General features: G+C 39.6%; 2 protein-coding genes, 1 long non-coding RNA gene, 1 other non-coding gene and 1 pseudogene across 10 annotated transcripts; 2 read left to right on the top strand and 3 right to left on the bottom strand.

Annotated features, from left to right (window-relative positions):
* Window positions 1-4,638: 4,638 nt before the first annotated feature.
* Window positions 4,639-25,363, bottom strand: STMP1 (short transmembrane mitochondrial protein 1). Its single transcript, XM_017975616.4, has 3 exons — window positions 25,066-25,363; window positions 8,170-8,223; window positions 4,639-6,866 (listed from the first exon to the last, which is right to left on the bottom strand). The coding sequence occupies exons 1-3, from the start codon at window positions 25,288-25,290 to the stop codon at window positions 6,792-6,794; spliced, it is 354 nt and encodes a 117-aa protein (XP_017831105.1). The 5' UTR covers window positions 25,291-25,363; the 3' UTR covers window positions 4,639-6,791.
* Window positions 21,735-21,838, top strand: LOC118143945 (U6 spliceosomal RNA). The gene has a single exon (XR_004728427.3). It is a non-coding gene; the product is annotated as a U6 spliceosomal RNA (small nuclear RNA).
* On the top strand, window positions 25,246-67,174 carry LOC144578443 (uncharacterized). 2 transcript variants are annotated; one of them, XR_013524229.1, is made up of 4 exons: window positions 25,246-26,444; window positions 50,168-50,287; window positions 56,036-56,088; window positions 66,749-67,174. It is a non-coding gene; the product is annotated as an uncharacterized LOC144578443 (long non-coding RNA). The 2 variants fall into 2 exon arrangements; XR_013524230.1 differs by lacking the exon at window positions 56,036-56,088.
* On the bottom strand, window positions 28,096-28,804 carry LOC144578442 (protein max pseudogene; annotated as a pseudogene).
* On the bottom strand, window positions 30,471-119,836 carry NUP205 (nucleoporin 205). 6 transcript variants are annotated; one of them, XM_002807061.7, is made up of 43 exons: window positions 119,792-119,836; window positions 109,097-109,239; window positions 106,106-106,277; window positions 102,979-103,123; window positions 102,267-102,426; window positions 101,350-101,578; window positions 100,147-100,311; window positions 94,478-94,653; window positions 92,019-92,135; window positions 91,719-91,856; window positions 89,073-89,223; window positions 87,475-87,680; window positions 85,935-86,117; window positions 82,953-83,003; window positions 81,323-81,532; window positions 78,102-78,201; window positions 77,563-77,700; window positions 75,730-75,919; window positions 74,233-74,353; window positions 72,316-72,397; window positions 71,640-71,804; window positions 71,188-71,312; window positions 67,681-67,795; window positions 64,866-65,015; window positions 64,205-64,276; window positions 63,772-63,929; window positions 63,347-63,427; window positions 62,435-62,626; window positions 61,346-61,613; window positions 61,148-61,246; window positions 57,850-57,998; window positions 55,704-55,895; window positions 54,693-54,814; window positions 52,949-53,087; window positions 50,455-50,581; window positions 45,041-45,117; window positions 42,305-42,433; window positions 41,990-42,116; window positions 35,852-36,018; window positions 34,159-34,282; window positions 33,586-33,714; window positions 32,961-33,034; window positions 30,471-30,825 (listed from the first exon to the last, which is right to left on the bottom strand). In XM_002807061.7, the coding sequence occupies exons 1-43, from the start codon at window positions 119,817-119,819 to the stop codon at window positions 30,673-30,675; spliced, it is 6,039 nt and encodes a 2,012-aa protein (XP_002807107.3). In that variant the 5' UTR covers window positions 119,820-119,836; the 3' UTR covers window positions 30,471-30,672. The 6 variants fall into 6 exon arrangements, with proteins under 6 accessions (XP_002807107.3, XP_017831104.2, XP_078199821.1 ...); XM_017975615.4 differs by having other exon boundaries at window positions 64,205-64,279; XM_078343695.1 differs by having other exon boundaries at window positions 119,547-119,836.
* Between the last annotated feature and the right edge of the window lie 2,057 nt (window positions 119,837-121,893).

Consider the following 121,893-nt stretch of genomic DNA (forward strand, 5'->3'; position numbering starts at 1 on the left):
TCCTGAGTAGCTGGAATTACAGGCACCTGCCACCATGCCCGGCTAGCTTTTTGTATTTTTAGTAGAGACGGGGTTTCACCATGTTGGCCAGGCTGGTCTTAAACTCCTGACCTCAGGTAATCCACCCACCTCGGCCTCCCAAAGTACCGGGATTACAGGTGTGCGCTACTGCGCCCAGCTGTCAGCTCCTTTGTCTTAAGTGCTTCTATGCTAAGTTCTCTCCATTCTCTCCACAAGAAGGTGTTCTTAGTAGGTCTTCTTCATGGCAGTCAGTACTGTTTCATCACTACTTTCCCTTTTAAGCTTCCGTCTTCAACGGCTCCCCTTTACCTTGGCACCATATTCCCATAAAGATATAGTGTTCCCTTTCAGAAAGAGGCCGGTGTTGTTCTATTTGTCAAAAGAAAGGGAAGTCAAGAAAGAAGATACGTTGAGATTAGCATCTCTCTCCACCTGTCACTAACTACAAATACCATTGCCTTGGTTAAGTTTTGGGATGGAGGGAAAATTCCTGTCTCATAAAAGAGACCAAAACTATAATTAAGACCACAGCACTATTATTATATTAGATTGGCTTACTTATGTTTTTGTTTTTTTGACACGAGGTCTTGCTCTGTCACCCAGGCTGGAGTACAATGGCATGATCTCGGCTCACTGCAACCTCCGCCTCCTGGGTTTGAGTGATTCTCTTGCCTCAGCCACCCGAGTAGCTGGAGTTACAGGCATACGCCACTGCACCCAGCTAATTTTTTGTATGTTTCGTAGAGATGGGATTTCATCATGTTGGCCAGGCTGGTCTCAGACTCCTGATCTCGTGATCTGTCTGCCTGGGCCTCCCAAAGTGTGTGAGGCACCGAGCCTGGCTGCTTCTGGATTTAATAAGTAGTTTGTTCCTGAGAAAACAAAGTACTAGGTAGTAGCCAAAGGTCCAAACACATCTGTCACTTCCTACAAGTCCCTACATGAGCTCCTTGAGGGAGAAGAGATGTCTATGTCTCTTGAAATCCCCCAGCAACTTCTACAATGTAGTAAGCTCTAAGTGCTCAATAAATGTGTCCCGTGAGAAAAATCTGTCTGGAAATCAAGGCTTCTTTCTCTTTCTGAAGACCATGCCATTTCTCCATGATAGATACCTTGCTACATGTCTAGCTATACCTCTCAATCCCTCTAGTTTGTTGCCATTACATATTTTTTATTTCTACCATCAGTTGCTTGTTAAATACGTTTTATGGGAAAGGGAATCCTCTAAAATTACTGCACTGTTTTAGTGATTTTAAGTTACTATTGACAGCACAGGCAGTTTTCCCACAATAATTTATCTATAAAATCACTCCCTTAGTTGATCAAGCATCTGTGAGTTGTAAAGTTTCTTTTGGAGCAAAAGATACAACCACACGCATCTGCTCCAACCACAGAATGTGACTGACCAGGGTGAATGGGAGCCTTCGTGCTTCTGCCTAGTGAGTTAGCTTAGGCCAAAATTATTTGTCCAACAGCTGATTTGATCCAGTCAACATCTCTAAAGTCATTTTGCTTTAAATTTTCAAAAGAGTCAGAGTGTTACTCCTCTCATCAGAGCAGCCAAACATCACATTTATTTCCCATTACAGAACTCAGATCCTTTGGCCCCAAAGCAGACAATAGGACAAAGGCATAGATAATCAATGAGATTCTGGGAGTATGAGAGAGAAAGAAAAGTTGATTTAGAATTAAGTGGACTTGGAATTACTGGCCAGTATTCAACTATGTGAGAACCTGACTCATTCCTGAAGGGAAAGCTGTGCCAACTTCCCAGCAGCAACTGCTGCCAGGTGCTCTGAGTAGTGAATGCCAATTTAGAAAGAGCGTTTATTTCAGTCTGGTCTACTAACTGCTCTCAAGCACAGCACTGTTCTTTCCCAGAACTAGAGATTCAAGCCAGGCAAGGCTGCCCACTCCAGTGACAGGAATTGGCAGGTATGATTAATAACTCCTTGTCATCGAAATCACTCCATTGTTGGATAATGTCTAGCCCTCCTTAATAGTCATGTGTCTCTTGCAAATATGTTGTAATTTGATTTTATCTTCTAATATTTTATGGATATGGAAGTGTGAGCCAAAGTCACTAAGTACAGTTGCATCTTATTCTTTTTTTTTTTTTTTGAGACGGAGTTTCGCTCGTTACCCAGGCTGGAGTGCAATGGCGCGATCTCGGCTCACCGCAACCTCTGCCTCCTGGGTTCAGGCAATTCTCCTGCCTCAGCCTCCTGAGTAGCTGGGATTACAGGCACACGCCACCATGCCCAGCTAATTTTTTGTATTTTTAGTAGAGACGGGGGTTTCACCATGTTGACCAGGATGGTCTCGATCTTTTGACCTCGTGATCCACTCGCCTTGGCCTCCCAAAGCGCTGGGATTACAGGGCATCTTATTTATTCTTAAGTCAATTCTCTATCAAATTTGCTTAGTCAAAGTTGCCTTTGAAATTCTATTAAATTGACATAAAGTACATGGTATGTCATCTTTCACATTAGCATTTATACATCCCAAAGACTCATGTACCAACTTTCAATAAATAAAAAACAGCTAGTTTTCCTTTCAACATCAGAACAAATCTGTCTGTTCAGCTATACAACAAATGAGGTAGCTGGCTTCATATTTGGGGACTGCGGTGTTTGAAAAAAGTCTCTAAACACTAGAATCACTCTCAGTACACCAAGAAATTCAAAAAGAAAGCCAAGACTATCTGAGCACACAGGTAGCTCAGTAGGGCTGTCCTCACTGAATGAACACTGAACACACTGCATGTACTGTTTATGTGGCGGCACCTTTTTTGGTCCCAGTCCTGTACAACTGTGTAAGATGATGCAGCTGCACTGTACCTTTCATGAGATCCTCCCACTGAGGCTGTGATTCAGGCAGGTCCAGGAATCATGGTTTGCAACATTCCACCCTGCGAATTTCCACAAGGTCTCACTGTTCTCAGTTCATTTTTCTTTCCTTGCAAAACATGCCGTATGTTAGGTCTTCAATACTTGACTGAATACACTGCAGTCAGATTTGGGAAAGGTATAAACTGAACACTTGAAAATCTAAGTGTTACAAACTCCCTATTAAGACCAGGCAAGATCTCTAAATATTTTCCCTTCACCACCCTATTCCTTTCGGCAAGGCACGGCCCTCATAGTCAATAGAGAAAAAAAGAACTCATTCATCTGCAAGGAATGGAAATACTACATGCAAAACCCAAGACTGAAAGTTTAAGAAAAGCCTCATTTGCTCCAGTACAGTATATAATGTTCCTTCAGGAGGAATAACTCAGAAAAGGCAGTAAAAATGTGGGAGACCTCGGCAGAAAAACAAACACTAGCATAGTATCTAGGGAGCAAACAGCTTAGTGGAAATGAAAACATTACACGTGTTCATATGCTCCATGAGCCAACATGTACAGACAACCAGAAAAACCACACAGTCTACTTTTCTCTATAGTCACACACACTCATTGAGTAAATGAGTAGAAAAAGAGAATAAAAAAATTACTCCTTTAAATCAGAATCAGGTAACTGCTTACTAACATAAAATATCCAATCAGAAGAAAGGTCTATTCAATTTATAAAATTCAGCCTCTTTCACAGTTTTTAAAAAGGTTTTTTCACTCGCTTTGTTTTTGTTTTGTTTGGGAGGAATACAGTTTAGGGATAAGTTGTTCAAGCTCAATGTATTTATTAAGTTTCCTGAAGTCTTCAGCATCAATCTTGAAGTCTTGTATTTCACACGTCAGAGTAATCCGCACTAGTATCTTGAGTAACTCTCATTTTATGGTCAAATGTCGCAGACGTTTTCCTAACAGTATTAGTAGGAGCTTTCAAACATTTTTCAAAGAAAAAAAAAAAAGGCATGTCTTGTGGTGCTTCTTCCCACCACTCCATTGATCTGTGTGGCAAGGGTTCCTACAAAAATCCCAGGGAAGGGGTAACTTTCAGTACCACAAACCCCATTCACAGTAGGGATTTTCAACTACACCCTCAAATCTATGATGGTTCTGGGTTCGTCCAAGATATATCTCAGGGAAGATCATCTTGCCTGAGGGCTTGAGGTCCTTTTCGCTGCTGCCAAGAACACAGAACTAGGAGAGGGGATGTGAATGGTGAATGCGAAGTCAGCCTGTGTGTACTGTGTAGCTGTTTACATGGTGAAGCTGAACTTAAGAACTGATCTGCTAGATGGCTCCCACTGGTAGAAATGATCCCCTCTGCAATGTTAAGTGTTACCCCTAAGGGAAGCTCTAAGTACAAATGAGCCTTGTTTACAAGAACCTAACCTTCCAACAGCTAAGTGACCTCCAACCCCAAAGCAGTCACTCTGGGAGACCACACATGCCATAGTAACACTATCATGGTTGGTAACAAGGAATCCCTCTTTGGAAACAGCTTTCTAACCTTCTGGCATTTTTAATACCCAAAAGGTAACCTTCATCCTTTGAGGCTCTTGTTCATTCTGCTAACAATTCAAGATCAAATCTTGTGAGCCAGATGGTATGATCCAGGTGGATACTGTTCATCAGTATCAAAAACAGTGATCACAGAATAATGACAAATTTTTTGTGTGGTTCATAAGCTGATTCAAAAGTGACTGCAGAACTAGCCAAAAAGCAACAAGTTTGTATTAGTAGTTACTATTTATTAGCCTGCAAAGCACTGTGCAACATTACATACATTATCTCAATTATTTCTCATGAAAACCCCATGAGGTGGGTATTTACATCCACATCTACAAATAATGCAAATGTTTCTGAAAGAATAGGCTACAAACCCCTGTGACACACAATTTACCTATTAAATGAACCTAAAATAAAAGTTTAAAGAAGCCAGGCACGGTGGCTGATGCCTATAATCCCAGCACTTTGGGAGGTTGAAGTGGGCAGATCACTTCAGGCCAGGAGTTCAAGACCAGCTTGGCCAACATAGTGAAACCTCGGCTCTACTAAAAATACAAAAATTAGCCAGGCGTGGTGGTGAACACCTGTAATCCCAGCTACCTGGGAGGCTGTAGCACAAGAATCACTTGAACCCAGGAGGCAGTGGTTGCAGTGAACTGAGACTGTGCCACTGCACTCCAGCCTGGGCAACAGTGTGAAACTCTGTATCAAAAAAAAAGCTAAAAAAAGAATAGCCACTTGCCTGTGATCACACTGCTAGGGAAAATTCAAACAATAACTTAATCCTAATCTGTCTCACTAATAAGGACAATCTTGACAGAATAAAACTTACTTCCATGTAGGAGAGATTCAAGTTTTCAGAGACAGAATCGGTGTCATCACGGTCTGAAAAAAAGATGCTTTAAATAATTCTTCAGTTTATTGATGCTGAATCTGCCATGTCTTCAAAAATGGCATTATTAGTGAAGCTGCTCAACAAGCCCTCTGAAAAAAACCACTAGTGAAATGGGTATTTATCTACATTTGGTGTAAATTATACTTTCAGGTTATCACTGTAATAGCAAAAGAACCACCTAAGCATTCACCAGTAGCAGATTAAATCAATTATATCTTTTCAAAAGAATCGTATGCAGCCAAAAAAAGAATGAGGTTCCTTGCTACTTACATGCTGATATAGAACGAACTCCATTAAAAAAAAAAAAAGGCAAGGAGCAGACCTCTATGTATAGTTACTATTTGTGTTACACCTGTTTGTTTAGGCACAGACTCTTTCTGAATAAGGCAAAGTGGTAACAGTAACTTGCCAAAGAGGAGCCAGGAGCCAGAGAACAGGGGTGGGAGAGGCCCTTTATATGAAATTACTTTTGTATCTTGTCCCATGGGAAAATTGATCATTTAAATTTTTTTTAATTTAAAAAAATGTAAGAGCTGATTATACATTTGACAAATACATGGAATTTCTGATTGCAGGAAAAAACAAAGCATCAATTATGATGAGAAGCAGAAATTCTTGAGCCACTGATTTTACTATACATTTGGGCTACATTTTTTCTTAAGAGAATCACTACAAAGTAATAATAAAAATACCCTTTTTAATGTGAAAAGGTATAAAATCTCCTTTAATAAGTTTTCACTTATCCATCATATAATATCAAATATACCTGTAATCCCAAGTATGATCCTTTTGAGAAGGAAAAAAGTCATATCAAATACATCATTAAGGAAAAACAAGAACACTAAATAGACTGAACTCTACTGGGACAAAGACCATTATTTTGCATATTTTTTCATTCCCCAATTTCTGACAGCATTCTCAGAATTGTTTCTTAGTTAATGAAATTTATTTATTGGTTAAATTAGCAACTATGCAGCTGCCTAACAGTATAAAATAAATGAATAATTCACCAGAAACTACCTCTAAGATGTTAATTTTAATTACTTTGCAGCAACATAATTTAGTATCAAATGTTTAACAAGTACCCATTATAACTGCTAAACTGTGAAGTCACTATTATTTGTATCTGACCAGCTACACAAACTCATCAGTTTTTCTCTTGACAAAAGGTAGTAAAAAACGCAAACAATAAAGAAGACACTACTCATTAAAAGTCATGTTTACTAATCTAGCACCATAATTCCAGTCTTAGGACCTCCCGTGCAGTTGGAAAGGGAATATGGGAAGAGGTGAGTATGTTGGAAATGTAGGGTAGTTCTCAAATTGGGGCCCCATTTTGCTTGCAAAAAACACAGGGTCTAGCAAAGAAGAGGAGCGCTGAGGCTGAAGATGAAAACAAAGGCTTTTGGTTCAGATGGTAAAAGAGGCCCTCAAGAGCAGTAGCATCAGTGTATCCCGAAGGCAGTGCTGGAGGCAGCCTCATGAACTAGGGGGTTTCTTCTTGGCATCCAAGTCCTTTTTAATTTCTTCAAGTTTTTTAGCCAGGTTTGGTATCTTTAAAGAGAAGAAAGATTATTACAATTTTGCATCTACCTAATCAATATTCTTTTACTTCTCTTCCTCCAAAGATAAATGGTTTTACAAGCTTTTATCTTTCTCTGAAAGAGATCTGCTAAATAGTAGTCATTTCTTTCTAAGTTTTTTTTTTTTTTTTTCTTTTTTTTTCAGACAGAGTCTCATGCTGTCACTCAGGCGCTAGAGTGCAATGGTGCAAACAAAGCTCACTGCAGCCTTGACCTCCAGAGCTCAAGCAATCCTTCCTGCCTCAGTCCCACAAGCAGCTGGGACCACAGACATGCCACAACGCCTGGCTAATTTTTGTATTTTTTGTAAAGATGGGTTTTCACCATGTTGCCCAGGCTGGTCTCAAACTCCTGAGCTCAAGCAATCCACCCCCCTCAGCCTCCCAAAGTGCTAGGATTACAGGCATAAGCCACTGCACCTGGCCAATAGTGGTATTTCTTAGCCTCATAATTGCATATGAGAGATATCAGAAGTTGTAAGATAAGTATGTTTCTTCTCTGAAGGCCACTGCTACTTTTATATACCCACTTAACTGCTCGATCTGGTGCCAAGTAAAGGCTGTACATATAAATAAATGTGACATAATAAAGCCCCTGCCTAGAAAACCAGATGACTCAAAAGAAGGTTGACAAAAGGAATTCCCTTTGTCATGCTAAAAGCTTTACTACAAAATAAATCAAGTTAATACATGTTTCCCTTGCTTGTGTTTTTCAAACACTTGTCCAGGATCCCCATTCATAGGCAGCTGCACCACCTGGTTTTCAACATCACCCTCTATAAAGGAAGGTTAACACAACTTCACAAAACTCTGTCCTCAAATGTGCTACACTTAGAATTTTTGAGATGGAATATAGATCGACATTTTTCAGTCCCCCTACCCCTATGGATCTCCAAAATTCTAAGTCATCTCTACTACTGGGTAGTGGGGCTGAAAAGATTATCCAATTAATCCTTAAATTCTCACTTATCACATGATTTCCCAAAAAAATTTTAAGAGCCCAACTTAATATTACTCTGGGCTACTAAGCCACAGCTGAGGATCATCATGAGGCCAGCTAAACTGAAGGGATTTTGCCCTCTTGTGGTGATATGGAAGGCAGATGGTTCATGAGTTGGATTACTTTTTCAATGGCAACCACTCTATAATATTCAGGAATTTTCCTCAGCCCTATGGACTTCATTTATGCTAGAAGGTACACCTTACCTCAAACAAAGAAGAGTCACTCTAAAACAGTTACATGGAATCAAGGAGGTCATAGACATGGCCACTTACGTCATAGTTCTGAGCCAGATACATTCCAACCACGTTGCCCAATGTAAATCCAAGCTGAAAAATAGAACAGGAAGAGTTACAGCGCATATCGAGTCCTGTGCCAGTCTGATTCCAAACTAAAACACATAGACAGTATCTTCCTAAGAAGCTTAGGACAGTTAGAAGACCTTGGTGTCCAGTCTAGGGCTGTGTACAACATGAGATTCACATTTTTCTTCTATAAACACATGAGATGCCCTCTCATGTGGCTAAAGAGTATACAAAAAAATAAATGGTGACATCAACCAAACATAAGAAGGAAAATAAAACAACAAAAAAGAATAAAAGGTAACACTGTATAAATCTACCCTGAATTATCTTATCCCCGCACAACCCACATAAATACTTGACTACAAGCTCTGGAAACTCAAGCCAAAGTTCAGATTTTTCTTTTTGAATGCTGCAATTCTTTTGTCCTTTTTTGGTTATGGATATTGTTATTTCTTTTTGCATCAAATAAAAATTATGTGGTTTTTAACATATTCAGTCAAGGCCACGCATGGAGGCTCATGCCTATAATCCCAGCGTTTTGGGAGGCCAAAGTGGTGGATCAGATGAAGTCAGGAGTTTGAAACCAGCCTGGCCAACATGGTGCAACAAAAATTAGCTGGGTGTGGTGGCTCACACCTGTAATCCCAGCTACTTGGGAGGCTGAGGCAGGAGAATCGCTTGAAACCAGGAGGCGGAGGTTGCAGTGAGATGAGATCGTTCCACTGAACTCCAGCCCGGGAGACAGAGAGTGACTCTGTCTCTAAATAAATAAATAAATAAATATTCAGTCAAATCACAGGATCTTAAAAAATGAAGGGACTCTCATAATTTACAAGCTCTTCATAGTTCAAAAGAGGAAAGGGATGCCCAGGATGGAAAGGGGCTTGTCCAAGGTCATTCGCAACAAGGAGCACAAGACAATCTACATTAGCTTCACACTCAAAAACTAAAATATGTGATGACAGAGATGAAGAGAAAATGCTGACACACCACTGAGAGCACATATGGCTTAGCACTCTGCCACAGGTACAGTCCAACAGGCAAGACATTTAAGGTCGGCGGGAAACACAGCCCTAACTCAGTGACAAGAGAGAGGCACAATTTTTAGAAAACTTTAAATATTTATCCCAATTGGTGACTGTTTTCCTAAACAAAAATTCGTTCATGAAAGTTTAGATATACCCAAAAGGGCCAAGGCTCCTCAGCTTTGAGTTTTAATGATGATAATTCCCTGTTTTCCCCTGGTAATTAAGAGCCTCCATCTGGAGCTTAATTTCTCATTTTATAAATTCAAACTAGCATCTGTTTTTTTCATCATTTTCTTTAATCAGAGTTGCTTTTATTCAATCAATACGCAACAGGGAGGTTTAAAAAAAATTAAGTGCGGCACTTAACACCATCAATCACACACGGCATGGTTGAACCTTATCTTCAAGTTGGATATATGTACATAGGGGAACAGAATGCAGCTGGGTCCTTAGTATGCTTTAAACTTACTAAGCTTAAATAGCATAATTTAAATTGGTTTGTTGTTAGCAATAAGAAACACGAAACAGCTGGGCATGGTGGCTCACACCTGTAATCCCAGCACTTTGGGAGGCCAAGGCGGGTGGATCACAAGGTCAGGAGTTCAAGACCAGTCTGGCCAAAATGGGGAAACCCTGTCTCTACTAAAAATACAAAAATTAGACAGGTATGGGGGGAGCACCTGTAATTCCAGCTACTTGGGAGGCTGAGGCAGAATTGCTTGAACCTAGGAGGCAGAGGTTGCAGTGAGCCGAGATCACACCACTGAACTCCAGCCTGGGCCACAGAGCAAGACTCCATCTCGGGGGAAAATAAAATAAAATAAAAGATGCTATCTAATCTCTACTCATAGACTATTCTGATCATTTGATTAATCAGATATGGCCTACAAAATCCTACTTTCGCTAATGTGGCACCTTGAAGCAGAATAATTTTTTTTCTCCAATGGGTTGAAACCAGGTAGGAAGGGGTTTTCCAAATCCAGAAGGAGTATTAAATTTACTTAAAAGAAGAGGGAAAAAATCAAATGAAAGTATTAGCTCTAACACCAAAAAGAAAAAACATGGCATTTTAAAACTTTCAAGAAAAATAATCGAGTTCTGGTTCCACCACTATCAAGTGGTGTCTCTAAAGCGAGACACTTTACCTCTCTGGAACTTTGCTGATTTGAGCTTTCTGATTTATAAAACATTATACTAACAATGTAATGTCCAGCTCCAACATTCTAAGATCCCTAGTTCTTACTACACGTCTCTAAGTAAATGGGGCATGTCTAATGTGGCTTCATTTTGGCAACTTTGCCAGGCATCAGGGAATGAAAAACTTGTGATTATTTTAAAACACAACACAAAACAAAAACAATGAGCCTGTAAACAAGTCATATCCAATTCCAGTTTCAGAATACTACCAAATCTACCAATGGGGTATTGTAAGATAAAATACACAAGAAAAATATCACTAAAAGAAATGTTGGGAAAAATGTATGAAGCCAGAAAAGCGCAGAGAGTATGTTGTTCATGGGATGGTCAATAGACAAGTTTAGACAAAAAAATAAAACCTAAATCTAAAGAACAGTGACTCAGTCTGAGGGGTTAGACTGGAGTCAGATTATAGGAGGTCTTGGATGAGTCTGAAACCTCTTTGCAGGCCAAGAATGCCTAATTTCTTCCAGGCCAAGACCTGGAAACCTCATCAGTAACTGTAAGCTGAATGCCATCGCAATGCCCTGCTTCCCCCCACATCACATGGTCACCCCTTCGTATTCCCTGCAGAGAAGACTATGGTTTAAGCAATGCAATGCTTTCTTCCCAAGATCAACACTAAGTACACTGCTATCACACCTTCTCTGCAATAACTTTGGGATTTTAATGGTATGAAAAAAGTAGCTTCTTTTCTCAGGCATATTGGGGACAGTTAATGGTAAAACACTGGAACTTTGGGAACAGAGGACTGACATGAGGAAAGCAGTGTACAGGAAAAACAGATGGGAAGAAGATGCTGGAGCTAAGAGCCCCAAAAGAGAACTCTAGACTGGCACAGAGCAGTACACAACAGAAGAATCACATTTTCAGCTCTATAAACAGAGTAGGCTAAGAATCAGTGAAGCTTCACAATTCTGAAACCCAACTCAATCCAAACTACACTTCATCAAAACTCATTTGGTAGCAAGAGCATACCCGACCTAACTAACAGGAGACTATTTATAGCCTTTATCACACTTTAGTGTGAATAATAATTTTTTGCCATAGAAATAGAAATCTTTAAATCCAAGATCCTGCCTTAGACCCCCACTGGAAAATATGTCTCACAGCAAAAAATTTAATACATTTGATTACAAAGTGCTATTCCAGATGTTGCTGGGGGTGTTAAGTACCAAGGTACATGATGCAGCTTATTGCTTTTCTAAAATCTGAAAGAAATCTGATTTCCCAAATACATCTGACCCCCAAAGATTCTGATTAAGGGACTGCAGACCTTTATATTCTAAAAATCAGCTTCATATTTAGCCCCATGAGAGGATTAAAATGATCTCTGCCCTTAGAGGACTTAAATGATAAATAGAAAGAAATGGTAGGTAAGAGTTATATAACAGAAGGCAGGACCCTGCACAGGATTTTCAATGTTAACAGATGCTCCAAAAATCAGAACTAGGCCATCCATTAAGTGGCAAAATGAATGATACAGAATGGATTCTTTTAAGAAATCATACTTGAAAGATATGTACCTCAGGTTGATATTAAAGGCTCTAAAATGCTAAGTGTTCACATTTAAACTGGTGATATGGTTTGGCTGTGTCCCCACCCAAATCTCATCTTGAATGCCCATGTGTTATGGGAGGGACCCAGTGGGATGTAATTGAATCGGGGGGACAGGTCTTCCCCATGCTGTTCTCGTGACAGTGAATAAGTCTCATGAGATTTGATGGTTTTATAAAGAGGAGTTCCCCAGCACAAGCTCTCTCTCTCTTTGCCTCCCACCATCCATGTAAGATGTGACTTGCTCCTCCTTGCCTTCTGCCATGATTGTGAGGCCTCCACATCCATGTGAAACTATAAGTCTATTAAACCCTTTCTCCTGTATAAATTACCCAGTCTTGAGTATGTCTTTATCAGCAGCGTGAAAATGGACTAACACAACTGGCAAAAAAAAAAATGCAAAATAAACTGAATGTGGAAAATCAAGGCACAAGATGGGAATGAAGATGTGATAACTGGTATAAAATAAACAGGCCTGGCCGGGGAGCAGTGGCTCATGCCTATAATCCCAGCACTTTGGGAGGCCGAGGCGGGTGGATCACGAGGTCAAGAGATCGAGACCATCCTGGTCATATGGTGAAACCCTGTCTCTACTAAAAATACAAAAAATTAGCTGGGCATGGTGGCGTGTGCCTGTAATCCCAGCTACTCAGGAGGCTGAGGCAGGAGAATTGCCTGAACCCAGGAGGCAGAGGTTGCAGTGAGCCGAGATGGCGCCATTGCGCTCCAGTCTGGGTAACAAGAGCGAAACCCCGTCTCAAAAAAAAAAAGAAACAGACCTGACTGGAAAAGAGAATATGAGTTAAAGAATGGAGAGAATTAAGTATGGAGAGCCAGGCAGGGCTAGCTGATGTGCTTCAAAAAGCTGGTAGGGCAGCCAGGCACAATGGCTACATTTGTAATCCCAGCACTTTGTGGTGGCATACACCTACAGTCCCAGCTACCCAGGAGGCTAAGGTGGGAGGATCGCTTGAGCTCAGGAGGTAGACATTACAGTAAGCTGAGACCATGCCACTGCACTCCAGCCTGGGTGACAGAGGCAGGGGAGTTTTCTTCATATGCAATTATGGTAGGGAGCCACTGACTACTCTTTGCCCACAGCAACATGATGAAAGCACTGCCTTACAAGCATTCTCCTGATAGCTATACTCAGAAAAGGCTAAGGAAGCAAGGACCTGTTAGATGATGAAAAGATGTAGGAATAAAAAAATGTATCTTTGGATATACCGTTAGGTTTTGCCTGTATCTTTTGATTGGGGGATTTAGTCGATTTAAATTTAGGGTTACTGCCATTTGACGTTAACTGGCTATTTTATCCATTCGTTGATGTAAATTCTTCTTTATGTTGATGCTCTTTACTTTTTGGTATATTTTTAGAAAGGCTCATACTGGTTGTTCCTTTCTATGTATAATGCCTCTTTCAGAAGTTCTTGTAAAGCAGGCCTGGTGGTAATAAAATCTCTGAGTACTTGCTTGTTCATAAAAGATTTTATTTTTCCTTCAATTGTGTATCCAAAGATACATAAAGACTCAAAACAAAGGGTTAGAGAAAAATTTACCAACCAAATGGAGAGCAAAAACAAATAAATAAACAAAAAGCAGGAGTTGCAATTCTCACATTTGATAAAATAGATTTCAAAGCAACAAAGATACAGTGGTAAAAGGATCAATGCAACAATAAGAGATCTTAATACCTAGATACATAAGACCCATAACGAGATTTAGACTCAACGAGACAGAAAATTAATAAGGATATCCAGGACTTCAACTCAGATCCGGAACAAGTAAACTCAATAAATATTTATAGAGTTCTCCATTTTAAATACACAAAATATTGATCGGCCATTATTAATACCCATTTTTAGAATGAAGCAATATTCCTGTTCTCTCTCCCTCTTTTTCTTCCTCTTTCTTCCTCTCCTTCTCTCCTTTTTTCACTTTTCAACATCCTAGTTCCTCACCTCTACTCAATACATTCCTCTGAACACCTGATTCCTTGTGATTCTCCCGTCCCACTGAAACCTCCAATCCATTAAAAAAAAAAAACAGAAAATGCACTTGGGGCACATGGAGGCACAGTGCAGTGTTGTTTTTAAGAAAACCCAGTACCTATTACAGAAGAGTTGACTACTGTGGTGGCATAGGAGACAGCAAGCAAACATGAGTGAATTGTTTCTACTGATCAATGAAGATCAATGGAATAGAGTGGAGAGTCCAGGAATAAACCGTAAAGGCTTATGGTCAAGTGATTTTCAACAAGAGCAAGAGGGCCAAGATGTTCAATATAGTTAGAATAGTTTTTTCAAGAAATGGTGCTGGGAATAATCTTTTCAAGAAATGGTGCTGGGACAATGAGATATCCACATGCAAAGAATAAAGTTGAACCCCTACCTCATACTATACACAAAAATTAACTCAAAATGGATTAAAGATCTACATGTAAGAGCTAAAGCTATAAAACGCTTCAAAGAAATCACAGGTATAAACCTTCATGAGTGGGGCTGGGCAATTAGTTTTCTTAGATATGACACCAAAAGTACAAGAAACCAAAAAATAATAAGAATAATTGGACTTCATCAAAATTTAAAATGTCTGTGTTTCAGAGAATACCATCAAGAAAGTGAAAAGACAACACACAGCATTGGATAAAACATTTTCAAACATTTATCTGATAAGAGATCTGTATCCAGAATATATAAATAATTCTTACAACTGAATGACAAAAAATAAATAAATAACTCAATTTAAAACTGGGCAAAAATTGGCCAGGCACAGTGGTTCACACCTATGACCCCTGAATTTTGGGAGGCTAAGGTGGGTGGATCACCTGCCGTCAGGAGTTCAAGACCAGCCTGGCCAACTTGGTGAAAATACAAAAAGTATCCAGGCATGGTGGTGGGCACCTGCTCAAACCCAGGAAGTGGGGGTTGCAGTGAGCCGACATTGCACCACTGCACTCCAGCCTGGGCAACAGACCAAGACTCCATCTCAAAAAGAAAGAAATAAAATAAAATAAAAATGGGCAAATGATGTGAAAGGATTTCTCCAAAGATACAAATAGTCAAAAAGCACATGAAAAGATGCTCAACATCATTAGTCACTGAGGAAATGCAAATCAAAACCACAATGAGGAACTATGCCACACCCACTAGAACTGCTTAAACAAAAACAATAACAGCAACAACAAATGTTGGTGAGGATATGAAGAAATTGAAACCGTCATACATTACTGGTGAAAATGTAAAATGGTGCAGCCACTCTGGAAAAGAGTCCAACAGTTCCTCAAAATGTTGAGCAAAAAGTTACCATATGATGCAGCAATCCTACTTTAGGGTATATACCTAAGAGAACTGACATTCATATCCATGGGCTGAGGGCAGTGGCTCAAGCCTGTAATCCTAGCAGTTTGGTAGGCCAAGGTGGGTGGATCACCTGAGGTCAGGAGTTCAAGACCAGCCTGGTCATCATGGTGAAACCCCATCCTTAAAAAAAAAAAAGTAAAAAGAAATACCCACACAAAAACCTGTACACAAATATTCCTAGCCAGATTACTCATCATAGCCAAAAGTAGAAATATCTTGAATGTCCATCAACTGGCGAAATAATTAACAAAATGTTATATCCATACAGTGTAATATTTACTCAGTCATAAAATGAAGTATTGATTCACACTACAACATGGACGAACCTTGAAAATGTTATAAAAGGTAGTTAGAAAAGACCACATATATGATTCCATTTAAAGGAAACATTCAGAATAGACAAATCTATAAAGACACAAAATAAATTGGTGGTTGTCCAGTGTTGGGGAAGAGGAAAATGGGAAGTGAATGCTAGGAGGTAAGGGGTTTCTTTTTGAGATAATGAAACATTAGATATAAAATTAGATAGTAACGATAGTTGCCCGATTCTGCAAACATGTTAAAAATAACTGAATTATACACTTTAAATGGGTGATTTCTGTCGTATATGAATTATGTCTGAAGGCTATAAAAAGATCATTAGGTCTTACTAAAATAATATCAGCTATACGGGATGAAACAGGAAATCAAAGACAACTTCAAGGCTTCCAGATTGAATAAATGTTTAAAAAGAATAGAAATGTCAAATGTGAAAAAGCGAAGACTACCTCAAATAGCGGTTGGCTCTATATGACAGCTGTCAGTCAGCTTTTTAATGTATGGACACTTATGAACAGGTTAGGCATGTTTTATTTATCAACATAAAAAAGCACTAACTCTTAAAAAGAAAGAAAGCCAAACCACAAAGCAAACTGACTCTTCTCGGCCAGGCATGGTGACTCACGCCTGCAATCCCAGCACTTCGGGAAGCTGAGGTGGGCAGATCAACTGAGCCCAGGAGTCCAAGACCAGCCTGAGCAACATGGTGAAACCCTGTCTCTACAAAAAATACAAAAATTAACCAGGGGTGATGGTGTGTGTGCCTGTCGTCTGAGCTACTCAGGAGGCTGAGGTGGAAGGACTCCTTTACCTTGCGCCACTGCACTCCTGCCTGGGTGACAAGACCCTGCCTTAAAAAATGAACAAACAAACAAACAAATAACCCTGACTCTTATCATTTGCTCAACTCTTTCCCCAGTCAAAAAGTTGTGTATGTAGATCAGCAAATAAAGCTATGATTTTTATCTGGGGATGGCTCCTGGCAATAACCCAAAGTATCTGACAAATCTGAACTATGACTCATCAAATTACATTTTCAAACCAACACACCCATGTTTAGTCAATCTAAAACAGGATTTGTCAACTTGTCAAACCCAAATTATGACACAGAACCTGACGAAGGTTTAATCTGACAAAGGTTTATATTTTCTGACAAAGGTTTAAGAAATCTAAAATTAATCTCATTTTATTTAGCAAATATAGCTACAACTAGCATTCAGAAGGATAAAATTACCCCAGCCAATCCAAAAATGATTTGTAGTCTAAACTAAGAAAAATCTACACACTGACAAAAAACAAAAATTGATCATTTTATTTCTTAATTTTAGACTCAGGTAGAGAAGCAGTCAAAAGCCCTCTCCATTCCAAGGAGATGGGGAAAAAATTCACCATTTTTGTGTCTTAGTGTTTAAACTCAGTGTGGAAAACATTATCAAATGTGTTTAACAACTGCTTCAAATAATAATAAAACCCGCATACTATACATTAAAATAAAATCTGCTGAAGATACAGCCTACATCCCTTCTACTACAACCACAGAGAAGCACATTTTTAAGAGGTAAGTTAGGTTTTATATTCAATAATATTCCTTGGACAATAAAGAAAGGGAGAAAAAAGCTGTTACTACTTTGAGCCAGTCCATTAAACAGGGACATTCGTGAAAAGTCAGCCAGTAAACACTTTGGAAAAGGTGCACAGGTGGAGCTGGTTTGCCTGTTCTCAGAGTGACTGATTCAAATATTCAAATATTTTATGACTGAGGTAGTAATGAGGCAAAAAAGGAAGACCTAAAATTAAATAAATGAAATCAATCACCAAGTATTGACTAAGTGACCCCAAAACGAACCCATGTACTTGGTAAATGCAAGTACAGGGTATAATGCTTGTTCCCATGGAATTTATGACCTAGTCTAGAAAGCCAAGACTAAAATACATGAAGGTACAGTGACTACACCATAGCACATGACCATGTTGATGGTCTCAAATGGACCACAGAGTTTAAGTACTTTGTATTAGAAATCTACTAACAAAATTTATACTAACATATTAAAGGATAAAAACCACATCATCACCAGATGGAGAAACACCATGATAAAATTCAATAGCTGGCCAGGCACAGTGGCTCATGCCTGTAATTCCAGCACTTTGGGAGGCCAAAGCAGGAGGATCGCTTGAGCCCAGAGTTTGAGACCAGCCTATGTAACTTAGTGAGACCCCCTACAAAATATTTTAAAAATTCCACTCAGGAGGCTGAGGTGGAAGGATAGCCTGAGTCCAGGAGGTTAATGCTACAGTGAGCCATGATTGCACTACTGAACTCCAGCCTGGGTGAGAGTGAGACCTTGTCTCAAAAAAAAAAAAAAAAAAAAGAAAGAAAAATTCAATAGCCAATCACAATGAAAACTAAGTCTTAAACTAGAAATTAGAAGGAATTTTCCTGATCTGTTAAAAAAAATCACAAACATCATACTAAAACTTGAAATTTTCATTAAAAGCAGAAACAAAACTAGATGTCCACTCTTGTCACTTCTGCTGGAAGTCCTAGCTTACACAACAAAAGGAAGAAAGGACAAATAAGAGTAATAAAAATTGGAAAAGGATACAAAACTGTCGTTACCTTCACTGGTTCACTTCCAAGTTAATCTATAGACAAATGACTAGAGCTAAGAGGTAGACAAGCTTGCTGGATACAAAATCAATATACCAAAATTACTGGCATTTCTGTACCTCAGCAACAACTAATTTGAAAATTAAAAAGAACACCACTCGAAACAACACAAAACGAAAACACACCTAGAAATAAACATAATAAACAAGGTGCAAGATAATTATTCAGAAGCTAATGAAAAAACATGTAAGAACTAAATAAATGAGGAAATAGAACATAATAGTGTAACAGTGTAAGGCTAAGCATGGCGGTTCACACCTGTAATCCCAGAAATTTAGGAGGTCGAGGTGGGCGGATCACATGAGGCCAGGAGTTTGAAACCAGGCTGGCCAACATGGCGAAACCCTGCCTCCACTAAAAATACAAAAATTAGCTGGGCATGGCAGCACACGTCTGTAATCCCAGCTACTTGGGAGGCTAAGGCACGAGAATTGCTTGAACCTGGGAGGCAGAGGTTGCAGTAAGCCAAGATTACACCACAGCATTCCAGCCTGGGTGACAGAGCAAGACTGTCTCAAAAACAAAACAAAACAAAGATGTAATAGTGTAAAGGTTTCAGGAGCATAAGTCATCAGGAGGGCCTCACGGGACAAGACGAGAGTGGGACCATGAAGAGTAATTAGGAAGGCAAAAAGGACAAAGGGAAAACCAGCTGGGTGCGGTGGCTCATGCCTGTAATCCCAGCACTTTGGGAGGCCGAGTTGGGTGGACCACTTGAGGTCAGGAGTTCAAGGCCAGCCTGACCAACATGGTGAAACCCCATCTCTACTTAAAAAAAAAAAAATTAACCAGGTGTGGTGGCACATGCCTGTAATCCTAGCTACTTGGGAAGCCGAGGCAGGAGAATCGCTTGAACCCAGGAGGCGGAGGTTGTAGTGAGCCGAGATTGTGCCATTGCACTCCAGCCTGGGTAACAAGAGTGAAACTCTTTCTCAAAAGAAAAGGGGAAAGAAAAAAAAGAAAACCAGTGGGAAGGTATTAAAACAAGATGGTTCACAGGTTGGTTACAGATCAGTAAGATTAGCCGAGCCAATCTAAAACAGAGGATTATATACAGAAGAGCAATGGGAAAGGACTAGATTACCAAACCTTGAAAGTAAAAGTGGTTATTTATGATTTGATGTGGCAGGAGGCAGAGACCATAGGCAGTTTCTGAGCATGTGAATAAGGCAATTAATATGGGATGATTACCCTGGCAGCTACCAGAGAGGACAGAGCCAAGGTCAGCAAGAGAAACAAGTAGAGGCAACAGCCCTACTTCTCTATGGCTTATCAGACTATATGGTGCCATGTTTTAGAGAGGATTCAAAAGCTAGAATATTTAGAGAAATGTAACCAGCGTGAACTCGAAATCGTGAAGAATGGGTGGAAGAAGTAAAAAAGTTTAGCCTAAAGACAAGACAGGAGGGGGAATAAGAGAAGTGCCAAGGCAGAATGCTCTGCAAATACATAAAAGGTTCTGATTTAGATTAGAATTGCTCTTTAACACTGAGAAGCAGAACCAGGTGAGGAGGCACTGACCAAAACGAAAGAGATTAACAGACGAAATAATGAGCCTGTTGCAATAAGTGACCAAATATAAACAGGATGCCCCTGAGAAGTGGAGACTGAAGCACGGGCACATTAGCTGGACTACAGAACCAAAAATATAACCCTTCCAACTCAAAACCTACAATTCTACACCAGCAAGCTAGTGTAGGCAGTCCAGGAGTGGAATGAAAAGGACCCACTCGACAAAGCTGGCAGTGGGAACATATGGAGAGAACTCTTCATCGGGGGGCAGTAAAGACTGAATGGCTTAAAACGATAGCTAACATTTGCTGAGTGTTTATTATGTGCATTCTCTCTCCTTTTGTTTTTTGAGATACAGGCTGTCATACAGGCTGGAGTGCAGTAGCACAATCTTGACTCACTGCAACCTCCATCTCCCAGGTTCATGCGATTCTCCTGCCTCAGCCTCCCCAGGAGCTGGGATTACAGGCACCCACTACCTGCCAAGCTAATATTTGTATTTTTAGTAGAGACGGGTTTTCACCCTGTTGGCCAGGCTGGTCTCAAACTCCTGGCCTCAAGTGATCTGCCCACCTCGGCCTACCAAAGTGCATTCTCTTTTCATGAGTAAACTCATGTACTTCCCAATGTCGTAAGACAGGTACTATTATTGCCCAATTTATGTTCAGGACACGGAGGCAAAGAACAGTTAAGTAATTTGTTCAAGATTACATAGTAGGTAAAACATGTGCCTGGCACATGACAGGTAAATAATACAGGAAGTAAAGGGGAGAAAAAAATTAAAGATTATGCCAACATTTCAAATTTGAGAGACTTAGGGGAGGGGAACAAAGAAGAGAGGTAAGGTCGGGAATGAGGGAAGAGGGGAAGAGAGGGAAGAGGTTATGAGTCCAGGATAAGACAAAAATATTCAGCTGGCAGCTGATGCCATGAAACTAGAACTCAGAGAAAAGGACTCAGGTAGTGTTGGTAACTGTCTGCAAAGAGGTAAAAAGTGATGCATGACAAGGAACACACTCCTTAAGGGGATTTTGGAGAGAAGAGCAGAGGGTCAAGGACTGAGCCTTGAGCAATATACAGAAACCAAGAGCAGAAAGAAGCAGCCAGTAAAAATAGGAGAGATTAGACAGAGCAGCTTCCCAACTGGTACACCCAGATATGATCCCCTCAGCCCTTGCAGCAGCCAGAGCTCACTTTCCTCTAAGTTCCTTTGTAAAAGTAATTATAAGCTGGGTGCAGTGGCTCACGCCTGTAACTCCATCACTTTGGGAGACCAAGACAGGAGAATCACTTGAGGCCCAGAGTACTGAGAGATGGAGTCATAAAGGCCATGGAGGAGAGATTAAAGACAAAGTGATTTAAGAGCACTGAGTGTTTCAGGCTTCAAGAGGTAAGGAAAACAACAGATGGCTGGGTGTGGTGGCTCCCACCTATAATCACAGCACTTTGGGAGGCCAAGGCAGGCAGATCACCTAAGTCAGGAGTTCAAGACCAGCCTGGCCAACATGGTGAAACCCTGTCTCTACCAAACATATAAAAATTAGCTAGGTGTGGCAACACACTCCTGTAATCCCAGCTACCCAGGAGGCTGAGGCAGGAGAATCGCTTGAACCCGGGAGACAGAGGTTGCAGTGAGCCAAGATGGTGCAACTGCACTCCCAGCCTGGATGACAGAATGAGATTCTGTCTCAAAAAAGAAAAAAAGCAATGAATTACAACAACAGCATCATAGACACAAAGCCCCCAGCAATATCTTCGTGTTAGCTTCCCTCTGAAAGCATCTTTAAAATAACTCTAACTAAACCTTACAATTAAGGAAGTAGTAGTTTTCCTCAGGTAGTGTTGGTACCTGTCTGCCAAGAGCTGTCTTTTACTGCGGTAAAAGAAAGGGGGGTGCTCACTTTGGCAGCACATACGCTAAAACTGGAATGATACAGACATTAGCATGGCCCCTGCGAAAAGACGACACGAAAATCCCTGAAGCATTCCATTAAAAAAAAAAAAAAAAAAAAAAAAATTGGCTGGGTGCGGTAGCTCACACCTGTCATCCCAGGACTTTGGGAGGCTGAGGCAGGTGGATCACCTGAGGTCGAGAGTTCGACACCAGCCTGACCAACATGGAGAAACACTGCCTCTACCAAAAATACCAAATTAGCCAGGTGTGATGGCACATGCCTGTAATCCCAGCTACTTAGGAGGCTGAGGCAGGAGAATCACTTGAACCCGGGAGGTGGAAGTTGTGGTGAGCCGAGATAGTGCCATTGCACTCCAGCCTGGGCAACAAGAGTGAAACTCCATCTCAAAAAAAAAAAAAAATTGCTAGGAGCGGTGGGTGGCTCAAGCCCATATTCCCAATACTTTGGGAGGCTGAGGTGGGAGAATTGCTTCAGCCCAAGAGTTCAAGACCAGCCTGGGCAATACAGTGAGACTCTATCTCTACTATTAAAAAAATTTTTTAAATAAAGAAGGAAAACTGCAGTAAAAGGGGGAAATCACAGAAACGAGGTCTCCTCAAGATAGAGGGCACCTATTTTAATCTGAGGAGGAATATGAACAATGGAAGAAAGATCAGCAACACAAGCAAGTGCAGTGGTTTCCAGACTGCTCCACTGCAGGAGAAACACCTGAGAGGGTTCCAAAATGTGAGCTGAGTGCACATACTTCACTTGTGGCTGTTTCATCACTTCCAAACCTTTCCTATCACCTATCCTTCTGGGAGAAGCTAATCCCCACTTCTGAGAAGAAACTAAATCAGGGTTCGAAGAACACCTTGCAAAAGAAAATCTGAATCCTTGTTGATTGCCCCTGTTTTTAAGCTCTTTAATGTGTTAACTCATTTTTAAGCCTCACAACAAAATCATGAAGTGGGTTTGCATTTTCAGATGTGGAAATGGAAGTGCAGAAAATGTCAACAGCCCACCCGCGCTGTGGTAACAGCTTGAAAATGATAGGTTCAAACTGAGAAGTCTGACTCTGAAGTCTAACCTCTTAAACACTAGAACACGATGGTCATTGTTTTATAGATGAAATGACCTAATGCAAAGAGAAATACCTGCTTAACTTCAGTCAGTGACTCATTTGACAGAGGTGAAATCAATGTGGAAAAGTAATGCTAACCACTTCTCTCCTGGTCAACATGGTGAAACCCCATCTCTACTAAAAATACAAAAAATTAGCTGGGCATGGTGGCAAGTGCCTGTAATCCCAGCTACTCAGGAGGCTGAGGAAGGAGAATTGCCTGAAGCCAGGAGGCGGAGGTTGTGGTGAGCCGAGATTGCACCATTGCACTCCAGCCTGAGTAACAAGAGCAAAACTCTGTCTCAAAAAAAAAAAAAAAAAAAAAAAGCAATGAGGTGGGAGACCAGAGTAAGAGAAATCAGTGTTCCAGTTACTTCTGAGTTAGGAATGTAATGGATGACTTTAGCATCTCTCCATAAATGCTGAGAATTCTGAATTCTCAGATCAGAATCTGACCAGGCACATGGCTCATGCCTGTAATCCCAGCGCTTTGGGAGGCCTAGACGACACCTGTCTCTACAAAAAAAATTTTTTAAATTAGCCGGTGGTGGTGGTGCGGGCCTGTAGTCCTAGCTACTCATGAGGCTAAGGTGGGAAGATTGCTTGAGGCCAGGAGTTAGAGGCTGCACTCCAACCTGGGTGACAAAGACAAATCCTGTCTCAAAAAAAAAAAAAATTAACACACAGTAAAAGTTTGTGGCAAAACCAAATAAACTCATTCTGCAAAACCACTTAGAAAGTTAATTGTAATTGAATCATGTCCTCTCAGTTTATCAATGAGCAACAGATATAGCAGGCAGCTCAATTACATCATCCTACACTCTGGAGCTAAGTGATACCACTTTTAATCTACTGTTTACTACAAGAAAATGACTGTCACTATTCTAAACTCCTAAACACCTAGTTAGGACACTAGAGAAACTTCTAGAGGCAAAGGAGCAGCCCTATCTTAGCTGGGCAGATTAAAGATACTCTTTTGACTAATTGGATAACAATCCATTACCAACTTTCACAAAAGGACAGAAGGGGCATGTTTTGTGTTTTAATCTCTTTGATAAAGATACAGCATTTGGGCATGGTGGCTCACGCCTGAAAGCCCATCACTTTGGGAGGCCAAGGCAGGTGGATCATTTGAGGTTAGGAGTTTGACACCAGCCTAGCCAACACGGTGAAACCCCGTCTCTACTAAAAATCCAAAAATTAGCCAGGTGTGGTGGCTCAAGCCTGTAGTCCCAGCTACTCAAGAAGCTGAGGCAGGAGAATCGCTTTAACCCAGGACGCAGAGGTTGTAGTCAGCGAGATCACCCCATCATTCCAGGCTGGGCAACAAAGCAAGGCTATGTCTCAAAAAAAAAAAAAAAAAAATACAGCATTTGGAAAAGCATCTCATTCCCAGAGCACCAGATCGCTATTGAACATTTGAATATCTGCGTCTTATAAGAATTAGAGGTTGAAAGCATCAAGTTTTGAATGCACAATAGCTTGGCAAAAAAGCTTTCACTTGAAAATTTGATGAGCAAGTTCTCCTGGAACCTTCACCAGGCAATCTTTGAAATATACCGAGTTTCGCCTGAAAACTAGTTTTTAACTCAAATAAAGAGACCAAAAGAAACAATCAGTTTACTCATGCTTACTCATTTGGGGAAAAATTACTTGTATACCAGTGTCCAACTCGCTCCTCCACGTCTGAAAGGTCTGATGAGGACTTAGCCTCTGGGACTTCGTGAGGTGGCTAATTTACGGTTTATTTCTGGCCCTCCTACCTCCTCAGAGATGCCAACTAGCAGGGCTCTACATCAGAGACGGGCCTGCGACTATGTAATGGAACAGGAGTGCAGAAAGAAAGCGGGACGGACTACGGAAAGTCATCAAGGACCACACAAGCTTTAATGCAAGGATTACACAACGAGCGAGGGGCGCGGCACACAATAAGTAGCTCTGGAAACGCACTCTCTGACACCTAGAAGTTTTAGGGATTTGGACGGCTGCTTTAAAATACTGGCAAAGGGACATTCTGGGGAGGCAGGAAGAAAACGGCCGCCCAAAGAAGCGACGACCGCGCGCAGGGGCTGAAAGGACCACGGGAACCACGCCAAACCCGGCCCTCAGCCAGGCCGGGCCAGCGGGGTCGGCAGCCTTCGAGGGGAAAGAAGGGTCCGAGGCGCGCCCCAGGTAGCGTGCCCCGCACTCCGGCAGCTCCACTCACCAGGAACTGGAGCATGATGTCGGTGGGGAGGGCGAAGAGGGTGCGAAGGGCGGCTGAAGCTCCGCGGGCCGGTCCGAGCCTGCCTCCCCATGCGCGGGAGCGGAACCCCCAGTCGACTTCCGGGTCACGCCCCGCCCCGCCCCGGTCCCCCGGTCCCCCGGTCCAGTCGCGCCCGGAAGCGACTCGTAGCGTTGCAGCGCCCTGATGTCCCCTGGCGGAGCGCATCGGCCTCACGGCCTAAACCCGCTGGGCAGCGAGCGTGCGCCGGGACAGCGAGGAGCAAGTCCTGAGCCTGGCTGGGCAGCCTTGAGCATCGCCCTCTGTAAACCTGGGCTGGGGCCCAGGAATCTGTATTACTCCCAGCACGCGGACGATTGTAATACACCGCCCAGCTTAGGACTCGCTGACCTAGATGGACCGCGTGGTCAGCGGGTCTCATCCGCAGCTGAATTGTCCTCCACCTATGCCCAGCGGGACTTTGCGAGGAGGAAACGAGGCTTGTAGCTCTCAACGCTCCGCAGGTGTGCTGTGTAACCAGCATTGAGGACCTAAGGTAGAGACTGGGTGTTTAAAAGCTCGGATGGCGGCTGTCTGATGTCAGAAGGCCAAAAACCTTGCCCAGCAGGCTTTCATGCAGGCCCAGTTGAGGGGTTGGTGGTGCCAGTTGGTTTAAACTGGACAAGAGCTGACCCCAACTTCCTGAAAAACAACTTAGGAAACCTTTATCAAGCAACCTAGATGTCAGAGATGGTATCCATAGGAAGCTAGTGGGAGCTTAGATATACACTGTTCTTAGACATAAACACACAGAAAGGAAGATATGATCATTACTTTATGAATCTGTCATTTTGCAATATTGGTATTATCAAGAAATAGGGACAGTTCACTCAGATTCAGATTTCAGTAGCAGGAAATAAATATCAGAACATCATCATTGTACCTCTACAAAATCTCCACACTACCCAATATTGCCCTTCCTACTCAACTCCAAAGGACCACTCCCTGGTGGCTGCCACTTCGCTGCTGACATCTCCAGGACATACCACGAGGGTCATGTGGCCCTCCGTAATGCTGGCACCGCGAGCTTAAACAAGGCTGAGAAGCAGGAGTGAAACACGCCAAAGGCTCCGTGCTGCAAATAACACCCACTTTCTTTTTACACAACAAACTTCTTTAAGGATCTGGTCATTCAACTGGAACGATAAATAGCTTTTTAGAAAAAGATTTAAAAGTCCTTAAAAAGGAGAAAGTGTAAATCTTGAATACTCCAAACCAGTCATCTTCTTAAAGGAGAGCAGTTCACGATTCTCAAAATCTATTCAACAGAGGCGAGCAAGCGTGGTCCGGGAGGCAGCCTGCGTGGGGAAGATGTCCTCCAGGTATGTGCCTGGCAGGGCTGGAGGAGCTGGTGGGGTGAGCAGGATACTGTGCTCAGAGGTCTGGCTGGCCATCTGTCCTCCACAGAAAAAGCTGCCATCAACTTAGGGTGTTTCGGTCCAAAAAATCCTGGTGGGGACAGGGAATCCCTGAAGGGTATACGTTTAAAAAAAAAAAAGTCATAGTGGAAATGGGGAAGGAGCTTTCTTGGGGGGTGGGGGGAGGGTCACCCAGGCTGGAGTGCAGTGGTGCTATCTTGGCTCACCACAACTTCCACATCCTGAGCTCAAGCAATTATCCTGCCTCAGCCTTCTGAGTAGCCGGGATTACAGAGGTGCGCCACCAGGCCAGCTAATTTTTTTTTTTTCATTCTACTTTAAGTTCTGGGGTACATGTGCAGATCTTGCAGGACTGTTGCATAGATACACAGGTGCCATCGTTGTTTGCTGCCTCCATACCCCCATCACCTACATCAGGCATTTCTTCCAATATAATCCCTCCCCAACCTCCCCACCCCCCACTGTCCCTCCGCTAGCCCACTACCCACCAACAGAAACCAGTGTGTGATTTCACCTCCCTGTGCCCATGTGTTCTCATTGTTCAACACCCACCTAAGAGTGAGAACATGCGATGTTTGGTTTTCTGTTCTTGTGTCAGTTTGCTGAGAATGATGGTTTCCAGATTCATCCATGTCCCTACAAAGGACATGAACTCATCCTTTTTTATGGCTGCACAGTATTCCATGGTGTATACGTGCCACATTTTCTTTGCCCAGTCTATCATCAGTGGGCGTTTGGGTTGGTTCCAGGTATTTGCTATTGTAAACAGTGCCACAGTGAACATACGTGTGCATGTGTGTTTATAATAGAATGATTTATAATCCTTTGGGTATATACCCAGTAATGGGATTGCTGGGTCAAATGGAATTTCTATTTCTAGGTCCTTGAGGAATCGCCACACTGTCTTCCACAATGGTTGAACTAATTTACACTCCCACCAACAGTGTTAAAGTGTTCCTATTTCTCCACATCCTCTCCAGCATCTTTAGTCTCCAGATTTTTTAATGTTCGCCATTCTAACTGGTGTGAGATGGTATCTCAATGTGGTTTTGATTTGCATTTCTCTAATGACCAGTGATGATGAGCATTTTTTCATGTTTGTTGGCCTCATGTATGTCTTCTTTTGAAAAGTGTCTGTTCATATCCTTTGCCCACTTTTGAATGGGTTTATTTCTTGTAAATCTCCTTTGGTTCTTTGTAAATTCTGGATATTAGCCCTTTGTCAAATGGGTAGATTTGCAAAAATTTTTTCCCATTCTGTTGGTTGCTGGTTCACTCTGATTGTTTCTTTTGTTGTGCAGAAGCTCTTAAGTTTAATTAGACCCCATTTATCTATTTTGGCTTTTGTTGCCAATGCTTTTGGTGTTTTAGTCATGAAGTCCTTGCCTATGCCTATATCCTGAATGGTATTGAGGCCAGGCTAATTTTTTTAATTTTAGTAGAGACAGGGTTTTATTATGTTGGCCGGGCTGGGCTCGAACTCCTGACTTTAAGTGATATGCCCACCTCAGCCTCCCAAAGTGCTGGGATTAGGTGTGAGCCACTGCACCAGGCCCCAAGAGCTTTTACATAAATTTTTTTTTTTTAATTTTTAAGGGAGAAAGAGAAAAATCATCTCTGAAATGGTTCTGAGGAAACTGAAAGGAGGATGATGAAGACAGTGTTTATTACTGGCCTGCCCCGAGTAACTCAGCTGGCTTCCATCTGGAGTTTCTTCCTACTTCAGGGCTCTTCAGGCTCCAACTCTGAGCTGGAGTCGGGGCCCCCATCAAAGGCAGAGGCCATGCTGCCCTTGGCATTGCTGTAGAGGATGCTGTCTTAGGAGGGACAGTTAACTTGCAGCTGGGCACTTGACCTCCCCTTTGGTGCATGGACTTGCTTCTTCAGAAGACCATTCTGATGCTGAGGTCATCAGTATCTCACTGGCGTGTGGTTTTCCCTTTGCATATGCTGGATGTACTCTGTGGCTTTGTGTAGGATTTGGGCCCAGGATGCCTTCTTTCCTTAGAGTGATGGGGCTGAGTCGCACAAACTGAAAGCTGTCTTTGATGTGGTCCCTATTATTTCATTCCAGTGCATTATGATAGGCTCGTTTGTCAGCTGCAGATTGAAATCTCGGTTGTTTCTTGTCACTCTCCACCTCGACGTCATCATAATCACTCATTTCCTAGAGCCCAGGGAGCAGCCGCAGCAGCAGCCCGGGGAGGAGGCAGGGCAGAGGGGTCTGAGGAAGTCACTGACAAGAATCAGAATCCCCTGCCTACACACACACACTCACTCGCTCTTAATCACACAAAACACGAGCAAGAACCACCTCCTCACTCCCAAACTCTCAGTTCCAAATTTAGCTATATGTCTTGCTTGTTAAGAAGCCTTCATACTTCAGAGGTTTATAAAATGCTTTGATTTCATGCCCAGGCTCTTTGCTAATTATTTCTAAGTTCATGCCTGTGCTCCAGAAGATGGAGATGATCACATACCTGACCAGCGGAGCACTACGCACTATGACTACATTTTGGATCCAGTTATTTATTCTTTCACATCCAGGACTTCTGTTTACTAACAGAATAATGTTTATAACTGGTGGGCAGGAAATTAATTACAAAATATAACACTGACAAAGCCTTTATATTTCTTTTTATTTTTTTAAACCTGACAGCATAACTTCCTCTAAGACAAAGCTGTTTTAAAATGATGCTTGAAGGCCAGGTGCAATGGCTCACACCTGTAATCCCAGCACTCTGGGAGGCTGAGGCGGCCAGATCACTTGAGATCAGGAATTCGAGATCAGCCTGGCTAACATAGTGAAACCCCATCTCTACTAAAAATACATTAGCTGGGCATGGTAGTAAATAAATGCCTGTAATCCCAGCTATAGGGAGGCTGAGGCAGGAGAGTCACTTGAGCCCGGGAGGCGGAGGTTGCAGTAAGCCAAGATCATGCTACTGCACTCCAGCCTGGGCAACACAGTGAGACCCTGTCTCCAAAAAAAAAAACAAAAAAAAACTATAATACTACAGAATAACTATCAATTCTATTCTATAGTATTATAGTGTTTATTCTGTTACTACATGAAAGTGAATACTTTCTCCTCTCAGCAGTCTTGCCTATGTGTTAGGCAGAAATAATTGCTGGCTGGCAAGGGAAATTTGCAGTTTCAGATGATGTAGTTACTTAAACGTGAAAACAACTGGGTAAGAAATAGAGTGGTGATTATGTAAATGTTTTGTCCTAGGGATAACCATCCTATTAATTACATGAGAAATATTGGCAGATAATTAATTAAAGAAATTTCACATTCATTTCTAAGGAATACATGCAAATGATTATTGAGTCAGCTCTCCATATCCCCAGGTTCAACATCTGCAGATTTAACCAACCACAGATCACAATTTTCGGGGGGAGAAAAACCCAATATAACAGTAAAAAATAATACAAATTTTAAAACATAGTATAACAACTATTTATATAGAATTTACATTGTATTAGGTATTATAAATAATCTAGAAATGACTTAAAGTAGGATGTATCTATATTATATGCAAATACTATGCCATTTTATATGAGGAACATGCATACAAAACACAGGTTTTGGTATCTCTGGGAGCGCTGGAACCAGTCCTCCCCAGATACCAAGGGACAACTGTATTGTCAACTTACATGCAGAAAAGAAAAAAAAAAAAAGTTTAATAATTTTAGGAAAGAACTTGACTTTTTCAGACATTTCTATAATACATTTTCACAATATTGAGTACACTATAAGAGCATGGCTAAAGTTTAGTAACCATGAATATTATAATAGTGTAATGTAGGTACAAAGAGTGAAAAAAATAGAATTTTCAGGCTATGCCTTTAATTTGGCATTCAGAATAATATCTCTAGGTGAAAACCACCACAGTTGGTTTATTTGTTAGAATCCTGATAATGCTGATTATTTTCTAGATAAAAGATCAAAAGATTAACCATACATTTGTTTTGTTTTTTGTTAAAAAGTATTTATTTTTCACTAGTAAGGATGGAACAGGCAAAGAAATTTACAGAAAAGATGTCCATATACAAAGAAAGAAATAGCAAAATATTTTTGGTCATAATTTACAAAGAAACTAACCTATAAAAAGGAGACAGTTCTCCCCAGTTCATCTCTTTCATAGAAGAGCATAAGCACGGGCTCTCAGTTCCTTGATATTCTCAATAGGCCACGGATACGTCTGACAAGAGCCTGTATGAAACTATATCGAGATCGAACTTTTGAATATAATCCTTCAATGTCCAGAAGTTTCTTTTGTAGTGATTCTCCAAAAGCGTTGACTGCATCAGCCTGAAGCTAGAGGTGACATTAAAGACATTTCATTGTTAAAATTGTTGTCTCAAATATTTATTTTATTCTATGTCTTCCAATTTAAAACCTTAGAATTTTTGTAATGTGGTCTTTTTAATATAAAATACTTTTGAATTTTTGTAACATGTTACTAAATTAACTAAATGTTCATATTTTCTACCTTAGAATATTCTGGTATAATTATCATGTTTTTCCTGCTTTCCTTTCTTGTATAAATTTAAAGATGTGCTTTAAATAGCAATGAATGTTGATGCTGATACTGATATACTAACATATGCACAAAAACATTTCCTAAAGGGCCATACAAGAAGTCAGTAAGTGGAAGGGAGGGAAGGAAGGAGGGATTAAGGATGTGGGGAAGGAAGGGGGGTGAGGTGGGAAAGAAGTTTTACTTTTGATTTCATTTTGCAATTTAAAAAACCCACTTGCATGCTTTTGTTTTCAAAAAATATTAATGTGGGGACAAACCTGGTATATGCTTTAGAATTCATATATATTTTAGAATGCATATGTAATTTCAGATGGATCTTTCTGATGTTATACTGAAAGACTGAAATTAAGTACAAAATTAGATGAGTCTGCCTGTTTTCAGTTTTGCATTAAAATCACAGCACAAGGATAAATTATTAATGCTGCATTTTGTTTTCTAGCTTTTTCACAGGCCAGTCTAAATGAAATAGTAACAGTTATTACTTCAACATATATTTATTTTTGCTGTCCTAGCTACTCAGGAGGGAGGCAGAAGAATAAGCCTGCAGTGAACAGCAGTCACACCACTGCATGCCAGCCTCGGCAAGAGTGAGACCTTGTCTCTTAGACAAGACAAACAAACAAACAAAAAAAACTTCTGGATAGTCTTCTTTGGCTAATTTTGCACATGGTCTCAATTAACACTAGTTCCCCTAAACAAGCCTAGCCACAAAACAAATTCCTTTCATAAAGTCACTAAAGGGCAAATGTAGTCTGGACTAGGATGGGACCATGGTATCCATGACATCTAGCTAGGTGTGCTTTGGAGGTTGTTGTAACTGCACCTTTCATTCCCAACCTTTCTTCAAGAAAAATAGCAAAAAAGAGGGATTAGGGAGGAGCAGAGGCTTTACCAAATCATGGCTAAGGACATGCGGATGGCTAGGAGAAGAAGATCTAGCTGTAATTCATTTTCCCTAACATCACACACCCTGATACCTGCTTCGTTAGGAGCGTGACTTTGCTATTAGTTTAATATGAGGTTTTCATTTTAATTGTTTTTGGAATGCTCCTCATTCATTCCAACACTACTGAGCAACAGGTTAGTAAGAGCACAGTGCTGTGCATTATGGTCTACTACAGCGGGATTTGTATTGGCTGCTCTCAATCTCACTAAATTAAATTATTTTCTGAAAAATAAGTGCTGAATGATACTTTGTACCACAAAGCTAATCAAAAGACAGAAGGAGTTTCCAGATGATAATGCCTACCAATTACAAAACACCTGCCATGTTCTAGGTACAATATAAGCAGCTTCACATACATGAAACCTCACTTAATTCTGACAAAACCCTTTGAGATTCAATCATCTCTCGTATTTCTTAGATGAAATAACGGAGGCTCAGAAGTCAAGTTGTTCAAAGTCAAATAGCTGTCAAAATGGTCAAGCTAGAGTTCAAACCAGGTCTCTATAAGCAACCCTGAAAATTATAAAATTATAATCTTATTAACATACCCTTTTACTTAAATTCACTCATTCATTCATTCATTTATTGGAGACAAAGTCTTGCTTCATTCTTTCATTCATTTATTGGAGATAAGGTCTTGCTCTGTTGCACAGGCTGCAGTGCAGTGGTGCAATCATATAGATCACTGCAGTCTCCATCTCCCAGGCTCAGGTGATTCTCCCACCTAAGCCTCTCAGGTAGTGGTAGCTAGGACTACAGGTGCATACCACCACACTATGCAATTTTTTTTTTTTTTTTTTTTAAGAAATGAGGTCTCACTCTGTTGCCCAGGCTGGTCTCAAACCCCTAAGCTCAAAATCCTCCATCTCAGCCTCCCAAAATGCTGGGATTATCAGAAGTCAACACACCCAGCCCTTTTACTTTAATAGAGAGAAATAAAAGAATATGAGAATAGAACCTTACCTGGTCTAAATCATGTTGGCTCACTATAGCCAGCCCACTTCTAAAATCTAGATTGGTTTCTGAGCCAAAGGAATCTAGAAATAAAAAACAGAGTCATACCAGCCGTGCAAGTACACATCTCCCACACAGTAGAGGAACCTGATGACAATGAACAGTAACAAAAGCACCATGAAAAACATGGCTCAAGATTAGGAACTCAATTTTCAACGTTTAGCAAATGAAAGCCCCTAGGAAACATTTCACTGGTCCAGAACAGGGTTCTCAGCTTTTCTCTATTTCTTTCCACCTAAGGGAACCAATACACGCCCCATCAGTCACAGAGGCCCACTCCAGCAATTAGAATCAGCATCATGGCAGACCGACTCCATTTTTCTAGAGCTGGGTCAGCCCCTAACTGCATCAAGAAACCGAGGAACAGCTGATGAGCAGGCTCTAGAATACTCTTAGGCTCAGCTCAGTGTCCTGTGAACAGAAATTAAAATGCAAGAAATAACTTTGTCTAGTGACTAGCTCTTGATTCACCCAATTCACTCTAATCTGGAAACAAACATAAATAAAAATGTTACTAGCTTTTCAAAGCACTAATAGATATTTATGGTTCATTAATTTTTAGCAGAAAGTTTACCTTGAAGTCTTCTGCTTTTAAACAAGGTTCTCGAGGCAAATAAGGAATCTTGAGAATCCGTGGGCATGCAATGTAACAAGTAGTACTCCAGATGGCGCCAAAGAATGAATAGGCAGGTCTCTATGATAACTACACCAGAGCTCAGATTAAAGGAACATAATCTCATCAAATACTTTTTACAAACCAGTTTCTGAGGAGGAGAAAAAAGGAGACTGCACTTATTTAATGAGGTACCCACAGCCTCAGTCTAACAGACAGGATCTCACTGAAGTCTCAAAAGGAAGCGGCAAGGTGTGCTGAGAGGAAGGAGGTGGGGACCATGGGGTGCTATGCCAGCAGTCTCACGTCCTTACCTTCTCCCCTGACAGAAAGTGCCTGTTGTATATTATCAGTATTACCAGCTATTCTAAAATATAAGCAAAAACTGTGATTTGGAAATACATTAGGCATTTACTGGGAAAAATTGATTGTATCTTCTTCCACCAGGTTTTAGTGCCCAAATAATGTGAGAATAAGTGAACAGTTCCTACATTTCAAGGTCACCATTCAAGTGCATGATTTCCTAAAGGATACAAGAACAAAGGGAAAGCAGTTTAGCTCGATTGTTGATCACCTTCACCAGGCGCCGTCTTGCTAGAACATATTTCTGGGCAGTGGAGATTTTATCAACACCAGCAGGCATCACAGACTGACACAACTAGAAGAAACAAATGTGGTATTAGAGTGACATCAACTGGAACACAAATTTTAATGGAAAACTACTATCAGCAGGTCACCGTGGTAAATGCTATGAAAAACACTCAAATTCAAACATCCTTGCAGATAAGTTTATATCTAAGAAGCTGGCAATTTTAAAAAATGAGAGCCGAGAAGCAAATTCACAAATGAACGTTTATCCGCTGCCTTTTGAAAAAGTCTCCCTGAAACACATTTGCAATCTGCTGATGCAACCCTGAATTTCCTATCACATTAAAATAAAGCAAGACAAAATGACAGGGTTTTCAAGCAGTAGCTATAACAATCCCATGGAGCCAGTTGTCAGGTATCTTCTGCAAAAAATGTAAGGTAGACTCCTAGAGCGTAACTAAAATATGATCATCAACCAAAGCTCCCAGCACCACTTCTCAACGTGGCACACACAGAGCACAGTGGTTCCAGCTAACGTTCCAACGCTGGGTTCCACGGAAGGCATACTGAAGTGAGGCTGATGAAATGCCACACACTTCACGATGACGATGCAATTCCTCTTACAAGTACAAGCATCACTGATAAGCTGCACATTAGAGGAAGGACTGCCAGGAGTCCTAAACCCACAAAATTTCAGGAGTTACCTAAACCCAGCCATTGACTCTTGCCTGACCCTGTTCCTGCCAGCTACATGCTGGGGAAGTTATGCAAGTCTTCTGTGCCTCAGTTTCCTTACATGAAAAATAAGAATAGAAACAGTATCCACCCATGTGTTCAGGTAGAACATGTAGTTCAGGGCCTGGCATGTTGTAAACACTCAATAAATGCCCCCTGAGATTACCAAAAAAGTGGCAAGAGGAAGTAGGAATGGACTAAAGTTTTTATAGAAAGCTTGGTGCAAACCAGGAATGACAAAATGGCTCAATATCCAGGCTGCCACAGGACAGCAGGAAGCTTCGGCACTGCCTCAGGAACTGGCCAAGAGATGCCTTACATTCAGTTGTGCCAAATGGAAAAGGCGGCAAGCTACGTAGTAGCAATCCGGGTAATTCAGCATCTTTAGCTATTAATACAGTAAGCACAGGGAACAATTCTGGGTCACTGAGGGAAGGCAGTCAAGTCTCATATGCTATCCCATGTGTTTGAAAAATTCGCTAAACAGACATTGAAGATGCTGAAGGCACAGAAACATTTACCTAAGTGCTATATTTTTTAAAAATCTGCAACAGAAGCCTTTCTCAGCACAGATTTTAGAATATAAATGACCCAAAACTCTTCATTCAAAGCCCAGCTGCCTTTCTATTTTCTTTAACAGGTGCTACACTTCACTCTTTTTCAGTCAAGAATTTCTATGCCTGTTTTTCAGTCAAGAATTTCTATGCCTGTTTTTCAGTCAAGAATTTCTAAGCATATAAGGCTGCTACTATGACAAAAGAGCTTTCTTCAAATCACACAGAAGAATCATTCCATTTCCTTTAGTCACACTGTATACAGTCTTTCCTCAGTCTGAGACCACTACCCTGGCCCTAGTAACAGCAATGATTTCTCAGGTCCCCACAGCTCATAATAAGATTCGTACCTCTTTTATCTCGTCTGGGGGAAGCTGCTCTACATTCTGTAGCTTGCTGACACTCTGTCGATGACTGTCATAATAGCTGAAGAAATCATTAGCACTCTGTTTCAGCAGGTAGACAATAATGCCTAAACCGGGCAGGCGCCAGTATGGAACCACTGGAGCTTGGGTATCTAGTAGAGGTGATGACATAAAACAATGTTCCTTTATAAGCATTTCATATGAATTTCAAATGACCTGTTTTAAAACAAGGGATGCCCCAGAATTTAAGGACATGTAAACTATCATTAAAACCAATCCAAGATTACTTTTAAATACCATTGATAGTTTAAAGAACAAATTGTTAGAAGCCACTGTACTCAGGTACACACATAAAGCTAGAGATCCCATGAGAATAAAGAAATCTGATGCACACTAACAGAGCCTACCTTTTATTAGGCAAAGATTTCTTTGAGAATTCTATCAAAGTATCAACCTTACACACACACACACACACACACACACACACACACACACTCACCGCTCCAAATAAACAAACAATATACACAATTTTGGGGTTTCTTAATACCAAGTGAATAAGTCCTGCCTTGCCTGATGGCTCTAGCTGTATAGATTCATTTCTGGTCTGCACCTTTCTGGTTACTAAATTGCCAGCTCAAAGTCATTCTTTCAAAGAGACAAAAATACTGAAATATTCAAAAAATATAAACGGATTTCAACTTTAACAAGTTACCACAACAACTACATTAGAGTAGTAAAACAAAATGATCTGCCTTTTCCCTGGCTACTGGCTAATGAAGGCACAAAGGAACAGTGGGATGTCATAAAAGCTGTTTGCAGAGGGTAAACTAGAGAGCAATAACAATATTATCCTAGGCCAGGCACGGGAGCTCACACCTGTAATCACAACACTTTGGAAGGCTGAGAATGGCTTGAGGCCAGGAGTTCAAGACCAGCCTGGGCAACAGAGACACCATCTCTACAGAAAAGAAAAAAATCATCCCAGAGATAGTTTGTGTAGGGCAATTGGAGCAATTTCCTCTAGTGACTAAGGGATTTCTTGGAAACACTGTGGCTTATATATATATATACATATATATATATATATATATATACATATATATATATATATATATACACACACATACATACATACATACATACATACATACATACATATTGGAAAAGGAGTCTCATTCTGTCATCCAGGCTGGAGTGCAGTGGCACAATCTTGGCTCACTGCCTCTTGGCTCTGCCTCTTAGATCCAAGAGATTCTTCTGCCTCAGCCTCCCAAGTAGCTGGAATTACAGGCACAAGCCACCATACCGGGCTCATTTTTGTGTTTTTAGTAGAGACGGGGTTTCACCATGTTGGCCAGGCTGGTCTTGAACTCTGACCTCAGGTGATCCACCCGCCTGAGCCTCCCAAAGTGTTGGGATTACAGGCGTAAGCCACTGCACCTGGCCCAACACTATGGCAATTTCAAGTTCAACTTGGAGATAATCTTTGTTTAATGACCCAAACTGCCATGCTTTTCCTTTACTATCAACTCCCTTAACTTTGCTCTAAAGTCAGACTCATAGATCTCTTCCTTTCCTTCCTCCCTTCTCCCTTCCTTCCTTCTTTTCCTTCTTTTCCTGCCTTCCCTTTCTCCCTCCCTTCCTCCCTCCCTCCCTTCCTCCCTCCCTCCCTTCCTTCCTCCCTCCCTCCCTTCCTTCCTCCCTCCCTCCCTTTCTCCCTCCCTCCCTTCCTCCTTCCTTCCTCCCTCCCTCCCTTTCTTTTTCTTTTGAGACAGGATCTCACTTTGTCACCCAGGCTATAGTGACACAAACAGGGATCACTACAGCCCCAACCTCCAGGGCTCAGGTGATCCTCCCAACTCGGCCTCCCAAGTGGCTAGGATTACAGGTGAACACCAAAACGCCCAGGTAACTTTTTCTATTTTCTGTAGAAATGGGGGTTCGCCAAGTTGCCCAGGCTGGTCTCTACCTTCTGGGCTCAAGCAATGCACCTGCCTTGGCTTCCCAAAGTGCTGGGATTACAGGTGTGAGCCACTGCACCCGGCCAATTCCACAGATCTTTATATAGAGGGAAAGAGACAGAAGAGTCCCTTGTGTGTGGATGCTGCCACCAACTAGGACATCCTAGACAAATTTAGTTTGCCAGGTATTCTCTTCTGGTCTACAGCAAAAACATGACAGTCTTCACAATACATTGTTGTAGAGAGCCTTCTCCTAGTGAAATTAGGTATCCTGCTCCCCAGATAACATTTGTGTGATCTCTACCCTGGTAGGAAGATATCCACAAAATAAGATATCCACAAGGAGGATGAGTGAATGTTTGGAGGATTCCAAAGCATTTCAGGAGTTCTCACCGTACTAACTTGCCCAAGTCTAGAAAATATTTGCACATTCAGAGGCTATCAGGCTTGCATAAAATGGCCAGGCGCAGTGGCTCACACCTGTAATCCCAGCACTTTGGGAGGCCAAGGCAGGTGAATCACTTGAGGTCAGGCATTTGAAACCAGTCTGACCAAAAAGGCGAAACTCCATCTGTACTAAAAATACAAAAGTTAGCCGGAAATGGTGGTGCATGCCTGTGGTCTCAGCTTCTCAGGAGGCTGAGGCATAAGAATTGCTTGAGCCCAGGAGGTGGAGGTTGCAATGAGCCAAGATCGTGCCACTGCACTCAGCCTGAGGGACAAGAATAAGACTCTGTCTCAAAAATAAAAATAAAATAGTTGCATAAAACAAGGATGACCTGTGAAAAATTAGACTACCGGAACAGATTCTGCAGGACAGACTATGAGGTCTAGGACATATAAGTGCTATAAAAGAGTCCCTGCATCATAAGTAATAATAAATATACTACATGATGGTAACAATAATGAAAATAATCGCTCACATTATGTAGTATTAAGTGCCAGGTGCTGTTCTAAAGCAGTTTATATATTTTAACACATTTAATCCTTAGAGTTAATTCTTCAGAGGAGAGCTTATCTTGCTTCCATTTTACAGACAAGAAAACTAAGGCACAAAGAGAGTGTTTAACTTTCCCAAAATCACCAGTAAGTTATTTGGAGAACTGGGACTCAAATCCAGGCGGTTTGTCATTAGTCTATGCTCTCAACACTGGGTTAAACTGCTTCTCTATAATTAATTATCCTCAAACCCACCACATACCTACCTACTCAAATGTCTAGAATTGGAAGAGAAAAATACAGTTGTTGACCCTAAAAAGAGTCTAAGAAGAAAATGGAAAAATAACAATTTATAAGACTCCATGAGTTTGCCTTCAAGTATTAAAGATCAAAGAATAACAGGATATGTAAAAGATGAGCTCAAAATGAGAAGCAACTAAATAAAATTTTAATAATTACCAATGATACATTATTAGCACATGATTAATATTAAAGAATACAAAATTATGTTTTTGTTTGAAAATCTTATGTTTAGGTTAAATTTGTGTTACAAGGTTAGTTTCAAGGGGGAAGAAAGGAGCCCTTGTGAGACAGAGTTAAACAGATTGATGTTCATTTTCAAACTGCCAGATGGAAAGGGGATAAATCAGGTTCTAAGTTACTGCTGGGTGACAGGTCTTTGGATAGGATTCCCAATCATTCTATGCCCTTCCAAAGTGAAGATGACCTCTCTTTTTTTTCACACTGGTTGAGCCACTTGGACTAGAAGGATAACTTTCCCCTCATCCCAGTGAGGACATGCAGATATTGGAATCCTCCCACGGTGGCCCCTTTTCACTCTATCTTGCTGGCAGCAAACATTTTTGTTGTTGTTCTTAGAAACATGGTCTCACTCTGTCACCCAGGCTGGAGTGCAAGTGGCATGATCTTGGCTCACTGCAGCCTTGAACTTCTGGGCTCAAGTGATCCTCCCGCCACAGTCTCCTGGGTAGCTGGGAGTACAGGCTCAGTCATCATGCCTGGCTCAAACTTTTGGAATACAGGAGAAAACAGGAACTATGTAGAATTAACTTGTTTAAGCCAAAGAAACTGTTTTACATGTCCAGTCTAATTTAACTATTTTATTCCATAAAATAGAACTACAAATCTTTGTAGCTACTTCCCCAGCTTCTTTAGGACATCCTGTCACCTAAATAAGACTACTCCCTTTGAATCACTAAAATATCTTTAAATAAAGGTATTTTATTAGCTATTAAGAACTTAGTTGGGATAGGACAAATTTGATAGGACGAACTAAGATCCTACCAGTCAATACTCTTCTCCCCGTTCCATGGTGTAAAACTAAAAGGCCTAGACCTAAAACAAACAGAAGCAGGTATTGGTAGGAGAGGCAGCACTTTTGTGACAGAAATCAGAATAGTAGATGCCTGGGCCAGAGGCGAAGGAAACCACTATCAAGAACTTAGTTGGGATAGGACAAATTTGATAGGACGAACTAAGATCCTACCAGTCAATACTCTTCTCCCCGTTCCATGGTGTAAAACTAAAAGGCCTAGACCTAAAACAAACAGAAGCAGGTATTGGTAGGAGAGGCAGCACTTTTGTGACAGAAATCAGAATAGTAGATGCCTGGGCCAGAGGCGAAGGAAACAATCAAACGCAAGAAGAAATCTTTAAGAAACAGGGACTTGTTCTGCACTTTGGTTGTGGTGATGGCTACCCAACTTTATATAATTACCAAAAGGTATTCAAACTGTACACCTAAAATGGGTAAATTCTGTTATATATAAATTACCACAACAACGAATTTACTACTACTAGTTAGGACATTTTATAATAGAGTTTGTCCAACAGAGTTCTTAGCATAATTTATATAGGATAAGGTTGCATGTTGTTAAACTAATATATTTTTCTTTTACTGTAAGATCTGGGATACATGTGCAGAACGTGCAGGTTTGTTACACAGGTGTATGTGCGCCATGGTGGTTTGCTGCACCTATCAACCCATCATCTAGGTTTTAAGCCCCACATGCATTAGGTATTTGTCCTAATGCTCTTCCCTTTGCACCTATCCCCTGACAGGCTCTGGTGTGTGATGCTCCCCTCCTTGTGTTCATGTGTTCTCATTGTTATGAGTGAGAACATGCAGTATTTGGTTTTCTGTTCCTGTGTTAGTTTCCTGAAAATGATGGCTTCCAGATACATCCATGTCCCTGCAAAGGACATGAACTCATTCTTTTTTATGGCTGCATTGTTCCACAGTGTATATGTGCCACCAATCTACCACTGATGAGCATTTGGATTGGTTCCAAGTCTTTGCTATTGTAAACGGCTGCAATAAACATACGTGTGCATGTGTCTTTATGGTAGAATGATTTACAATCCTTTGGGTTAAACTAATTTTTTTTTTTTTTTTTGAGACGAAGTCTCACTCTGTAGCCCGGGCTGGAGTGCAATGGCATGATGTCAGCTCAGCACAACCTCCACCTCCCGGGGTTCAAGCAAATTTCTCCTGCTTCAGCCTCCGGAGTAGCTGGGATTATAGGTGTGCACCACTACACCTAGCTAATCTTTTGTATCTTTAGTAGAGAAGGGGTTTCACCATGTTAGCCAGGCTGGTCTTGAACTCCTGACCTCAGGTAATCCCCCTGCCTCAGCCTCCCAAAGTGCTAGGATTACAGGCATGAGCCACCGTGCCTAGCCACTAATATCCTTTTCATAATGTCATTTTGTACTATTATTCTACTAAACACTGTTTTTGTGATTAGGTAATTTTCAGGGAAAATTAGATCTTGAAGAAGATGAAAATTAGAAAACATTTTTCTCACAGATCTCAAACAAAGACTTCTTAAAATCACCAACAGTCAATTCCATCATCCCAACCAAGGTACTAATGGGCTTTGTCTTCTGAGTGTTCCACAGGCTAACATCTTTATCCATTATCCTGCCCCATATTAAAACACTCCCTACTTAGTAATCAGAGAATCACAGGGTAAGTAGGCCTAATCGGTATCTAAATCGTATTTTGTTATGTTATAGAAATTTGGAGCTATAATAAAAAACCCAGGTTAGACACTGAATTCAGCTTAAAAACTTGTTTAAAATGTTTCCCATTAATGACACTTAAAGAAAATACTGCATCTTACTGGGGCCAAGCTGGAGAGCTATGTTATAACCATAGCAACTCAGTGCCTTCAATACAGAATGAAAGAACTAATCTCACCTTGCCTTGGTCCATCTCTATTAACTGTTTCTGAAAGGCTAGGAGTGAAGAGACACACAGCATGCTGGAAGGTAGGGGAACTCTGTAACATGAGTGACTGGCAATATTCCATTACATTGGCACAAATCTATAATCAAAAAACAGCAGTAACAAAAATATTAGTCCCCAAAATGCTCTAGTAACATGAAAATCGAGATTTGAAGGAGAACAAGGTTATAAATCAATTTGTAAAATTACTCACATCTGTTATTTTTATCAATATTTTCCAAAAACATAAAAACCTTACAAAAATCACAGGATTCTTGCCCCTCTTACCTGCTGCATCGCCAGTTCGATCTCATCTTTCTTGCTTACTTTATCTCCCTCCACATTATCATCTTGAAATTTAAACTGACGCAGTCTGTCAGAGCCACCGAAGCGACTTAGTAGTCCTAAGCACTGGCGCTAAGAAAGAGAAAGATATCTTATTGATATCTAGTTAAATGTATTTAAAATTTGTAACCCCTCTTTCTTGAGGGATAGAAAAAAGAAAAACTCAGTGGAGAATGGTATCATTCTTTAAAGCATCTAATATCTTACGCAAAACTGAGCCAACTAAAAGAAGCATTATTAAAATTCAACTTTTTGCAAAGGTATTTGATTGGTAGCTAACAGATGAAAAGAATACCTTTTTTTTTTAGCAGTAAATCCCAATATTATCTGTTTGCCAAATAGCTTCCTGCATCATATCAAAGTATGTATTAGATCTTTGGAAGATACTCATTAAATGAAACACAAGTTTATAAACAAAGAGAAGCAAAATAAGAGGGCAATTGCAAGATGGTTTATAACAAACACGTCTGTGGTAATTTTGTCTACCAAGGCACAAATTTAATAGCTGTTACTCCCGTGGTTATCCCAGGGACTTTGTAAAGGGGTTACAAACACACAGACCGCCGTGGAAGATAAATGCAAACGTCCCCAGCTTCAAATGTTAATTCTTCTCACCTGAGAATACAATATTTCCCATGGTTCTCAAAGAGAAAGGACATGCTTTTCAATATTGGGAACACATCTAGAGGTAAGCTTTTTCAATATTGGGAGTAGATCTAGCAGTTAGCTAATGGCTTTGAAATTAGAGACATGGGTTCCAATAACAGGTACAACTTTTTGCTCAGTGACTCGGAATAAGTTACTTAATTTCTCAAGCCTATGTGTTCACATTTCTAAAGTGATAATAACAATCCTTATCTTATACGGTGTCGGGATTCCCTGAGACCTGGTATTAGATTTAAAGTGCTTAGCACAATGATCTGCATATAAAATATGTATTTTAAAAGTTGGTAATACCATATACAGATTTAGATATATATAGAGAGAGAGATACACATATATAATATTAAAATGTCTTATTATTTTATTTATTTTTGAGACAGTCTCTCACTCTGGTGCCCAGGCTTAAGTGCAATGGTATGATCTCAGCTCACTGCAACCTCTGCCTTCTGGGTTCAAACAATTCTCGTACCTCAGCCCCGCTAAGTACCTGGGACTACAGGCACACACCACCATGCACAGCTAATTTTTGTATTTTTAGTAGAGATGATGTTTAGCCATGTTGCCCAGGCTGGTCTCAAACTCCTGGCCTCAAGCAATCCACCCACCTCGGCCTCCCAAAATGCTGGGATTACAGGAGTGAGCCATCCCACCGGGCCTCAGTAAGTCTGGATAAGGCAAAACATATTGATGAGACTATAATATAAACTTATTTTGCCAAAATAGTTGTATCTATTTTTAACATTTATAAATGTGTGTTTGTCACTTCTTAACAGATAATATAGATGCACTCAATCATTTCTGTAGAACACCTTATGAATGATCCATCAGAAATGTGTCTTCCTCCATTCCAGTGAAAGATGACTTAAAAAACCCAAAGTATCTGGGTTTTGTTGGTGAGAGTACAATCTTTTCTGCAGAGCTGTTTGACAATTATGATGTCAAAATGTGTGTATTATGTGTATACCCTCGGCCCCAGTCATACCATGTGTTCCGTAATCTAGAGTAAAATATGTACACAAAGATGCTAACAGTAGCATTTTTCTTTTTAAATCTTGAAAAATAGTTCATGAAAAAATGACTAGTTAAGAAAACTGTTATATCAAAAACAATGGGATATAAATGCTAGTACATCCTCTGCAGCCAATAAAAAGTAAAGATGTGGCCGGCTGCAATGGCTCATGCCTGTATACCAGCACTCTGGGAGGCCAAGGTAGGCAGATTACGAGGTCAGGAAATCGAGACCATCCTGGACAATAGCGTGAAAACCTGTCTCTACCAAAAATACTAAAAGTAGCTGGGCATGGTGGTGTGTGCCTCTAGTTGCAGCTCCTCGGGAGGCTGAGGCAGGAGAATTGCTTGAACCTGAGAGGCAGAGGTTGCAGTGAGCCCAGATCATGCCACTGCACTCCAGTCTGGTGACAGAGCAAGACTCCGTCTCAAAAAAAAAAAAAGTAAAGATGCTCAGATCAAAGCAGGCCAACAAGCTCCCAGAAAGACTGATAAAATATCTAATTGACAAAGTAATACGTTAGAACATAATGAGAGGCGATTACGGAGCCTGTGAAGAGTTTGGGGATAAATTAGTAATAAGTACATAAAAACCGAGCAAATAAAAAAGAAAACTGTAGGGAAAAGTTTGTTCCTGGCTTATTCACAAATGACATTTACACAGTCATAATAATGTAGCACTAAATATTAATGTAACCAAAATTATGATATCATTCCATTGAGTTTCAGGGGGTGTTATGGGAAATGTATACATTGTATGACAGAAGAAAAGAAGTAAAAACATTTAAATTCTCATCTCTGCCCATCACCCAAAAATGGAAAGTCAATACATGATTACTAAAATTAGAAAATCAAGAAGCAACAATATAAGCATATTATTTAGAAATACCAAAGAATCAACCAAAACAGTTGAAAGGGGTTTTTCAAATCTAGGGAGGACAATGGGGAGGATGTTGTATTTTGTCACATGTCTTATACCTCCTATTTAATGAAATAAGAATAAGTTACCTGGAATCTTCCAATATGTCCCTGTAGCTCCATTAGAGACCCTTCATTTACATCAACATCAAGTTCACTTAATATCCCTATAAAATAAATGTAGAATGCTTTAAAATATAGTATTATAATAAAAAACATTAAAAACTAGGAAGAAGGTTCTAGTATTTTATATTCTTCATATACATGAACAGATATTCTTGCCATAGAAGTGTTGGGAACTATGATTTTATGAAGACTGTAAGTGCCTTTTATATATTAATAACAGCATCAGCATATGTGCATTCATATGCAATCTGTAGAGTGAATTCACTCTGTAGAGTGAATTGATTTTAAAAGGCATTTTTAGTTTTCCAGAAAAATCTTTTTTTTTTTTTTTTGAGACGGAGTTTCGCTCTTGTTACCCAGGCTGGAGTGCAATGGCGTGATCTCGGCTCACCGCAATCTCCGCCTCCTGGGCTCAGGCAATTCTCCTGCCTCAGCCTCCTGAGTAGCTGGGATTACAGGCACGCGCCACCATGCCCAGCTAATTTTTTGTATTTTTAGTAGAGATGGGGTTTCACTATGTTGACCAGGATGGTCTCAATCTCTCGACCTCGTGATCCACCCGCCTCGGCCTCCCAAAGTGCTGGGATTACAGGCGTAAGCCACCACGCCCGGCCAAATCTCATTTTTTTATAACAGTAAAAGTAATTTTCTAAGTTACTTTCCCATAAAGGAGTTTTAGAATATAAAACATTAAGAATAAAATGCATTTCTTTTTAACACCTCCAAATAGATATCATTTGACTTTTCTTTTCCCCTAGGCAAAGCACAATTTACAAAGAAAACAAAAACATTTCTATTCAACTTCTCAGTTTGGACCCATTACAAAATTCCTAAATCGAAATGACTCACCTCTAACAGTGCCGTAGCCTCTCTTGATTTTTCTTTCTTTATTTTTTTGAGACAGAGTCCCACTCTGTTGCCCAGACAGAAGTGCAATGACATGATCTTGGCTCAGTGAAACCTCCATCTCCTGGGCTCAAGCGATTCTCCTGCCTCAGCCTCCTGAGCTGGGGTTACAAGCGTGTGCCACCATGCCTGGCTAATTTTGGAATTTTTAGTAGAAATGGGGTTTCACTATGGTAGCCAGGCTGGTCTTGAACTCCTGACCTTGTGATCCACCCTCCTAGGCCTCCCAAAGTACTGGCATGACAGGTGTGAGCCACTGCGTTCAGCCCACCTCTCTCAATTTCTAATGAGACTGCAAGTGACCCTAACACGTCATTCTCCCCATCAGTTTGTTTCCTTGTTCCTTCACTAGTCATGCTAGGGAACACGCATCTAAACCTATCCTAGCCACTCTTAACTTTGTATATGTTTTCAGATTCCTTTAATTCATTTTGTACTCACTTCCAAGTAGATTCCATAGCACATAAAATCAAGAACCTGATCCTTCTCGCCTCAAAATGACAAGCCATCCTTTTGATTAGCTCAGTCCTCAATACAAACTGACAGAAAACCCTACGATCTGGTGCATGTATGCTCATTATACCTCGCCTGTGCCTCACGGCTTCACCAGAGCCTATGCCATCTTACCTTCAACTCCTCTGAGAGTCTGCTCCCAGAATCGCTTTCTCTTCTACCATCCTAAAATCTACCCTGCCACAGAAGAGTTTTCCTATTTGAAAATAGGCTCAAGTCTTTCTTGTACTTCAAAATAAAACAAAACAAAACCAAGCAAAAACTTGGTTAGCATCAATTTTTTCAAAGTTTTTCTTCAGTTGCTGCTTGAATTTGTAATTCTTATACCCTCCTTGCCCATCTGAACTCCCTGACACCTGGATTTTGTACCTAACACTATCATGAAGCTAAGATTTGTTCCTCTTCGCCCTCAAACTTGCTGAACTCTGCACCAAGTATTGCTGTTCCAAAGTTCACTTTCCCCTACGTGTCAACTGCTGCCGCAATTTAAAAGGACCTCCAATTCTCAGGTCCTATAAGAGCTTTCTGTTAAATGCTATCTAACTACTCTATGTATATCACTCTCGACTCCAAAATACTTTTCAGAGTATCTGTGAACCAGCTGGGCAGGCATGGTGGCTCACATCTATATTCCCAGCACGTTGGGAGGCTGAGGTGGGAGGATTGCTTGATTCCAGGAGTTTGAGACCAGCATGGTCTCAATATAACAAGACCTCATCTTTACTTAAAAAAATAAAACTTAATTAAAATATATATATATGGAGAGATACACACACACACACACACACACGTATGTATGTATGTAGGTATGTATGTATGTATCTGTGAGTCACAGAAACTAAACTGACCTGCTGATAAGATTTGTGGAGGTACAACATACATGGTGGTGGGCTAGATACAAAGTTACAAACAGAACTGCAATCTAATGGGAACATTTAAGACAAACGTGCATAGTAAATTATAGGATAATACAAGGGGGGTGCTGTGCACAACAGGGTTGATAGGAGTATAACTTGTTTAAAAGTGTTTTTAAAAAATTGGGAGGGTATTTGGCATTATTTTTAACAAAAATTTAAAGCACTTATATTTCTGATCAAGCACTGCCAGGAATTTATCAAGTCTATCAGTTCAAATGAACAAAAATGGGGCCAGATGCAGTGGCTCACGCCTGTAATCCCAACACTTTGGAAAGCTGAGGCGGGGAATTGCTTAAGGCCAGGAGATTGAGACCAGCCTGGGTAACATAGCGAGACCTTGTCTCAACAACAAAAAATTCAAAAAGTAATCAAAAACAAGTGTACAAAAATATATATGAATATATACATAACTACATAGCTAGAGATAAACAGATAAGTACACACACACAAATTCACAAAGTTATTAAATGCCACACTGTTTAAAATTTTAAGAAGCTTGGAAACAGTCAAGATGTCAGAGAATCTGATTACAAAACAAAGGACTAGTTGGGCGTGGTGGTACATGCTGTATTCTCAGCTATTTGGGAGGCTGAGGCAGGAGGATCATTTGAGCTCAGGAGCTCCAGCTATGACTGTGCCACTGCACTCCGGCATGGGTGACAGAGTAAGACCCAGTCTCTAAAACAAATAGACCAGGTGTGGTGGCTCATGCCTATAATTCCAACACTTTGGGAAACTGAGGTGGGAGGAATGCTTGAGGCCAGGAGTTCAAGAACACCTGGGCAACATAGCAAGACCCTGTCTCTACGAAAAATAAAAATTAGCTTGGTGTGACGGCATGTGCCTATAGTCTGCTTAATTGAGAGGCTGAGGCGGAAGGATCACTTGACCCAGGTAGGATGAAGCTGCAGTGAACCATGATTGCAGCTTTGCACTCCAGCCTGGATGACAAGAGTGAGACCCTGTCTCAATAAAAAATAAAAATAGAACAAACAAATAAAACAAGGATCTGGTTAACTATCTCACAACTGGAAAACTAGGGAGTCAATTAAAAAGAATGGGCAGGAGCTATAGGTGCTGATCAGAAAAAAAAATCTCATGAAGATCCTGCAATTTACAGAAGTACACTGAGAGTAATTAGTTAAGTCCTGGAAAAAAATTAAAAAAAAAAAAAAATTAGACATTCCACCCCACAACACTACAGACCTTTGTAGAAGCAAGAAGGGTGGCCTGACTTGGTATCATCTCAGGACACTGGAATGAATTCCACAGGCTGGGTGGAATGCACTCTGGGATCTCCTTGGAAGAAGCACAAGCTCCAAGTAATTCAGCAGCGACTATACTCAGTCCTGGCCAACTCTCAACTTCTCTCAACCAAGAGGGCTCAGCCACCGAGAGAGCCCAGAGGAAAAAAAAATATTGGGGATTATAGAGTGGATTCAGAGGTTGCCTCAGACATCTCCAAAGCAAAATAAAAATGGAGGTAGTGTAGCCTAGTAGTTACATATGTGGGTTCAAAAGTCATCCTGCCTGGGAAACTCTATACTACCCAGTGTTATCTGTGTGACTTTGGAAAATTAACGTCTCTGTGCTTCTGCCTCCTCATCTGTAAAATGTGGATAATGACAGTTCTACCTCATAAGACTGCTGTGTCTTCCAATCAATTAACATGTCAAGTATTTAAAACAGTACCTGGCACATAAATGCTTAATAAATGCCAGCTACTATCATTTATATTACACATTCTAAGCAAAAGAAAATCATAATCGGCCGTACTCTCATTCAAGAACAAAGGCAACCTTGAGATATTCTTAAACATTAGAGAATTTTGGAAACATGAGACAGCACACTTTTTATTGAGGGAAGGAGCCTTAGTACAAATTAAAAATACCAAGAGATAAATCAAAAGAAAGAACCCATGAAGAATGGTGACACCATGGTGGGGAACATAACTGGTATTCTGCTGTGAATTCATGAAAATGTACAAGTAAAACTAAGTAGCTGAGGATATTATGGTTGTATAATAGATGTAAATATTACCAAACCTGACAAGGTTAAAATGATATAAGCAAACATCATCTGAGGGTGGCAGAGGAAGTGTAAAAGAACTCACCAATTCATCCTTCCCAGCAGGAAGTTAACGGATTCTAAAATTTACATGTAGTAAAGAAATTATAAGGGGGAGTAACCAAAATATCTTAATAATGTTTCATAATGGTTTTTCCTTGCTCACAGTGATCTTTTAAAAGGTGATGTACACTAGTAGTAAAGAAACGTTTGTCTAGAATTTGGCAATTCTTTCCATTTCTCTTCAATTAGATTTTTGTCTGTTAAAGTCATGTAAAATTAAATATTTGGTTTTTAAAACAGCATGTAAAAGGTCATCCTATTCTCATTAATTGCCTCTGTATGTCTCTGTTCCTTTTCTGGCTCCCTCTCTCTCAAATGTACATACACATAGAGCAATGTTTGAAAATTTGTTTATCAAATGTCAATATTTGGTAATTTCTAGGTGGTGAGATTTCAAGTGTTAGTTAACTTTTTGAATATTTTTATAATGAGCATATATCTTAAAAAAAAAAATAGAGACAAAGTCTTGCTCTGTTGCCCACACTGGAGTACAGTGGCATGATCTTGGCTCACTGCAGACTTGACCTTCCCTGCTCAAGTAATCCTCTTATCTCAACATCCTAAGTAGCCAGGACCACAGGTGAACCCCCCAACACCCAGCTAAATTTTTTTTATTTTTTTGTAGAGACAGGATCTCTTCATGTTGCCAAGCTGGTCTTGAACCCTTGGTCTCAAGCAATCCTTCTGCCTCAGCCTTCCAAAGTGATGGGATCACAGGAATGAGCCACCACACCCAGCCAAGCAGGTATCATTTTTATAAATATAAACTTATTACTTAAATAAAGGCTCTGTTGGCAATACCAATTTCAAATAAGTCATATATAGCTGCAAAGTAACAAAAAAACCTCATTCTATTAATTTATGTCTATCTGTAAAGAATTATTAAAAGTCCTTTCAACATAATCAACTCACCAGGAAGTGCTGCTTTACTTATAATTCCTGTCAGTAGAGCCAATTCCTGCAAAGACCCAGCACTAATGTCCTGACAGCGCAGAATTGCTTGTATGGTATCAGAATGTGAAATGAGAAACTGCAATACCTAAGCCATTGAAAAGGAAGAGAAATAGAAAAAACAGAGGTAGAAGTAGACAATTATAAATGTACAGTTCATCTTATAAATAATGCTGAAGCAAGTAATTCAATTAATGAGGATGAATAACAGATAAGCAATTTTTTCTGCATTTACATATTTATTTCTTCAGGAAGTAAACATTTAACTAAAAATTCACAGGACTAAGGGATTAAAGTTTATAAGTTAGCACATTTGGAGACTACTGTAGAAGAATATAACTTAGAACTACTGTATGAAAACTCTTATTTGACCCCTACTTTCTTTCTTTTATTGTTTGGCCAAATTAAAAATTTTAAATGAGTGAGTATAAAAATGACGACTGAATTCAAGAAGTTGCTCTATGAAAGCATAACTATCGTGACATGGGGGAAATCACATAAAAGCTTTTGTCTAATTCTCCTTTTTTAAGAAATTTTAATTCGTATTATTATATATTAGAGATAGGGGCCAGGCACGGTGGCTCACACCTGTAATCCCAGCACTCTGGGAGGCCCGGGTGGGCGGATCACTTGAGGTCAGGAGTTTGAGACCAGCCTGGCCAACATGGTGAAATGCCATCTCTATTAAAAATACAAAAATTATCCAGGTGTGATGGTGCACATCTGTAATTTCAGCTACTCAAGAGGCTGAGGCATGAAAATCACCTGAACCTGGGAGGTAGGTAGTGGTTGCAGTGAGCTGGAATCGTGCCACTGCACTCCAGCTTGGGTGACAAAGTGAGACTCTGTCTCATAAAAAAGAGAGATATAATCTTGTTCTGTTGCCCGAGCTGGGCTCAAACTCCTGGGCTAAAGTGATCCTCCCACTTTGGCTTCCCAAAGTGCTGGGATTACAGGCATGAGCCACCGTATCTGGCCATAACTCTCTTTTTGACGTGTTTTTAAAAAAGGAGATATAAATCCTGACCTCCAAACTCTACCCTTCCACCACGGCATTTTACAGTGTACACTCACGGAGGCTTCTCTTAGTATTTTGACTTAGGAATATCTCAACTACCTTACAAACATTTTAAAGACTATCAGCCAAAACAAGCCAAGGATGTGAATCACTCAGAATTGTGATCATTTTTATTTTTTAATTCAGATTCCCAGCCTAAGCTTAAAATGGGTGGTCACAGAACTGTCACCTGTGCTTTTCTAAGAGTCTCCTCAGGTGATTCTGCTTCAGTCAATACAAGATTGGTGTTAGGGAACCAATGTCTTGTATCATAATGTCCCATTTCTACTAAAAAATCTTAATCTCAATCTAGGAGCAGAGACAAGCAAAGTCTCTGAGTTTTAAGGCACTAACTTGAAGGCCACACAGGCCTAAAAGAGGTAGACTGGGCACAGTAGCTCACGCCTGTAATCCCAGCACTTCGGGTTGGGAGTTCGAGACCAGCCTGACCAACATGTTGAAACCCCATCTCTACTAAAAATACAAAATTAGCCAGGCATGGTGATGCACTTGTAATTCCAGCTACTCAGGAGGCTGAGGCAGCAGAATTGCTTGCACCCAGGAGGCAGAGGTTGCGGTGAGCTGAGATTGTGCCATTGCACTCCAGTCTGGGCAACAAGAGCAAAACTCCGTCTCAAAAAACAAAAACAAAACAGAAGTAAAACATCAACCCAGATTGCTACAGTATAAAATAAAGTGCAGTATCTACCTGGTGAGATGGCCTAAGGCCTAGTGATAGAGAAAGCAGAAAAAATGACCAGAAATCAAAGTGTTTTAGGACACAGTTCCAAAATATAATGAAGCAATATAATAAAAGGTTGTAGATTCATAATGATAAGCCTAATTAATCAGTAAAAGGCTAAATTACAAATAGTATTATTAATCTGGAAAAACGTGTCTGTTGGAATGTTGGAGTGTTTCACTGAAAAGCAACCAAAATAAAATTAATTTCTGGTGTTTAAAAATTTTTGATAGCAAAATCACTCATTTAAATTATTTCATTCTCTAACATATATAAATGTGGCTTTACCATCTGTCTTTTGTGTTCTCTGCTAGGCATAGCATAGCCCCCTTTCAATAAATATCTGGTTAAATTATGTTTTAGAAACCAGCTTATTCCTGTCACAATAACTGCTTTCTAATATAGGAGAACAAATTTCAATCACTTATTTTGTCTCATGATTCTATTAATCAGCTACAACGTTTTACTCAAACAAAAGTACAAAAAGGGGTCAGTGAAGTTAAGAACAAATTACAGGGGCCTGTTTCCTCTACCCAGCTCTGCCATAAACATTGGAACTAACGTAAATTCACTCAAGCTTTCTATGTGTAAGGTTTCTGTGCTTGTAAAATGAGGATTTTGCTCTAGACAATATCTAAACAAAGGGTTCACCTTACCTGCCCTGCTGCCTGCAAGTGCTGGGCCATACTAGACGTAAGGATGACCTGGCACAGCTGGAGAGCTGGGAGGAGAATCTGGCGGTAGCGATCCACTGGGGTAGGGATGAACATTGGAGGGTCTCTCATGCCAAACATCCTTGATTCATTTCACCCAAATAAGGAGAAAACATTCCAAGAATTAAGGTATACTTAAGGCAACTCCTTAACATTGACATGGCAAATAAATCACTGCCAGCTGATCAAAATGTAAAGCTACTAGTGAGTACTCTGCATCCCATATATACATCTGCAAGCCAAAAAAAAGATCGGTCTTCCTAAATTCATAGCTTAGTTAGCAAAAACAGTTATTTGAATTCCGAAAAATCTTATCAAGGAAAACCTATGTAATTTGACAAGACGATGCTTGAAACTTCCCGAACATTTTTATTCTTCTCTAAATGCTCACTTGGGCCATATAGGCTCTAAGAAAGAAATAGATTTTAAAAGTTACTTTCCCTAAAATTCCCTCTCCTCTATTCAAGCCAAAAATGCACTATACTATCCACTGTATAGGGGGAGTACCGCTTATCCACAATGCTTGATACCAGCAGTGTTGCAGACTTTTTTGGATTTTGAAATATTTGCATTATACGTACTTACTGGTTGAGCATTCTTAATCTGAATATCCAAAATCCAAATTGCTCCAATGACCATTTCCTTTGAGCACCATGTTGGCACTCAGAAAGTTCGGGGTTTAGGAGCATTGCAGATTTCAGATTTTCAGATTAGAGAAGCTCAATCTATATAAAAATAAAACAAGATTTAAGAGTTAAAATGAGGCTGTAAAATCACTTAACCTTTAAGAGTAGGTCTCAGAGCACTGTATTAATAAACTATTATTTATTGTAAATGTTTATATTTAAATTTTTAGACCAAAAAAATGGCTGCCTATTGAGAGGGAATGAAAGCAGAATATGAAAACAAAATGAGAGAGTCTTTGCACAGACAAGTGATAATAATATGTCATGAACTAAAGATATTTAACAACCCACTTTACCTAAGGTAAAAGTGATAACTCTCAGGTTTGAAACTATAGACAGCAATATTAAAATAAATGTTTTTCCCTTGGAGGTAAAACAAGGCTAAAAAAATTCTAACATTCAAGTTTGAAATAGATCCCTTTAAAACAATTACTAAACTCAAACTAAGTATCATTTACTTCTAGGAAGGTATGCTATGCTGTCTGCGTAACAATGCTGCAGTCATGTAAACAAAAAAGAAAAAAAATCAAATCGAATTTTCCACATTCAAATTGAACTAAGAAATCAGCTGAAAAGCTCAAAACTTGAAAACAATTCCATTTGAAGCTTTTGAATTAGCAAGCAGTAAGCAAAATATTGAAATAAGAAAAAAATATGTAAAATCTGAAATCCTACAACAGGAAATCCATAACAAATTATATAATTTTACTACAACTTTTTAAAAGACAGTATAACTGAAAACAAGTATTTCTAACAAATAAAATAATAACATTGGGAAAGTACACATTTACTAAATTCTCTCCCGCCCCACCTACTTTTTCCCTTATTAGCAACTTCCATTTATTAGTAAATGACAAGGGCACAGCATGACCAAAAAAACCCACATCAAAATGAAACAAGAATTGCTAAGTGGAATTTAGCAATTTATCGTTGGAATTTGTTTTCCCCCTTCATAATCCTTTAGTGGGAGTTTAACCAAACTAATCTATATAGACACTTACCTCTGCGGGTCCATTTCTGGGCGCATGTCATAGACTTGGCATTGAGCTAGTCTCACAATCACCCCTGATCTTAGCAGCTCTAAAGCACCCTGCTGTATCTTTGCCACTCTTGTGAGAAATGCCTGAGGAGTTAGTTACACAAGAAAAATCATCAGTGCTGAAATCATGTCCAAGGGCCTCATAGAAAAGTGAAACAATCTCATGGCACATTTCTCATCTTCAGTTTTCACTGAATAGAAATCTGAGCTAGTGATCAGGTTACATTATACCACTTTCTTCCTAGGATTTGCATGAGGACTCAGTGGTACAACATATCTGAAGTGCCCACAGACAGTAGCTTGCACGATTCAAGTACTCATTTACAGTGTGGGTTCTGTTATTACCATGGGGACCCATGGAGGGCAAGGAATTTTGTCTGTTTTGCTAACAGCTGTGTCTCCAGTACCTAGTGCCATGCCTGCCATTTTGCAGGTATTTAATAAATACCTGTTAAATAAATGAAGGAGGAAAAGAAGTAAATGAAAAATCTAAGCCTTCAGTGTTTCTATTATTGTAACATTTGTGATCCTTTTAAGCAGGAGGAAATAGAAATTAAAACAGATTTGCAGGCAAAGAAACAATTAATTATATACTATATTGAAAATGCTGTGTTTAGAACAGAAACAGCATATCTACATGGAAATTTTCAATAGGCAACTACTATAGTCTGAATTGTATTGTGAGAGGACAATTTTGTTCTGTCCTCATGAAACACTGGCTGTCATATTACCATCATGAGCAACCCAAGTGAGTGAGGGAAGCAGGAGTCCCGTTATCCAGCTAGCCCTTTGAGGATCATTTCACCCATCTATTGCATGCTAGAAAGATCCCTAAGTTTAAAACTCCTTAAAAAAGGATTCTAGCTTATGATAGAAATATTCAAAATGTATGCCACATTAATTTTCTTTAATACTTCTATAGCCAAGAGAAAATGACTTCTTGATCTAACATCAAATGTCTAGAAAGCCTTACCATTTTAGATTCATAAGTATAAAGTGCTTTTAAAAGGGGAGGCTGTGGTGTGAGTAAGCTCTGCAAAGTACGGTCATCTTCTACCAAGCTGTCTACAAGGACCTTCAAGTAGCCACTGTTTGAAAGATACAAAAGCCACTGCTGCTGTTTATCCACAGAGACAATCCGATCAAGCAGAGCCAGGGCCAGCATCTAAAGGAAGAATAAATTAAAGTCCAAAACATGCAGATGCTACCAAAATCAACAACAGTAACTGCCTTTATCTGGAAATATGAAGAATTTTTTTCATAAAGAGAATGTTGCTTGCAATAAAATTTCCTTTTTTTTTTTAGGAAGTTAAAAACTATGGATCCGAATCTCTGTTTATCAATAGGAAAGCTCTCAGGTAAAGATTTATTTCCAAAACAAAACCTAACACATTAAAATAATGGCATTAGATATATATTTTAGTAGATTCTAACATTGCTTATTAGAAAAAAGAAATTTTTTTAACAGCTGTTTTTTTCTCATAAAGTTTTATAATGCTCATTACAGAAAATATAGAAAACAAATAACTAGATTGGGCACAGTGGCTCACCCCTGTAATCCCAACACTTTGGGATGCAAAGGCAGGCAGATCACTTGAGGTCAGGAGTTTGAGAACAACCTGGCCAACATGGTGAAACTGCATCTCCACAAAAAATATATATTAAAAAAATTAACTTGACATGGTGGTACGTGCCTGTAATCTCAGCTACTTGGGAGGCTGAGGAAGGAGAACTGCTTGAACCTGGGAGGCGCAGGTTGCAATGAGCTGAGTGCATGCCACTGCACTCCAGCCAGGGTGACAGAGGGAGACTCTAACTCAAAAAAAGAAAAGAAAGAACTATACAATCTGATAATCACAGTTCATCCATTTTGGTCTGTTTCCTACAGTATTTTTTCTATGCATACAAATACTTTTAAATTTATAAAACATAACTAAAAGGTTATGAGTTTATATTTTACCCTATTTTTTAAAAATCCTATTCCTATGGTCTTCAAAAACACGACTTAATTGCTACATAACTTGGTTACGTAATTTCCATTAAGAAGTTATCCTCTCAAAAAAAAAAAAAAAAAAGAAGTTATCTTCTCATTGCATCATTACCAGTATGCCACAATACAGTAAAGAAATATAAATGCAAATTCTCGACAAAGCATTTAGGCAAAGAAAGATATATTAAGTACAAGGCAATTTATTCCACATTCTCTTAACTAAAGATCTTTATTAAGCAGCACTTCTACTGTTTCTACCAGCCAGCCTCAAAATTAGCAAGAAGATAATGCCGAAAGGCAATTCTGAATTAAGATTCTAACAAAATTAAACAAAACATATGAATAAATAAGAGAAGTCCCAAATTATGGCAAATAAAAAAACACACTATATTATAAAAAAATTTCTTGGGGCCGGGCGCAGTGGCTCACGCCTGTAATCCCAGCACTTTGGGAGGCCGAAGCAGGTAGATCACGAGGTCAAGAGATTGAGACCATCCTGGTCAACATGGTGAAACCCCTTCTCTACTAAAAATACAAAAAAATAGCTGGGCACGGTGGCACGTGCCTGTAATCCCAGCTACTCAGGAGGCTGAGGCAGGAGAATTGCCTGAACCTAGGAGGTGGAGGTTTTGGTGAGCCGAGATCACACCATTGCACTCCAGCCTGGGTAACAAGAGTGAAACTCCGTCTCAAAAAATAAATAAATAAATAAATTTCTTAATATGTACCATACATATTAAAATTTTAATCAATTTATTTTATTTTATTTTTTACAGTAGGGTCTCACTCTGTAGCCCAGGCTGGAATGCAGTGGCTCAATCACAGCTCACTGCAAGCAACCTCTGCCTTCTGGGCTCAAGTAATTCTCCCACCTCAGCCTCCCAAGAAACTGGGACTACAGGTGCATGCCACGACAGCTGGCTAATTTTTTGCATTTTTTGTAGAGATGGGGTTTCACCATGTTGCCCAAGCTAGTCTCAAACTCCTAGACTCAAGCGATCCACCCACCTCGGCCTTCCAAAGTGCTGAGAATACAGGCAGGAGCCACCATACTCAGCCATCAATCAGTTTATATCTTAATAAGTCAAAATACTTATTCAATTCCAATACTAAATGAGAGCTGCTTTACCCTTCCAATCTCATGACCATCACAAGCATCTCGACAGACCACTTCCATGAGGGCAGCGCCATAACTTTCAATAATGGCTATGTTTTCTCGCTGTAATTTGCTAAATACATCTTCAGGGGCAGTCAGCCTTTCCCACATGGTTTTCTTGGCTAAAAGGATTAAAACAGAAAAAAAAAATCCAGTCAAAAGTAGTTTAAAAACTGAGTGATTATACCTTATACAGTAGGTGTGAGCTGAGAGAAGAAAAAAAAAATGCAACCCAAAAAGTCCTTCCATTAATGCTTGTACACAAAGGCCCACTGACCAGCGGGTCCAAGCAGGTTAACTCTAATAGCACAGTGCACTTATTTCATGCATAGTTCATAACATTAAGATAACAACTGTAGCAGGACAAGCATAAACCATTCTTAAAGAGATCAAAATGAATTACAAGACTCCACAACAACCAACATCCTGTATTTATCCTGCTAATCAATCTTTTATCTTTTGTTGAGATCTCTGAAAACTGCCAGGCACGGTGGGGCTCACACCTGTAATCTTAGCACTTTGGGAGGCCAAGGTGGGCGGATCACTTCAAGTCAGGAGTTCAAAACCAGCCTAGTCAACATGGTGAAACCCTATCTCTACTAAAAAATACAAAAAATTAATGGGGCATGATGGTGCATGCCTGCAATCCCAGCTACTGGGGTGGCTGAGGCAGGAGAATTGGTAGAACCCAGGAGGCGGAGGTTGCAGTGAGCTGAGATCACGCCACTGTACTCCAGCTTGGGCTACACAGTGAGACTCTGTCACAAAAATAATAATAATAAATTTTTTTAGCTAGAAAGGATCAGGTACAATGTAGACAAAAAAATGCCCCCCAAAACATCAGATATTTTTATTCCTTTTTTTTCAGTTGAAATATTTATTAAAAATAAAAGTGCACCCATTATTAAGGTAATTGAAATACACAATGATTATGAACAGTACGATCATACATTTTATGTAGACCCATAAACATACTCTTAGGTAAGATTCTTTAAAAAGTTTCACAAATACATTAAATAAACCAGTAACTTATATTTGAAATTAATCTCAATTTTTCCAACTACTACATAGCAGCAGTTTTTAAATTGGTATCTTGTTGACTTCTTATAAAAAAAAAACGATTGTAGAGCCCCACCTGGTGGCTAAGTGGTGACTTGGCTAACTCAACTAAACGGAATGTTAAACACACACGAAGAAAAATGTGGGAGGTGCTGAGAGCAAAGAAATCCCATTTCTTTTCTTAAAAGAAGCTTGTATTTGCTTAAAAAATTTCTCTGAACTATTCTGTTCTTTTTCCTCACCTTACAAATATTCTCATGCACTATTTATGTGGGTGCTACATGCTTATAAATCTACCATTTGGCTATTATTACCCTCTTCCCATGTATAGCATAAAAAACAACCACCATAAGGATAATGAGATCAATTCAAACTTACACACACAGTGGTTTTTAACAGTCTATACAAAATAACACTCACAAAGGTGAAGAGTGCAAAGAAAGTCCATTATCAGAAGGTGCTCTGACAACTTCTTAACAAATAGCAGAATAAGTCTGAATGGCTTGTTGATCGAACATCAAATGTCTATAAAGTATGTAAAGTATTATATACTGATCTGTTGAACAGTTAATAACATTTTCATGACTTAAGTTTAGTTTTAATTAAAAAGGCTAATTATATTTTAGAAAGCAGCATTTATCATTATTTTAAATATGCCTAACTTTTGACCAAGAAATTCCACTTCTTGGAATTTATCCAAAGAAAATCTCACTAGTACAAAAAGATACATGTATCCTATTGATGAGTTATACTGGAGAAGTCTCTGACTTGACTTTGACTCTATTAAAATAAAAATACATACTTTTTCCACCATTAAGCATCCTTTTTGAGAAATAGAGGCATATAAAAAAAAAATTGAAAGCTGGGTGTGGTGGCTCACGCCTGTAATCGCAGCACTTTGGGAGGCCCGGGGGGGGGAGGGGGGCGCAGATCACAAGCTCAGGAGTTCAAGACCAGCCTAACCAACATGCTGAAACTCCATCTCTACTAAAAATACAAAAATTAGCTGGGCGTGGTGGTGTGCACCTGTAATTCCAGATACTCAGGAGGATGAGGCAGGAGAATCACTTGAACCCAGGAGGCAGAGGTTGCAGTGAGCTGAGATAGCACCACTACACTCCAGCCTAGGCAACAGAGCGAGACTCTGTCTCCAAAAAAAAAAAAAAAAAATAGACTGTTAAGGGGCTGGGCGCAGTGGCTCATACCTGTAATCCCAGCACTTTGCAGGCTGTGGATCACCTAAAGTGAGGAGTTCAAGACCAGCCTGACCAACATGGTGAAACCCTTGCCTCTACTAAAAATACAAAAAATTAGCCAGGCATGGTGGTACGCTTGTAATCTCAGCTGCTTGGGAGGCTGAGGCAGGAGATTGGCTTGAACTGAGAAGTTGGAGCCTGCAATAAGCAGAGATTGCGCCATTGCACTCCAGCTTGGGTGACAAGAGCAAAACTCTGTCTCAAAAAAAAAAGAAATTAAAAACAATTTAAATGCCTATGAATAAGAATAAGGAAAATGGCTAAACAAGTGTTTCATCCATATCATAAAATAACAGAGGCTTTTTTTTTTTTTGAGTTTCACTCTTGTTGCCCAGGCTGGAGTGCAGTGGCGTGATCTCAGCAACCTCTGCCTCCTGGGTTCAAGTGATTCTCCTGCCTCAGCCTCCTGAGTAGCTGGGATTACACGTGCCTGCCACCACGCCTGGCTAATTTTCTGTATTTTTAGTAAAGATGGTGTTTCATCATGTTAGCCAAGCTGGTCTTCAACTCCTGACCTCAGGTGATCCACCTGCCTTGGCCTCTCAAATGCTGGGATTACAGGCATGAGCCACCACATCTGGCCAGGACATTTTAAAAGAATCAACTAGATATATACTCTGATGTAGGACAAAGGATAGAAAGATGTTGGACCATTCTTTGCAGAGCATAGTGTTCCGTGGAACTTGAGGCAAGTGAGGGAGTTACAGAAGTATATAAAGCTACACTATTATTTGAGGGTTTCTTAAAAAAAACAGCACTCATGTACTACTACATAATTCTGAAAAACTAAACAGTCTTCCTCAACTTTTGAGTACATGCTTTAAAAATGACACCCACACTCATTTATTACCATTGTGATTAGTCAAAAGATGGAGAAGTGATTAGTCAAAAGATAGAGATTGGGGGAAGTAACCATCTCCCAATCCAGAGAAGATTAGGAACTGTTCTCATTCTACCTGCTTCTAAGGTGTCTGGTTCATCTGGTCTCTGGGCAATCTGTAAGTAATAAAGCAGAGAGCCATACAAGTGAGTCCTCACTCGTTGGAATCCGCCACCTAGGGAGATTAGGAAGATGTCAAATGAAAATCTGTTCTCAATTAAACTTAAAACAAATACAAAAGATGTAATTTATAGAAAATTTAGATGTAAAAAACCTGTCTTCAAAATGAAGTCTAACAGTTTCTTCAATATGATGTGAAGTGAAGAATCTCCAATAGAAGCAAAACCCACTAATGGGTTTTCTGCTGGAACTGGTGACGTGAAAGAACTATCAAGCATAAAAGCGTAATGGGCGTCCCCTTGTCCCGAGACTAATGTCTGCTTCTGTTCGGTGCGGACGGCCTGGCTTAGGTGAGCGGTCAGTGTAAACACTGCTCCGGCGACCACAGGCATTAACTCTTGAGCTGCTTCATCATCTAGTATCTTAAAGGACAAGGGCAAATTAGAGTGAGAATCTTACTTTCAGCTATAATAATTAACAAGTTTCATAGCTATTTTTTTGGGGGGACACAAGGTCTTGCTCTATCACCCACAATCTCAGCTCACTTCAGCCTTGAACTCCTGGGCTCAGGCGGTCTTCACACCTCAGCCTCCTGTAGCTGTGACTACAGGTGCATACCATTATGCTCGATTAATTTTTTACTTTTTGTAGAGATGGAGTCTCACTATGTTGCCTAGGTTGGTCTCAAACTCCTGGGCTCAAGTGATCCTCCCAACTTGGCTTCTCTCGAACTTCTGATTACAGACATGAACCACTGCACACAGCCCATTAACAAGTTTCATATATATTTAGCTTATCAACTACGATAACAATAAATAAGAATGGAATATAGGAATTACTCAAAAAAAAAAAAAAGAAAAGGAATCTAATATATACAAAGAAATTTAAATATGATACTAGGTTATGGGTGTTCTTAACCAGAAGGAATTCCTATCAGAATTTCCTAGGGAGGTTTTCTTTCCAAAATTCACAAAAATGATCTCGCCATTACATTCAGTAGGTCTGGGGTGGATTCTGTCCATGTCAATTTTTACAAAGCTCCCCAGATAATCTGGACACACACTGTGGTAGAGAGTCACTACTGTATAGAATTAATCCCTTTCTCAAGGAAAGTCCTAACATTGGTATTGCACAATTCTCTTACTCCCAATCAAAAATGGAAAACAATTAGGGTAGTAAAATATATTTATTTAAATAATACATATTTATTCAGCAGTATAAAGTAATTTAGGAAGTATGTCACCTTATCATGCACATCTTGTAAAATATCACGAATAATCAGTTGTCGATCCTCTGCCTGAATGAGGTCCTGGGGACAAGCTGTCAGTATAATTTCTACCAGTTGCCGCCACGACTCCAGAGCATGACGTTTTGCATGGAGACACTGCAGCAATTTATTTCTTCCTACCACATATTGAAGTACAGTGCTGATTTCCTAAAGCCACAAGAATTGAATCACAAGGTTAAACAGGCAAATAAGATCAGTTATGTCAGTTACTCAGAAAATATTTATTTGGAAGCCTACTACATGCATGCCAGAAAGCAGATCTTTTCGTATTATTTCCATAGCCAGGGCTATAAAAAGGCTGTATGTGTATGTGTGTGTGTATGTGTATGTGCATGAATGTAGGGGACAGAGGTGGCATAGATAAATGTGTATTTTTTGACACCATCTTCTTTCTCCTTGTACCTATCTACTTGTACTTACTCTACAGCACTAGAATTACCCAAACTGCAAGTTCAGTGGCATGTTCCCTGACATCTCTCTTATTTCTTTGCCTCTTGCTTTGGCCTGGCCAGCTATATGTCTCCATGCATGTGGTTCTTCCCACCTGACCTCTTACCTATAACTTTCCACTTGTGGTGACAAATGACCTTCCTCTCTCACTGATGGACACCAAGTGAGGTCTAATATGAAATATGGTGAGCTTGCAAATCCTTAACTAGCCTAGCAGAAAAGGTGTTATTTATTTCAGCAAACCAGATAGTTCAGCTTATAAAAGTTGTACAATCTAAAGTGAAAGACTCCCTAAATGTTTCATTTTTAGGTAGCTTAATAATTAGCAAACTACAGGTCAATATACTATTTTAGTTTTTTCACCAGCAACATAAGTAGTTAAAGGGTTGAAACGAACACATACTCAATACAACTTACCTCCATCAGTAGAGGTCTCTGTCCTATGGCTGCCATACCCTGAAGGGCATTTACTTCAGCTACGAGAACCCTATGAAGAAGCTGGATAATTAGGAAAAGAAAGAAAAATAAGACATTTCAGACAATGGTAGAACAATAACACCCAGCAATTACCATAAACTACCCTAAAGGGAAAAGTGTCAGCTACCTTTATGTATAATCTAATAATAGCACTGTCCAATTTCCAGACAGTATCCTTTTCAAAAAGTTAGTGTGATATATTAAGTTTTATTTCAGGGATATTTTACAAAAACCACAGTCTTTCCTATAAACTAGTAAACCAACATCTACATCAGAAAGAAAACCTGTATGGTTCTATTTGTTTCTGATGATTTAAGGTCTGAGCCACTTGATACTGCAGACATGTACTTTAAAGCAACCCTCACCTTGACATTGCAGACTGTCTGTCCCCGTAAATTCTTGTGTTCACAGTTAGCAATAACTTGTTCAATCTGGGCCCGATCAAAAAAATCCAACTGCAAAGGCTCAGGGATCTCCTGACTGAAGTCAATTGAGTCCAGAATACTTAGAATTTTTCGACGTACTAGAAATAATAAAAAGTAATTTGTTTTTACCTGGGATATTGAAGAGAAGAGCAAACCATCATATTCAGTTGATTTTCAAAGAGAGTGCTATTTTCAGAAAGAACATTAGTCAAGAAACTGAAAACTGTATTAGAATCTAAATTTGATTTTATTTGATACATCCACTTACAAAAATACCTTCCTTTGCAGGCACAGGCATAAAAATCCCTTAAAGTTTTAAGCAATTTAATATATGTCTATAAAATACATTTATTACAAATTCAAAGGGCATTACCTTTTGTAGCAGTGTCAAAGTGAAGGAACCCAGAAACAGACCTGTTTTCATCTTCTGTTCCTCCTTCACCATCTGCTGGAACATCAATAATATTGAATCAGAAAAAGAACATATTCTTAAAATTACATTTATTTGGAAATAACAAACATAAAGTATTTTATTTCTAGATCATTGTTTCTACGTCAAAGAGCCCTGTGCAAATTCATAATTAGAATGCGAAGAAAGATGAGGACTTACTACCAACATTCATCTAATTCTTTCCATCCATATGGAATCCATCTCACAATTATAAAGAGAATAATCAGATTCTCAAAAATGGCAAGATCCAATCATACCAATGAGATGATTTTAAAGTTTATGCTTAATTTGCATGAATAATACACATTGAAATAGCTTAGGTCATGCTGGGTCAGCATGACAAACTCCACTGACAATTTTGAGTATAATACCGGTATGACTACAGTGTAATGTGGATGCTTAAAATAATAATAAATGACAATCAAAAGATGAGTTAATATTTTTGTGTTTTAAAAAAAAAAACATTCTAAAAGTGAGAAGTTGATTTTGGTCTATAATCACATACTAAGCACAAGCTTCAGATCTGTGCTTTGTCTTCAGAATAACTAGTCACCAGCACAATAAAACAAATACTAATACTCACCTGAGTATGGTTTCACTGGCATGTCATCCAATAAGAGGTGTAGGAGCCTCTGGGTATGTGACCGCTGACGATTCAGAGAGGTTACCCTTAGTTCTATTGAGGCAGTTTTCATAAGCCATGACATCTGGTTCAGCATAGAAATTTCATATTCTAGAATTTAAAAAGTAAATTTTGTTTCCTAGAATAATAGCATAGTATCAAAACAGACTTAAATTCCATAACTCAACAGGTATTTTCCCATGTAACGAAGTCAGTAATTTATGAAACTCAGCAACGCAATAATTTCTCATTCTGTAGAATTACTAGAAAAAAAAAAGATACCAAGGAAGAAAAAATAAGCTAGTATAAATCTATGAAAGATGAGCTAAGGTAAATGAAGAGTAAAAGGGAATCTAGTTTTCATTACTAATTTTAATTTCACCAAGATTCTGAGTCTATCATATTTTGACATTAATATATAAAACAATATTTCAAAGTAATTTTTTTATTGTTATTTAGTCTTTATTTCATAATCATAAACTTAACTCAACTCTGCAATCCAGCTAGGCATGGAAGGGAACAAGAAAAACATGGAACCCAAAGGGAACTGCAGCGAGAGCACAGATTTTAGGATACTGCGAGCAAATGGAGTGGAGGGGTGCTCCCTCTCAAAGTAATTTTCAAATACATAACTCAAAAACTATCACAGTTTGGTTTTGATTTCACAAAATAAATACTTAAGAAAAATCAAACTTAAATTACTTGATTTTATAATATCTCAAGGATGTGGTTTAACATTTAATTAAGGCTAGGAATCACTTACACAATAGTTTTCATTTTTATTTATTTTTTTATTGTAGAGACAGGGTCTCGCTCTACTGCCCAGGCTGTTCTTGAACTCCTGGCCTTGGTGATCCTCCTGTCTCAGCCTACCTAAGCACTAGGATTATAGGTGTGCGCCACTGTGCCTAGTCCTACAATAACAGTTTTTAAATTCAATACTATTTTAACATGCTTGACATTGAACCCTATACTGTGACAGTATAAACATAAAATTAACCAAATAACAATAATACTAATAATAATTTCAGGAAAAGCTAAATGAAGTTTTATAAAACATGTACCATAATAAGTAAAATGTTAAATTTTCTTTTTAATTAGGTATAAAAAGAGGGTTACTAAAAGCTTCTTACATAAAGAAAATCACAGAACTAAAAATAAGACACTAATGAAAATAAAGTGAAAATTCTTATGCCATTAGATAATTCTCAGAGGTTTAACACCATTTACTCTAAAAGGTAAATGAGATGCTGGCAATTACTAGTAACAGAAATTTGTTTATGAAATGTGTGAGCCTCAATTTCCTAAAACACAAAGATGATACAAACTAAACTTTAAAAAAACTCACTTTACGAAAGAAGACATATATGAGGCCAACAATCATATGAAAAAATGCTCATCGTCACTGGTCATCAGAGAGATGCAAATCAAAACCACATTGAGATACCATCTCACGCCAGTTAGAATGGCGATCATTAAAAAATCTGGAGACAACAGATGCTGGAGAGGATGTGGAGAAAAAGGAACACCTTTACACTGTTGGTGGGAGTGTAAATTAGTTCAACCATTGTGGAAGACAGTGTGGCGATTCCTCAAGGCCTTAGAAATAGAAATTCCATTTGACCCAGCAATCCCATTACTGGGTATATATCCAAAAGACTATAAATCGTTCTACTATAAGGACACATGTACACGAATGTTCATTGCAGCACTGTTTACAATAGCAAAGACCTGGAATCAACCCAAATGCCCATTGATAATAGACTGGATTGGAAAAATGTGGCACATATACACCATGGAATATTATGCAGCAATCAGAAATGATGAGTTCGTGTCGTTTGTAGGGACATGGATGAATCTGGAAAACATCATCCTCAGCAAACTGACACAAGAACAGAAAATGAAACACCGCATATTCTCACTCATAGGTGGGTGATGAAAAATGAGAACACATGGACACAGAAAGGGGAGTACTAAACACTGGGGTCTATTGGGGGGAAAAGGGGAGGGCCAGTGGGAGGGGGAGGTGGGGAGGGATAGCCTGGGGAGAAATGCCAAATGTGGGTGAAGGGGAGAAGAAAAGCAAAGCACACTGCCATGTGTGTACCTACGCAACTGTCTTGCATGCTCTGCTCATGTACCCCAAAACCTATAATCCAATAAAAAATTAAAAAAAAAAAAAAAAAAAAAAAAAAACTCAATAGACCAAGACTGTCTGAATACAATCTGAATTCAGAAAACTATTAAAAGTTGATCCAAAAGAAAATAAAGTAAAATCCCAATAAAACTTCATTAGCCTGGAATAATTGTGTCATATCAATAAACTAAGTTAAAGCTGTTTTCTATCATATTAGTTTTCAAGTTTTCATTTCAAGACCTGAATAAGTTTCAATATATACACAAGAAACAAAAGTAAATCGCGATTTTTTTTCCTTATAAACAGCCTGGAAAGAGAAAATAAGAAATCTTTGTAAAACAATTTTCATTCAAAACTTTAAAATTCCCATTAATTTTCGTATCCCTTCAACACAATCTTTAAATTTCATTTGTTGCAAAAGAATCAAATTCTATCTCTGACAGGCTATATTTAAATAAGTTTTTGCTAGCAGATAAAATATCAGGTTTTTTGAAGCAGAAATTACAAAAGGAACCCGAAATAACAAAGAAGCCAAAATATTAGAATGAGAACAGAATTCCCCCCACATGCTGCATAAATAAAATCACTTAACATGGAATTATAAATTTGTTCTTATAATAAGGGAAAATAATATCCTACCTTTGTTAGAAAACGGTAGATACTTCAACTGGGAAAATAAGAAATCCTGGCTGGTTCTCAAGTACCTCATAGTAGGGCCAGACGTATCAGAGCATGCACATAACTGATATATGACCTAAAGCATTAAAGTAAGAAAGACCCCTAAATCAGTCGTTCTGTATTGTACATATTAAGGTAACAAAATATGGACTTAGACCTAAAACTAAGACCCATCAGTAACTCAAGTGAAATAGAGATGCACAAAACAAGCAGAGAGTTATGAACAGTCCTTGGTAACCTAGGTCAAGAAAATACACTGAAATACAAGTGAGTGTTGATAACATTATTACAGAATTATTATTCATATACTTATTAATACATACATAGAGTTAATTAGCAAATTTTAGTATTTTAGCTTAATTATTAGTAGCAGGCCGGGCACAGTAGCTTACATCTGAGGCGGGCAGATTACTTGAGGTCAGGAGTGTGACACTAGCCTGGCCAACATGGTGACAACAACATTGTGACATGTAGAGATGACCAAGCCCGTTTCTACAAAACACAAAAATTAGCCGGGCATGTTGGCATCCACCTGTAATCCCAACTACTCAGGAGGCTGAGGAAGAAGAATCACTTGGGCCCAGGAAATGGAGGTTGCAATGAGCCAAGACCACACCACTGCACTCCAGCCTGGTGACAGAGCAAGACACTGTCTCAAAAATATGTATGTATATTAGTAACAAATTACTTGGAAATAACTCCTGAGAACCATACAAGTTACATCTCAACCTCAGGAAGATTAAAATTACTGAAACTAAAGCAAATGGAGAAATTACAAAGAAGATCCATAAATTCAACTAAATAACAAATAAGCTGAATAAAAAAACTGTAACAAAAAAGAGTAGGAGAAAAAAGTTCTTACATTAAATATAAGAAAAAGTGACTAGCTCTAACATATATGAAGATCTCCATTCATTACAGATATGAATAAAAAAATATCTAAGTAGGCCAAATGGCAAAAGACTTTTATTTTATTTATTTTTCCCTCGAGACAAAGTCTCGCTCTGTCACCCAGGCTGGAGTGCAATGGCACGATCTCAGCTCAATGCAACCTCTGCCACCCAGGTTCAAGCGATTCTCCTGCCTCAGCCTCACAAGTAGCTGGGATTATACGCGCACGCCACCACGCCTGGCTTATTTTTTGTATTTTTAGTAGAAACAGGGTTTCACAATGTCAGCCAGATTGGTCTTGAATTCTGACCTCGTGAACTGCCCACCTTGGCCTCCCAAAGTGCTGGGATTACAGGCGTCAGCCACTGTGCCCTGACACATTTTATATGAGAATAATAAAAATAGCCCATAATCAACAATGTCCATCTGCTTTCAGGAATTAAAAAAAAATCGGGACGATAATAGGTTAGGTACTATATTATAAATTAGCAAAAACAAATTTTTTTTTCTTTTGAGTCAGGGACTCACTTGTCACCCAGGTTGGAATACAGTGGTGTAATCACAGCTCACTACAGCCCTAACCTCCTGGGCCCAAGCAATCCTCCCAGCTCAGCCTCCCGAGTAGCTGCGACTACAGTAATTTCATGCCACCACGCTTGACTAATATGAACATTTATTAGATGCTTTCCATGTACCAGGCACTTAAGACATGTCTATTCTGAGCACCATTAATACCTAGTGTAATTGCTATGATTACTTGTGAATTAAAATCTAAAACCAAGGGTCGGGCACGGTGGCTCATGCCTGTAATCCCAACACTCTGGGAGGCCAAGGCAGGCGGATCACCAGGTCAAGAGTTCAAGACCAGCCTGGCCAACATAGTGAAAGCCCATCTCTACTAAAAATACAAAAATTAGGCGGGCATGGTGGCGGGCGCCTGTAGTACCAGCAACTTGGGAGACTAACGCAGGAGAACTGCTTGAACCTGGGAGGCAGAGGTTGCAGTAAGCTGAGACAGTGCCACTGTACTCCAGCCTAGGCAATAAGAGAGAAACTCCATCTTAAAAAAATAAAAATAAAATCTAAAATCAAAACTCTTCATAGCCTTTGACCTATGAGAGTCAATCCTCATTATTTATAGATTCCATTTTTGCAAATTCACCAAGCATGCTAAAATTTATTTATAATCCCCAAATCATAGTTGTTGGCTATAAGTTTAATGTTAATGAATCAATTACATTAAGGAGTCTTTAAACAGAAACACATATAAAACATGATTATGAATTCATCGGTTAACAAGAATGTTGGAACCAGAAACTTGCAGGAATCCTAGCCTCTTTTTCCATAGGGACAATGAATTCACCAATTCAATGTTCACAGTGACTTTATAAAACATAACTACTATGAGTAACAAGAACTGACTATACGTAGCTGGGATTACACACGCGCACCACCATGCCTGGCTAATTTTTGTATTTTTAGCAGAGACGAGGTTTCAACCATATTTCACAGGCTGAGCCACTGTGCCCAGCCCTCGTTATAGTTTAAATCTTAATCTGACATTCTACCACCTAACATAGTTGTATATAGGACTTTTTAATTTACTTGGCTATTAAAAAGTGCTTTTTGGCCAGGCACAGTGGCTCATTCCTGTAATCCTAGCACTTTGGGGGGCTGAGGTGGGTGGATCACAACGTCGAGAGATCGAGACCATCCTGGCCAAGATGGTGAAAACCAGTCTCTACTAAAAATACAAAAATTAGCTGCACATGGAAGTGCACACCTGTAGTCCCAGCTACTTGGGAGGCTGAGGCAGGAGAATCACTTGAACCTGGGAGGTGGGGGTTGCAGCGAGCCAAGACGATGCCACTGCACTCCAGCCTGGGGACAGAGTAAGACTCTGTCTCAAAACAAAAAAGGGCTTTCCCAGCCTGGACAACATGGCAAAACACCATCTCTACTAAAATTACAAAAATGTGCCAGGCATGGTGGCATACACATACAGTCACAGCTACTTGAGAGGCTGAAGTAGGAGGATCATCTGATCCTGGGGAGGCTGAGGCTGCAGCGAGCCATGATAACACCACTGCACACCAGCCTGGGTGATAATGAGACCCCACCGCCTCCAAAAAAAAAAAGGGCTTCCACTTACATTCTCACTGAAGTCTTTCAATAGTCCATTTCACAAACTGAAAAACTCAGACTCAGAAAAGTTTCATGGCATGCCGAATGGCATACCCAAGGTGACTTCACCTGTCATGGGGCAGAGATGGGAACCAGAATTTTTCTGACCCATCAAAACACAGCACTGTTGGAGAGTTTGTATGCTACTGGTAAAAACCCATCACAAAAATCTAATTTCCTTCATTTTTCAAGAGATTAACATATAAGACTTAGATGTATAAGATCTTAGAGTTTGTGCTTTATGGATTTTATCCATAAATGAAAGACAGGTCAAATTGCGAAATGAAATCATTTCAACTAAGTCTTACTGTTATACTCTCATATCTGTGGTGTATTCATGCATCTGGTCAAGTTTCTTCTATTCAGTACCAAAAAACACAGTTTTCTGTGTACCTGGTAACATAGCTCAGCCAGTTGAGGAGATTCTTGCACCGCCACTGGGCCTGTTCTCCCTTCCGTTCCTTTCCCCAAGATGTTTAGGATGGCATGAAGGCATGTCCGAGGGCAACCTAACACTCCTACATGAAACCAAAAAGAAATTCCAACTTTCTTTTAGAATTTCTGCATTAAAACTTTAGATTGCCTTTTCAAAAGTTAAATTCCATAAATGCATGCTATACTGTAAACACTTTCAAATACTGATACAGAAAATTAATAAAGGCTGATTCTCTATAGCTCAGTTTGTACAGTCTTGTTCTAAGTCCTAAAGACTGAGCCATCCATCGCATTACCTTCCATACACTTTTTCATTCAATGAATTATCCCATGAGCCCAGAATGTAATAAGTGACCCCTGAGATACACAAATATGGAAGGAAATAAATGCCTTTATGTCTTAGGCTATACCTGGGTCTTGTAGGTTTGTTGTACTGACAGGTTTCTTCAATTCAAAGCCCAACAGGTAGAGAGCAAGATTGGGTGGATTGCATTCCAGAGAGGTAATGAGAAGATTCAAGATGTGGATTCTTGTTTCATGACGAATTGCAATGAATTTCTTTTCAAGTTCTGATCCTTAATGTAGAAATCACAAGACAAAATAATGAAAAGTTAATATAATTCAATTAAAAAATACAAAACTTGTATTCCAAATCTCACATTTTCTTTAGATCATTTGCCTGATTATCTATCACATTCATTTCAGATGTATTTAAAGAGGAATCCTAGAAACCTTAAAATTTACAGGTTGAATACCCTTTATCTGAAATGTGTGGGACTAGTAGTGCTGCAGATTTCAGATTTTTTGAATTTTAGAATATTTGCATCATACAGGTTGAGCATCCCTAATTCAAAAATCCAAAATTCAAAATGTGCCAATGAGCATTTCCTTTGAGAGTTATATTGGTGATGCTCAAAATGTTCAGATTTCATTTTGGATTTTGTATTCTCAACCTGTATTCTAGCAAACTCTCAATTTATCTTACACCATCACTAAACAGTTAACAATTTCAAGTGTTTTCTTTAAATTAAGCATATAGAAAAAGTAAAAAAAAAATGCATATGTGCATGTGAATCTAAGGCATACCCTCTTCCAGACGTATAGATTCTTCTGCATCTTCACCATCCAAACACTCCACAAATCCAGCCATTAGTTTCTGACTTATACTCTGAAGTAACATAACGATAAAAAATAACGAATTATTACAGGTTTCTAAATATTAGAAAAACTATGATTAATATTTATTTATTATTTTTTTTTGAGACAGAGTCTCCCTCTGTCGCCAGGTGCCAGGCTGGAGTGCAGTGGCACAATCTCGGCTCACTGCAACCTCCGCCTTCCGGGTTCAAGCAATTCTCCTGCCTCAGCCTCCCAAGTAGCTGGGATTACAGGCATGAGCCACCACGCCCAGCTAATTTTTGTATTTTTAGTAGAGACGGGGTTTCGCCATGTTGGCCAGGATGGTCTCGATCTCCTGACCTCGTGATCCACCTGCCTCGGCCTCCCAAAGTGCTGGGATTACAGGCGTGAGCCACCACGCCCAGTGATTAATATATATTTATAAACATTCATCCACAAAGAAAAAAAGGCAAATTTGCTTAAGTATTTATGTTTTAGTTACTGGTTTTTTTTTTTTAGACAGAGTTCCAGGATGGAGTGCGATAGTGCTATCTTGGCTCACTGCAACCTACACCTGCTAGGTTTAAGCAATTCTCCTTCCTCAGCCTCCTGAGTAGCTGGGATTTCAGGCAGGCGCCACCATACCTGGCTAATTTTTTACATTTTTAGCTGAGATAGGGTTTCTTCATGTTGGTCGGGCTGGTCTTGATATCCCAACCTGAGGTGATCTGCCCGCCTTGGCCTCCCAAAGTGATGGGATTACAGACTTAAACCACCAGCACCCAGCTGAGACTTACACTTCTTATGGTGGTTGTCATGCTGGGTGGTACTACCATTCCAGAGAGAACTTAGAAATTTCATCTGAGTAATCACAACTAGAAGTTACTACTAACAGATAGTGACATCTAGGGATGCTAAAGGTACTAGATGTAAGGGACTATGACACACAAAATAAGATCTGTGCCATCCAACATGCTCGAGGAGTCCTTATTTCAAAATAGGGATTCTATGAAGGACTACACAATAAAATCCTTCAACAAGGCCAGGTACAGTGGCTCACGCCTGTAATCCCAGCACTTTGGGAGGCCAAGGTTGATGCATTACTTCAGCTCTAGAATTTAAGACCAGCCTGGGCAATATGGCAAAACCCTGTCTCTACAAAAAAATCCAAAAAACCTAGCTGGGTGAGGTGGCATGCTCCTATAGGACTGCTTGAGCGCAGGGGCGGAGGCTGCAGTGTGAGCTGAGATCCTGCCACTGCATTCCAGCCTGGGTGACAGAGCTAGTTCCTGTCTCTAAAGAAGAAAAAAAAAATTCTTCAACTAGCTACAGCAGTGATTTCCAACATATAGATACAATGGGATGAAATGTTCATAAAGGAAAAAAAAAAGTAGACTAAAGTAGACTCCGTAATTGCAGCTATTCAGTGAACAGAACTATTATAAATTGAATAAAAACAGGAACTCCTAAAAACCCTCTGCAGTGTTATCAAATGAAGTGACACACAGGTGAATCACAAGAAAACCAAAGAAGTAGACAACTTACAACAATGACATATTCAGAACTGCAGAGGCTCACTTAGAACAGAGGCAACTGACAGGTCGGGAGCAGTAAAACAAGTTACAGCAAACCTAATCATTTTAAACACGGTCATGTTAGGCTACATAGCCACATATTACAGTATATGCAGTATCACTGTGAATAGCATTATATTCAAAGATAAATCACAGCCAAGTTTGTGGGTAGGTTTCACCCATCCAATGCAAATAATACTTAATGAATTTTTCCACAACCAAGAATGATTCCTCATAAACACTGTAACTTCCATATATAGTCAAAAGGCAAAATGTACCAAAAAATGACAACAGCAACAAAATCAGTTACCTGGTCATGTGTGAAATCTCCAACCAACTTTATCTGAATATTGGAGTTGCAAGAGATACAACAGAGGATCTTGGCACTTTCAAAAGCCAATTCTGGATTCGTATCGCCATGATATAGGTATCTTTAAAAAAAAAAAATTTGAGAAACAGTGATAAAACTTTTGGTGTCTCACTATCCTCAATAAAGAAAATTTACAACCAGCCTTCCCCTACCTATACGGCACTTTGAGGTAAATTAGAAAAAGGTGTTTCCTTCTAGACAGACGCAGTCTCTTAGGGGTTGTGTCCCTGCCCCCAAAATCCTTTGTTAAATGTAAATAGTAAGATCTAACACACTTTTGAATAGATTTAATGCCATAACATATGCAATGTGCTTTTAAAAGAGCCAGATACATAGTATGGCTAACCCACTAACCTTATTTGAAAGTAGGGTCTTTGCATATGTAGTCACTCAAGTTCAGAGAGGTCATTAAGAAGGGTCCTAATAAAATATGACTGGTGTTCTTATAAAATGGATAAATTCAGACACAAACATACATACATGGAAAATGCCATGTGAAGCTGAAAACAGGGATCAGGGTGATGATTCTATAAGCCATGAAACATCAAACCACCAAAAAGCTAGTATAGAGTGAAAAGTTTGCTTCCCGTCCAGCCCTATCCTCCAAACACCTAGTTTCCCTATGGCAGAGAGACTACTGTCATTTTAGACTTAAGAGACTGGCCAGGCACGGTGCCTCACACCTGTAATCCCAGCACTTTGGGAGGCCGAGGTGGGCAGATCGCTTGAGGTCAGAAGTTTGAGAACAGCCTGGCCAAATGGTAAAAGCCCATCTCTACTAAAAATACAAAACTTAGCTGGGTGTGGTGGTGCACATCTGTAGTCCCAGCTACTCAGGAGGTTGAGGTGGGAAAATCGCTTGAGCTTAGGAGGCAGAGGTTGCAGTGAGCCAAGACTGAGTGAGACTGTGTCTCAAACAAAAAAACAAAAAAAATAGAGATGTTTAGAACATGGAAGAGAAGAAATTACAAAGTTCAGAGTAACTAAAATCAGGGTCTCTAGAGAAGGCAAGAGGAAAATGAGGCTGGGCATGGTGGCTCACATCTGTAATCTCAGCACTTTGGAAGTCTAAGGCGGGGGGAGCACAAGGTGAGGAGCCCAAGCCCATCCTGACCAACATGGTGAAGCCTCGTGCCTACTAAAAATACAAAAATTAGCTGGGTATGGTGGTGCATGCCTGTAATACCAGCTACTCAGGAAGCTGAGGCAGGAGAATCGCTTGAACCCAGGAGGCAGAGGCTGCAGTGAGCCGAGATCGCGCCACTACACTCTAGCCTGGGTGACAGAGCAAGGCTGTGTCTCAAAAAAGAAAAACAGAAGTAACGAGGCAAAAAGGGAAAAAAAAAAAAGGGTGATGCACTAGATATCTAACCAGATTTGAAAATCAAAGCTAGAATGTCTGTTTATTTCATTTCTTTACCTACAAAGCTAACTTACCTGGCAATGTTGACCACATTATCTGCCTTCTTAGTTCTGGGATTAATTCCCTGCAAAAGCTGTTCTAAAGGAGAGACTATTAGAGCCAGCTGACTCTCTCTTAGAAGGTCCATAAAATGATTTTCCTTTTGCAGAGTAAGATTGAGAAGTGCAAGGCAATGTTGTACTGCCTTCTCCAGGTGTTTTTTCCCTATCAACCAAAAATAAAGTCAGAAAGTTCTGAATTTATCTTAGAAACTCACAGGCAATTCTTAGGAAAACAAGACAAATAACAAGTTTTAGATTTTCAAATCTAAAGATTTAGGCTCTCATTTCCAACTTTCTATCAACCAAAAATAGAAAGTTCTAAATTTGGCCAGGCACAGTGGCTCATGCCTGTAATCCCAGCACTTTGGGAGGCTGAGGTGGGTGGATCATCTGAGGTCGGGAGTTCAAAACCAGACCAACCAAGATGGAGAAAGCCCAACTCTACTAAAAATACAAATTAGTCGGGCGTGGTGGCACATGCCTATATTCCTAGCTACTCGGGAGTTTGAGGCAGGAGAATGGCTTGAACCCGGGAGGTGGAGGTTGCGGTGAGCCGAGATCGCCCCATTGCACTCCAGCCTAGGTAACAAGAACAAAACTCCAACTCAAAAAAAAATAAAAAAGAAAGTTCTAAATTTATCTTTAAAACTCACAGTCAATTCTTAGGAAAATAAGACAAATAGCAAGTTTTAGATTTTCAAATCTAGAGATTTAGGCATTCATGGTTTCAAACTTTCTGCTGCAACTTCACAAATCGATTCATCTGTGCAAGTCATGGTTATTTTTGCAATCCAAAATACTTTCATGGAATGGATTCTCAAGTCACATCTCCTTTATCTTTTCCCTTATTGTTTAGAGCAATGGTTCTCAGAAGGGGGTGACAGAGCCCCAGGGGACATCTGACAATGTCCGGAGACACTTCTAGTTATCGTAACTGGAAATGTGCTACTGGCATCCAGCTTATAACACAGAACATCATCCACAACAAAGAATTATTCAGCCCACACTGTCAATGGCGCCAAAAATGAGAAACTCTGATCTAAAGTAAGACAAAAGCATTGTGGAAAATAAAGCGGATAATATAAACAAGGATCACCTTTTAGATTTTGGCCTAATTTCTTATCTATATATTCTAACTATACAGTTATTGTTCATATGTTTAGAATCTCTTTTCGTATTTTGATCATAGCCACATTAAGTAGAAGTAATATAGCACTGTGGTAAAAAGCATGAGCTCTGGAGCCAAACTGACTAGGTTCGAATCCCAGCTCCCACCCTTGCTAGGGAAAGTCAATGTAACTTCTTTGTATGTTAGCTTCCTTATTTGTTAAATGGAAATAATAAGATCTAATACGCTTTTGAATAGATTGAATGCATTCATATATGCAATGTACTTTTAAAAGGGCCAAATACATAATAAATAATCATTAGTGGTAACAATAACAAGTAAAATTTATTGACCACTATGTATCAGGCACTACAGTAAGTGCTTTTACAAATATTATGAGGTGGGGGGGATAGGCAAAAAAGTCCTTTTAAGTTAGGGATTTTAAAGATGTTAAAATGATATACATCACTTTACCTACAAAAGTCCCTCCAGTGAAACCCAGTTACAGTGAGAATCTCTCTGTACTTCAGTCTGTTTTTACTTACAATATACTCTCATTTAAATGTTCACTGAAAACACCACTTTAGATATAAAGAGACTCTTACAGTCTCTTCAGAGATCATCTATTTCAAATTCTCAGTTTACAAAAGATGAAAACATCAAAACTGCAAGATATAAAGACTTTTTAAAGCATATACCAGGAAAGGGGGCATAGGTGTCAAGCTGCTTAACTCCTTCTTCCAGTAAACTGAGAGAAAGCTCCAACATTGGTGACTCATTTAGCATATGATACATCAGGCTAAATCCAGGTGGCTTATAGGCTATGATTTCTTCTCCTAAATAGAACATAACATATTCCAAGAGATGATAGATTAGTATTTTTGTCACACCCTTGATTTATATGAAATGCATGAGACTTGTAAATTAGATGGCATCTAGACAGATAAAGGCAAGTTTCAATTTAGAGACACAGTAGTAATTCTCCTAAGGGCTAATCTGTACAAAGCAGTCAACTATTATGTTAACTCATTAAAGAAATTGTAATACAGTGCTCTTGATCTTCCATTCAACAATTTTATTTTTTCTGTTAAACAGAAAAATTAAAATGATTAAAACAATAAAAGATTAAATTCCAAGTTAATTTATAAATGTAATTTTTAATTTATGTATAACATAGCCATAATTTATAAATTATAAATAGCTGACACCTTGTTTAAAAGTGACAGAATTAAATTACCTTGTAGTTCCACAAATTGGTCTACAAAATCTTCAAGCTGAGGCTCATAATCTCTGAGCAATTTATAAAACACCTCCAAAACCACCTCAGCAACTTCCCACTATAGAAAGATACAAATATATCAATAACAAGGAAAAAAAAAAAATATATATATATATATATATATATCAATAACAATAAAACAGACCAAGGGGGTGGCCTCCAAGGCTTTTTACTCTTCCCACTTCTTCTTCCAGAAAATGAGTGAAGTTTCTTGTCTACTTTATTTACCTATGCTAAGCAATACAGAAATCTCAATTCATTTAGCTTTATTTTTCTAAAAGATAATGCATTGAGTCATTTTCAAGGTAAAATATTTTTAATGCATTATTCTTAAAGATACATGTTTATAGGAGATGTTTGGGATTTATAAATACATTGAAAACACTTAATATCTAGTCATACTCAATTTATAATTGAACATCAAATCTGGACACTTCTCAAGTGCCAAATATTTCAGTTTTCTCTAAGAAGCTCAGCTGCATAGAATCTGAGAAATCATCTCATCTAAACTCTTTATAAGTAAAGCAAGTGAAGCTCAGAGCAGTGAATGGATTCCCCAAGACCATAAAGCCTGGCAGCAAGCAGGCTCAAAGTCGAGCACAGGCTTTCTCATTCTTAGACCAGGGTTCCAACCATAAATACAGTAAGAAGACACAATCACCGGTAGGCTTGCCTCAAATAATCCTGTTATCACCTTCTTGTTAAAAATGCACTTAAAAGCTATGTACCAGTAAAGAAAAATACTTATGCCAAAGAAAGTTATATACAACTCATAGTCAGTAAAATTAAAACTTTGTTTAAAAAATCCACTGCATAGAATTTTAATAAGACTGGGTTTGGTCATTGTAGACAGAGTGGTTTTTTTGAATTATTATTTTAAAATTATGTCCACTGCACATAATTTTATCAAGGCTGAGTTACAGAATGAGACTATAAAGTGACTTTTTAATTATTTTTTAATTATTCACTGTTTTGCATTTTCCAAAATTTTCAAAAAATTTTTACATAAATAAAAAAGGCATATTACCACATAATAATGGACTTAGGACCAGCAAGCATACCGATTGCCTCGAACACCCAGTTACTTATCTCAATCCAAAGCACTGCTTGTATGAGCAGCTAGTGTCCTAAAATAGTCATATAAATTAAGTCTAAGAACACTTTCAGGTAAAATAAATTCACAAAATTGAGGGAAAATGTTTTAGACTAAGCTGGGAAGTAAAATCAATGACAGCCAGGGAAAAGCCGCAACATTTGAAGTGCGGCTACGCACGGGTGAAAAGTGCTAACATCTGGAGAGGATACGGCTGACTGAGGCGCTAAACACTCAGATCATGACCTTTTTAGCAAAAAGCATATAAGACATTTAACAACTGTAAAAAAGTATCAGAACATTCTGATGAAAAGATTATCATTCTCAGTACTCATTATTCATCTGAAATGACTTTATTAATGAGGCATGGTTGCTGTTATTGTTTTCACCCAATCAGGAAATACATGTTAACAAGGTAGTTCTAGAGCTGAAGTAAAATGTATACTCATCTCAGTGTTTATTTTTATTACCTGGCAAGCAAAAATGCTAATGCAATGACAAAAAACAAGAACTGCAATTATTTGTGACCAAGTATCAAAAACAAGCTATGTTCAATGATAGAGCGGTGAATAAACTATGCTAGATACAAGTAGTAGATTTTATGCAGTCACTAAAAAGACTATTTTTCAAAGACTCTCTTAGGACATGAAAAAAATCCCCATGATGCTAAGTGACAAAAAAGAAATACAAAGTAATACAACTAATTATCTCAAATGTTAATTAAGTGTACAGGCATAGGAAAAAGACTAAAAGTAGGCATCCTTCCTTTGGCAACAAAATTAAGGATGATATATATAATTTGTTCATATACACATATATGCGCGTGTATATATAGTATGTGTGTGTGTAGATATATGTATACTTTTTTTTTTTTTTTTTTCAGATGGAGTCTTGCTCTGCCATCCAGGCTAGGGTGCACTGGCATGATCTTGGCTCACTGCAACCTCCGCCTCCCAGGTTCAAGCAATTCTCCTGTCTCAGTCTCCTAAGTAGCTAGGATCACAGCTAAATGCCATCACGCCCAGCTAATTTTTATATTTTTAGTAGAGATGGGATTTCACCAGGTTGGCCAAGGCTAGTTTGGCACTCCTGACCTCAAGTGATCAGCCCATCTTGGTCTCCCAAAGTGCTGGGATTACAGGCATGAGCCACTGTACCTGGCCTTCTTACATTTTTTTATATTTTCCTAATTTCTTCAAATTCACATGAACTCAATTATTTTTATCATCATTAATACAACTACAAAAAAACCCAAGAAGTTCAAAAACAGCAAACTACAAAAATAAAGCAGAAATGTTCCTACAAGATACAACCAAGGGTATTCTGTAAGGTTAGTAAACAGTACTACAGACTAAAGTGAATTACATCAGAACCTGGAAGAATCTCTTACATAGCTTAGTGGTTATGAGCTTGAATCTGGAATCAGAGTCCTAGGTTCAAATCCTGGTCCTGGACCTTAGGCAAGTTTCTTAACTTTGCTAAGCCTCCATCTGTAAAATGGGAATATTAAATAGTACCTGCCTCATGGTAATATTGGAATTACATAAGATGATATATACATAAGCTCAGTGGTGAATGTCTTGCAACCAGAGCAAATCTGTCATAAAGATCAGTGCTCTCTCAGCCTCTATCTATAGCAGACACACCTAATGGATTACAATACTCCTTCCCGATAAGCCAATACTCCACAACCCAGTGCTACTAATCAACAGAAACTAGTGTGCAAGTTAAAACTTATTTCAGTCCCTAACCTAAATCATTCCAATAAGCAATAGCAGTGTGTTTCCAACAAATGTGATACTTTTTGTTCCATTTTAGTCAAAACTTGCTCAACTAAAAATCTGAATATGAACTCCTAGCAATTAGATTACTGATTACTAATGTCAGTGCTTTGGTTTTAATGACCAAACTTATTTTTGGGTGCACATAAACTAATCAGATCATTGATATTTCAAAATAAAGACTATGAATTTTGCTACCTTTCAAAAGCTAACCTGTATTTATCCATACACCATATACCTTTGATAATTGATAAAAGAAAAGCAGTAAATGTATAAGGAGAAAAAAGTTTTTCTCTGAACATAACCTTTTCAGCTGCTCTCCGGTAAGCTCTCGTACGGAATCGTAGAAACACGGAGTCTCTAAGGAACTGCAAATAAGGGTCAAAGCCCGGGGGCCGCAGTCCAGCACCCAAATTAGAAGGAAATGAGCTCTCCACCAGGGTACTAATAAGCTGGCAAAAGGCCCGAGTCAACGGGTATTCTTCACACCGGGATTCTATTTCATTTAGTTCAACCTCCCAAAGAAAAAGAAAAAAAAAACTTGTTAATAAAAACTACTAGCTATGAAGTACAGAGTATTATACAGACATTAACTTATTAGTAGTGCTAACTCACACCAAAAGATGTAACAGATATTTCTGTTTTTCATTTACAGGAAAAGATAAAAAAGTCTTATATGAATCTAGATGAGTCAGATGGAAGAACTTCAAATTCTCCTTTATTGTCCCCGAACTTGAATTACAAACAGAAATCTTTAATGTTCCTTTTCAAAGGGAGGAAGAGTTAGAGAGAAAAGAAAAGAAAGGAAAACGAGGCCGAGGCGGGTGGATCACGAAATCGAGACCATCCTGGTCAACATGGTGAAACCCCGTCTCTACTAAAAATTCAAAAATTAGCCGGGCATGGTGGCGCGTGCCTGTAATCCCAGCTACTCAGGAGGCTGAGGCAGGAGAATTGCCTGAACCCAGTAGGCGGAGGTTGCGGTGAGCCAAGACCACGCCATTGCACTCCAGCCTGGGTAACAAGCGAAACTCCTTCTCAAAAAAAAAAAAAAAAAAGAGAAAGAAAGAAAGAAAAAGAAAAGAGTATATATCCAAAGGACTATAAATCGTTCTACTATAAGGACACATGCACACGAATGTTCATTGCAGCACTGTTTACAATAGCAAAGACCTGGAATCAACCCAAATGCCCAATGATGATAGACTGGATTGGGAAAATGTGGCACATATACACCATGGAATATTATGCAGCAATCAGAAATGATGAGTTTGTGTCGTTTGCAGGGACATGGATGAATCTGGAGAACATCATTCTCAGCAAACTGACACAAGAACAGAAAATGAAACACCATATATTCTCACTCATAGGCGGGTTATGAAAAATGAGAACACATGGACACAGAGAGGGAAGTACTAAACACTGGGGTCTATTGGGGGGAAAAGGGGAGGGCCAGTGGGAGGGGGAGGTGGGGAGGGATAGCCTGGGGAGAAATGCCAAATGTGGGTGAAGGGGAGAAAGGAAGCAAAACACACTGCCATGTGTGTACCTATGCAACTGTCTTGCATGTTCTGCACATGTACCCCAAAACCTAAAATGCAATAAAAAATTTAAAAAAAAAAGAAAAGAAAAGAAAGCACAACAATTCTCACTTAAGGTTGACTCAAGTAATTTAATTAAATTGAGTTAAAAATCAGGAAATTTCCATTTGGATGGCTGCCACGTAACATCCTTTTCCAACTCTGAAACACTTAATATTTTGGTTCCTTTTATTAAAAGTTTCATCTCTATTTCAACACTGATCAGAAAACCCTTCAAGTAAAAATACATTAAGTTTGAAAATTATAGAAACTTAGAAGGGTAAGAATGATTCATAGTGTTCTTATCATTATATGTATGAATTAATTAGCATTTAAACCAAAAGGAAAACTTTACCTCGATACCAATAGCTTGCCTCTGGCTTGGAATCCTCACAGTCTGCAGTATCTTAAAATAATAAGAAGTAGATGTCAGGAGCATTCCTTATTCATCAATGAATAGTAGTGGCTTTGCAATATAATAGTCATATACCTCACTACTGGAACCACAGATCTCACAATGTCCATCAGAAATGATAATCAGTTAGTTCCTCGATGGACTTTCATTAGCAATTCTGTCAGGTGTTGAGATAGCACTTTTGACTGTCTGGGGTTCTGAAATATTGGTAGTTTCTTTTTTTTGTTTTGAGATGGAGTTTTGCCGTTGTTACCCAGACTGGAATGCAATGGCACGATCTCAGCACCGCAACCTCCGCCTTCTGAGTTCAAGCAATTCTCCTGCCTCAGCCTCCTGAGTAGCTGGGACTATAGGCACGCACCACCATGCCCAGTTAATTTTTGTATTTTTAGTAGAGACAGGGTTTCACCTTGTTGACCAGGATGGTCTCGATCTCTTGACCTCGTGATCCACCCGCCTCGGCCTCCCAAAGTGCTGGGATTATATGCGTGAGCCACCGCGCCCGGCCAAAATTGGTAGTTTCTAAGAGCACACAGGACATTTTTTCAGCAAATTTCCTCTCAGATATTCTAGGAAATGAATCTTTAAAAAGGATTTATGGGATGAAATCTCCCCAGTGTTCAAGATACTGGACTGTTTAAAATTAGCCCTACTGGCCAGGCACGGTGGCTCATGCCTATAATCCCAGCACTTTGGGAGGCCGAGGTGGATGGATCACGAGGTCAAGAGATCGAGACCATCCTGGTCAACAAGGTGAAAACCCGTCTCTACTAAAAATACAAAAATTAGCTGCGCATGTGGTGCATGCCTGTAGCCCCAGCTACTCGGAAGGCTGAGGCAGGAGAATTGCTTGAACCCAGGAGGCGGAGGTTGTGGTGAGCCGAGATTGTGCCATTGTACTCCAGTATGGGTAACAACAGCGAAACTCCTTCTCAAAAAAAAAAAAAAAATTAGTCCTACCGATGGCACAAGAAACCCGAAAAGTAAACTTCTTAAGAATAGGTTTGTTAAAGGAGGCCGAAGTTTTGAGTTAAGATGTTCTGCAGGGCATGGCTCACACCTGTAATCCCAGCACTCTGGGAGGCCAAGGGGGGCAGATCACGAGGTCAGAAGATCGAGACCATCTGACTAACACGGTGAAACCCCATCTCTACTAAGAATACAAAAAAAAAAATTAGCCAGACATGGTAGCACACGTCTGTAGTCCCAGCTACTCAGGAGGCTGAGACAGGGGAATTGCTTGAACCCGAGAAGGGGAGGTTACAGTGAGCCAAGATCGCGCCACTGCACTCTAGCCTGGATGATAAGGCAAGACTCCGTCTCAAAAAAAAAAAAAAAAATGTTCTGATGTTCTGTCTGGGCCTAAGTAGTCTATGGCATAATAAATAATCCTACTGTCATAATACTTTACTTTCTTGCAAATCAAAAGTATACTATTAGGTGGAATCCTTTAAGAACAATAGTGTTGCTCTAAGGATACAAATGTCTAAACCCAATCACATTTGATTTCAGGTATAAAGCACTAAGCCAGTAAGATACTAGTAAGTACTGGTAAGCTCAAGAATCAAAAGGTGAAGTATCAATAGTAAGCCTACTCAGTCTCTTGGCAAACCCCAACCCCATTAATTATTATGTTAACAAAGTATCAATAACATCTTCAGGATACATAGGTTAGAAAATAATCTAGAGTATTTTACTGCTTCAAAATGGTGACTTTATGAATAATGAGTTAGAATCCCAGACTCCCTTAAGTTGTACTACTTCTAAGCCTGATACACATATTCCACCTAACCATTTTCCTAGAGATACGTCTATAAAGCGCATCCTTATTTTCCTTTATTATTTTATCACATATAAAATAATTAACCTGATAGAAAATATTTAATGGAACTTATCGCTATAGAAAAGAATGTTAATAATTTTGAAGTTATTGAGACTTCAAACATTCTATTACCCATTTATTTCCCCACGTCAGCACAGAGACATTTCCTCAGGGTGCAGAAGTCAAAAAATCCAACTGTCACATTCCCATTCTGCCCAAAGTGAAGTTTATGGACCTGACAATAAACCTACATAGCCACCAAAAAAAAAAAGTCTTCTAGATGCTGTTAACATTTCTGTGTAGGCTGGGCACAGTGGCTCACACCTATAATCCCAGAACTTTGGGAGGCCAAGGCAGGAAGATCACTGGAAGCCAGGAGTTCAAGACCAGCCTGGATAACATGGCAAAAATCCCATCTCTAGTAAAAATACAAAAATTAACTGGGCGTGGTAGAGCAAGCCTGTAATCCCAGCTACTCAGGAGGCTGAGGCACAAGAATCGCTTGAACCTGGGAGGTGGAGGCCACAGTGAGTTGAGATCACACAACTGCACTCACTCCAGCCTGGGCAAACAGAGTGAAACCCTGTATCAAAAAAAAGGAAAAAAATCTGTGCAAACTTAACAGTTAGACCTGCCCTTTAATGGAAAAACAACCCCAGTGACATGTGTAGCTACATAGAGATACTTCACTCTTCTAGTATGGGGCAGAAAAGAGCAGATAAGAAAAACAAACATTCCCCACATTTAATGACTGCAGGTGACTTGTGAAGGCTTACATCAGCCTGGTTTAAAGACAGAGTGGAGGAATTCTGTCTATCAAGTGATATCTTATAGACATTGAAAAACAAGGTCTTCAGAGAGATACAGTACATGAAGAACCAATCTCTGGTGACCAATCTCTAGTCAAGTTATCAAACCAATCTAAGAGAAAAACCCAAGTCTATTAGTTTCCATTGCTATGCTCAGTCCCCAGACTGTAACTCTAGTTAGGATGTTCATGATACACTATGAGTTCCAATCGAATGCTCTTGCCTCTATGGTATTATCAAGCCTAACTTTCCAGTCTGAAATAATATAAATAAGGGACTTCATAGCCCTACCTGGGTGTATTCCAATGACTGCCAGAGGGAAGCAGCAATTTCAGGAGATTTTCCAAAAGCTGCGAGTGTCTTCATTAGCTCAGCTTTTAGAACAGGGGGAATACTGCATTGCAGGAGTCCCAGAATCACCACAACCGGGGTCCATTGAGGCTGTTCACAGAGTGTCAAGCGAGCATTTTCACTCTGAGAATTGACAAAAAAAGAACGAGACTTTTCATTTCTAAAAGTTAAGAAAATGACCAGCCATTATCTAAACTGCTGTCATTTATACTGAGTCCTCACATATCAAGACAAAAATAAGCTTATCCTTTACGTCTGAAGCCTACCAACACATCAAATCAGATCACTCATTCATTCTAAGTAAAAAACTGTAGGAGAAATAAACTGTAGAAATACTTTTGCGGTTCCAAGTATGAGAAATAACACAAACAGAGATAAATGGTCTACCAGTGTTGGATAAATCTTATCTAGGCATCTTAAATCCTTTCTGGAACAATATATCATACTGCAATATAAAGTCTGAATGAAAAAAAAATCTTGCCCTTTTCTCCAAAAAAAAAAAAAAATGGAGATATACAGTATCAAGTATCACTTTTTTTCATTTTTAGTTGACATGTAATAACTAATGATTATTTTATAGGGTAGCATGTACAGTGATATTTTCATACATATATACAATGTATAATGATCCAATCAGGGTAATTAGGATATCCATTATCTAACATTTCACATTTCTTTGTGCTAGGAACATTCAAAATCCTCTCTTCTGGCTTTTGAACATATACAATGAATTACTGCTAGTTATATTCACCCTGCAGTGCTACAGAATAACACTAGAACTTTCTTCTTCTCTATCTGTAACTTTGTACGTTAACAAACCTTTCCCTATCCTTCCCTCCCATTTCCATTTTAATTCAGTGAGAAATAGTTGATAACTGACATCTTGATGCCTAATCATGTTAAGTACTACCAGAAAAGCCAAAAACTTAGAAGATACTATTCCTATCCTTCAGAGAGAATGTCAGACTATTCTAGTGAACAATAGACATAACTAAAATATATTTCTGAGTTGGGAAATTACATATAGTAATGAAAATAATGTGTTTTATAAAGACCAATTTGGTAGTGGCAGGTAAAATGGTTTGGTTTAAGGAGAGAAAAAAAATAATTGAGTAAATAACTTTAAATTAAAATATTCTTTATGTATACACACATATAAATGCACACATACCTCTACACCTATGCTGGAAACCTGGAAGCATATGCATCCAACTGGTTCTTATTTGCCTTTCTGACAATTTTCTTTCAGGCTCAGGCTATTATTTTTATACTAAGATTATGTCAATGAGCAGGGCTACCATAACTTATACCCTCTAGAGGTCAAAAAACAAAGAACTTTAAGGGCAGAATACTATATAAATGTCTGTCTATATAGGCTAAGTTTATTACTCTCAAATTAAATTAAAAGAAAATGTTTAGGGCTCTTAATATGCTATTCTGCTATAATACAAATGAGATTATGTTGGGGATGGGTTCCTACCCAAGTAATGATGGTAGATGTGAGCTGCAAAAAAGCAATCAATCCATCTTGCTCCTTCTGGGTGATGCCACGGGAAGGAAGGTGACGGTACTGGACGCTATCTGCACTTGGAAGATCCTTCCGAAGGTGTTCATGGTAAAGCGTTAAGGAGTGAAAGAAATGTTCCCAGGAAACCGGACTGCCACCTACTCCCTGAATATTTTCAACTATAAAGAAAAACAGCACAGAATTTTCTTTCAAAAACATCTAAGTATTTGCTGGGAAATGGAGAAAAAATTAAGTTAAAACAAAAAATGTTGTTTTTTTTTTGAGACAGAGTCTCACTCTGCCACCCAGGCTGCGGTCCAGTGGGGTGATCTTGGCTCACTGCAACCTCCGCTCCCCAGGTTCAAGCAATTCTCCAGTCTCAACCTCCCAAGTAGTGAGATTACAGGCAGGCACGCACCATCATGTCTTACTAAATTTTGTATTTTTAGTAAAGATGAGGTTTTACCATGTTGACCAGGGTGGTCTTGAACTCCTGACCTCAACTGATCCGCCTGCCTCAGCCTTCCAAAGTGCTGGGATTACAGGCATGAGCCACTATGCCCAGCCTAAAACAATAAACTGTTTGCCTTTGTCTTAGCACAAAGGCAATCTTTGTCCTAGATAAGCAGTGTGCTGAAAATGGGTTAGAATCCCTCTGTGAGCTAGAACTCCAGATTAATTTTTCCTCTGGATTAACTTTTACTCAAGAAAGGGGGTACTGCCCAGGTAAATGTAACGGTGAGTTACTTTGGATGTCAGTTACCTACTTCACATCCAGGAGAGTTCTCTGTGCTCTCAAGTAACCGTACAGGGCTGATTTTTCCCACAGAATAATTCACAAATGTTGAGCTTGAATTCCCAAAGAAAGAGATAACTACAGTCTTAATTTATGAATTACACTACTCCATTGTATACCAAGCATCAGAAGCAAAAGCACAGCACACAACACTGGAAGGCTTGACAGAGTAGTCAGAACACTGGCTTTGGAGCCAAGCAGTTTCAGCTCCTGTCATGGCTCCCCAAATAGCTGTGATGTTGGGTAAATTACTTGACTCCTCTAAACCTCAGTTTCTTCAGATGTAAAAACAAAAATATCTACCTAACAAAGCAGATGCTTAATTTCTTTTCCCTTTTGCAGTGTTTTTGGTTTAACCAAACCAGTTTGAAAATTAAATAAGGAAACTGGGAGAGGGTCAAGAGAAAAATTCTAAGTACTGAAATTAAGAGAGAAAAAAAATACTTACAAAAGTAAATTAATCAAACTTATAAGGCAAGGGCATATGCTTTCTCTGTGGGCCAGAAATGATCTGGAAATTTTTCATACATTAATTCTGATTTGTCAAAATGAACTGTATTTTACAAAGAAGAATGGCAAAATTCCCTAATCTGTGAGACCATAATCACAGCGTCACTATGCATCGAGCCGTAAGTGTGCTTCTTTCACCCTATTGTTATAAAAATAATTTATACCTCTGGTAGAAGCTAATTAAATACCAATGTTCTTAACAGGTAGTGGGCTACTGAACTTAAGAGTATAACCACAACTTTAACAACCTCCACATATTCCTTACCATGACTACTACCATTGACTTTGAGCAGGCTGAAACAATAATGGGCACACTGGGGCCCACTGGCCAATCCCTGGAGCATTTTCAAATAAGGAATATAAATAGTTGGAGGCAACAGGTCACCCATTTGCCTAACGAACTTTGACAAGACAACCTGAAAAAGAGAAAAACAGATAATATAACGTATATCCTAATTTTAAGGCAATATGGACTAGCTAATAAAGACTACATATAAACTAAAAGTAGTGCTCTGACTTAACCCTCACAAAAGACAAATTGAACTGATACTCTATTGATGAAAAATTGTGTTCTAAGCTTTTAATTAGCAATTTAATGCAATTATAAAATAACATCTTTGTGAACTAAAAGTACATTTTTTTCAAAATATCTCAAATGTCACAAAAAACTACTCACATTTTAAATACGTAAGACAGGTAACGTTTACTTATCCCAAACCAATTCAAAGGTACACTTAAAATCCAGAGTTCCTAGATCCCAGCCAAATGAGTATGAAGACCTAAGAACTTGAAATTGTTTTTGATGGTAACTTAAGTTTACTCTGTTCTGTGGTCTCAACAATGCCACATTCCAATACTCCTGTTCTTTAAGTCCATTTTTTAATTTTCTCTTTTTTCTTACATATGTCTTAAACCTATTTCCAACAACTAACAATATTACTCAAACTCTCTAGTTGAAACTCAGAACTGACAATACTACAGACGTCTGATAGGTTTAACAATGGTTTCATGATGATATAGAAAAATAACCTGATTTTTAAAAGAGATATACTTACTTAAATATTGAGGGGTAGAATTCATATATTGCCTATAATTTACTTTAAAATAAAATAAAAGTAAAAATAATATAGTAGATGGAAGCAAACGTCATAAGATGTTAAGATGTGAAATTAAAATGTGGGGTATTCCTTATAATTCCTTGTTCCATATGTTTCAAATTTTTCACAACAGTCAACTTTCTTAAAAACTTTAAAAATTTTTAAATAAATCCTTCTCCAAAACATTTTTTTTTTTTGAGACAGGGTCTTAGTCTGTCACCCAGGCTGGAATGTCGTGGCACAATCACAGCCACTGCAGCCCAAATAATCCTCCCACCTCAGCCTCCTGTGCAGATGGGACCGTAGCCATGCACCGCCATGCCTGGTTAATTTTTAAGATGTTTTTTGTAGAGACAGGGTTTCACCATGTTACTCAGACTAGTCTCAAACTCCTGAACTCAAGCAATCTGCCTATCTTGGCCTCCCAAAGTGCTAGGATTACAGATGTGAACCACTACGCCCGGCTCAAAACCTATTTTTTAAATGGGGAAAACACTGAAACAATACAGTTTAAAAAATGGCATCTGGTCTGGACTCCAGAAAAAAATAAAAAACATATAGCATAAAAGTTTCTAGAACAGAAATTCCCCAAAATTAACACTTGCGTGGCAATCTGCCCCCAACCCGTTTTTCTTTTTATTTTTTTTAAAGAGACACGGTCTGTCTCTGCTGTCTAAGCTGGAGTGCTGTAGCATAACCATGGCTCAGTGTAACCTCAAACTTGGGGGCTCAAGGGGTTCTCTTGCCTCAGCCTGAGCAGCCAGGACTACAGGCTCATGATACTACCCCAAGCTAATATTTTTTGTAGAGGTGGGGGTCTCATTATGTTGCCAGGCTGGTCTCAAATTCTGGCCTCAAGAGATCCTCCCACCTCAGCTTCCCAAAGCACGAGGTGTGAGCTACTGCATAGCAATTCATTTTATTTGCCTCTGCACATCATACTTTAGTTAACACAGAATGAATTTTTGCCTATATTATCCACAGACTCATAGGCATTTTGTCATCAATTAAAATGTCTAAGACTTCTCCTTTAATACTTGTACCTCTCCTATCCCCGCCAAACTTGATTAAGAATTATGTATATTAGTTATTGTCATGTCTATGGAGAACAAACTAAAATACTAATAAAATTCAAGCAGGGCACAGTGTCTCATGTCCTATGGCTTTACAAGGGCTGATTGAAGCCAGGAGTTACACACCAGCCTGGTCATCATAGCAAGACCCTGTCTTTTAAAAATAAATAAATAACAAAGAGACTAGATGACTTTCTGCCTCTGATAATTCAACATATATCTAGTATCTAATAAAGGGTTGACTACATAAACTTCAAAATCAACAGTACTTAAATTTTAAGGGTTTCAAATTTTCTTTTATAAAAGAAAAAAGTAGGCTGGGCACAGTGGCTCATGCCTGTAAATCCAGCACTTTGGGAGGCTGTGATAGATGGATCACTTGAGCTCAGGAATTACAGACCAGCCTGGGTAACATGGCAAAACCCCATCTCTACAAAAAACACAAAAATCAGCGAGGTGTGCTAGTGCACACCTGTAGTCCCAACTACTCTGGAGGCTGAGGCGGGAGGATCACTTGCACCCAGGAGGTCAAAGCTACAGCGAGCTGAGATCGCACTACTGCACTCCAGCCTGGGTGACAAAGTGAGACTCCATCACACACAAAAAAAGTATTAATCTCTAAAGGTTATACTAGTGATCATTTGTGTTAACAGCAATAAAATCAGGAAGTAACATCTTTCATATTTTCAAGACTCCCAACCACAGTACCAGAGTATAAAAGAGGAAAACCTAAAGACTCACCTGGCGTTGAGGAGGCCGCTGATGAGCCACCCCTAGATAAGAACCCATGATAGTTGGAGTCTGAAGAGGCTCTGAGAGACACCAATATTCTAGAGCAAGCTCCAGATGAAAAGGATTCTTTTTATATAGCTCGCCAATCTACGAAGAGTAAACAAAGACTATAGGGAAATGTCTATGACTCAAAAAGTACTTTCAATTAAAAAAGGACATTTTAAGTATTAGACCTGAAATTTTCCAAAGTTAGGGGAAAAAATAATGAAAAGAGGGAAAGAGGACAAGCTTTCTAATATAAAGGCTTACCAATAGCATTAAGTGTTCCAGATCCCTTCTAAGTGAAATGGGGGGTTCATTACCCATCTGCATACTCATGTGAATTATTCGAGCATCTTCATCTGCCCGATTCCTCAGCTGCTTCACCTATTAAATTTATTAGATATAGTTTAATATGTAAATGTATTATTGTATATGCTAATAATGAAAGCAGGGAACTGTCATAGACTGATTACATAAGAAAAACACTGTTTAATTATCTATTCCACTTTAGATGACATGAAGAAACATTCCAGGAATCTTAATTGCAATATTACCATCCATAATTCATAATATCTTAAAACTTCAATGCATTTTCCACTACAGAGAAGTTGAACTTAACTGTAGTGTTTCTCAATGGGACATTATTGACATTTGGGCACATTTCTTCACTGCGTTGGATTATCCTGAATATTCCAAGTCATTTAGCATCCCTGGAACTACCTACTAACTATCAATAACAACACTGGAGTCACCATAACAAGCAAAACTGGCCCCACTCATTTCCAAACACACTCTGAAGAACATTGAGAATCACTGCTTCACAACATAGGTGTGAACTAAATGCCAACAAAAATAAGAAACAAATTCTATTAGAAAAAAAAAATCATAGCTAGACAAATCCATAATTATAGTCAGAAATGCTAACACTCCTCTCTCAATATTCAACAGAACAAATACACAGAAAATCAGTAAGGATATGGAAAACTTGAAAAACTGTATCAACAAACTTGACTTAATTGATATTTATAGAACATTCCACAGAACAGCAGCAAAATATGTGTTCCTTTCAGGTATACACAGAACATTCACCAAGATAGGCCATATTTTGAGCCATAAAACAAACCTCAGCAAATTTCATATAACTGAAATTCTACAAGGTATGTCTCTGAGCACAACAGAATTAAACTAGAAACCTATGACAGAGATCTGAAAGTCTCCGAAATATTTGGAAATTAAACAACACACTTCTAAATAACCCATCAATCAACGGAGTCTCAAGGAAAATTAGAAAACGTATTAAACTGAACAAAAAAGAAAATGCAACATACCAAAATTTGTGTGGCACAGCTAAAGCAGTGATTGGAGGTAAATTAATAGCAGTATTGAATGCTTACATTAGAAAAAAGGAAGATTTCAAATGAACAATCTAAGCTTCTATCTTAAGAAACAAAATTAAAGGAGCAAATTAAACCCAAAGCAAAAGGAAGAAAATAATAAAAATAAGAGCAGAAATCAATAATGGTGAAGCAAAAATATAAGAAAATAAATGAAGCAAAAAGCTAATTCACTGGAAAGATCAATAAGATCAATAAACTTCCCTAAGGGTTAACTAAGAACCGAGGGAGAAGATACAAATTACCAAATTTAGGAAATAAAGAGAAAAATCAATGTAGATCCTATAAAAACAAAAAGAACACAAGAATCCTAAGGGCAAATTTATGATAATCAATTTATACTTTTCAGGAGATAAGGTACCAAACTGCACAAATATTACAAGTGTAGACTCTTCAAGGTGCTTTTAAAAAATATACATTTGAAATAGGTGGTTTTATAATATAAACACAAAAAAAAAGATGTTTTCTCCCTCATTTACTTCCTGCCAACATTTGATGGCTTCTATGGCACAAAACAGCACACAGAGCATATACTATAAGGAACTGTTTGAAATGGCTCTAAGAATCGCTTTTTAGATGACAGTTACAGCTCAAGCCATCTATTCAAAAGTAGCCTTTGCATTACGGTTTTTAAAAATCCATTATTCTACCTATATCTACGCTGAAGCCCTTTTATACACTGCAATTCAGGATCTAAACAATTGGGCCAGGCATGGTGGCTCACATCTGTAATCCCAGCACTTTGGGACACCAAGGTGGGCGGATCACCTGAGATTGAGGGTTCGAGACCAGCCTGGCCAATATGGTGAAACCCCATCTCTACTAAAAATACAAAAAATTAGCTGGGCAGGGTGGTGGATGCCTGTAACCCCAGCTACTTGGGAGACTGTGGCAGGAGAATCACTTGAACCCAGAAGATGGAGGTTGCAGTGAGCCAAGATCACACCACTGCACTCCAGCCTGGGCACAACAGAGGGAGACTCGATCTCAAAACACAAACAAAAAAAATTAAAGAAAGCAATTTTAGCACTAACCCTTAGGGTGGCATGGGGTTAGTAATTTTCCACCCACAGAAATATTTACTAATTACTTTCTCATTTATAAACCATTCACAGTGTTGTCAAATATTTCTTTCTACTGACTTATCCCCAGTTAGGAGGACTTATTTCATGAGTCACAAACTGATTCATAAGATGTACCACAACTACTGGCAAATGTTAGCCTATATTAAAAAATTTTTACTAGTTTCCAAAACATAAAGCTAGTTAGTCAGTTTTAAATTACTTTATAAAATTCTTTTACTATTTATTCATCCTACATTATTACACTTACCTTCATTGGCATAAGTGTAAGGAAATCAGTGATGAGATTATGAATTCTGCGAATATAAAATTCATCCTGATAGAAGTTTTCTGATACCACTACAGATTCAGTGAGGAACAGGAAAACGTTGTCAGCAATTGCGAGCTCTGCCATTGCTTCATCTGCCTCTGTGAATTCTGCCAGAGCTAGAAATAAATTTTAAAAAACAGTACATGGAGGAAAAATCATTAACCCAGATTGTAATTATATCTCATAATACTCTGCTGATGGTTCAGACATCTTCCCAACCTTCTAGCATGTGCTATGCACAAAATGAGACTATATATAACTGTAATTGACTCATAAACCCCAAAGGACTACTTGAATGTGTATTAGAAAAATACATACTCTTCGAAATAAAAACATAACTAATGCAAATTATTTTACAGATGTGTGATGCAACACTGATGTAGTCAGTGAGCTATTATCTAAACATTAACACATTAAATGGTGTTAAGGGTTTAATCCCAATGAAATCTCATGGATCATCTGAAGTCTTCAATCCAAGACCAAATCCTGAACATGAATAGGTAACTAACTGTATTAATTTGGCAACCAGGTAGCTAAAATTTAAAAACCAAATTTTAACTTGAATGTAAACTTGTTTAACTATAATTTTTGTAATATTTTATTTAGAAAATATCAAGCACGTATCTAAAAATAAGAATAAGCCTCCACGTACCCATCACCTGTTTCAATACTATCAATTTATGATCAATCTTACTTCATCTATATCTTCTTCCCTCCACTCACATTTCATTTAAGCAAATTCCAGAATCCAGACAATTTAACATTTTACCACTATTTGCAGTGTAACAACTCAAAAACATACTTAAGAAACAAAGCAAAAATTCACTACATACATACACACACACAACACCATTATCGATTTTATTTTATTTTAGTAGAGACAGGGTTTCACCATGTTGGCCAGGCTGATCTTGAACTCCTGACCTCAAGTGATCCTCCCATCTCAGCCTCCCAAAGTAATGGGATTACAGTTGTGAGCCACTGCACCCAGCCATTATCATATTTTTAAAACTAATTCCTCAGTTGGGTGCAGTGGCTTCATCTAGACTGGCTTAATCTGACTTACATTCAACTTTCGGTTGAGAGTATGTCATAGGTTACGGTGTATCCTTCCATCAGGAAACATAGTGCTGATTACTGCTTTTAAATTTTAAATATAAAATTGTTAGATAATTGTGTGGCAATCTGGCTTTGAAAAAGACTACTACACAGCTTATTCTGTTTGACTATCATACAGACCAAATACAAAGTCTGTTGCTGAAAGTACATTTTCATTGCCTTGAAAGGGTCAGGAATAGATAAAAGCCAAGATAGTCTCAAACAGAGGAAAACATATATTTGTAGTTTGTTTTTCATTTTTTTAATTATTATTATGATTATATATATATTTTTTGAGACCGAGTCTCGTTCTGTCGCCCAGGCTGGAGTGCAGTGGTGCTATCTTAGATCACTCCACCTCCTGGGTTCAAGCAATTCTCCTGCCTCAGCCTCCCAAGTAGCTTGGACTACATGTGTGTGGCACCATGCCTGGCTAACTTTTTGTATTTTTAGTAAAGAGAGGGTTTCACATGTGTTAGCCAGGATGGTCTTGACCTCCTGACCCCATGATCTGCCCACCTTGGCATCCCAAAGTGCTGGGATTACAGGCGTGAGCCACTGTACCCAGCCTGTTTTTTTAATGTTTTTGTTTTGTATTCTGAAATAAAGTCTGCATGTCAGTCAGGTGTGATGGCTCATGCCTGTAAGGCCAACATTTTGGGAAGCCAAGACAGAAGGATTGCTTGAACCCAGGAGTTCGAGACCAGCCTGGGCAACATAGTAAGACCTCATCTCCACAAAAAAAAAATCAAAGAATTAGCTGGACATGGTGGCACATGCTTGTGGTCCCACCTACTTCGGAGGCTTAAGTGGAAAGATCACTTGAGCCCGGGAGTTTGAGGCCAGTGAGCCATGGTCACATCACTGCACTACAGCCTGGGCAACAGGTAAAGACTCCATCTCAAGCAAACAAACAAAAATCTGCATATTTACCCATATTATACAAACTCCTTGAGAATAAAATATTTTCTTAATTCTTTATTATGACTAGTAATAATGATTATAAAATTACTAATTATTGTTTTTAATAATTTTTTTCAAACCTTTACTTGAATTCAAAAACACTGGAATTAAAAGAGAACTCAAAAATGACTTTTTTTTTTTTTTGAAACAGATTACTCTGCTGCCCAGGCTAGAGTGCAGTGGTGAGATCATGGCTCACTGCAACCTCTGCCTCCCAGTTTTAGCTATCCTCCAGCTTCAGCCTCCCAAATAGGTAGGATTATAAGCATGTGCCACACACCCAACTAATTTTTGTACTTTTAGCAGAGATGAGGTTTTGCCATGTTGGCCAGGCTGGTCTTGAACTCCTGACCTCAAGTGATACGCCTGCCTGAGCTTCCCAAAGCTCTGAGATTATAGGCATGAGCCACTATGTCCAGCCAAAAAATTACTTCTTGAACACCATTTAGGTAATAAGGCATCATCAATGTCTTAACATAAATTGAGTTTCAATGCTTAAAAACAGTATGGTAAAATTCTTTAAAGCTTAGTGAAATTACAAAGATACTTGTTTTTGTGTGTTTTTTTTTTTTTTTAAATGGAGTGTCACTCTGTTGCCCAGGCTGAAGTACAGTGGCGCAATCTCGGCTCACTGCAACCTCCGCCCTGCCCCCTACCCCCGCCCCAACCCAAGTTCAAGAGATTCTCCTGCCTCAGTCTCATGAGTACCTGGGATTACAGATGCAAGCCACCACGCCCAGCTAATTTTTTGTGTTTTTAGTGGAGATAGGGTTTTACCATATTGGCCAGGCTGGTCTTGAACTCCTGAACTCAAGTGATCTGCCTGCCTCAGCCTCCCAAAGGGCTCCGATTATAGGCATGAGTCACAGCACCTGGCCAATGCTTGTTTTTCAATTTTTATTGAGACGAAGTCTCGCTTTGTCACCAAGGCTGGAGTGCACTGGCACCATCCTGACTCACTGCAACCTCCACCTCCTGGGTTCATGCTATTCTCCTGTCTCAGCCTCCCGAGTAGCTGGAACTACAGGCGCATGCCACCATGACAGGCTAATTGTTTTTTTTTCTTTTTAGTAGAGACAGGGTTTCCATGTTAACCAGAATGGTCTCAATCTCCTGACCTCATGATCCACCCACCTCAGCCTCCCAAAGTGTAAAGATGTCAGGCACCACATCCAGCCTGTGTTTTAAATTTTTTTTTGAGATAGGGTCTCACTCCGTCACCCAGCCTGGAGTGCAGTGGAACAATTTCAGATCACTACAGCCTCCACCTCCTGGGCTTAAGTGATCCTCCCGCCTCAGCCTCCTGAGTAGCTGGGACTACAGACAAGCACATGTCACCACGTTGGTCTAATTTTTAATTTTTTGTAGTGATGGGGTCTCACTATACTGCCCAGGGTTGTCATGAACTCCTGGGCTCAGGCAATCCTCCCACCTCGGCATCCCAAAATGCTGGGATTACAGGCATGTTGCCCAGGCTAGTCTCGAATTCCTGTCTCTACTAAAATACAAAAAATCACCGGGCGCGGTGGCTCAAGCTTGTAATCCCAGCTCTTTGGGAGGCCGAGGCGGGTGAATCACGAGGTCAACAGATCGAGACCATCCTGGTCAACATGGTGAAACCCCGTCTCTACTAAAAATACAAAAAATTAGCTGGGCATGCTGGCACGTGCCTGTAATCCCAGCTACTCAGGAAGCTGAGGCAGGAGAATTGCCTGAACCCAGGAGGCGGAGGTTGCGGTGAGCCGAGATCACGCCATTGCACTCCAGCCTATGTAACAAGAGCAAAACTCCGTCTCAACAACAAAAAAAAAATCAGCCAAGCATGGCAGTGTGCACCTGTAGTGCCAGCTACTCAGGAGGCTGAGGCAGAAGAACTGCTTGAACCCAAGAGGCAGAGCTTGCAGTGAGCTGAGATCATGCCACTGTACCCCAGCCTGGGCAACAGAGCAAGACTCCATCTTCAAAAAAAAGATATTAACTATCACATAGCCACTTAAAAGGTTAAAAGGAAATTTTATGTCAGAAAAATACTGAAATCAGACTTATAAATGAAGATGGTATATATACAGATGAGAAAGAGAATTTGTACAGGAAGGCAAAAGTCTAATCAGCTATCAGCATTTAGATATATAGGCTGATAGACAGACATTATGTGGCCAAAAAAGACTCCGAATACACAGAGAAAAAGCTTTCTGCAAACACTTTGGGGACAACATGACACTAGTGAAAACAAAATGCTCTGGAATTACACAATTGGTAAGATACTAGAACCTGTTGATACTTTAGGATTAGAAAACTGACATAAATTGTAAACTTGAATAAAGCCTTTCCAGATTTACCATAAAAAGATACAGACAACGACAATTCTTTGGGCTTCAAGTTCCAAGTTAGTTCTCATTCTGTTAGAATAAACCCCTACTAATAAGACAAATGATAATGTAAACGTAAATAGCAGAATAAGATATGCTACAGCGAGTTTATACATTGTTGGCCGGGTACAGTGGCTCATGCCTGTAATCCCAGCACTTTGGGAGGCTGAGGCAGGCGGATCACGAGGTCAGGAGATCGAGACCATCCCAGCCAGCAGAGTGAAACCCCGTCTCTACCAAAAATACAAAATATTAGCCAGGCATGGTGGCGCGCATCTGTAGTCCCAGCTACTCAGGAGGCTGAGGCAGGAGAATTGCTTGAACCCGGAGGCGCAGGTTGCAGTGAGCCAAGATCACGCCACTGCACTCCAGCCTGGGCGACGGCATGAGACTCTGTCTCCAAAAAAAAAAAAAAAAAAAGACTGTTAAAAGTCCAGATTCTGACCAGGCAAGGTGGCTCACGCCTGTAAACCCAGCACTCTGGGAGGCCAAAGCAGGTAGATCACCTGAGGTCAGGAGTTTGAGACCAGCCTGGCCAACATGGTGAAACACCATTTGTACTAAAAATACAAAAGATTAGCCAGGCATGGTGGCATGCACTTGTAGTCAGGAGGCTGAGGCAGGAGAGTCACTTAAACCCAGGAGGTAGATGTTGAAGTGAGCCAGGACTGAGCCACTGCTCTCCAGCCTGGGCCACAGAGTGAGACTCCGTCTCAAAAAATAAAAGTCAGGATTCTACATCTGTTCTTGATTGATCCAAATACCTCCTTTTCAATACACTGTATGAAAAAATAATTGCTTTTAATTCAACACAATATGAAAAATTAGTTTGTGACCAACCAAGAAGGAAAATGCATAAAAATAAAAGTAACAGTAAATTTTAATTTTAAAAAACATTTAATATGACACTGTCATTCCAAATTTTAAACTCATACCCTGAAAGTAAAGAGCATTGTCACTGGCTCCAAGAATGGGAAAGAGGATTTTATATAATATTTCTGAGAAACAAGGAGAAAGAAGTCTGTATTTCACTACTACACTAAAATGTTTCATTTAATACAACTCTGGGCATCTTCCTATGCTTGTGCTTATGTATGTCAAGGATAACACTCCTTCCAAAAATTTCATTAAGTGCTAACATGCTGTTTCTCATAACAAAATTACCTACAATCAATTTACCTGTAACATCAGGTAGCTGGGATATTCCCCTCAATGCCAATGCCCAGGCAAGTCTAACAGTGGCTTGGAGTCCAGGAAGTTTCCAAAGCTGTGAGTCCTGAAGACGAGAGTGAATTGTTGCAATGTACTGTTTTTCTGTCAACAGTGGAGATTGATGAATCATATCTGAAAACACAAAAATAGACCACTTTACCAAACACTAGATAAATGTTCACTTCTATATGCAGAAGTAATGTCTTAAAGTCAGAAAATCTGAGCATTCTCACAAAAGAATAATGACTAATTTCGTCCTTATTTTTTAAGATGGAGTGAGTCTTGCTCTGCCACCCAGGCTGGAGTGCAATGGTGCAATCTGAACTCACTGTAATCTCCATCTCCTGGGTTCAAGTGATTCTCCTGCTTCAGCCTCCAGAGTAGCTAAGATTACAGGGACATACCACCACACCCAACTGATTTTTTTTTTTTTCTTTTTAGTAGAACCAGGGTTTCACCATGTTGACCAGGATGGTCTCAATCTCCTGACCTCGTGGTCCACCCGCCTCAGTCTCCCAAAGTGCTGAGATTACAGGCGTTAGCCACTACGCCCAGCCAGAATAATGACTAATTTCAACGTGCCAAAAGGTATACTATTGTTGATTGTACACATAGTAAAAACAAAAACAGCAAATAGCAATAACCCTAAATTTTAATTTCACCGTTTTCAGTTATTTTTATAAGTGTACTTCAAATAAACTAGAAAAAAGTTAAAGATACTTATTTTTTCTGCACATAAATTCTAAAATATAAATCATGCTATCTAACAATCATAAAAATTGTATTTCCTTCACAGAAAACACAGGTTAAAGATAACATTACTGAAATGATAGTCATTGTCTCTCAGAATGTTTTAATAAAAAGTTTGAAAATGTAAAAAAATGGTAAAGAAACAAGCAATTAAGTAAAATACACATGTGCAATCATGAACATGTATAATATATGCTTTAATATTTTCCATTCCAAATCCCCCCCAAAAAATAGAATTAACAGGATTGGAGTTGTTTTTTTAAATGTGATCTTATACATAAATATTCAAATATGAACAGACTGCACACACAGGAACAGAGCAGTCTATTTTAGTAGCTAAAACAGTGTCCTTTTTAAATGTTATCCCCACAATTTTAAATCTGATTTTTTTTAATTAGGAAAATGTATAAAATTCAATACCATCTCGTTCCTCTGTGATTTGCTCTATAAAACTGATATCAAAACAGTACAGAAGCGCCATAAGAAGAACCAGATTCACTGCATCCAGTGAGCCATTAGCCTCAACTGTCACTCTTTCCAAATGTCCAATAAGGAGGAGAGTGTCTTCTTTGCCTAAAGGTGACTGGCAAGCCCAGGCAAAAAGGCTTTCTGCCAGAGACTGCCTGCACTCCTTAATGAGACCAGAAACCTAGAAATAAAAACATAACACGACTATCAGTATCAATAAGTTACTATGAAGCCTCGTCTTATTCCAAAGTACAAACTACCTTTTACAAAGGCTAATAAAATAAACCTATCTAAATTCACAAGTGATCGTAAGACATCACCTCTGGAACTCAAAACAAACCCTACTGTTTATTCCTTATCCTTAAATTCCTTAAGAAACTGGGATGACCAATTTCTTGTTCACTTCATAAAAAGAGCTAGAATGGCACATAAATGACTATACAGAAGCTGAAACAACTGCAAGTCAATTTTATGGACTCAGCTGACTACAAACTTTAACATATACTATTAGCAGACTATAATTTTAAAAATTTATTGTATACTGTATTTTCAAACAGTAGTACAGTGAATTTTGAATGCTCCCAACATAAAGAAATAATAAATGTTTGAGGTGATGGATATGCTAATTATGTTATTTTGATTATTACACTTCATACATATGTATCAAAATACAACACTGTGCCCTATACATATATATAATTTTGTGTCAATGAAAAATAAAAAACAAAAATTTAAAGAAACACATGGCAATTAGGCATGGTGTCGGGTACATAACTCTTCCTGAAAAAAATGAATATTCTAACTGTCATGATATTTCTACCTCTGAGGTTTGACTGACAACTCATGAATTGATTTCGTTGAACCCTTGCCTCTTTGCGATGTTTTTCACTGCCCAAACCTCTCTCTCGCTGCAGTTTCTCAAACTCATTATTCACATCAATCTGTGACACCAGGGTAAGGACTTTATAAGTCAATCCTTGCTCCATCAGCTCATCTGTAAAGCGTGTTATCATGGAAACCAGCTCTGGGCTGTAATGAAAAGAAATCAATAAACTATGTTAAATTATATTGCTTGTGATTCCTCATAATAATAGGTATAGCAAATGCTCTTTTTTTTTTTTTTTTTGAGAAAGGGTCTTGCTCTGTCACCCAGACTAGAGTGCGGTGGTGTACTCACAGCCCACTGCAGCCTTGATCAGCCAGGCTCAGGTCATTCTCCCACCTCACCCTCCCAAGTAGCTGGGACTACAGGTACACGCCACGGGCTAATTTTTGTATTTTTTGTAGAGATGGGGTTTCGTCATGTTGCCCAGGCTGATCTGAAACTCCTGAGCTCAAGTGATCCTCTTGCCTCAGCCTCCCAAAGTGCTGGGATTATAGACATGAGCCACTGCACCTGGGCCCAAATTATTTTTTATTTACAAACACAATAAAACAAGAATTGTTGTATCTTTCTTGGCAGAATAAGGGACTATATTACTCAGCTTATGTTACATATTGCTTAAATTGTATATAAAAAGGGAAATACCGTAATTCTTCAAGTAATTTCAAATTAATCCCGAAATCCCAAGAAGTAAAGACCTGAGTTCTAGCGTCCATGTCTTTCCCCGTCTAGACTGTATCAAAACTTTCAAGGAATTCGCAATGCATCGCTTTCCATCCCAGTACAAAAGAACAGCTACTAATCCTCTGGTAAGGCCAGGAAAATGTGGTTGTTGGTGCTCTCCTAAAAACGGAAGTTGAGAAATAATATTGTTAATAAACACATAATGTGTTTAGGAAGAGACAAAATTCAATATAACAGTGTTCAGTTCAAAGAATCACAGTAGCTCAGGGCTTAAGGGGCCCTGGGGTCCTCTAATACAAACATCCACTCACTGTCTAACTTCTTGCTCAACATATTAGAGGGCCGATCCATTATGCTCGAACACCAGCAGAGACATTGAACTCACCATTTTCCAGACTCAATTTCTAACTCTCATGCTTATCTGTGATTTGTACATACTGGGTGAGAATCTTTTGGTCTCACTGTTGTTCACTAAATTTAATTTTATTCAATGCCCATTTTATTATCTCATACGGAATCTTTCAAATATTTCTAAGTTTCTTCCTTCAGAATCTTCCCTGAAAATTAAATAACATTTTTATAATTCAAGTTCACTCACCATTTTAACTGCACTCCTTTGAATGAGTTCTACTTTTTTTTTTGAGTAGGAGTCTCATTCTGTCCCCCAAGCTGGAGTGCAGTGGTGCCATCTCAGCTCATTGCAAACTCTGCCGCCTGGTTTCAAGCAATTCTCCTGCCTCAGCCTCCCAAGTAACTGATTACAGGTGCCTGCCATCGCACCTGGCTAATTTTTGTATTTTTAGTAGAGACGGGGTTTCACCATGTTGGCCAGACTGGTCTTAAACTTCTGACCCTCATGATCTACCCACCTCGGCCTCAAAAAGTGCTGAGATAACAGGCATGAGCCCACTGTGCCCAGCCAAGTTCTACTTTTTTTTAAGAGTACTTTGCCTATAGTTTCAGTTTCATTTCCTATAGCTTTCTTCTCCCCTTACTGCAATTGCTCCTCTATTCTACTCCTTTCTGTTCCCCAAATTCATCACTTTGCTTCACCCTCTTGCACAAGCACTTTCTTCTGCCTGGATGCCCTTCATCTTCCCAAATAACCACCTATTCCACCTGATGTGTGCTTACTCATTTTGCAACATCTACCTTAAATTAAACTTCATGATCTTGTTAAGACTTCTGTGTACAATCAAGGTCCATCTAATTCCCTTCTCTCTGAACCATCTCTAAATCTTGCACAAAACTGCATTAATGTGCTTAAATGTATCAAAATTATGTTTCCATATCATTCTCAATTATTAGAGTATGAATTTATTTATACTAGTTGAGATTTTATTCATCTTTCTATCACTGGAGTGATATAATTAACACCATGCCTGGCACATGGTAGGTATAGAATAGAATAAATGTTAGAAACTCTAGCATGTCTAATTAACATCCCCCTCATTCCCAATATCATACTTCTTTTTTTTTTTTTTTTTTGAGACAGAGTCTTGCTCCGTCACCAGGAGCCAGGCTGGAGTGCAGAGGCGCAATCTCAGCTCACTGCAACCTCCATCCCCGGGTTCAAGCAATTCTCCTGCCTCAGCCTCCCAAGTAGTTGGGACTACACGTCTGTACCACCACACCCAGCTAATTTTTGTATTTTTAGGAGAGTTGGGGTTTCACCAAGTTGGCCATCATGGTCTCGATCTCTTGACCTCATGATCCGCCCACCTCGGCCTCCCAAAGTGCTGGGATTGCAGGCATGAGCCACCACACCTGGCTTATATCATACTTCTTTTAAAGCAATCTTAGGTCAAAAAGGATTTTGGCAGCTATATATTATCTTTAGACATATTATACTTTTGTTCAACTGAAATGCCCATATTTTCTTCAAATGACTCCTCTGTTATAAAACAAACTGTCTTTTCTCTATACAGCAGCCAGAGAAATAATTTCAGAGTGAGAATTAGTTATGTGATGTCTCTGCTTAAAGCCCTCATCAACAACTTTCCATTGCAATTAGAGTAAAATCCAAATATCTTTCATAGCATGCAACATCAAACATGCTCTCCTTCCTGCTGTATCTGTATCTTCCTTCACTCTCTTCCTCATTTAAGATGCTCTAGCCACAATGGTCTTTTTATCCTTAAACATGCTTTTATTCCCACCTCAAGCACTGGCTGCTTGCTCTCTCTGGAAAAGCCTTACCTAGTAAGTCTGGGTGGTTGGCACCTTCGCAACATTTGGGTCTCAGGTCAAATGACACCATCTTAGAGAGGCCTTCTCTACAGACCCTACTTAGAGTTGCCCTAGCCAGCCTCCACCTCTCTATATCCCACTGCTTTGTTTTATTTTCTTCCTAGTACTCTGTATTATTGAAATTATCTTACTTTTTAACCTATTCACGCATTCACTGAATTACTCTCTCAAAAAGAAATTCCAAAAGAGCAGTGATCTTACCTGCCTACTCACTGACAAAAGTGCTTTGTGCTATAAAACTTCTGAGATAGGCCGGGCGCAGTGGCTCACGCCTGTAATCCCAGCACTTTGGGAGGCCGAGGTGGGTGGATCACGAGGTCAAGAGATCGAGACCATCCTGGTCAACATGGTGAAACCCGTCTCTACTAAACATACAAAAAAACAGCTGGGCATGGTGGCGCATACCTGTAATCCCAGCTACTCAGGAGGCTGAAGCAGGAGAATTGCCTGAACCAAGAAGGTGGAGGTTGCAGTGAGCCAAGATTGCGCCATTGCACTCCAGCCTGGGTAACAAGAGCGAAAAAAAAGAAAAAACTTCTGAGATATCTTTAACGATTCCAATCACTAAACTGAAGCCTTCCTTTTAATCAAAGGTTAAAAAATAGCCAGGCGTGGTGGCACATGCCTGTAATCCCAGCTTGGGAGGCTAAGACACAAGAATTCCTTGAACCAATATCATGCCACTGCACTCCAATCTGGGCGACAGAATGAGACTCCGTATCAAAAAAAACAAAAACAACAAAAACCAAAGATGAAAAAAGGAAATATTTTGAACATGGTTTTACCAAACTGCATCCTTAGAATCTAAACAATAAACTATTTTAAATTATGAGTAAGTAATTTTATAATTTTGCATTATTTTACCACAGTTTCAGTTAAATGTCAACCTACCAGAAAGGAGAAGCTCAACAGCTGCCAATTCTCCAATATCAAAAAGGTCACTGAGAATAAAGGCTTCTTTAACGAGCTGTTCAGGAAGATGTCGAGCTCCCTGTTGACCCTGAATGGCGACTCCCTCTGTACTGGCTTTCTGAACCTTCTCATGCTGTTGAACATTTTTTGGCTATAATGAAAAAATTATAATTGTTATGAAAATAGCACAGTGGAGATAAGATCCTAAAGTGTTACATACAGAAGTCTATTCATGATAATTTAGCCTGGTAACATGACAAACAGAATTATTTCTTTTTAGAACAGACTTTTATAAGGTAATATTTTGCATAACCTTCCACTTTTTATTCCAATACTACCAGCTCAATAACTGTTACCATTAAACTCTGAACTACAATATTTGGAGAAAATATACAAAATAGCATACTATTTTTCAAGTTTCTAAGGAACTTTTCTTTTTTTTTTTTTTAAAGATGAGGTTTCTCCATGATGGCCAGGCTGGTCTTGAACTCCTGACCTCAGGTGATCCACCTACCTCGGCCTCCCGAAATGCTAGGATTACAGGTGTGAGCCACCGCGCCCGTCTCTAAGGAACTTTTCAATTACATAACAAATGGATATATGCACTATTTAATTACTTAGTAGAGCCAGTAAGTTTATTAATATATTATGTAAAATGTGGTCTTATTTCCTAAAAGATTATTTGGTACAAATATTTAACATGTGACATACGGCATAGAATTACCCGATAGATCATAAAATCTTGAAATTTCAGAACTTAAGGTTACACATTGCTCATTGAATCTAGTTTCTCCATTATAGACAGAAAAACCAACAACCAGATAAGTCAAGTAACATGCCTGTGGTCAGAAAACTCTGTAGTGGTACAGCCAAGACTGGAAATCAGCTCAACTGGCTCCGAGGCTAGGGTTCTTTCTACTAAAGAAAGCAAAAAACAAAAAAGCAAAAAGCCATTTCTTGTAACACAATCCCATAAATAGTTCTTAGATGGCTTCCTTGCTGTATATAAAAGAAAAATGCCAGATTGGGCGTGGTGGGTCATGCCTATATCCTAGCATTTTGGGAGGCTGAGGCAGGCAAATCACTTGAGACCAGGAGTTTGAGACCAGCCTGGCCAACACGGTGAAACTTCATCTCTACTAAAAAAATACGAAAAAATTAGCTGTATGTGGTGGCAGGTACCTGTAATCCCAGCTACTCAGGAGGCTGAGGCAGGAGAATTGAACCCAGGAGGGAGGTTGCAGTGAGCCGAGATCGTGTCACTGCACTCCAGCCTGGGCGACAGAGTGAGATTCTGACATACAAACACACACACACAAAGGAAAAGTGCCAGACAGAAAGGAAGGCAATTTCCAAGTCTGAATCCCCTAGACTCAGGCACTCTATTCCTATTGCAAAGAATTTCAAGATGCAGTAATTAAAGATACACAAGAATTAATTTGTTCCATTAACACAACTTACATAATACTATGAAGACTTAAAATGTTAACGTATATCTGGAAATAAACAAAATAATCAATCTTACCAAGTTTAGATGTATTACTAACTAAAGGTCAGACATTCCAAGGCAGCTAGTATTTCTGGAATATACTAAATTTCTTAAATAGTCTTCAAATATTATTGTTTATCTCCTAGCTAGAGATAAATATAATATTAACTTCTACAGAGAATAAAAAGATAATCGTTGCTCCAAAGAAAAATCCCATTAAAATCACAGCAGGGCATAGAGGCTCACATCTGTAACTCCAACACTTTTTGAGACCAAGGCAGAAAGATCACTTGAGACCAGGAGTTCAAGACCAGCCTGGGCAACTACCAAGACACTATCTCTAAAAAAAGATTAGCTGGGTACTGTGGCACACACCTGTAGTCCCAGCTACTCAGGAGTGAGGAGCCAGGAAGGTCCCTTGAACGCAGGAGTTTAAGGCTACAGTGAGCAATAATCAGGCCACTGCACTCCAGCCTGGAGGACAGAGCAAGATTCTGTCTTTAAAAAGTATCTAGAAAATAAAATCAGCCAGGCAAAGTGACTCACACCTGTAATCCCAGCACTTTGGGAGGCCGAGGCAGGCAGATCACAAGGTCAAGAGATTGAGACCATCCTGACCAACACGGTGAAACCCCATCTCTACTAAAAGATAACAAAAATTAGCTGGGCATGGTGGCACACGCCTGTAGTCTCAGCTATTCAGGAGGCTGAGGCAGGAGAACTGCTTGAACCCAGGAGGCGGAGGTTGCAGTGAGCCGAGATTGCGCCACTGCACTCCAGCCTGGAGCCTGGCAACAGAGTGAGACTCTGTCTCAAAAAAAAAAAAAGAAAACAAAACAAAAGAATCACTGAACCACTGAAGTGAGACAGCAGGTAACAACATATTTTCATTACACACATTAAGACTTTACTTGCAACGACCTACTATTTGATAGCACAAGGTGATGATAGCCAGTAATAATTGTATATTTTAAAATTACGAAAAGTATAAATAGATTGTTTGGAAAACAAAGGATAAATGCTTGAGGGGAGGGATGATACCTCATGATGTGATTATTTCACATTGGATGTCTGTATCAAAACATCTCATATACCTCATAAATATATACATCCTCTATGTACCCACAAAAATTAATTATAAAAATGTTTTTAAAATAGTTTTTACAGCTGGCATGGTGGCTCACATCTGTAATCCCAGTACTTTGGGAAGCAGAGGCAGGAGGATCACTGAGGCCAGGAGTCCAAAACAAGCCTCAGCAACAAAGCAAGACCCTGCCTTTTTTTTTTTTTTTAAAGCATTTAAGGAGCATATGTTGTCAGGAGCTCCTGAGGCTGTGTCAGAGTAAATAAATTTCTGAAAAGAATTTGAAAATAAAAAAAGAAGAAGAAGAAGAAGAAGAAAGGGAAAAAAGAGAGTTTACTTGCTTCCTCAATCTTTAAAAAAAAAATTTTTTTTTTAACTGAAAAAGAAAATTACTTACCGGATTTTTGAACAGTGAGATGAAGTCAGGTTTGTGTTTCTTCAAAATCTTATCGAGAAGGTGAACAGCTTCAGGCTGTCTTCTATAAACAGCATTTCCCACTGCATGCCAAATGGCTTTGTAAGGACCCCAGAGACTAGCAGCTTAAAGAAAAAACAAATGAAACCAGTGTCAAAGAAAACATACACTTGAAAAATAATGTGAGGTTATCACCTACACATTTTAGTTATACTCATAGCTGCTTTTTAATCCAGGACGTTATCTTAATTAATATATTAATTAAATTATAAATAACTATATATTAATCAGTGACATTAATTGTATTAATCACTTATATTAATATAATAAATAATAGATATAAGTAATATCAATATATTGATTATTAAGAGACACTAATATAAAAGCACACTTTATTAAAATTCTCAAGCAATGATATCAACATCACTTTATCTAACTTACTATAAAATAAATCCCAACTTCAGTCCAGGCACAGTGGCTTACGCCTGTAATCCCAGCACTTTGGGAGGCTGAGACAGACCAGATCAACTGAGGTCAGGAGTTTGAGACCAGCCTGGCCAATATGGTGAAACCCTGTCTTTACTAAAAATACAAAAATTAGCCGGGCATGGTAGTGTGCACATGTGCTCCCAGCTACTCGGGAGGCTGGGGCAGGAAAATCGCTCAAACTTAGGAGGTGGAGGTTGCAGTGAGCTGGGATCACGTTACTGCACTCTAGCCTAGGCGACAAGATGAAAATTCCGTCTCAAAAAAAAAAAATTTTTAATTAAATAAATAAATAAAATAAACCCTGACTTTAAACTGGAATATCAGCTGAACCTAGTTTTACCATTTTATTAGCTATGTGTACCGGAACAAAGGAAATAACCTCTTTAAACTTTGGTTTCCATATATATGAGTGTATGTGTGTGTGTGCATGTGTATATATCATGAACACCATCTGCTTCAAATAGCCGCAAGTTTTTAAATGAGATTAACTCAGTGAAATACACAATGCAGTGCCTGTCATATCCCAGGCACTCAATAAAGATAAATGCCTTGCCTTCCTTTCCTTCTTGTCATACAGATGAAGAGCATCAGTAGGAAAATATTCAGATTTTATAAAACTTAGAAGCTGAAAATGTACTTGGTTTGGGCTGAGACACTGGCTACTATAAAACAGCATAGAAATACAGAATACTTTTATAAACTCATAAAAAAGGATCACATTTAAATGACAAACATAGTAACAATAAGTAATAATGACTGAGCTTGTGCTGTGTGCTACTAAGCATGGCCCTAATCTCTTTGCATTTTTATTATGTTTTACAGCACCCTATTAGGTCAGCACTAGGGCTTCCTCTATTTTATAAATATGGAAACTGAGGCAGAGAGTTCAAAATACTCACTACCTGAGGTCACACTAGATAACATCAGAACTTAAACCCAAGCAATCTGGGCAGCAGAGTGTGGCCCTAACCAGAGAATTGTACTTTCACCGTAATTTACCGGAAAGTAAATGATACATTTATACCATAATATATAATTCGTGAAAAGTGAAACTGTTTGAGAAGAATTTAGGTATTTCAAAAATAGTACTAAATAGTCTAGTAAGTGAAGAAAGCAAGGTCACATCTAAACATCCCTAGGAACAGTCATCTAAACTCAACCTAACTGATTTACCCAAAAAAATATTTAAGCTCCATGGCTAAGCGTGGTGAATCACGCCTGTAATCCCACTTTCAGAGGCCAAGACAGGTAGACCAACATGGTGAAACCCTGTCTCTACTAAAAATACGAAAATTAGCTGGGCTTTGTGGTGGACACCTGTAACCCCAGCTACTCTGGAGGCTGAGACAGGAGAATTGCTTGAACCCGGGAAGCAGAGGTTGCAGTAAACCATGATTGTGCCATTGTACTCCAGCCTAAGCGACAAAGTGAAACACTATCTCAAAAAAAAAAAAAAAAAAGTTAAGCTCCATAAATGAACAGTAAAGTATCAAAGAGGATTAGACAAACAATCCTTGTCTTAAAGCTCACAAGTTGGGGAGATAAAATGTACATAAGTGAAATTTTCCAATAAAGGAATATGATTGTTGCCACAAACAATAAAATAATTTTGAAAGATCAAACAGATGGTCCGAGTTGGCTAAGGAATGGCTGCACTTGTGCAGCATTTGAAAGAAGAGGAAAATCTGGGAAACAAAAAGCCAAGAAAAAATGTGAGCAAAAGATCAGAGACAGGTATAAAAGAGAATTCTTTTACAGAGCACTAGCAAGACTAAAGAGGTAGAAGTAGTACTTTCAAACTTTGACTATAATCCATAGCAAGAAATATTTCATATTTCAACCCAGTACACATGCATATACAAAACTAAAACAAAAGTATTATATAAAATACTAAAATTCAGGCTGGGCGAGGTGGCTCTCACCTGCAATCCCAGCACCTTGGGAGGCTAAGGCGGGCAGATCACTTGAGGCTAGGAGTTCGAATCCAGCCTGGCCAACATGGTGAAAACCCGTCTCTACTAAAAATACAAAAATATTAGCCAGGAGTGGTGGCATATGCCTGTAATACCAGCTGCTCGGGAAGCTAGGTGAGAGAATCACCTGAACCTGGGAGGCAGAGGTTGCAGTGAGCCTGGATCGTGCCACTGCCCTCCAACCTGGATGACAGAGCAAGACTCTGTCTCAACAACAACAAAAAACAAAATAGATTCATTGATTACATTCAATACTTGATATTTTGTGTTCTGTCCCAATTTTGGTGATGGGCCCACTAAATTGATTTTATCTTTATTGTTTTTAAGACAGAGAGAGTCTCACTCACTCTTTCTCCTGCCTCAGTCTCCCAAGTAGCTGGGACTACAGGCACGTGCCACCACACCCAGCTAATTTTTGTATTTTTAGTAGAGGCAGGGTTTCACCATATCGGTCAGGCTAGTCTTGAACTCCTGACCTCATGATCCATCTGCCTCAGCCTCCCAAAGTGCTGGGATTACAGGCGTGAGCCACCATGCTGGGCTAAATTTTGTATTTTTATTAGAGACAGGGCTTCGCCATTTGGCCAGGCTGATCTCAAACTCTTGACCTCAAGCAATCTGCCTGCCTCAGCCTGCTGAAGTGCTGGGATTACATCATGAGCCACAGTGCCCAGTCCCTACTAAACTGATTTTAGACTCAACATTTAAAAAAATATGACCCTAAAGCCAAAAGTTTCTGTTTGGAAATACACAGATATGATACCCATATGTGTTTATATGTGTTTATAAAGACCAATTAATTATTCAACAGATAAAACTGAGAACTAGCCCAGCTCGGTGGCTATAATCCCAGCACTTTGGGAGGCCGAGGTGGGCAGATAACCTGAGGTCAGGAGTTCGAGACCAGCTTGACCAATAAGGAATAAACCCCATTTCTACCAAAAATACAAAATTAGCTGGGCGTCATTGTGGGTTCCTGTAATCCCAGCTACTCAGGAGGCTGAGGCTTGAACCCAGGAGGCGAGGCTGCAGTTATCCAAGATCGCGCCATTGCACTCCAGGCTGGGCAGCAAGAGTGAAACTCTGTCTCAAAAAAAAAAAAAAAAGAGAAATAAAATAACTACAGCCTAAACATTAAAGATTGCAAAAAGGGACTTTACTGAGGGACTTTATAGAGAGAGAGAGACTGAGGAAGACACAATCCCAAAACTCATGGCACTTATAAACTAATAAGACAGACATTAAACAAAGAATTCCAAAAATATCAGTATAATAAAAGATAAGATAAAATACAGAGTGCTATGACAGTATATGAAAGGGAGAAGAACCTTGAATGGTACAGGGCATAAAAGGAAAGTATCAATGACGACTCCTATGCAAATCTGAAATATGCCTTACCACAGACATTTCAGAAATCTGATGAAGAGCTGACAAAAGTTAATTTTTTCTCCTTCATTTTAAATATTATTTGATATACAGTAGGACCTCTGAAAAACAAATTTCCTTGTACTGTACATATTTAGTGTAATAAGTGTAAAACTTGCAATCCCAGCTACTTGGGAGGCTGAGGCGGACGAATCACTTGAATCTGGGAGGCAGAGACAGTAAGCCAAGATCGCGTCACTGCACTCCAGCCTAGAAGACAGAATGAGACTCCATCTCAAAAAAAACCACTCAACAATAAAAAAACAGGTACACTGGCCTACTTAGTTCATCATGAATATCAACATAGCACCAAAGGGCCAAGCAAGGTAGCTCACACCTGTAATCCTAGCACTTTGGGAGGTTCAAGGAGCTTGAGCGCAGGAGTTCAAGACCAGCCTGGGCCACATGGCAAAACCCTGTCTATACTTAAAAAAAATAGCTGGGCATGGCGGTGTGTGCCTATAGTCTCTGCTACTCATGAGGCTGAAGTGGGAGGACCACCTGTGCCTGGGAGGGTAGAGGCTGTAGTATGCCATGATTGTGCCACTGCACTCCAGCATGGGCAAGAGAGTGAAACCTGTCTCAAAAAAGAAAAAAAAAAGACAACAAAGATAGCTGCAACAAAGAGCTATCTTTAATCTGTCTTGAGTTTGACCAATTTTAGTAATTATCTTTTTGTATGTTAGTTTGTTTTTTTGAGACAGGGTCTTGCTGTCACCCAGGCTGGAATGCAGTGAGGCAATCACAGCTCACTATAGCCTCAAACTCCTGGGCTCAAGCACCCTCCTGCCTCAACTTCTCTAGTAGCTAGGATTAAAGGCAGGCACCACCAGACCTGGCTAATTTTTGTATTTTTTGTAGAGCTGGGATGTCACTATGTTGCCCAGGCTCATCTTGAACTCCTGGCCTCAAATGATCCTCCCTCCTCAGCCTCCCAAAGTTCGGGGATTACAGGTGTGTGCCACTGCACTCGGCCAGTAATCTTTTAACGAATTACAAATGAAGGAACATTATAAATTTTTCAAAATTACTATACACGTATTTTTAACATATAGTTTAGTCAGTTGAGAAATACACTGATTTTCCTTAATGTTTAGGGATACCTCCAGCAAGTCACATTTATTCACTCATTCACCATGTGTGAGGTATTGGAAAGATCACACTGCAGTGAGGAAAAACATTCATCATAATCATATATAAAGGTAAAATCCAATTGTGTTCAGGATACGAAGGAGAGGTAGCCAAGGCAAGAGATTACATAGTAGGGGAATCTGACCTAGCCAGAGAGGCCAGAGGAGAGAGTTATCCTTCAGGAAGTAATAACTAGGCTGAAATCTGAAGGACAAAAGTGGGAGCTGGCTAGGAGCAGTGGCTCACGCCTGTAATCCCAGCACTTTGAGAGGCCGAGGCGGGCAGATCACAAGGTCAGGAGATCAAGACCATTCTTGCCAACATGGTAAAACCCCGTCTCTACTAAAAATGCAAACATTAGCTGGGCGTGGTGGCGCATGCCTGCAGTCCCAGTTACTCAGGAGGTTGAGGCAGGAGAATCACTTGAACCAGGGAGGCAGAGGTTGCAGTGAACCAAGATGATGCCACTGCACTCCAGCCTGGCAACAGAGAAAGAGTCTCAAAGAAAAGTGGGGGGGGGAGTTTTAACTGACAGGGGAGACGTGAAGACACACATTCCAGGAAGAGGACAACCTGTGGGTTTCTATGGCAAGAGGGAATGCGGCATGTCAAAGAACTCAAAAGGCCAAGAGCTGCAGTACAGAAAACAGGTTTGGCAAGGTCACCACGCAGGCCTCAGTCACCCATGTTAAAGGACTGTGGTCTTTACTCTAAAAGATCAAGCCAGATGAAGATTTAAAATATAGGGGCTTTTTGCTCATGTCTGTAATCCCAGCATTTAGGGAGGCCAAGGTGGGTGAATCATTTGAGGTCAGGAGACAAGCCTAGCCAACATGGTGAAACCCCGTCTCTACTAAAAATACAAAAATTAGCCAGGTGTGGTGGCAGGTGCCTGTAATCTCAGCTACTCAGGAGGCTGAGGCAAGAGAGTCACTTGAACCTGGGAGGCAGAAGTTGCAGAGAGCCAAGATCACGCCATCACATTCCAGTCTGGGCAACAGTGAGACTGTCTCAATAAAACAAACAGAAACAAAATAGGGACTTTCTGAACTAGAAGAAACAGATGTTAACCCTATTCAGAGCTGTTTACAAGGATAGGAAGAGACCAGAATGGGTGGAGGAATAGGAGGTATGAAAATGGAGCCAGTGGGCTGGGTACAGTGGTTCAGGCCTGTAATCCCAGCTACTAGGGAGGCTGAGGCAGGAGAATCGTTTCAATTTGGGAGGCAGAGGCTGCAGTGAGCCAAGACTGTGCCACTGCACTCCAGCCTAGGCAACTGAGGGGAGGGAGGGGGAGAAAGAAGGAGAGAGAGAACAAGGGAGGGAAGAAGGGAGGAAGGGAGGGCCTGGAGTCAGTGAATACTAACAAATCTTTTGAAAGGTTTGACTAGGGACCAGGTGCGGTGAATCACACCTGTAATCCCAGCACTTTGGGAGGCTGAGGCGGGTAGATCACGAGGTCAGGAGATCAAGACCATCCTGGCCAACATGGTGAAACCCCATCTCTACTAAAATTTAAAAAAAAAATTAGCTGGATGTGGTAGTGGGCACCAGTAATACCAGCTACTCAGGAGGCTGAGGCAGCATAATCGCTTGAACCTGCGGACTGTCAAGAGATGGAGGATGCAGTGAGCTGAGATTGCACCACAGCACTCCAGCCTAGGTGACAGAGACTCCGTCTCAAAAAAAAAAAAAGAAAAAAAAGATTTGACTAGGAAAAGAATGGTAAGTGAAGTAAGGCATGAGATCATTATTGGAGAGAAAGGAAAGAGCAAGAGAAACATGTGAATATACAAGACAAAAAAGGGGTAATAGGAAAAAAACATGAAGGGTGGGATTTACATTAGATAGACAGAGGTAAATTGATTCAATAGGGTGCAGACACACCTAGGTTTTTAGGTTTGAGAGTAAATAAAGGGAGTTGATGCATGTTGTTTCCTGTTTTCTCTGTGACTAGAAGTCTGAGGGTTTAGTTAGTTGCAGGTTAAAGATTTGAGGAGTGTGGAAAGGTCTGAAGTAGTCACTGCTATGAATGGACAGCGATGACTAGACTATCACAGAAGGACTGCCAAGCAGTGTTAATAGTTGCTTATTCACAAGTCTGTGAGTGTATCTACTCAGCCAGGTTGGTACAGGTCACAAGACTAGTTAAGTCATACAGCTGAAATACAACCAAAGGTCTTTTTTTTAATTTATTTTTTGAGATGGAGTCTTGCTCAGTCGCCTAAGCTAGAGTGCAATGGCACGGTATCAGCTCACTGCAACCTCCACCCCCCAGGTTCAAGTAATTCTCCTGCCTCAGTCTCCTGAGAAGCTGGGACTACATGTACCCACCATCATGCCCAGCTAATTTTTGTATTTTTGTAAAGATGGGTTTCATCATGTTGGCCAGGCTGGATCTCAGGTGATCCGCCCGCCTCGGCCTCCCAAAGTGCTGGGATTACAGGCATGAGCCACCATGCCTAGCCAAGCATGTATCTTAGAACTCTATGATCTCTCTATATTTTCCTCTACAACTCTAAGATGTTTAATTTTTTTAAACTGTAATTTAAAAGAAGCACGTAACACAGAATGCAATCTCAACAAACTTTAAGTGTACAGTTCAGCAGTGGTAAGTATATTCACATTGTGCAATAGATTTCACAGCTGTTTTCATCTTGCAAAACAGAAACTCTATGCCCCATAAACAACTCCCCATTTTCCCCTTTCCCAGCCTCTGGCAACTACTATTCTACTTTCTGTTCCTGTGAGTTTGACTACTTCAGATACCTCATATGAGTGGAATCATGTAGTATTTGTCTCTTGTGATTGGATTATTTCACTTAGTATGTCCTCAAGATCCATCCATGTTGTATCATGTGACAGGATTTCCTAGACTTTTTAAGGCTGCATAATATTCCACCGCATGTATATGCCACATTTCCTTTACCCATTCAACCCATCATTCGCTCCTTAATGGAAAGAGTTCCTTCCCTAAAATATTTATTTCTTAAAAAACCATTCTCCTGACTCTTGGCTTTCAAAAACGTTTCCTATGTTGCCAGTTAAACACTCCTAAAACAAGGCTTTATTTTACAATGTATACACTCTGTTGCTGTTGGCTACTCCTTTTCCCTCCAATGACTGATTCGATAATTGCAATAGCTTAGGGCGAGTGTGTACTGAAGAAATGTATATAGGCCAGGCACAGTGGCTCACGCCTGTAATTCCAGCACTTTGGGAGGCCTAGGTACTTGGGTCACCTAGGGTCAGGAGTTTGAGACCAGCCTGGCCAACATGGTAAAAGCCTGTCTCTATTAAAAATACAAAAGAATTAGCCAGGCACGGTGGAGAGTTCCTGTAATTCCAGTTTCTCCAGAGGCTGAAGCAGGAGAATCGTTTTGAACCTGGAAGGTGGAGGCTGCAGTGAGCTGAGATCATGTCACTGCACTCCAGCCTGAGTGACGGGGCGAGACTTCATGACCAAAAAGAAAAAAGAAATGTATATACTCTGCATGCTGGCTCATGCCTGTAACCCTACCACTTTGGGAGGCCGAGGCGGAAGGACTGCTTCAAGTTAGGAGTTTGGAATCAGCCTGGGCAGCACAGTGAATCCAGGCTCTACAAAATATAAAAAACAATTAACTGGGTATAATAGCACACCTACTCTAGAGGCTGAGGTGGGAAGATTGCTTGAGTCTGGGTATTGGTGGCTGTAGTAAGCTGTGATTACACCACTGCACTCCAGCCTGGGAGACAGAGTGTGACTCCATCTCAAAAGATAAAAAATAAAGAAATATATTAGTCCGGGTGTGGTAGGCAACTCAGGCTTGTAATCCCAGCACTTTGGGAGGCCGAGGTGGCCAAATCACCTGAAGTCAGGTGTTCGAGGCCAGCCTGGCCAACATAGAGAAACCCTGCCCCTACTAAAAATACAAAAGTTAGCTCAGCATGGTGGTGTGCACCTGTAATCCCAGCTACTTGGGAGGTTGAGGTATAATTGCCTGAACCCAGGAGGCAGAGGTTATAGCTAGCCGGGATGGCGTCACTGCACTCCAGCCTGGGCAACACAGCAAGACTCCATTTCAAAAAAAGAAAATTAAAAACTAAAATAAAATAAAATGTATTATATATAACCAAATATATAACATGCAAGCCTTGCTTTTAAGCATATCTAATTGTAAGGGAAGTATAGCAGTATTAAGCACATAACTTCTTTTTAAGTCTAATGTCATAAAATGAATTGGGTTGTGCTTAAGTAGTAGCATTAAGTAGTTTAAGCACCTAAAACTGGCTTAGAATCATTAGATATTTAACTCTGGGGATATTACATAACAATTTGAAGCCTCTATTTCCCAATCTGTAAAATGGAGTATTTAATAGCAACTACTCCAAAGGTGTGTTAAGGGTACTGAATGACATAAGCACAATACTTAGTCCAATGCTGGGATCTAGTATGTGTTCAGTAAACACAGCCTTCATTATAACATAGCGTTTCTGAAATGATCTGATTTACAAAACAGATTTAGACAACTTTTTAAGAATATCAGTCCTGTGGAAAATAGAACCAATCCAAAAAAAAAAGACTCTAAAGAAACAGAAAATGCACCCAGGAAAGAGTCCTTCTGAGTTTTTTGTTTGTTTGTTTGTTTGTTTGAGACGGGGTTTCACCATGTTGGACAGGGTGGTCTCGATCTCTTGACCCCGTGATCCACCCACCTCGGCCTCCCAAAGTGCTGGGATTAGAGGCGTGAGCCACCCTTTAAGTGAGATTCTTAAGAGAATTTACCACACAGATAAGTCTCTTACTCTTGCTCGCGAAGTTCAGGGCATTTCAATCGAAGAATTAACATTCTAAGCGCGAAATTCTCTTCCCGGACTGCTCTACCCATGCCGGACTTTCGGCATCCTTGCCCCGCCTACTATGCGACACGAGTGTACCCCAGGAAATAATGACAATCAAAATGCACTCACTCATTCACCACTGGAAGCCGGTACCGCCCGAATTGAGAATCACCAAAAACGGATTCACCCCAAATCTTACTAAATTCCTTCACTGCCTTCCAGATTCAATTCCACCCCGAAAATCTACAGCTCCAAAGGTACAAGAACAGCCAGGGCCGGACCAAATCCGCAGAGTTGGGAGACATCCGCTGAAGTCCCGCCACCCTCTTCCTGACCACGTTTCAGATGGCCGACTTCATAATCGGGGGTATTCGCTGCCTACAAGATCCCCCAAACCTATAAGGAACTCCGGCGCCTACTCTGAGGTGCGAGGTTTCAGCCTCCGCACATAGCTGGAAAATATCCCGGATCCTCTGGCTTCACTGCCTAAGATTTGACGCGTATCCCGGCGAAATCTGACCACAGACGAACAGTGAAACTTGGGGATGAGAGGGACCAGGCTCAGCCCGGGGCTGTGAGAGATTACACACCTGGGTCCAGCGGCCCAAGCTTCACTGCCTCGACTCTCAAACCCCAACTCAAGGGCTACAGCCGCAGCGCCGACGCGCGCCATTCAAACTGGGGAGGGGTGGGACTTTAGGCCCAGAGCTAGAGAAAAGCAGGCACCGCACATAAGTGGAGTCCAGGACTCCGAGAAACCCCACGGCTTGGTCTCTCCCTGAAGAACCGGTCATCGTTCAGCTCAATCATCTCCTCTCTGTCTGGCCACACTTACCCGAATTTACCGCCAAAGGCGTCGCCATCTTGAAGGCGCACTAACAGAGTCCTTCTGCCGCAAGAAGGCCCCAGGAAAGGGTGAGGCTGCCCTGAACGAAGCCTGAACAGAAAGGCACCACGCTGTCCCCTCCACGCTGGGCCGTCCCAGGCGTACAAAAGGCTCCAGAATCTGCTCTGGGTCACAAACATCAATTTTTCACTGGGATTATTCCCATTCAAATAAGGCGAGGACAACCACTTCAGAGACACGAGGTCCTCGATCCGACGTTCATCGTGCAGTGCGCACTGGGACTTGTAGTTTCTTTCTAATGATGAGTTGTTTAAGTGGGGAGGAAAAAGTAAAGTGGAATAGAAAGATATTCTATAGGCCGGGCGCGGTAGCTCACGCCTATAATCCCAGCGCTTTGGGATGCCGAGGCGGGTGGATCACGAGGTCAAGAGATCAAGACCATCCTGGTCAACAAGGTGAAACCTCGTCTCTAATAAAAGTACAAAAATTAGCTGGTGCGCGCCTGTAGTCCCAACTACTCGGGAGGCTGAGGCAGGAGAATTGCTTGAACCCAGAAGGCGGAGGTTGCGGTGAGCCGAGATCGTGCCATTGCACTCTAGTCTGGGTAACAACAGCGAAACTCCGTCTAAAAAAAAAAAAAAAAAAATTCTGAGAGTAGTTATTAAAATGACGCCCATTTATGACATTATAAAAGCCATACATTCAAATCATAATCTCCGTTTCAAGTTAAATCTTAAATTTTCCTTACAGTGGGGAGTGGAGTAAGGTGTGAGGTGTCTACACATCCAAAAGCCATTGGCCAGTTACAAATCAAGTTTCTGCGACATTTCAATTTACCAAGTATCTTGTGTCAACATAGTTGTGTAGAGCGAAGCAAATCATAATTTTTAACTATGAAATTTTCAAACGGATACAAAATTAGAATAGTGAACACCCAGCATCAATAACATGGCCAATTTCCCACCACACAGCCCCAACCCACCATTACCACCTCAATACTCTACCCTCCCCTGCTGCACCCGATTATTTTGAAACAAATTCCAGACTTAACGTTTTATAATCACCAAGTATTTTTCTACCTGAGCACCCAAAGTAGCTGAACTCTCTTTCTTCAGTTGTTAAATTTTAGTTGGCTGATTTTCAAACTAAAATATAACTATTTATTAAGAATTTTGGCTGGACGTGGTGGCTCCCGCCTGTAATCCCAGTACTTCGGGAGGCGGAGGTGGGCGGATCACCTGAGGTCAGGAGTTCCAGACCAGCCTGACCAACAGGGAGAAACCCCGTCTCTACTAAACATACAAAATAAGCTGGGCGTGGAGGCCTGGGCCTGTAATCCCAGCTACTCCGGGGGCTGAGGCAGGAGAATCACTTGAACCTGGGAGGCAAAGGCTGCAGTGAGCTGAGATCACCTTATTGCACTCCAGCCTGAGCAACAAGAGAGAAACTCCATATCAAAAAAAAAAAAAAAAAAAAAAATACAGCCATCATCTCGTTTAATCCCTACAAGCCATTCTATTGGGGAAATGATATAATTATAGCTATTTATGTCAGAGACACTCCATGTACCTTACAATCTCATTGTATCAACTCTCCATTATTCCCATGTCACCGTGGAAATCAGAATCAAGTAATTTAGACAAAAGCATAGAGTATGTTGTTAAGAATATCCAGAACTGGCCAGGTGCGGTGGCTCATGCCTGTAATCCCAGCACTTTGGGAGGCCAAGGCGGGCAGATCACTTAAGGTCAGGTGTTCAAGACCAGCCTGGCCAGCATGGTGAAACCTCATCTCTACCAAAAATACAAAAATTAGCCAGGCATGGCGATGCACACCTATAACCTCAGCTACTCAGATGCTGAGGCAGGAGAATCCCTTGAACCCAGGAGATAGAGGTTGCAGTGAGCTGACATCATATCACTGCACTCCAGCCTAGGCAACACAGTTCCTGAGACTCCATTTCAAAAAAAAAAAAAAATATCCAGAACATTTATTCTTTTAAACAAATAATATCAAGTGACGCAATATACATTAGGTGAAACATAAAAGTCACTGGTGATTTTTTTCTGGAAGTTATTGTTATATAGAGA

Source organism: Callithrix jacchus, chromosome 11 (assembly GCF_049354715.1).
Source record: "Callithrix jacchus isolate 240 chromosome 11, calJac240_pri, whole genome shotgun sequence".
Classification (NCBI taxonomy): Eukaryota; Metazoa; Chordata; class Mammalia; order Primates; family Cebidae; genus Callithrix; species Callithrix jacchus.

What these genes read in the sequence shown, in the direction of transcription:
- NUP205 (XM_017975615.4), bottom strand. Translation starts at nt 119,819, where the DNA reads ATGGCGACGCCTTTGGCGGTAAATTCGG. An exon ending in GCCTTTGGCGGTAAATTCGG is followed by an intron (nt 109,240 to 119,791) that starts GTAAGTGTGGCC and finishes TTTTTCTTTAAG; the next exon opens with CTGCTAGTCTCTGGGGTCCT. An exon ending in CCAGAAATGGACCCGCAGAG is followed by an intron (nt 53,088 to 54,692) that starts GTAAGTGTCTAT and finishes AAATGAATCAAG; the next exon opens with GATGTTTGGCATGAGAGACC.
- STMP1 (XM_017975616.4), bottom strand. Translation starts at nt 25,290, where the DNA reads ATGCGCTCCGCCAGGGGACATCAGGGCGCTGCAACGCTACGAGTCGCT. An exon ending in ACATCATGCTCCAGTTCCTG is followed by an intron (nt 8,224 to 25,065) that starts GTGAGTGGAGCT and finishes TCTATTTTTCAG; the next exon opens with CTTGGATTTACATTGGGCAA. An exon ending in ATCTGGCTCAGAACTATGAC is followed by an intron (nt 6,867 to 8,169) that starts GTAAGTGGCCAT and finishes TTCTCTTTAAAG; the next exon opens with ATACCAAACCTGGCTAAAAA.